General features: G+C 44.8%; 1 protein-coding gene across 1 annotated transcript; it reads left to right on the top strand.

Moving 5' to 3' along the window:
* The first annotated feature begins 60,432 nt into the window (after window positions 1-60,432).
* On the top strand, window positions 60,433-129,679 carry LOC309565282 (uncharacterized protein). Its single transcript, XM_082270179.1, has 3 exons — window positions 60,433-60,712; window positions 77,161-77,268; window positions 129,452-129,679. The coding sequence occupies exons 1-3, from the start codon at window positions 60,500-60,502 to the stop codon at window positions 129,533-129,535; spliced, it is 405 nt and encodes a 134-aa protein (XP_082126305.1). The 5' UTR covers window positions 60,433-60,499; the 3' UTR covers window positions 129,536-129,679.
* Window positions 129,680-144,179: the final 14,500 nt, after the last annotated feature.

The following is a 144,179-nucleotide window of genomic DNA, read 5'->3' as shown; positions in this document are numbered from 1 at the left end:
GTTGTTATCCCTGACCTTCCGGTTCCGGCGGAACCATGTGATGCGGTCGCGTCTTAATGACGCACTTCCTCTTCTGTCTCCATTGGACCACTGGGCGTACCTCGCTCTCACTCCCTCGGTGACGTCAGACGCCGAGGGAGTGGAGAGGGTGTATAAATGCCGGCGCAGCACGGTCAGTATTACACTAGACCACCGGGGAACGACATATGAAATCTTTCGAACCTTACTTCTTTCCATATTTTTGATATATTAGATGCTGACCATGCCCTTCTGTGCCTCTCTTTTCTCTTTCCTCCCGTGCAGTCTCCTTCATTTGAGCGCACTTTTGGAAAATCTGTTCAATTACAATGGCGGTGTACTTATGAATACTGCATGACAATTTATGTGCCCAGTTTGCTAACTTAGGGTAAGTATGTATACCCTTAAACTTGACAGACTTATATTGCGTTTGTCATTGCTATTTAATCAACAAACTTCATTTTTTCTTTAAGGGATACCTCCCATTTGGGGATATCAAGGGAACACTATTTTCCCTCCCTGCCCCTTGTTTTGATATTGGGGTACTCAGTGAATTAAGTGCACATTCATCATAATCAGGTGAATATATTAGCAATCCTTCAACCAGATATTTAGTCTCACATAATTGGATATATAGCAATCTTTGGTTGAATTGCATCTCCATGCTTTGGTCTCTTACTATTCCTACCCATTATTCCTAGCTTGGCTGTCACCCTCTCTATGGGTCAACTTTAAGAGGTTGGATGTCTCGGTTCCCCTCCCCCTCTGTGCTCGCTTTGGTGGCGTCACTTGTGTTGCCTCCACCTCCGGCATAAGAAAGGGTTCAGGTTATTTTAAGGTACTTTTTCCTTGTATTACTGTTTTTCAAATATGCAAATCATTTGGGCATCCAATTTTAGGACCATTGAGATATGCCCTATGTACATAAACATGCCATGTCTTTTGTTTTTCCTTCTGTTATCTAGAAATGTTCACTCTCGAGAAATATCTATGAAAACTCCTGAAGAAGCTATTATGAAGATGGCGAAACATGTAGAGTTGATATTTTCGAGTGCATTTTCTTGATTTTATCATTTTATATTGATGTATTGTCTTGTCCTCACCTTCTATGTGTAATAAAATGTAAAATTTTTGAGAATTCAGATTTTTCTCCATCATTTTGCACCGTTAAAGTCCCACTTCACCCCCCCTCATTGTAGTTACTTTAATTAAAGGGATGTGGTGCTTCCTACTTCATCTCTAGCAATATTTCTTTAAAACTTGTGTGGAGGTCCTGTAGAACTGAAGCAGAGACTGATCAGGATCCAGCAGAAGAAGTCCAGAGCAGGCTGAGGGTCAAACACAGGTAAGCAGACAATCCAGGTCACAGGCTGAGGGTCAAGGCACTGGAGATAGGAGACAAGACTAGGTCACAAGCAGAAGGTCAAGGCACAGGAGACTGAAGGTAAATCCGGGTCGCAGGCAGAGGGTCAAACACAGGTAAGCAAAAGAAAAGTCAGTAAAACAAGCCAAGGTCGGGTCCAGGAGAAGAGCAGAGTAGGTCAGGGTCAATCCGGGTCACAGCAGGTAAATGATCACACAGGAAACAGGAACTCAGGTACAGGAAGCTGAAAGACAAACCAGCAATTCCTCTGAGCACTTGCTCAGCTTTTATAGGCAGCCAGGAAGTCATGTGGAAGTCATGTGGTGCTTGTCATGTGATGACCAGTCTGCAGCTGAAGGTTTCTCTGACAGTGCCCCCCCCCCCCCCCCGAGGGGCGGCCTCTGGACGCCCAAACTGGACATCAACTCCGGGTGATTCACATGAAAAGCTCGGATCAAGCGAGGGGTGTGTATGTTTCTTGAGGGTTCCCAAGAGTTGTTTTCAGGTGGGTACCCCTTCCACTTGATTAGGTATTGGAGGAGTCTACCCCTCTTCCTGCAGTTCAGTATGGCTTCAACCTCAAATTAATTTTCTCCATCCACCTGGACCGGTGGAGGAGGCGGCTCCTCTCTTCCCGGGAAGGGGCTAGGAATCACTGGTTTTAGTAAGGATGCATGAAAAACAGAATGAATCCTGTAAGAGCTGGGTAAGGCCAATTCAAAGGCCACAGGGTTAACCATCCTCTTGATTTTGAACGGCCCTATGAACTTTGGGCCCAACTTCCATGAGGGAAAAGGTAATCTGAGGTTAGCTGAAGATAACCAAACTTCCTCACCGACCTTGAAAACCGGGTTCTCCTTCCTTCCCCTGTTGTAGTACTTCTTATAGTCATCCTGGGCCTTTTGCATGGTTTCCTGAATCCTTTGAAAGTTCTGTTGGATGGAGGCTAATCGATCTTGGACAGCAGGAACAGATAATTCAGGGGTAGCGTTTGGAAGGAAAGAAGGGTGAAACCCAAAGTTAGACCAGAAGGGCGTTTGGTTGGTGGCTGAATGAACTGAATTATTATACGCGAACTCCGCGTAGGGTAGCAGAGAGGACCAGTCATCCTGGGAGCCAGAACAGAAACAGCGGAGATACTGCCCCAGAGTTTGGTTCGTTCTCTCTGTCTGGCCATTGCTTTGAGGGTGATACGCAGAGGAGAGACAGACCTTTATTTGTAGTGCTTTACAAAGTTCTTTCCAAAATTTGGAGGTGAATTGAACCCCTCTGTCAGAAACAACACTGTCGGGTACTCCATGTAGCCTTATTATTTCTTTGATAAAAATTTTAGCTGTCTCCAAAGCAGAGGGGGTGCCCACCATGGGCAAGAAGTGTGCCATTTTGGAAAGGCGGTCGACAACAACCAGAATGGAGGTGAAACCTTCCGAGGGAGGAAGATCAACAATGAAGTCCATAGAAACTTCAGCCCATGGGCGTTCTGGAATGGGTAAAGGTCTAAGTAATCCCCAAGATTTGGTGTTAGCCACTTTACTGCGCTGGCAAGAAATACAAGAGAGGACATACTTTTTACAGTCCTGCCTCCAACCAGGCCACCAAAAAGAACGGGCAACCAATTCTAAAGTTCTTTGAGTCCCAAAGTGACCAGCCAGTTTATGGTCATGAAGCAACTTTAACGTCATGGGTCTAGCCTCCGTCGGGACAAAAATTCTTCCTTGGGACCAGAACAAGTCATCTCGTTTCTCCAAGGAGGATATTTCTGGGTCAGTACAATGGCTGGATGCCAACTTGATGGTGGTCATAAGATCAGTGTCTGTGAGCAGAAGGAAGTTTTGTGGAGATAAGATGGTGCTAGGTTCCGTTGACTGGGGAGATTCAGGGAACATCCAGGAGAGTGCGTCTGCTTTCCCATTCTTGAGGCCAGGTCTATAAGAGATATGAAAGTTGAACCTAGAAAAGAAGAGGGCCCACCGGGCTTGCCTGGGTCTTAAGCGTTTGGCTGTCCTGAGGTATTCTAGGTTTTTATGATCGGTGAAGATCATGATGGAATGGGAAGCACCCTCCAACAGATATCACCACTCCTCCAGAGCGAACTTGATGGCCAACAGCTCCCGGTCTCCCATATCATAATTCCTTTCCGGGGAACTTAGTTTCCGAGATGCGAAAGCTACAGGATGGAGGAGAGCCTTGGGGCCCTGTCTCTGGGAGAGGATGGCTCCAGTGGCAGTTTCCGAGGCATCTACCTCCAACACAAATGGCAGGGCTGGATCCGGATGCCGTAGGATTGGTGCAGAGGTGAACAGGGCTTTGAGCTTGGTAAAAGCTTCCTGGGCCTCTTGGGACTACTGAAAACGACTGTGTTGGCGGGTTAGTTGGGTGATGGGTGCAACAATGGATGAGAAGCCAACGATAAACCTCAGGTAAAAATTAGCGAATCCGATAAGTAGTAGATGGTTAGTAGTAATACACAGGACTTGCCACTATGGCTAACAGAGGGGGAAATCAGGGAAAGACTGGATAAACTTAACACAAACAAATCACCAGGCCCGGATGGCGTACATCCGAGAGTGCTCAAGGAACTCAGTATGGTTATATCTAGACCACTGTTCCTAATCTTTGCTGACAGTATTAGGACAGGAGATGTACCAGGGGATTGGAGGAAGGCTAACGTGATTCCGATATTCAAAAAGGGCCAGAGACATATCCCGGGAAATTATAGGCCTGTCAGTTTGACATCAATAGTATGTAAACTTCTGGAGGGGATGATAAGGGACTATATCGTAGAGTATGCTAAAGACAACAACATCATCAGTAGTAACCAACACGGGTTTACAAATGGGCGTTCTTGTCAAACCAATCTCTTAGCATTCTACGAGGAAGTGAGCTGTGAGCTAGATAGGGGCAGACCAGTGGATGTGGTGTACTTGGATTTCGCTAAGGCGTTTGATACAGTTTCCCACAAGCGCTTAATTTATAAAATAAGGTCTGCAGGTATCGACAGCAGGGTTTGCTCTTGGATACGGAACTGGCTAAAAGGCCGTGTCCAAAGGGTGGTAATAAACAGCGCATACTCAGACTGGGCTGAGGTAGTAAGCGGGGTGCCCCAGGGCTCAGTCCTGGGACCAACCTTGTTCAATTTATTCATAAACAGCATTGAGGACGGGATCAGTAGTTCGTTATCAATTTTTGCAGATGACACAAAATTGGCCAGGGCAATAACTGCACAGCATGAAGCAGATATCCTACAGAATGACCTGGACAAAATTACGGAGTGGGCAACGACATGGCAAATGAGGTTTAATGTGGAGAAGTGTAAGGTTTTGCACTTGGGGACCAAAAACATAAAAACACAATACATGTTAGGAGGGGAACCCTTGGGGGACTCAAAAATGGAGAAAGATCTGGGAGTCTTGGTTGATGATAGATTAGGCAACAGCATGCAATGCCAAGCGGCAGCTTCCAAAGCCAACAGAATATTAGCATGCATAAAGAAAGGGATGTATTCCAGAGATAAGACTATAATCCTTCCACTTTATAAAACTCTGGTCCGACCGCATCTGGAGTATTCTGTCCAGTTCTGGTCGCCAGTCCTCAGGAGGGATGTGTTGGAGCTGGAGAGAGTCCAGAGAAGGGCAACTAAACTAATTAGGGGATTGGAGGACCTTACCTATGAAGAGCGGCTGCAATCGCTCGATTTATTTTCCCTGGAGAAGAGACGTCTGAGAGGGGACATGATAGCAATTTATAAATATCTTAATGGGGATCTCAGCTTAGAAAAAAAGCTGTTCATTCAAAGGAATTGCATGAGGACTCGAGGACATACAATGCGATTAGAGGAGAAGCGTTTTAACCTCAGGCAACGTGGGGGGTTCTTTACTGTTAGGGCTACAAGATTGTGGAATTGTCTACCACAAGAGGTGGTTTCTGCGGGTAGTATGGTGACTTTCAAAAGACTCTTAGACTTACATCTCAAGGATCAGGAGATAAAGGGCTATGTTAGATGATTACAGTCACACACACCTACACAGGTTGAACTGGATGGACTATTGTCTTTATTCAACCTCACCTACTATGTAACTATGTAACTATAAACCGCTGTACCCCCTTTTTGTCTACTGGAGCCAGCCACTCCTGAATTGCCTTGACCTTCTGTGGATCCATTGCGACCCCGTTGGTAGAAATGATAAAGCCTAGGAATTGCACAACAGATTTTTCGAATTCGCATTTCTCTGCTTTAAGGTACAATTTGTGTCTCCTGTCTTTACATGAACCCGGTGTAGCTCAATGGTGGCAGAAAAAATAAGAATGTCGTCCAGGTAAACAACTAGGAAATTGTCCAGATATTCTCGAAAAATGTCGTTTACCAGGTGCTGAAATGTGGCCGGGGCGTTACACAACCCAAAGGGCATTACCAAATATTCATAATGTCCAAACCTGGACCTGAAGGCAGTCTTCCATTCGTCTCCAGGCCTGATTCGGATGAGGTTATAGGCACCTCGCAGATCCAACTTAGAGAAAATTCGGGCAGACCGGAAACGCTAAAACAACTCTGGGATAAGTGGAAGAGGATAGCGATTTTTTATCGTTATTTTGTTCAGTTCTCTATAGTCTATGCATGGTCTTAGGGAACCATCTTTCTTTTCCACAAAGAAGATGCCGGCTCCGGCCGGTGAAGATGATAGACGAATGAAACCCTTATCCAAGTTCTCATCAATATACGTCTTAAGAGCCGCTAGTTCAGTCTCTGATAGTGGAAAGATGCGGCCAAAGGGTATTTCGGAACCAGGTAGCAAATCAATGGGGCAGTCATAAGACCGATGAGGTGGTAGGCAATCAGCTTTTTGTTTATCGAAGACATCTCTAAATTCAAGATATACCAGAGGGACGTGCTGGAGATTGTCAGGTGTAGGTGCTACGGTTAAACAGGCGGCTGGAGCTGGAGGAAGGCAATGCTGGGAACAGTAGGGAGAGGAGAAGGAGACTTTCTTCTTGTTCCAATTGATGTCAGGTTCATGTGCCTGTAGCCAGGGGAGCCCCAAAATGATGGGGAACATGGGGGAGAAGATGATGTCAAAGCTTAGAAGCTCCTGGTGGCCGGAGTCCATGGTGACAAGGATGGGCCTTATCTGTTGTGTGACAAATCCAGAGCGAGGGAGGGACCCATCAGCCAGGTAGACTTGGAGGCCTTGTTCTTTGGTTTGCAGTGGAATGTGTAGTTTTTGGGCCAGTGAAGTGTCTAGAAAACAACTACAGGCTCCGGAATCAATAATTGCTGGTAGATGAACTTCCTTTTCCATTAGCTGTAAGGAGACAGAGAGGGTGACATAAGTCTGGGATAAACCAGGGTTTTGAAAGTTCATGAAAAACTGCGAGCGTGACTTACTGGGTCTCACGGGGCAGGTACGCAGAAAATGTCCAGTTCCCCCACAGTACAGACAGAGATTGGCCTGTCGCCGTCGTTGCTTCTCTTCAGGGGTAAGAGGAGCACGCACCAATCCAAGCTGCATGGGCTCAGCCTCTGGAGCAGAGGTGACAGGAGTCACTGGAAAGGATGGGTGAACGGGAGAAGGTTTAGGGAGCATCCAACTAGGTCGGGGACCCTGGGAGCGCTCAGAGCACCGCTCGCGCATGCGCCTGTCTAGCTTGGTAGTGGATTGGATTAAATCCTCCAAAGTGGCAGGGGTTTCAATCCTGGCCAACTCATCTTTCAAAGCTTCTGACAGCCCCTGGCGGTACTGGTATTTAAGAGCGGGTTCGTTCCACCCTGTGTCAGCTGACCATTTTCGAAATTCAGCAGTGTAGTCCTCCACTGGTCTCTTTCCTTGAGACAGGGAGTGTAGCACGGCTTCTGCAGAAGAGGTGCATTGAGGGTCGTCATATAGTTGAGACATACTTTCAAAGAAAAGGTCCAAAGAATTCAGAAGAGAGCTCCTCTGTTCCATCAGGCCGTGGGCCCAGGCCTGCGGCTCTTCGGTCAACAGGGAGATGACAAATCCCACCTTAACTACTTCGGACGAAAAAGTCCTGGGCTGAAGGGCTAAGTACAAGGAGCAGGCATTTTTGAAGAGGAGGAGGCTCCGCTGGTGGGGGCAGGGGCTGCGGCTGTTGATGCAGGTGACCCTGAAAGTTGCTGGAGACGACCGTCAATCTGGGCATAGCCTTCCTGCAGTTTCTGGACTGCATCAGTGAGGGTTGTGACCTGCTGGCACAGGATCTCAAGAGGAGAATGCGCTCTGTCGGCCTCTGACATGGCTGGTTTGTACTATCAGAATAGAGGTACTCACCGAGGCCGAGATGCCCGAGAGCGGTTCGCTGTTGCGACTAAGCGCACTCCGCCCCTCTGGAGGTGATACAGAGGGTGGAAGGCACAAAGAGGCACAAGCTACCAGCAGGCAGGTAGAGCTTGTGTGGAGGTCCTGTAGAACTGAAGCAGAGACTGATCAGGATCCAGCAGAAGAAGTCCAGAGCAGGCTGAGGGTCAAACACAGGTAAGCAGACAATCCAGGTCACAGGCTGAGGGTCAAGGCACTGGAGATAGGAGACAAGACTAGGTCACAAGCAGAAGGTCAAGGCACAGGAGACTGAAGGTAAATCCAGGTTGCAGGCAGAGGGTCAAACACAGGTAAGCAAAAGCAAAGTCCGTAAAACAAGCCAAGGTCGGGTCCAGGAGAAGAGCAGAGTAGGTCAGGGTCAATCCGGGTCACAGCAGGTAAATGATCACACAGGAAACAGGAACTCAGGTACAGGAAGCTGAAAGACAAACCAGCAATTCCTCTGAGCACTTGCTCAGCTTTTATAGGCAGCCAGGAAGTCATGTGGAAGTCATGTGGTGCTTGTCATGTGATGACCAGTCTGCAGCTGAAGGTTTCTCTGACACATTGCTTGCAGTGAGTTAGGCAGGGAGAGAGATTTGTGCTTTTTAACAAGTTAAAAGATCAGATAGTGAAGTATATTCAGTAGTACAGTATAAACCATAGTTCATATACCATATATTGATCTCTATCTATATATAGGACAATTGATTAGATATCAGGCCATTCAGTATATATCGGTCAGTGCAGTATACCCTATATTGATCTCTATCTATATATAGGACAATTGATTAGATATCAGGCCATTCAGTATATATCGGTCAGTTCAGTATACCCTATATCCACTTATCGACCGCCCAACGACTATATATGACGCTCGTTTGACGCTAAACACCGGGGTTATGGCAGCAGATAGCTGTCATAACTCCGGTAGTTTTTTATACGGCGGGCGGTTGGCTTTCAGAAAAATGTGGTCCCAGCAGCTGATTCGCCCTTGCGGTGCGGCGGAAGAGGTGCCCCCCCTCCTGCCGCGTCCCGGCCGTTTTCCCTGCTTACCGGACCCGCCGGCAGCGGGGAAAACGATCCGGTCCCGGATCCTCTGAGAGAGGAAGTCGAGCTAGGGTAAAATGGCCCTCACTCGCCACTATGTTCTTGGAGGACCGGAGCGACGTCAAACGTCGTAGCCTAGCTACCGGTTTAAAGGGCCGATTTTTTTTATTTACTTTTTTTATTTTTTTGTGTAGTTGTGAGGTCTGAGGTCTTTTTGACCCCAGATCTCACAATAAAGAGAACCTGTCATGCCTATTTCTATTACAAGGGATGTTTACATTCCTTGTAATAGGAATAAAAATGATCAAATTTTTATTTTTTTTAAAACGGTGTAAAAATAAAAAATAATAAATAAAATAAATAGAAAAAAAAATTAAAGCGCCCTGTCCGCTCGTGCGCAGAACGAACGCATACAGAAGTCCCGCCCACATATGTAAACCGTGTTCAAACCACATGAGATATTGCCGCGATCGTTAGAGCGAGAGCAATAATTTGAGCCCTAGACCTCCTCTGTAACTCTAAGCTGGTAACCTGTAGAAATGTTTAAAGTGTCAACTATGGGATTTTTAAGTACGACATGTTGGGTATCTATTTATTCGGTGTAACATTATCTTTCCCATTATGGAAAAAAATTGGGCTAACTTTACTGTTTTCTTATTTTTTAATTCAAAAGAGTTAATTTTTTCCAAAGTAGACTGCTGAGCAAAACAAATACGATGTGATCAAAAATATTTCAACAATCTCCATTTTATTCTCTAGGGTCTCTGCTAAAAAAATGTATATAATGTTTGGGGGTTCTAAGTAGTTTTCTAGCAAAAAGCTTGTAAACACCAAGTGTCAAAAATAGGCCCGGTCTTAAAGTGGATATTGATCCCTATCTATCTATATATATATATATATATATATATATATATATATATATAGGACAATTGATTAGATATCAGGCCATTCAGTATCTGTCAGTTCAGTATACCCTATATTGATCTCCATCTATATATAGGTCAACGGATTACATATCAGGCCATTCAGTATCTATTGGTCAGTTCAGTGTACCCTATATTGATCTCTATCTATATATAGGACAATTGATTAGATATCAGGCCATTCAGTATCTATCGGTCAGTTCAGTACATATCAGTAGTGTATTATATATATATATATTATATATTGATCAACCAGTAATAAAACCCCCCCCCCCCCCCCAAAATCCACATCATGTCAGAAAGGCAGATGCTCACAGGCCATGAAAAGAGGGCAAGCAGCCTCTGTGTCCACAGTGAAAAGTGGTGGTCACAGACCTGGTGCATCCTCTGCAGACGGGGCACGCCCGTCCTTTTTGTCTGGTGATGACAATGTTATTCAGCCACAACATGTAGAAGAGTTGATGGAGTGGATCAATAAGCCGTCCTCATCTTCCTCATCCTCTGACACCCACGCTTACACTAGTTTGCCTTCCACCGCAGCTGCCACAGGGGCCCGTTCCAAAGGCTCCTTCTCCACAGCTACTCCTTCTGTCGCCTCACCATCATGCACAGAGTAGTCATCTGAACTATTCGATCATAGTGTCACTGACATGCTGCTGGAGGAAGCGTAGCAATTTGAAATCTGTAATGTTGGTTTACAGGTTGATGAAGGGAGTAACGTGAGCCTAGAGAGAGGGGGTGAGAATGATGGACAAGAAACTAGCAGTCGTGTTCCCGCAGCTGCAGCATACTGCTAAGTTTTACTCCAGTGACGAGGAGGGAGGAGATGATGAGGTCACTGACTGTACTTGGGTGCTTAACAGGATAGAGGAGGAAAGTATGGGGGGGGGAAGAGGAGGAGGAGGAGAAGGCACAACTCCAACAAGGCAGGATGTGCTCCAGGGGCCGCCATAGGAGTAGCCAACCTATTGCATCACAGCACAGAGCTCCACAGGTGCAGGGTGCTGCAAACTGCCCGCGGACTTCCAAAAGTTCATTAGTGTGGGCTTTTTTCAGCACATGTGCAATAGAACGCAGCGTTGCTGTTTGCAATATCTGTCTGAAGTGGATCAAGCGTGGCAAAAACACCAGCCACTCAGGCACCACATGCTTGACAAGACATATGAAGACCTGCCTTGCAGTCAGTTGGCAACAGCTCCTGAAAGAGCTACAAGATCAAAAAAAGCATACTGCACCTTGCTCCTCATCTGGGATCTCTAACCCTATACCTCATGTCTTCTCAAATACCTGCATTGAGAGGAATGATGGCATAGCAATAAGCGCCACAGAGACTTGCACCCAATCTGCTAGCAGTACACTGCCACTTGATTTGAGCAGCAGGCAAATTTCATTACCCAAGTTGCTGAACCGTAGAAAGAAATACTGATACCCACGATTAGGGACCCTCAGGGAATGCAATGGCATGCCATGTCTGACATTGGGAGGGTGTTGTGTGGATTCTTCACAGACCTATATACCTCCAAGGTCTCGGCGGATCTCCAAGAGATCGAGAGCTTCTTGGATGATTGTGATTTACCCACCCTGTCGGCCTCGGACGTGGAAATGCTCAGTGCTCCTCTTACGGAGGATGGCCAAAAAGTTAGAGGGGCTTTTAAACTAGGGAATGGGGGGGAGGGTACAGATGTAGAATTAGCCAGTGGAAAGCAAGTTTCAGAGGGCAGAAATGGGGGCATTAGTGGTAGGGTGTTCGGAGCTCCTATACCCAGGGTGGGTACGGGGAAAAATCAAGAGAACAGCCTAAAAACATCAAATGAGGATAAATGTAACCGATCAAAATTACGAGGCTTGTATACCAATGCCAGAAGCCTGGCCAACAAGATGGGAGAGCTGGAGCTGCTGATGTTTGAGGAGGACTTAGATTTTGTGGGGATAACTGAGACTTGGTTTGACAGCTCTCATGACTGGATGGCGACCATTCAGGGGTATTCCCTTTATCGCAGAGATAGAGAGGGTAAAAAAGGGGGAGGGGTATGTTTGTATATTAAGAACAGTATACAGGTAAATATGAGGGATGATATTAATAATGGAGCTATGGACGAGGCAGAATCCCTGTGGGTAGAGCTTCAAAGGAAAGGCACGGTGGGGAAGGTAATATTGGGCGTATGCTATAGGCCCCCCAACCAGAGGGAGGAGGGTGAGGCGGATCTCATGTTACAGATAGGATTGGCAGCAAGGATGGGGAATGTCATTATAATGGGGGACTTTAATTATCCTGATATAGACTGGGCAGAAGGAACCGCGCATTCAGCCAAGGCTCGGCAGTTCCTAAATGTTTTGCAGGACAATTTCATGGCTCAGATGGTGAATGCACCGACAAGAAACAATGCGGTACTTGACCTACTGATTACCAACAATACAGACCTGCTCACGGATATAGAAATACGTGACAACTTAGGGAACAGTGACCATAGGTCAATTGGTTTCAGTATTAATTACAGTAATAGGAAACACAAGGGTAATATAAGGACACTGAATTTCAAAAGAGCCAATTTCCCTAAACTGCGCTCGCTGCTAGAAAATATCAAATGGGATAGAACCCTGGGAACAAAGAACACGGAGGAAAAATGGGAGTGCTTCAAGAGCATACTTAACAAGGGGGTGGGCCAGTGCATTCCACAGGGAAATACATTTAAAAGAGCAAAACTAAACCCTGGGTGGCTAAACTCCAACATAAAAATGTATATTAGAGCTAAAGAAAAGGCCTTCAAAAAATACAAGACTGAGGGGTCATTGGCAGCATTTAAGTACTACAAAGAGTGTAATAAGAAATGTAAAGACGAAATCAGGGCGGCTAAAATAGAACACGAGAGACATATAGCGGAGGAGAGTAAAAAGAACCCCAAGAAGTTCTTTAAGTATATAAACAGTAGGAAAGCGAGGCCAGAGCACATTGGCCCCATAAAAGATGATAAAGGAAAAATGGCCACAGAGGACAGAGAAAAGGAGGAAGTGTTAAATCATTTCTTTTCTTCAGTCTTCACAAAGGAATCGGGGGGCTACACGAACCCCGCTTGTAAGGCCGAACTAAATAATACACCTCAGGAAGTGCCGCCATGGCTAACAGAGGATAGACTTAGAGCTAAACTAGAGAAACTTAACATAAATAAATCCCCGGGACCGGATGGCTTGCACCCAAGGGTTCTTAATGAGCTCAGCCAGGTGATTGCCAGACCATTATTCTTGATCTTTAAGGATAGTTTACAGACGGGTATGGTGCCAGCTGATTGGAAAAAGGCCAACGTGGTACCAATATTTAAAAAGGGGCCGAGATATTTCCCGGGTAACTATAGGCCGGTCAGCCTAACATCAGTAGTCTGCAAAATTTTGGAGGGGATGATAAGGGACCACATACAAGACTTTAGTAATGAAAACGGTATTATAAGTAGTAATCAGCATGGATTCATGAAAAATCGTTCATGCCAAACCAATCTATTAACCTTCTACGATGAAGTGAGCTGCCACTTAGATAAAGGTAAGCCTGTGGATGTGGTGTATCTGGACTTTGCAAAGGCCTTTGACACCGTTCCCCACAAACGCTTACTGTACAAACTAAGGAAGGTAGGTATGGACCATAAGGTGAGTACCTGGATAGAGAACTGGCTCCAGGGGAGAGTACAGAGGGTGGTGATTAATGGGGAGTACTCGGATTGGGTGGGTGTGGAAAGTGGGGTCCCCCAGGGTTCTGTCCTGGGACCAATCCTGTTTAATTTATTCATAAATGATCTAGAGGAGGGGATATCTAGTACAATCTCAGTATTTGCAGATGATACTAAATTAGGCATGCCAATATCTTCTATGCAGGATGTGGAAATCTTGCAAGCAGACCTGAACAAAATAACGGGGTGGGCAACTACATGGCAGATGAGATTTAATGTAGAAAAATGTAAAGTAATGCACTAGGGGGCCAGAAACCAGAAAGCAAGCTACTCACTAGGGGGGGGGGACCTCTGGGTGAGTCTAGGATGGAAAGGGACCTGGGGGTACTGGTAGACAACAGGCTTGGCAGTGGCATGCAATGCCAAGCCGCCGCAAGCAAAGCCAACAGAATACTGGGTTGTATAAAAAAGGGGATTCACTCCAGAAATAAAGAGATTATTCTTCCACTCTACAAGACTCTGGTCCGGCCACATCTGGAGTATGCTGTCCAGTTCTGGGCACCGGTCCTCAGGAAGGATGTGCTGGAACTTGAGAAAGTCCAGAGAAGGGCAACAAAAATAATTAGGGGAATGGAGGACATCAGCTATGAGGAAAGACTACAAGCACTGAACCTATTCTCTCTGGAGAAGAGACGATTGAGGGGGGATATGATATCAATGTACAAATACTGTACTGGCGACCCTAGCATAAGGAACAAACTATTCAGAGAAAGGAGATACAATAAGACACGTGGCCACTCACTAAAACTTGAGGAAAGGCGGTTTAACCTTAAAGTGCATAAGGGGTTCTTCACTGTAAGAGCGGTAAGGATGTGGAATTCTCTTCCACAAGCAGTCGTATCAGCGGGGAGCATTGATAGTTTCAAAAAACGATTGGATGGACACCTTAAAGACCACAACATACAGGGGTATACAATGTACGGTTAAAAGCAAACACACACACACATCATAGGTTGAACTGGATGGACTTGTGTCTTTTTTCAGCCTCACTAACTGTGTAACTGTGTAACTGTGGAGGATGACATCCATGCTGCTTTGAAATCCACTCAACATGGTAAATCACCGGGGGCAGATGGCATCCCTTCTGAGGTTTATGGGCGATATGCCGAATAAGTGGTACTCATTTTGCTCCAGGTTTATAATACGGTGTATAAGACCGGGAGGTTACTTGCCTCTATGTCTGAGGCGATTGTCGTCCTTATATTAAAGCCTGACAAAGACCAGACAGTGGCTGATTCTTACAGACCCATTTCCCTACTCACGGCGGATGTTAAAATCTTGGCCAAAATACTAGCTTCCAGGCTATCTCAGGTCATACACAAAGTTGTAAATAGAGACCAATCAGTATTTATTCCTGCTCGCTCTACTGCACTGAATCTCAAGCGCCTGTTTCTGAACCTTCAAATTCCGGTAGATAACCCCGGCAATCGAGCTGTCTTTTCACTGGATGCTACCAAGGCATTTGACAGTGTTGAATGGACCTATCTATGGGCAGTGCTTCGTCGCTTCATCTTGTGGGTAAGGGTGCTTTATGCTGCCCCGACAGTTAGATTGAGATTCAATAGGGGCACCAGACAGGGCTGTCCGCTCTCTCCACTGCTATTCGCCATGGCACTGGAGCCCTTAGTGGCACAAGTCCGTGCCTCCCCTGAGATAGTGGGCTTCAGACGGGGCCCACACACGGACGTCATATCGCTATACGCGGATGACACCCTGCTTTATTTAGGTGATACCTGGGAATCTCTGCAGGCAGTGATGTCTCTCATAGATTACTTTGGCTCCCTTTCGGGATTTTCCATCAACTGGGATAAGTCGGTCCTGATGCCATTAGATCCTCTTACCACACCTCTGCCGGCTTGTGCTTCATTGGTGAGGGTGGTAGACACGTTTAAATATCTAGGGATTCAAGTGTCCCCTGACCCTACTAGATACCTTGAGATGAACTTGGTACCTCTGTTGCAAACATTTGGCTGCAAATGCACGAGCTGGTGCAAATTTCTGTTGTCAGTCGCTGGCAGAGTTAATTTAAATAAGATGGTGTGGGCGCCACAACTCCTTTATGTCCTTCATAATGCCCCTATGTGGATACCTAGGAGGTGGTTCCATCGGATAGAATCCCAGTTCCGTGAGCTGATATGGTGTAAAAAGGTGGCTAGAATTAAGCTCTCTACCCTTCAATTGGGAAAAGATAGTGGTGGGCTGGCGGTACCTAACCCCAGAGTGTATTTTCTGGCCTCACAGATTCAACACATGGGAGGCTGGGGGATCCCTGACCTGTCTGATCCCATCGGGACCCTTTTGGTCCCGTCGGGCTCCCCTCACCCAGTGCTGGTCCACCTGGAGGCAGGGTTTTCACATATGCTGGCAGGAATTCCAACGATCTCCCTGCTTAGGATGGTATGGCGCTGTGTCAAGGGGATGCTGCAAATAAGGGGCTTCCTATCGGGGACCCCAATTTGACACAACCAGAACTACAGGGAACTGCTTCGATTGGAGGGTGCAGAAGTTTGGGAAACCTTAGGCGTCTATTTAATGACACAATTGTTTAGGGCTCATGTGTTAGAAATACTGTCCCAGCCATCCACATGCTCAGCATCTTAATGCTAGCTTGGCCAATTTGCTAGCAAATTTGTGGAATGTGCTGTACCACAGTGGCAGGTACCAAAAAGGCATAGAAAATTTGGGCAGTTTTGGGACTTTAGATGAGACATCGGCGAACACTGCTTAGCGTCTCCATCCCTGTATATAACAAAACTGAAGAGAAAAAGGGGATTAAAGAAAGTGTGTGTGTGTGTGTGTGTGTGTAAACCAACTGGCCCTTAGTTTGCTATACTTACTCACCAGTCTGCTGACAAACCAAATAAACCTGTCTAACATAATAGGTTAAAAACAGGGGTTTAGTTAAAACACATTTGCAAACGCTTGTATAAGCTGCAGGTCACTCCACGGCACCCTGTGTATCCTGCAGTCCTAACACTTCCTAACACTACTCAACCTGAGTGTCTCAAACATGGAAGTACATGAATGCTAATGGATGGATGGGAAACAGGTGAGCTTGGAGATGGCCCAATCCTCCCCCAACCTGCTCCCCTCCATGACTGGTATTGAAAAACTAAGGACTATGTAAAAGCCATAGGGTGCAAACTAAAAAAATGACCAGCTGGGAAACACACACCCCCACCCCAATAGTATAGATGGTAAAGGCAAATTGGGACTTTAGATGAGACTCCAGCCTGTAAAGCAAGCGTCTCCATCCCTAATAACATAGAAAATGTGAAGTTTTGGGACATCTATACTATTGGGATGGGGGTGTGTGTTTCCCAGCTGGTCATTTTTTAGTTTGCACCTTGAAAAACATTTGTGTAACACCTTTCCACACACTGGGAGGTTAACATTCTCTGGACATAGCGCTTCCTAGGAGAGAAGATGTAATCTCCAATCAGGTGCACAGAAAGTCAGACCAAAAATAGATAAATTGATGGTAAATGGTAATTATACCTCAAGGAGGTAAATGAGTGAAGGTGATTAAGCACAAGGAAAGACAATAAATAAATGAATAAATCAACAAACAAATAAATAGCACCTAAATAAATATAATAACATGCACAAAAACACTAGTAAAGTGACTCTGTGAAAAATAAAGTGGCAAAAAATATTTGTAGAAAAAAGGTAAACCGATACCACATCTGGTAGTATATTTGTGAAAAAACACTTAATAAAGTAACAAGTGTTAAATAATAAATGTGCAATTATAAAGTGATAATGTGCACTGAGGTAGTAGAATATCAGAAGTAGAAAAATTAAATAAATAATAAGCAGTGGTATATCTATAAATAAATATTTAAATGGTGACAATGGATAAATTAAAAATCAATATGCAAATATTCAAGTAAAAAAGTCCAATACAAAAATAGTCTGTGTATAAAATTGGCTGTACTTGAAAATGGCCATGCAATCAGGTGAAGAATCCTCCCAGGTAATGGTCCCAAGCAATGTTTGGTGGGGTGATAAATTGAAAAAGTGCTCGTGCTCCTTGCTGCTATGCTATGCACTCACCAGAAGGAGTAACCCCTACAGGGGTATCTCGCCTTAGTAGCCTTAGTCTCACCTGCAGAGCCTGCGAACCAGGACCGCTCTAAGCCCACCACGGTCTGAGGACCCCTGACGTGTGTAGCCTGGCCCGCTCATAGGGCACCCTGGTTTAGATCTGAAGTGCCCCACACCTGGAAGGATCCTAGAAGGATTGTTACTAAGGAGAGATACCCCTGTAGGGGTTACTCCTTCTAGTGAGTTTGCGTTCATTTTTGTAGAGAATTTTTGGGATTTATTTTTATAATTGAAGGGAGATTGAAAACATAACCCCTAGTCCCTGCATAATAAAATGATGTTACTTGGAAATAAGCCCATCCAAAGTTAGGCCTTGTTGTTTCAGTCATGGACCTTCAAAATAATACTTAAAATTAATTTACGAGCAAAAACATTTAAATCCTTTACAAAGATCAAAAAGATGTATAACTACAAAGTAATCTTGAGGCTCAACACATTCTTTACAATATACTAAAAATACCCAATATATAATCAGCGCAAAATAAATATAACTTAGTGTAAAAAATCAGTGTGCAAAATATTACAAATTGCTACAAAAATAACAGTGTGATAGAATCAGTACACACACCTAATCAAAACTGCTCAAAAAATTGCAAAAACTCAGAGCAAAACAATATATAATTACGAAATTGTGTAGATAATCGTGATTGCTGCCAAAAATTATCAAAAAGTGTCCACCTATAACTTTAAATCAATAAAATTGCACATCAAGTGTAGCGCAATCAATGTGCATAGTCCCAATAGATATAAAAAATATATCCACCGCGGTGCAATAATCAATCGTGTTCAACAATCCTATAATCCAGTGACTACAGTGACCACCACCTATGGCTGGAATGCCTGCTTACCTGGTAATGGCCCCACTACAGAGCCTCAGTTGCCTGTAATCATGTCCCTTTTGATCTCACTGGAATGGTCTTCCTCTGGATGTACCTGGACCCAAATGGACTCCTGCGCAGAAATCCATCAATCATTTATAACCAGAAGATAAAGAGAAACCATAGTGCTTTCCATTTCAAACTATATATTGTACTAAAAACAGGGATATAAATACTAACATAGAAATCTGAAAATAAAACACATCAACAGCTCTCCCAGCTGTCATTATTACATGGGAATCCTGAGCAAAGTCTCCCTCCACCTGACATGTCATGACCACATTTAACAACCATTACCTGTTTATTTACTCCTATCGTGAGAATAGTCTCTCCAATACTTTCAATCGTTTTTTGTTTGTGAAGAAAAAGTGGAGGAAAAGGTAGAGTTATCAGAAGTGTTACTATCATGTCTATCCTCATGGGATGGCAGGAAGGATGCTAAGAACATAATATTTACTTAACTTAATAACATTATATCAATAAAATATTAACTCTATAAATCAGGCACACAGACCAAAGGCTTTTGGCAAAAATAAGGCCGCGGCCATTTATTACTGGTTTAAATGACAAGACAGTATAAAAACAAACGATTGATAACAAATAAACAGCCCAGTCACCACGACTCAGGCCGTAATACCAACCAACATACTTATATTTTATGTGTTTTAAACAAAATAATTCACCCATGTATTAAAATTAACATACTTTGTCCCCCTCAAACACAGAGGTGACCTTACCACGTAATAATCGTAGGCCGCGACATACAAGGGGAGGGAGGGGAAAAACAGGATACAGAAGGTCAAGGAAAGATTGAAGAAACCCCAGATGTACTGCCGAATATATAGCCCCCTGGAGCTGGTCAGCGTGGGCTAAGAGGGGCGGGAAGGCGGACCAGCAACGCTCCTATTTGCCAGAAACCTGAGGTAAGGAAAACAACTGCCCAGCAACTTGGCTAAAACTCCTAAAACTCCCTAATAAACTGAAAAAGCAGGAATAAAGAGCGGGAAGAGGGGCTGCTTGTGCTCAGAGGGGTCAAAAGTTCAGCACCTCAAGTCCAAAGGCACTAATTATTTTTTTTACCATTACTTAGTTTAATTAAACTAAGGGACTAGGGCCTATTAACCCCCCTTCCACCATCCCATAGGAAAAGTGGGGAGGCTAGAAGCCCCCCCTTTTCCCACATGGGATGGCAGGAAGGATGCTAAGAACATAATATTTACTTAACTTAATAACATTATATCAATAAAATATTAACTCTATAAATCAGGCACACAGACCAAAGGTTTTTGGGAAAAATAAGGCCGCGACCATTTATTACTGGTTTAAATGACAAGATAGCATAAAAACAAACGATTGATAACAAATAAACAGCCCAGTCACCACGACTCAGGCCGTAATACCAACCAACATACTTATATTTTATGTGTTTTAAACAAAATAATTCACCCAGAAGACAGGCGGCACAAAAAACGCCTGTCACCACCCCACAGCGCGGCCAGCTCAACACAAGCCCCTAGATTGGCATTAAAAATGTTGAGGCCAATATCAGAGGGATGAACACCATCTGCCCTGTAGAGCCCGACAATGCCACCCTCAAGATCTGTGTGCCTGAAAGAAAGAACATTAATGGAAGACGACAGTCTAACCAACATTTTGTTAATTAGTTTCCTGATCTTCTCGAATGGCTTTTTGTAAGGGGGGGACAACCAGAGCAGCCTCTGAATTATTTCAGAGAAAACAATGGTCATCTCTGGAAACCAGTTCTGAAAATTCTGCAGGTCGTCCCTAATGTCGAAAACTAAGTCCAAGGTTTTAGCACGACCTACATCGTTACCCCCCAAATGTACAATCAAAATATCAGGAGCCTCATGTTCCTCTAGCAAACCCAAAAAAGCCGGGCACAGTTCTGACCACACCATCCCCCTTTTGCTAAACCACATGACATGGAATCGTTTGTAGTCTAACCCGAGGTTCTCCGTGTAAATTCGCTGCTGTGCCCGCCGCTGTGCCCAGAAAACAAAAGAGTGACCGATGATCCAGACACGGAAACGTCTACCTGGAATGAGCAGAGAGAAGGTTAGGATGAATATATGTAACATAACTATTCGACCTCCACCTACCCAACTTTTTAATAGCCCCTGCATCCAACCCAAGCCTACTAGCCTCAGTGGCAGCCCCTATCCTAAAGGAGTGAGAGGTGAAGTGACAATCAGCTAGACCCAACAACCGTAAACACTTACAAAAAACAGAATCAAACTGAAACTTCGTGAGAGGCTTACCATCCTCGTGAATAAAAGATTCCCTGAACCCCGGAGGCCTTAAAGACAAATAGGCTCTGGTTACAGAGACCGGGCATATCTGGGAACCCTGAAGTGCATGCAAATGACACCAATGCCCAACCCCAGCCTGATCCGTTTTAGACTTTTTAATAAAAATACTGAGCTTGGCATCATAACAACACACATCAGAAAACAATAAACTAGACTTATAAACCTGGCGAACAGGAACCACTTCAGAGATCCGCAAAGCGGCAAAAAATAAAATGGAAAATACAGCCCTAAAAAACGGACTCAAAAGGTGAATAACAGACCGCCGCCAAGGCCCTGCTCAGCTCTTTTAAAAGGCCCGGCGTAACCGGCCTCCTTCGATCCTTCATAATCACCGGAGGGTGATTATGAAATTTAGCAAAAAAGGACAAACCTGACAAAATTTTGTTAATGTGTGACCAGGAATATCGTCTGGAAAACAAAAAATTAAGAAACAACAGCACCAGTTCTTCGGAATAAGCGTCCTCACTTTGCTGGACAGAGTTGAGGAAGGCAAGCCACATAGAAAAAGCGGATTGATATCCCTCCCAAGTCCTATGCGCCAAAGATTTTTTAATGTTGTACGTAACCAAATCTAAATTATGTCCCAAAGATGAGCCGGACAGCGCACACCCACCCGATCCGCTTCTGGCAGCAACTGAAAGAAACAATCCACCTAGAATCGAGACAAGGCATCCGCCAAATCATTTTCTTTCCCGGGAATAAAGGTAGCTTTAATCCAAATGTTGAGTGACAAACACTTAAAAACCAGGTACCTTAGGAACACGACAACTGGAGGGGACTTCGAGACCAAGCAGTTAATAGCGTAAACCACTCCTTTGTTGTCAGTTCTAACTAGCAACCGCTTGTTCCTAAAAAACTCACCCCAAATCTCCAGTGCCACGATGATGGGAAACAGCTCCAACAACACAATATTCTTAGTGTAACCCAACCCAACCCAGCGCTTACACCAGCCATGGGCGCACCAATGTGTCCGCCAGATAGCGGCGAAGCCCAGAGAACCAGCAGAATCAGTAAACAATAAAAAATCCTTATCCAGGACAAAATCATCCTGACAAAAGGCCCTACCATTGAAATGGATAAGGAACTGCAGCCAGACCAGTAAGTCTTCCCTCATATCATGTGTAATCCTGACATGGGCAGAGGGGGACTTAAGACCTGAGATAGCAAGGTAAAACCTCCTGGAAAAAACTTTACCAACAGGAATCACCCTGGACACAAAGGCTAGAAGACCTAGCATGGACTGCATCTCCTTGAGACACACCTTTTTCCTGCGAATAATGCACATCAGCGTAACACGCAGCTTAACCAATTTCTCCTCAGGCAACCGAAATTCCATGGCAACAGTGTCAACCGTTATGCCCAAAAAATCAATACAGGTAGTGGGCAAAACCGTTTTCTCCTGAGCCAACGGAACACCGAACTGCCTGCATATCAAACAGAATGTGTTCAGGAGAAATAGACAGTCTGTACTGTCAGCAGCACCCATGAACAGGAAATCGTCAAGGTAGTGAATCAAGGTAGCGGAACCGGAAACCTGGATGACCACCCATTCTAAAAAGGAAGAGAACCACTCGAAGTAGTAGCAAGAGAGGGAGCATCCCATAGGCAAACACCTATCAAAGTAAAAATGACCCGCAAAGAATAAGCCCAAAGAACTAAAACAGTCAGGGTGCAAAGGCAGCAACCGAAAAGCAGACTTGATATCGGCTTTGGCTAAGAGAGCTCCCCCACCTAAAGGCCTAAGCTTGACTAGGGCATCCTCAAAGGTAGCATAATGCGCAGAAGCAGATTCCTCACTGATCTCATCATTCAGGGAGTCACCCTTAGGATAAGACAAGTGATGAATAAGCCTGTAGGAATTAGGCTCCTTCTTTTGTACAACCCCTATAGGGGAAAACATGGAAATTTACAAAAGGGGGGAATGAAAAGGACCAGAATACCTACCCTCACTAACCTCCATGGTAATTTTGTCTAAAACAATCTCAAACATACCATGCACTGAACTTAAATTCCTTACCATGTGACAACCAGACCCTTTAAAAATGGGGAGACGGAAACCATGCTCAAACCCCTCCTCCAATAATTGGGCCTTCCAACGGTCTGGGAACACCCGGAGCGATGGCAGCATTTCTTGCCATATCACCGGGGTTACCGCTTTTTGGAACATTTCCAGCCTGCGACATTCTTTTAAAACATTTGGACACAGGGTGGGTGCCAGAGCAAAAGGCGCATTCATGTCGATATTTGCATGAACCCGGCCACCGACACTGCGAGTCGTTGAAACTGAAGCAAATACCTTTTCTGTAATTAGGCGTTCCCCCCGCCTGTTGTTGAGGAAAAACCTGTTGTCTCTGAAATGCAGGTCTTTGGGAAAAAAAGAGATTCAACCAAAGGCCCACGTCCTTGGATCCCCACTTCAAAGTGGGGTGCACGGCCAATTTTTGGCGAAACGCCACATCATAATTAAACCACGCCGTGCCACCAAAACTCTTGTATGCCTCCAAGATGATCTCTAAATGCTGAAAAAGACCCACACTCCTGGAAGAGAATTTTTCACATAAAACGGAAGAGTAGATACAGAAAGCATGCAACCAATTTTGAAAAGTTTTTGGAATAAAACGCTTTCTATCGTTTTCATCTTCCTTCCTATCACCCTTAGAAATAAATTATTTGGCAGAGGGTAAGAGCGACAATAAATCAACGTAAGCCCTCTGCCAAATTTTCTCTTTAACAGAATTGGGAAGGTGAAAACCTAAGGGAGAGATGTCACAAGGAATAGTCTCCTTCAAACAGTTCTCCGGTAAATTCTGACTCCTAGCAATTTCAAACGCGGACACACTGTCTTGCTCTAAATCGCCACAAGGTGGCGCCCAAACGTTAACAGGGGAGGTAACAACAGGACCAGCAGACTTAGAAACAGATTGAAACTCCCTACAAAACCTCAGAAACAAATTAAACACATCCTGATTAGAAGAAGACTCACCACCCAGAAGAGGCTGATGGAGTGAAGGTCCAGAGTCGCCTGCTGCAGATCCGACATCCGGCTGGTCCTGCAGGAGAGAAGAGGAGGAAGGGGGTCTGACCTGCTGCACTGGAATGCTTGGAGCACTTCCAGCCGATCCGGCGCCTTGAGTGCTGGGATGGGCACCGGTGGCTCCTCGAAGATCCTCCCGCCGTACGGCATCGTCCGTCCCTCTGGATGACCTGTGGTGTGATGCCGGGGAATACCGGCGCCGAGGGGTCCTTTTCCTTTTCGCCGTCGCGCCGGAAGTGACGCGGGGGACGGTGTCACGGGAATCCTCTTCCTCCCGATGAGCGGCGGCCACATTCGGCGGAAATGACGCGTCCCGGCTCCGATGAAGAAGTCCTTCCGATCCGCTGGCAACGAGCGTGGCAGCTTCCGCACTAGCCGCAGAGGATACAGCGGTGGCGGCCGAAGAGTCCGAGGTGCCAAGAGAGGTAGGTCCAAGCAGCGGCGCAGCCAGTCTTCTCCCCCAGCTTCTCCCGCTCTCTCAATGAGCTGCCTCAAAAGACTCATTCTCTTGCAGAAGGTGTCCGGCACAGGCGAAGAGACGGAAAACAGGATACAGAAGGTCAAGGAAAGATTGAAGAAACCCCCGATGTACTGCCGAATATATAGCCCCCTGGAGCTGGTCAGCGCGGGCTAAGAGGGGCGGGAAGGCGGACCAGCAACGCTCCTATTTGCCAGAAACCTGAGGTAAGGAAAACAACTGACCAGCAACTTGGCTAAAATTCCCTAATAAACTGAAAAAGCGGGAATAAAGAGCGGGAAGAGGGGCTGCTTGTGCTCAGAGGGGTCAAAAGTTCAGCACCTCAAGTCCAAAGGCACTAATTCTTTTTTTACCATTACTTAGTTTAATTAAACTAAGGGACTAGGGCCTATTAACCCCCCTTCCACCATCCCATAGGAAAAGTGTGGAGGCTAGAAGCCCCCCCTTTTCCCACATTTTCTCTAAATTTCATGTTCCTCCTAGACCTATGGTCCCACCAATAAGCTGTGCTTCATTGAAAAGCAAGCGTATCTCAGCAATGTTTTTATCTTTAACTTGTAAAATTAGGCTTTGTCAAACAGAAACCCAACATGAGTATAAATACAAGGGCCTGTTACCAAAAGTTAGGCAACAACTGCTGTGGCATCAGTGGATGCATCTGAGAAAATGTGAATCTCTTTTTTCTGATTAGCAGCAAGGGAAATTGAATTGTAGAAACATGGTATGTGGATTTTGTCTAAGCAGAAGTTGTTTGAAGGACTTGCATATTGTTTATTTATTATTTGATAGTGGAAAGTCCAAGTCTTTTATAGTCTCTGAAAGCTGTCCTGAAACAGGATGTTGCTCTAAACATGTTGGTAAATAAGAGAACCAGAACCTTTGCTAAGTGGAAGAGTGGGTTTGATAATAAAGTTGTCAGTGCCTCCACTCAGGACAGGGCCTCTGTAAACAGAGGAAGGATATTCCCTTCCTGGGAAATTATTCAGTAATCTAAACAAAGTAATTGGGAGCAGAAGAACTACTGCATCCAGCATATAACATTAAAGCTGAATTCCTGGAATTAAGCTCCTTTGTAAAAATCGAAGGCACAGTATGAGTTAAGCCCAATGAGCTGCATGATATCTGGGCTTATCTCTATTCTTTGTTTACTGGGATCCTGGGAAATGTGTTCATTATTGTAAAAATCTCCTTCCGCCATCGATCAATCTGATTATGTTTTCTTGATGCTCCCAAGTTCCATAGCAAAACATGGTCACCTGGTTTCAAATTGCTGTATCTCACACGGAAATCAAACTTAATTTTTACCCTTTGTGTATTTTAGCTGTTTTTTCCAAAGCTAAATGGTAAGCAAACTTGAGAGTATTCTCTGGGTATTGGATCATTTCAATTAACCTTTTTAATTTTTTGCAGGTGCACCTCTTATGCCTTGTGGCATGCAAGTAAATTAATGGGAAGCCAAAGGACATATAAAGGTTTTCTTCTCCTGAGCTTAAGGTGCCTCTGGAACTTGGTAGTATTCAGACTGTACTGTAGGTCTAGCATGATGAACCAACAGTTTCCATTTAAAGCTTCCAGAGCTTCTTCGGTTCTCGACAGTGCATACTGATAAGGTATTGTATTCCAATTCAGAGTTTTATCATCTACACATGGGATGGATCCGCATTTTTTTTCCCAACCACAATGGGGGACACATAGCAACTCCTACTATCTACAGTGATCTCCTGGTCTTTCTTCTGATATAGTGCAAATCTTTTGTAATCCACATCTTTTGGTGCAATCCTCCAGTGTCTCTAAAGGGAGTAGCATCAATTAGACTAAAATGTGTTGGGAACTCTTAGCACAGCTGATATCCGAATCAACTGTAATGAACACCTCCAGAAAATCTGACAATTACTGTGCCAGTTTCTTTTTCCAGAGCTCTGGCAAATTCAGGTCACTCAAATCAAATCTGAGAGTAGAAGCTGAATTTCTGACTTGGTCTCTGTACACCCTGGTTATCAACCAGCAAAGGGTAACAATTAGCTACAACTTAGTGAGGACCAATTATGACAGGATAGTGAGAACTATTTTTTACAGTCACAAAGTTATTTTCCCCTTTAGTGCTCTCCAGTCCTTTCTCTCAGGAATCACCATCCATCCTTCTTTGTTCATCATCTCTTCAGGAGTCTCTGTGAGGACATACTTTCCATCCCTGAGCAGCTCCGAGCAATTCTGAAGGCTACTCTAAAAAGTACCTCTCCCTGGTGGAATTTCCACTGGGTGCTCACCGATGTTATACACCACTCCATGTCGATAGCTAATGTAGCACCCTACAGGTAGGTGCTAGGTAAAACTATAGTGGGCCTTGTCTGCCTAACAGCAGGGCTGTTATGTATCTAGTTAGGGTGTCAGGGCTTCCAGATGTGCCTGCTGAAGGGAGAAGTATCCCCACTGGTTCCTGTGAGAGGCTTCTCATAGGGCAGTGTGGGAAGCCCAATCAGGGGACACATCCCAGCTTGTAACTACCCCAGAAGACAGATTATGCTGCAAGGGATTCTGGGAGTGGTTATAAGTTTGGGGGGAAGTGCGTGGCACGGTGTCTTTGGTGGGAGCAGAGTCCCAGGAAGGAAAGTACGGCTGTCTCTCCTCCTGTCTGAGGAAGGTGGATATCTCGGGGTGTCGCCTGAGAATCCAGAGAGTGCTGAGTTGAGCTGAGGGGATCCGGTGTGCCGAGAGCCTGCGGAGAGAGAGAGAGGGGTCCAGTCCCAGGAAAGCCTACACAGGTCGTGAGTACTGCGGATTGCCCCTGGAGGTCTGCCTAGAGTCAGAGGGGATCACTCCGCAAGAGGTTCTGGGATCCAGTGTCAGCTAGCTGTGAAGGGGGTACCTAGGTTGAGGACCCTGAAGTTGTAAAGGGGGTACATAGTCAGTGGACCCTGAAGAGTTCAAGGAGTAAAGGGGGCACCTGCAGTCTGGGCCCTGAATTGTATTGCGTGTGCCAGTTACAGTGATAGTTATTCAGAGTTCTACAAAATACTACCTCTAGCTGTGCCAGGCGGGGGAAAGTATTCAGAGACTTACACAGTGAAACAGTGTCAGGAGTTCTACAGTTCTCAGTCTTGGATCTTCTGGATTATAGGTCGGGGATGCAACACATCTTCTGTTATACAGAGTGTTCTCAGAGTCAGGGAGCGTTGGCTGGCGCCAGCTAGCATCAAGGAAGCGCCAATGGGCATTTTCAGGATCGAAGACCCAATTGTAATTAGTTCAAGCCGAAAGGAGTATCCCACTCATTCCCTTCTCCCATCCCCTTAATTTATAATAAAAACCACAAACAAAGATGCTGGAGTTGTCACTGCTTCAGTTGTCACACCTGGGGACTCAGCTCACATGGGCTGGAGAGGATTCCGGTACTAATGGCAGACCCACATCAGGCCATAGGCCTGGAAACCTTGCTACACTAACAAAGAGGACATCATGGAGCTCTTGAAGTTCAGATGGGATATCAACTTTATCAGAAGAAACAGTCCAACCTCCTTCAAGAAACTTCTGGAAAGCACTATGTACTGCTGTACAATTAGTGCCCAGTATCAATGGAGCTGTGCAGGAATTAACTGTGTCAGGACAGACAACAGATATAGGATCTGGAAAAGTCCCATTTACTTGCAAGCTTCCATCAACAGGATTTAACTTCAGGCCCCACAATTTCTTTATTCCAGTAGGCTGAAGAGGTATGCTGCTCAAGTAATTCTGGTAGAACGAATGGTAAAAAGGGTAACTGGAGAACCTGTGTCAAATACAGCTGGAGCAGGTTCTAAAGGGGAATGCTACACTTTGCACTGTTCTCCCAGAGTCCTTATGACACATTTTTCTGTATTGCCAGTGTGACCACACCTGAAACACCTTCAAGAATCTATGCCCGTCTGTGTATCAACTGTTTGAGCAACCAGAGATTGGGGTCATAAGACTATGAAAGTTCTCTTTGAGGAGAGTTAGAATAGTGATCCTCTTTTGGGACAGTTTTCACCTTCTTAGGAGTAAAAAAAATGAATGTCAGCCTCCTGTTTCTTCACTAAGGATTTTAACTGATGGAGAGAAGGAATTCTTTTGAATAACATCGTTGTGAGGAGCTGTGTAGAAAGCTGATGAGGTACTGAACCTCTTACTAACTGACTGGTCCTCATATAGTTCACTGCATAAGGAGGTAGAGCAGTGTGATACACTAAACATGACAAGAAAAGCTGTAATCAGGTATTAAATGTGGAAATATCTTCCCCTTCTTTCTGATGAGACATATGGTAGTCAGAGCCATCATTGCTTTAAAATGATCAGATGGTACCTGTATGTAGTATATTGCACTTACTCCCTCATGAATGTTATGATTCAAGCAGATGAATTCCGCAGCTGGGAACCGCAGACTTTCAGTGACACTCTGTTGCTTTGCTTTTTTAAAACAGGGCCACTTCCTTAGACATTGAAGAGTGTACTCTTTCCAGTCTTCAAAGCTTTCTTTTCCTTGTTGCACAGGGACATTATCAGAAAACAGTTTTTTTTTCTTTCTGTAATGTGCTGCCTGTAAACCCTGAGCTAACATTTCAGTCCGTTTGGCAAAAGTACCACTTACATTGTCAATAGGGTGTTCACTATCATTATCCATTCTGTGAGAATAACTAGGTGATACAGGTTATTTTTACATGAACCAGTAGGAAAGTACAGGGTAACTCTTTCAATGCATTTAGGAGTAGGTTAAGCCCTTTAGGAACATGTTTAGGACATTACTCTGGAATATACCGCTCCTCCTGTTATTCCAACTTCAATCTCAGCAGTGTCTTCAAATGTAGCCTTCTTTTTTTTTTTTTTTTTGGGGGGATGGGGACATGAGAATAGCACCCCAAACAGGATATTGCACTAAACCTGTAGGTAAATGGGAGAACCAGAACCTTTGCAAAGTGGAATGGTGGGCTTGATAATCATGTGGCCAGTGCCTCCACCGAGGACAGGGTCTATGTGAACAGAGGGGATTCCTTTCCTGTAAAATTAATCAGTTATATAGTTAGCCTGGTTGAAAAAAGACACAAGTCTGTTGTGGAAATTAATGGCGTTTGGAGCACAGAAATTTGCTCGGTGCGCTGAAAACTTTGCTGCGCTAAAAAGCGCACTTGTGGATATTAATATGTGCCAAATGCCATTTAATTCCTTTTACTGAAAAGTACAATGTATATCTCTTTTGTATAAGGTTATCCAAGTGCTCGGCGCCAAAGAAACAGACAGACACACGCTGTGTCAAATCAATGCCAACTGAAGATTCTCTGCGTATAGAGCAGAGCTTAGGTTTATTTATAGTCAGAGAATAAAAGGGGGTTACGGGGGAGGTGGCGTCAACACCACCAAACACAGACATGTATACTTTCAAAAGTACAATAGGAAAGGGGAGTACATGTTTATGGACAAACACGGCCGTGTGCACGAGACTCCAACTGCTAAGTGAAAGCAAAACAAAGCAACATGGCTGTCACATGGATTCTCATGGACTCAGCCACGCCAATCCACAAGCATGCACTCTCATCATAACCTGTTAAGAGTGAATCGTATATAATATAGTTCATAAAAATCATATTTGATAGTGATCATTCTACTGTTCCAGTGAATAAGACTTTACTATATCTGCAAAAGACAATAGCAGCAGTATTTCAATCACATGGATCAAATATGACAGAAAGATACCAGCCATTAATCCTGGAAAAGGGCAGATATTATCAAGGCAATAATAATTCCACATCACAAACATATCTCTGTCAGTGAATACCGGGGCCCCGGCTGACTGATATACATTTGTGCGGTGGAGTTCTCCATGCACTGCCATAGATCTGAACCGGCACCGATGATAGGGATGATCAGGCTACAAGTAACGTGCAGTCTCCATTTAATGGAAGGTTTCCACAATTACAGGTCTTTCCTCAAGGCCAGTTAAAGCGGTTGTAAACCCTAAAAAAAAAAAAAAAAAAAAAAAAAAACCTGCAAGACAAAGGCATAATGAGCTAGTATGCATCGCATACTAGCCCATTATGTGTAACTTACCTTAGAACGAAGCCCCGACACGGACCCCCGGACATCGCTGCGGGCGCTGCCATGATCCCTCGCCGTCTCTTCCGGGTTCGGCGGCTCCGGCGCGGTGATTGGCCGGAAGAGACAGCTCCGGCGCGATGATTGGCCGGAGACACGATGACGTCACTCCCGCGCATGCGTGCGGGAGTGATTTTCCGGCAAGCTCCCGGCAAATAAATTGAAGGTCCCCCCGGACCTTCAGAGCGCATGCGCCGCTCGCGCGTGCGGCTGCATGCACTGTAAATATCTCCTAAACCATGCCGGTTTAGGAGATATTATTTGTACCTACAGGTAAGCCTTATTATAGGCTTACCTGTTAGTAAAAGTGTCAAAAAGCAGGATACTACCGTTTTAAAGCAATATTCGCTGTACATAGCGATTACTGGTAAACTTACGCCGGGAAACATAATGGCAATTTAACTAAAAATACATGCTATAGAAATGTCCACATAAATACGTATTAATACAATTTCAACAACAGCCCCTCCTCTTTGTCATATGCTCCCATGTGTTCTTTTCACAATAAAAACAATCCATTTCAAAGAGTTAAAAAAGAAAAAAAGAGATAATTGGTCGAAAAGGAAACGACACTTGGGTTCCGCTCTTCAGGCGGTTGATTCAGCGGTCAGGCTGGGATCCTTGGCATCTGATGCAGGGGCAAGATCTCAGGGTGTCCTGTCTCAGCGATCAGGATGAGGTCGTCTGCTCGGGCTTGGGTGACTTGGTCAACCAGACAAGAGGATAATGTCACCAAGTCATATAGGAGGAATAGAAACAAGAACATCATAAATATATATACTCCTATTTCCTTCAACCATGATCCAATGGAGAACAAGAAATCCCCAAAACCTCCCAAAGCCCTAACAAATTCCAACCCTCACTGGCTATAGCTCTGGCTCTGCCTTGCAATGAAGTTACGTTATCCATATGGGCCTGGACCTTATCACTGGTGTCTGTTATCAAGGTAAAACAGTGTTCTCCTATGAATTCACAAAAAACATCCTTGGAAGCTAAAAGATAATCCAGGGCCATTTTATCCTGCAGTACTAAAGTCTTCATTTGTCTCTGCTCTTGACTAATTTCCCTACAGCTTCAACTGTTTCATTGAACATCTGATCCACAATGGACAAGAAATTATTCAAGTGTTTCATCAGCTCGATCCCCCACCCAGTCTAAGCCGGGAACCATGCTCATGCCTGATCGTGGGAGGAAAACAGTTCTCTGCGAGTCCTGTCTTGCACCCTTGCCTTCGTTAATAGCGGATCCTCGCAATCAGCAGCAATGTATGATGCGGGTACGAGCTTCACTAAAGCACATGAACCTTTCGCATTAAGGGGCATTACCTTATAAGCTGCAGAACCACATAAAAGTACTAGGGACCAATCTCCCTTCATTGGTGAGATTGACTGCTATACCTGTCCCAAAGGTTGTAGATCCTATAAATCTAGTTCCGGTGCCAAAGCTAAAGTTAAAGTACATAGGAGAAGAGAAAAATAGGGGCGTCCACAACTGCGTCAGACCCTGAGTAGGCCCCACAAGGGACTGTATACAGTGAGGGAACACCCAACCTGGGACTTTGAGGGCAGGAATTTTAATGGCATAGAAATAGATAAATTGAGATGCCAATATTAAAAAATATAAATTTTATTGACACAAATGTACAAACATTTTAAAAAGGTACAGATGCAAAAGCATCAAAAAGCATAGACACTGTGCAATACATACAGATACATAAAATCTATGAACCAAATATTAGAGTCATGGGGTCACCAAGGTCCGACATGTTTCACCGACCCTTTAGGCTTCTTCGGGGACCAAGGATAATGGTGACCTCTACGAAGGTTCTAAACATAAATGACATACCGTCAATGTCCAGTATAACAACTTGATAATACATCACAGTTCTGCAACATAAGTGTGGCAGTATGATTATTTGCTATCTAGAAACAGATATAAAGTCATACACTCCCCAATAGTTCCTAGTTTGGGGCATAATCATAGACAAACAACAGGTAGCATGGTCTGCAGCCGCAGCCAGGAAATAACCCAGCCCAGATCCTAGGGCCAGGGCAATAGTGTCCTCAGGGGATAGCAGATACCGGACCAGGTTTAGATAGAACAACGGGCCCAATGTACCAAGAAGGAGCAGATACAAATGTTTTCCGCCTCTTAAAGAGAGGACAAAAAGGAACAACATATGTGTAATAAATATAGAGCGAAAGAAAACAACCCCCATTTTACCTTGACAGTATTACGGTCATCATCTTAACTGTCTGGCGATGCATGGGACATAGTGAGTGAGAATAAAGAAAGTATGATGAAGGTGGAAGAAAAGATCAAAAGGGTGACTGAGGAGTGAATACGGAGTCATGCAGACTCAGAGAATGAGTGGTGATGAGATTACAGTATATCGAGTGCAAAGTAAGAAAGGAGGTACGAAAGAGCCAGGAAACCGGAACTCCCAAAAATTGCTCAGTTGCCCATTATACTCAGGTAAATGGTGACTAATTACATCAGGGTTGTAACAGTCCTAATCTAATATGCCAAAACATTAAAAGCCAAGTGAGAGTGACCAGGCAGAAGAAAGTCCAAGATCAGTAAGGTGAAGACAAAGAACCACCATGAGACTGAGGGAATGTAGAGACAAACTCAGATACCAATAGAAAGTGCAGAACATGATGAGAAATAAAGAAGATTACCATGGTGACAAGCATTCGCCAGGCAGGATAAGTGATAGATTGTATTACTCACCAAGAATAACACTCAAAGAGTGTACTAGCAGCTCCACAGACTGCAACGTCCGGTAGTCGTGTCCTGACTAAACCGTACCGCTGCCGGTCAATAAATACCTGGTCCCACCAGGAGGGGTGCGGCCATGACCCGCCTCTATAGATCACTTCCGGTGTGGGCGCCATCTTGCGGTCGACTCGGCGTGACCCGCCCAGGAGGGCGGGGTGCCATACTAAGGCCGCCACATCCGTCCATCAACAAGAAGAGGGACGGACTCAGGGAACGAAGGCAGAGGCCAAGATCTTGAAATGACCTCTAATCCCTCCCCCAGCTTGGCGCCCGAGCATCCACCATCAAAAAGAAGACACCGGGTGTCCCCGGCTGCTTTTTACAGGCCACATCCATCCCATCATAATAGTACAAAATGCAATAAATCAAAATGAACCACATATAACAGACTTGATTTTTATACAAAAAATAAATACAAAAAATGTGGTTATATCAATATTCAAACAAAACCCTGCAAGTGTGCTGATAAGCACACATAGGCACCAAATGGTGCATGCAAAGCCTAAAAGAAGAAGAGGAAGGCTGATTATGAAAATAGATGGAATTAAAAAATGAGAAAAAGGGAGGGGGAAGAGAAAAGAAGGGGAGGTCCATAGACATCATACAAAGTCACTTGTTTATTTAGATGGGTGTTACTCCTAGTAACTAGGATATATAATATGTTATTCTAAGAAGGGTTTGTAGGATATTGCGGTGTTTAAACCTGGGGGTTTGGTGGCCTGCAACTGATAGATCCATTTCACCTCACTTTTGAGAATGGCATTATCAAAATTGCCGCCTCGTGGGTTCCGTTTGATTGTTTCTAAAACTGCAAATTGTATGGGATGTGGATCAAAGTTATGGTGTATACCCACATGTTTGCATATGGGGGTATACAACATACCGGTGTCTATATAATAGAGATGGTCATGGACACGTCGGGCAAAGGGCCTTCTAGTCTTGCCCACATAAAATGCCCCACAGAGGCATGTGGCAAGGTATACCACACCCTCTGTGAGGCATGTGGCAAGAAATCGAGGCCTGAGTGTCCCTCCATGAGGCAGGGGGAGTAGATAACCCTCCCTCACCCATGGGCATTCAGGGCACTCACCAAATCGGTATGTGCCAAAACCACCCGTGGCTCCTGATGGCATATCGTCAGCGTATTGGTAGTGACTGTGAACAAGTTTATCCCTAAGGGACGGGGTTTTACGGTAGACCACTTCCGGGTATGATTTGACATATTTTGTAATAGTAGCATCCTCAGTGAAAAAATGCCAATTTTTGGCTAAGATGTTTCTAACAGTCAAATGATGTGTGTTGAATTTCGTAATTAGTTTAGTAGTATTCCCTTGCTGTTTTTTTACAGGAACCAGAGATCAATTGATCTCTAGGCTGTGAGTTAGCCCTGTTAAAAGCTTTTTTCAGTATCTTTTTGCTGTAGCCTCGAGTAAAGAGTCTTTTCTGTAACGCTTTGGCTTCCTGTTTGAAGTCTGCATCTAGTGTGCAGTTCCGCCGAACTCTCAAGTATTGAGAATATGGGATACTGCACACTAGTGACCGGGGGTGGCCACTAGAGTAGTGCAGGATTGTGTTGCCCGCCGTATCCTTGCGGTACAGCGAGGTATGTAATGTACCGTTGGGATTCAAATATATCATAGTATCCAAGAAGGATATTTTTGCAAAATCATATTGAACTGTAAACTTGAGATTGTAGTTGTTGTGGGAGATGAAATCCATAAACTGTAGCAGCTCCTCAACTGACCTTGTCCAAACGAGGATGACGTCATCGATGTATCTGCGCCACAAAACCAAGTGGCGCAGATATACAGAGGCCACATCATCGGCGAACAGTTCCCTTTCCCACCCCCCCAGGTACAGGTTGGCATATGATGGGGCACACGAGGTCCCCTTTGCCACCCCCTGTACCTGGAGGTAAGTGGTGTCCCCAAACGTGAACACGTTAGACCTAAGGATATGGTCAAGGAGCTGTAAGGTGAAATCTACCAGTGGCCATTTTCTATGGGTCTGTTCTCTAAGGAACGTGGAAACCACCTCAACACCTTTGAGGTGCGGGATGCTGGAATATAGTTCTTCTATATCCAGGGTAACAAGCAAAGTACCTGCTGGTACCGTTAGTCCCTCCAATACCCGTAGCAGTTCCAGTGTGTCCTTGAGATAGGACAGAAGACCCATAACATGCGGACGGAGCTGCTCATCCACAAATCGGCTAGATGGTTCCGTAATGGAATCCATCCCCGAAACATCGGGGGGGGGGGTGTGGCTGGGATGTGAGGCATCCCCATCGGACATCCTGGAGGCGATCGAGGCCTGTAAAGACACTCTCACAGTGAAAATAGACTACTTGGCCACAGATATCAGCCTCATCAGGCACGATCTAGATAAATTCAGATCATGGATGTCTGAGGCAGAGGGCCGCATCTCACATCTAGAGGACACCTCCAGAAGAGATTCCAGGGACATCCATGGTCTTCAGGTCAAAGCGCTCCAGGAGAAGTAACGACACAGAGAACCGTCTTCGGCGGAACAATATCCATATCCTGGGACTGCTGGAGCGGGCGGAGGGTGCCAGGCGTGTGGAGTTTGCGGAGACTTTCCTGACCACCCTGCTGGATCTTCCTGCTATGCCTCCCACCTTTGTGGTGGAAAGGGCCCACAGAATCCCCCATATCCCCCCATCATTAGAGCACCTCCCAGGCCATTCCTTCTCAAGTTACTCAACTACCGGGACCGAATCCTGGCAGCAGGACGGGCAAAGCATGACCTCCGGTATGAGAATGCCAAGATCCTCCTGTTTCCTGATTATTTGCCGGAGGTGCAGCAAAGACGCCACACCTTCACGGAGATCCGTAAGAGGCTTTGGGGATCAAGGCCTCAAATTTAGCCTCCTGTACCCTAGCAAGCTCCAAGTGATTGATGGATAATGTGCCAAATTTTTTGACACACCGGAGTCTGGGACCCTATGTTAACCAGCTTCTCCCCTTTCTTTTTACCGACCACCAGCTTGTACCAATGGAAGCCCACTGCACCGGAGCCGAGCTGTGAAGCTATGCCGACGACTGTATATTTCCCCTCTTACTTTTACCTTTTGACTCCCCTGTGTTGAACACTTTTCCAGTTTTCACTGCCCCCCCCCCTTCCTTCAGTTAAACCTGGTCACTGCCTTACTACTCTTCACTCAGCTGCACATCTGTGGGACCTGAGACCTCCTCCTGAGGCAAAGAGTGAACTGTGCCTAGAGGTTAAGGGGATTTTGTAGCTACAACCTGACCTGCTTTAGTTTCTATTGTGTTTTGGATTTAGACCGCTTCCTGGTCCCCTCATGTGTTTCTGGGGGGTGCTAGGAATTGGTAGGATAAGCACATTGTGCTTGGGTTGTTTTGTTCAATCGCTGTTTGACTATGTTTTTTGTTTTGTTTGGTCTACTGTTTTGTGCATCGGTCCTTGTCTGATTGTTGCCCACCGGATGCGTCCTGCCCACCAATTTGCTTCCCTTCTTGAGCTGTCACATTGTCTACACCATGGCATCACGTAAACTACACACCTTTTCGGTGATCTCATGGAATGTGCGGGGGCCTCAACTCTAAGTTTAAGAGGGCGCTCCTCTTTCAGTATCTCAAATCGCAAAACCCCTCCATCTTGATTCTGCAAGAGACACATTTAGTGGGCAGCAAGCTGCAATCCTTGAAGAAACCATGGGTGCAAAAGGCCTTTCATGCTTCTTACTCTAACTACGCTAGGGGCGTTTCGGTCTTAATACACAAATCGCTCCCGTGCATGGTGGAGGCGGTCCATACGGACCCCCAGGGCAGGTATGGGATACTAGTACTTACATTATGGCAGCGGAGATATGTTGTGGTTGGTGTTATGTTCCCCCACCTTTCAAACCCGAGGTCCTGTATACCATCCTGGAGAGGATGTCCCCTTATTGCCCTGCAAAAATACTCATGTTGGGAGATTTTAATGCCATCCTCTCTCCAGATCTGGACAGACCTACGCCTCCCAAATCCTTTTCAGGAGAGCTGCTATACTGGATGCTTGCGGTGGGTGTGACCGTGGTCTGGAGATGGAAGTCCCCTTCTCAAAAAACTTTCTCCTGCTTCTTTTCCTCCTACAAGGCGTCCTCCAGAATATATTACACATTTGCTAACCTGGCTCTGCTGGCTGATGTGGAGGACATCGGTTACCTGCCCAGTGGCTTGTTTTAATCATAGCCCCTTGACTGTCACGCTGCGCTCTGGCTGCTTTAGCAGCGGCTCCATGTGGCGCCTGGATGCCCAATGGATCACGCAGCCTGACATATCAGTTCAGACTCCGTCTGTGCTGAAGGCATACTGGGACTCTAATGATGGGACATCCTCTCCCGGAATGGTCTGGGATGCGTTAAAGGCCTACACGAGAGGTCACTATATGTCTGCGATTAGGGCGGTCAAGGTGCAGCAGTCCGCCACTACGGCCGCTTTAGAAAAGGTTATTGAGGATGCTTCTGCCCAATATGGGTTGGACCCCTCTGTTCCTAACTTTGAGGGGCTGCAAGCCTCCAAGCGTGATTTGCACATGCATTTGTCTGAGGTTACCTGATTGGCGTTGTATCAAGCGAAACAAAATTTCTTTGAGCAGGGTGACCGGAATGGAAGGTTGTTGGTGATCTTGTCTCAGCATGATGTCCCTCTTACTCTAATCCCGGAGCTTACCTATCCCACAGGGGGGGGGGGCAATCACTTTCCCAGAGGCGATACTTGAGACATTTCGAGAATACTATTGCAACTGTATGCCAGTACCCTTCCCCCTGACCACTGCCCCGAGAGTCTGCAGTCCCTCCTGGATCCAATAGCCCTGGGTTGGCTGTCTGACCAGGAAAGATCCCACCTGGTTCGCCCGATCACCACTGATGAGGTCCAGGCTGTGCTCAATTTCAAATCCGGGGGTAAGGCCCCTGGTCCGGATGGCCTGCCTATAGAATTCTACAAGGCCCATGCAAACCTCTTGGCCTCGTTGCTGGCCTCGCTGTATACCCGTTGTCTTGAGGATGGCGCTCTCCCTCCCTCCATGGCAGAGGCTCACATCATTGAAAATTGTGGAACCGCACACAGGTAGATGAAAGCAAAATGGTGTCTTTATTCTTCAAAAATCATCATGAACAGACAGACAGTGTAGGGAACAGACGAGTCCAAGGTTGACGCGTTTCACGGCACGAACGGCCGCTTACTCATAACCACGGTGAAGGATGGTGGAAATCGGTCAGTATTTAAGGATGGACAAACCAAAATTGATTGATGCGATTGCTCGCAAATGTGTGTCATTAACTTGATTAATCACATAGAAAGCACCGATTAGTCCGCGATCCAGCACCTGGGACATATCAATACACACATGCAAAGAGCTTCACAAAGAAGTACAAAAACAAATACACATATTAAAAACTAACACATTCATTCAAAAACAAGATTGCAAGTGAATGTGATAATAAAAACAGATTGGCGCAGAAAAATTGGAGTATACATGCCGGCACAATGTGGGAAAAATACAAAAGAACACAAAAATAAAGCAACATATGTTGTGTTATCATCTGTCAATGTATTGTGCTTCAATATGTGTAGTATATAAACTAAAGACCACCTAGATTCAAAAAATTTGCATACACACATATGAGTTCTCGTGTCATAGAGAATGTGTGTGTGCCATATGATCAACTGATATATAAATCATGTTTATAACAATATAGTGTGATAATATGTGTATATATAACTCAAAACATGATAATATATAGTTGAAATATAGAAATGTGAAATTGTGTGTACAAGTGAACGAAAAAGGGAGGGGAAAGGAGGGGAGGGGGGGGGAATGGAGAGGAAGGGGAGAGGAAGAGGAATACAATAGTGTACGTATGCATATAATATTAATGTGTACGTGTGAAAGAAAAGAGGTGAATATAAATGAAATTTAATAAAATTTAAAATTAAAAATTTATATTAATAAACATCAGACATGAATGTGTAAAAAACTTTTTTAGAATGAAAAAGTGTAAAATAATCATGAAGTAATATAAAGTTGTCGGTGTATGAAAAGTGAATAACAATGTTTATTAAACATCGTGTATATGTATCAGTGTCAAGATTAAATATCTGTGCATATGCCTGAAACACTGATCATAATACAAAAGAGGATGTTGGGGGGTCTATAAAAATCAGAAAAATCCAAAACACATGTCGGCATGTATATACTCCATAAGCGCAATGTGTGTAGACTCGTTGAGGAGAAGTCCCAGATTCGATCGGTCAAGATTTCTAGGATTATCCTTAAAGAAGGAAGGACCCATGGTTATCGGTGACCAAAGATATTATCGATGAATATAATCATGAATCTCAAAATAATCCCAAGGTAATTAAAAGAATAAACAAGTCCATAAAGAAAAAATGGACAACAAATCGTATGTGTGTGTCATATTAAAAACGGGTGTCCATGTATAAAACATGAACATTCCGGAACACACTCCCGTTAGTAAGCCTGTTAAAGGCTGAGGAATGGCCTTACCTAGATATGGGCAGTAGGATACGTGACAGTAATAGAGACTGTCACATCGATTGAGCGAATGTGGGACCAGATCCAAAACGAGAAAACAATAAATAGCCCTCTCCAATATAGTCGGAACAGTAATGAATATAAATAGTAGATATTACTACAACTAAAAATATGAATATAAACATATAATCGTTCATTTACAATGTAGATTTTCCAATAAGCAATAAATGCAAAAACAAGCAAGCACATAGATAAGCATAATACGTGTGAAGATGAATAAACATCCATAAACGAGAAAAAAGCATATATGGCATGGTTCATTCTAGTGCTCCATAAAGGATGATGGCCAACTGGGAGAGACGTCACTCATAAAAATGGGTGACGTCCCATTCCCAGTTCAAACCATGAGGCATCCGAGTATGGAGCCTAAAAATCCACAGAACTTCCCTTTTACAAAGTAATCTAAAGACATCTCCACCTCTAGTAGGCCTAGTAATGTGGTCAATGATTTGAACCTGTACCAGGGACATATCACCATCGTGAATATTATTGAAATGTTTCGCTATGTTAGTAGATTTAAGGGTACGTATGTCACTGAGGTGTTCCCTGAATCGGTCCTTTAATTTGCGAGTGGTTCTACCCACATACTGAATAGAGCATGCCTTTCATGTAATTAAATAGATCAAATATTTGGTGTTGCAATTAAAGAAATCTTTTATGTTATAAACCTTGTTGTCATAAGTCGAGACAAATTTGTCTCTAGAGATGATATGAGGACAAGTGATGCAATCTGTCATGCCACACTTGAAATTCCCCTTACAATATAGCCATGTTTTTGATGTGTTAGGTTTTGTAGATGTGTATAAACTGGGGGATAGGGAATTGCCTAGGGTGGCAGCCCTCTTAGCCACTATGTTAACCCCATCTTCAAGGATATTGGCACAGATGTCATCTGTGTACAGGGTGGGTAAATGTTTTTGAATAATATTTTTTATTTTATTGAATTCTAGGCTATAGGGCAAAGACAGTGTGACCGAAGAAGTCACTTTGTCAGAATTCTTGGGCGCAATTTTTTTGTTACGTTTGAAACTATTTTTGTTATAATTTTTGTTTTTATAGGTGTATCTAATATTTGTATCCCGAATATCATCGGAGGCCACATCCACCTCTGTATGAGGCATGTCACATGAAGCCACCGATGATAAGAGATCGGAGCGATTTTTATTTAGGGCTATGAAATAGGCTCTGTCTAACATCCATTTAGGATATCCTCTTTCAAGGAAGCGATGATATAGTGAGGATGCTTGTATTTTGAACTCCGGCAAGTTACTGCATATTCTCCGTACTCTGAGAAATTGCCCAACGGGGATCCCTTTTATTGTATGCACTGGATGGCTGGAGCGTGCATGCAATAAACTATTGCCGGATAATGGCTTTCTGTAGAGATTTGATGTAACCTTGTTGTCAATATGGCCCAAAGCAACATCCAAAAATTCTATTGTATCCATATTTCTAGTGCCTGTAAATTTCAGGTTAAATGGATTACAATTCAAATATGACAAAAAACTGTCCAAATCCACATCTCTGTGACAGATAAAGATCAGATCGTCAATATAGCGATAGTATAGAGCGATCTGATCTCTATATGGGTTACTACATCCAAAGATGTGGGGTCTCTCCCACCAACCCATATATAGGTTGGCGAGAGAGGGGGAAAACTTGGCCCCTATCGCTGCCCCACATCTTTGGAGGTAGAAACTGCCATCAAATGAGAAAAAAATTATGTGTTAGAAGAAACTGCAACACCTCAAGAATATAAGACTGCAGTTCAGTATGGAGGTAGGTGTGCTGTTTAAGAAAAGTGTCTACGGCGGTGATCGCCAAATTATAGGGTATTGAAGAATACAAACTGGATATGTCACATGTAATCCAGGTAAATTCCTGTGACCATGTGAACGTATCCATTATATTCAAAAGATGTTTGGTGTCCCTTAAATAACTGGGAAGCTCTGATACCAGGTCCTGTAGTTGACCATCAAGCCATTCCCCAAGTTTCTCACAGAGGGACCCTATCCCAGAGACGATAGGTCTCCCAAAGACAGGGTTCAAACCCTTGTGGACCTTGGGGAGATGGTGAAATATAGGTGTAATAGGGTGGTCCGGGATAAGTTCCTCTGCCTCTTTCGTGGAAAAAGCACCAAGGGTTAAACCTTTCCTGACTAAAGCATGAAGTTCTGCTCTATAGCTGTTGGTAGGATCGCTTCTCAGGGGTTGATAGGTATAAGTATCAGTAAGCTGTCTAAGTGCCTCATTTTTATAGGCTTCACTGTCAAGAACGACTATTGCACCTCCCTTGTCTGCATTCCTAATAATAATAGATGTGTCTTCCTTTAAAGATTTTAATGAGGCTCTTTCTTGAATGGTCAAATTGTCAAGGGACCTGGATATAGAGGATGGTGTATTTGTCGCCAAACTAAATATGTCTCTCTCCACCAATTTCTGGAAAAGATCCATATTTTGTGAGCGTGACTGGATGGGGTAAAAACTAGAGAAAGTGGAGAGTGGAATTCTTTTTACCCCTTCCTCACTGTGTTCAAATGAAGAACTCACATTTTCCAAGGCTAAATCCTCTAATTCTACCACAGCACATGACTCACGAAAGGTGAGTGTAGGTCTATCTGGACTAGGAGATGCAACCAAATTAATATCATCAGACATTGTATCAGTGTCATTAAAAAAATGCCTTTTTAAAGTTAAATTACGGACAAATTTGTTGATTTGTAAAACGGTTTGGAAAGGATCAAAATGGGCGTGTGGGCAAAAATTTAAACCTTTAGAGAGTAAACTAATGTCCTCAGTAGTCAAAGTTCTTTTAGATAAATTAATAACATTGTTACTTGCTTTTTCCATGTCGACATTGAGGTTTCCCATCTCTATTTGCGGTGGGGCCTGAGACGATATTTGCCATTTGTATGTCCGGTGGTGCCTTCTTCCTCCCCTACTTGTGCGTTTTTGCCTTTTTTCTTTGTATATCGCCTGCACCGTTTGGTCAATCCGTTTTTTGATGCCGATGATATATTGGATGTATTCCCAGATCTTGATTCCATTGATGTATCCGATGTGGGGGCCATCGATGTGTCTGTTGCTCCCGTATCGGGATCGGAGAAACTGACCCGTTTTTTGCTAGGGTGTTGACGATGCCATGGATTCGTTTTCTTCCATGTATAGACATTTTTAGTGTCGTAATCGATCTCATCCCTAAGCAATTTTTCCTGTTTTCCTTTGATGATATCCATTTCGAGTTTATCGATTTTTTCATTCAGGTTTTGATCTAAATCAGCAAACAAGGAAGAATCTTTAAAGGGTGAAAGCTCCATTTGTAGTGAAGAGATATCCTCCTGCAGTTTGTCTAATTCCAGGGTCTTAGAATCCACGATCAATCTCATAAGATCGAAGGAACATTTGGAAAGCGTATCTGTCCATTGCTGTTTAAGATCCTCGTTATAAAGTTCAAACGTAGGGAACTTTTTAATGCGGAGACCTCTTGGGATTCTTGCGACATCGATATACTCGTTTAATGTTGTCTTTTCCCAATAGGCTTTAACCTCCTTAGTCATAAGTTTTTCCAATTTATGGAAAGTGGTTTTAACCGATGACGAGGAATCATGCTTAGCTTTCTTCAAAGTCGCCTGTGCGTCCTGTCTGAGCGGGTTATTGCTTAATAGTCTAAGCGTCCGACTGGTCGAGGGTATTTCCATGTCTGTTCCGTGTATGGAATAATACACTGTCTGTTTGAGACCAATATAATGTCCGTATGTTTGAAGAAATGAATGAAAATGTTGAAAAGGACTCACCGGGCTGGCTGTGAATCGCGGAGATCAAAAGTAATCAAGGGGAGAAGAGCCGCTCAGGTGTAAGCCCAACCTGGTGCTGATTAGATCCGCCATCCGGAAACATGCATTGAAAATTGTGGAACCGCACACAGGTAGATGAAAGCAAAATGGTGTCTTTATTCTTCAAAAATCATCATGAACAGACAGACAGTGTAGGGAACAGACGAGTCCAAGGTTGACGCGTTTCACGGCACGAACGGCCGCTTACTCATAACCACGGTGAAGGATGGCGGAAATCGGTCAGTATTTAAGGATGGACAAACCAAAATTGATTGATGCGATTGCTCGCAAATGTGTGTCATTAACTTGATTAATCACATAGAAAGCACCGATTAGTCCGCGATCCAGCACCTGGGACATATCAATACACACATGCAAAGAGCTTCACAAAGAAGTACAAAAACAAATACACATGTTAAAAACTAACACATTCATTCAAAAACAAGATTGCAAGTGAATGTGATAATAAAAACAGATTGGCGCAGAAAAATTGGAGTATACATGCCGGCACAATGTGGGAAAAATACAAAAGAACACAAAAATGAAGCAACATATGTTGTGTTATCATCTGTCAATGTATTGTGCTTCAATATGTGTAGTATATAAACTAAAGACCACCTAGATTCAAAAAATTTGCATACACACATATGAGTTCTCGTGTCATAGAGAATGTGTGTGTGCCATATGATCAACTGATATATAAATCATGTTTATACAATATAGTGTGATAATATGTGTATATATAACTCAAAACATGATAATATATAGTTGAAATATAGAAATGTGAAATTGTGTGTACAAGTGAACGAAAAAGGGAGGGGAATGGAGAGGAAGGGGAGAGGAAGGGGAATACAATAGTGTACGTATGTATATAATGTTAATGTGTACGTGTGAAAGAAAAGAGGTGAATATAAATGAAATTTAATAAAATTTAAAATTAAAAATTTATATTAATAAACATCAGACATGAATGTGTAAAAAACTTTTTTAGAATGAAAAAGTGTAAAATAATCATGAAGTAACATAAAGTTGTCGGTGTATGAAAAGTGAATAACAATGTTTATTAAACATTGTGTATATGTATCAGTGTCAAGATTGAATATCTGTGCATATGCCTGAAACACTGATCATAATACAAAAGAGGATGTTGGGGTCTATAAAAATCAGAAAAATCCAAAACACATGTCGGCATGTATATACTCCATAAGCGCAATGTGTGTAGACTCGTTGAGGAGAAGTCCCAGATTCGATCGGTCAAGATTTCTAGGATTATCCTTAAAGAAGGAAGGACCCATGGTTATCGGTGACCAAAGATATTATCGATGAATATAATCATGAATCTCAAAATAATCCCAAGGTAATTAAAAGAATAAACAAGTCCATAAAGAAAAAATGGACAACAAATCGTATGTGTGTGTCATATTAAAAACGGGTGTCCATGTATAAAACATGAACTTTCCGGAACACACTCCCGTTAGTAAGCCTGTTAAAGGCTGAGGAATGGCCTTACCTAGATATGGGCAGTAGGATACGTGACAGTAATAGAGACTGTCACACCGATTGAGCGAATGTGGGACCAGATCCAAAACGCGAAAACAATAAATAGCCCTCTCCAATATAGTCGGAACAGTAATGAATATAAATAGTAGATATTACTACAACTATAAATATGAATATAAACATATAATCGTTCATTTACAATGTAGATTTTCCAATAAGCAATAAATGCAAAAACAAGCAAGCACATAGATAAGCATAATACGTGTGAAGATGAATAAACATCCATAAACGAGAAAAAAGCATATATGGCATGGTTCATTCTAGTGCTCCATAAAGGATGATGGCCAACTGGGAGAGACGTCACTCATAAAAATGGGTGACGTCCCATTCCCAGTTCAAACCATGAGGCATCCGAGTATGGAGCCTAAAAATCCACAGAACTTCCCTTTTACAAAGTAATCTAAAGACATCTCCACCTCTAGTAGGCCTAGTAATGTGGTCAATGATTTGAACCTGTACCAGGGACATATCACCATCGTGAATATTATTGAAATGTTTCGCTATGTTAGTAGATTTAAGGGTACGTATGTCACTGAGGTGTTCCCTGAATCGGTCCTTTAATTTGCGAGTGGTTCTACCCACATACTGAATAGAGCATGCTTTGCATGTAATTAAATAGATCAAATATTTGGTGTTGCAATTAAAGAAATCTTTTATGTTATAAACCTTGTTGTCATAAGTCGAGACAAATTTGTCTCTAGAGATGATATGAGGACAAGTGATGCAATCTGTCATGCCACACTTGAAATTCCCCTTACAATATAGCCATGTTTTTGATGCCCAATGGATCACGCAGCCTGACATATCAGTTCAGACTCCGTCTGTGCTGAAGGCATACTGGGACTCTAATGATGGGACAGCCTCTCCCGGAATGGTCTGGGATGCGTTAAAGGCCTACACGAGAGAGGTCACTATATGTCTGCGATTAGGGCGGTCAAGGTGCAGCAGTCCGCCACTACGGCCGCTTTAGAAAAGGTTATTGAGGATGCTTCTGCCTAATATGGGTTGGACCCCTCTGTTCCTAACTTTGAGGGGCTGCAAGCCTCCAAGCGTGATTTGCACATGCATTTGTCTGAGGTTACCTGATTGGCGTTGTATCAAGCGAAACAAAATTTCTTTGAGCAGGGTGACCGGAATGGAAGGTTGTTGGCGATCTTGTCTCAGCATGATGTCCCTCTTACTCTAATCCCGGAGCTTACCTCTCCCACAGGGGGGGGGGGGCAATCACTTTCCCAGAGGCGATACTTGAGACATTTCGAGAATACTATTGCAACTGTATGCCAGTACCCTTCCCCCTGACCACTGCCCCGAGAGTCTGCAGTCCCTCCTGGGTTGGGTCCAATAGCCCTGGGTTGGCTGTCTGACCAGGAAAGATCCCACCTGGTTCGCCCGATCACCACTGATGAGGTCCAGGCTGTGCTCAATTTCAAATCCGGGGGTAAGGCCCCTGGTCCGGATGGCCTGCCTATAGAATTCTACAAGGCCCATGCAGACCTCTTGGCCTCGTTGCTGGCCTCGCTGTATACCCGTTGTCTTGAGGATGGCGCTCTCCCTCCCTAAATGGCAGAGGCTCACATCATTCTTATTCATAAGTCCACCAAAGATCCCAAATTGTGTGCCTCCTACAGGCCCATAGCATTACTTAACAATGACCTTAAAATCCTTACCAAACTTCTTGCCTCCAGGCTGCAGCCTGTACTCCCTTCCATCTTAGATCAGGACCAGACTGGTTTCATGAGGCACAGGTCAACGGATAATAACCTCCGCAGGCTAAATACTAATCTTCAGGTACAACATGATAACCCTGACACTAGGGTATGTTGCCTCTCTCGATATTGAGAAGCCATTTGACTCAGTCGAATGACCCTTCCTGTGGGAGATCCTTAGGCGGATGGGTTTCCCTCTGCTATTCATTGGTTGGCTGTAGACAATTTATAGTTCGTCAATGGCCGCTATTCGCCTTCGGGGGGTTCCGTCTTCTGCTTTTGCCCTGTCACGAGGCACGCGGCAGGGCTGCCCTCTCTCTCCGGCTCTTTTTGCCATTGCCATGGAACCGGTGACTGAGGCGCTTTGTGTCTTGCCACACATTAAGGGATTATGGGTGGCGTAGCTGGAGGAGAGAGTAGCCCTGTATGCAGACGATCTCCTATTGTTCTTAAATGATGCTGACTCCTCCCTCAGGGGTGCTTTGCAGATCCTAGATACATTTTTTTCAAAGATAACGGGACTGAGGGTCATCTGGTCCAAGTCACAGTTGCTGGCGATTGATTGGTAGCTAGGCAGGTAGCTCCGCCAGATGTTCTCCTGCAATGGGTGGACAAATTTACCTATCTTGGGGTGTGTGTTTCACGAGAGATGTCCTAATTTATCCCACTCAATTTAGATCCGGTGGTCTCGGCTGTCAAGGCCAGACTGAAGGCATGGAAGAACCTACCACTACGCATTAATCTAATCAAAATGAAGATATTGCCAAAATGTACTTACCTATTCTGTAATTCGCCACAGTGGATACCGAAGTCATTCTTCTCCAACCTGAATAGAATGTACTCCTTTTTTGTGGGGCCCACGTCCTCCCAGGTATAAATTTTCCACTCTCATGCGCCCCCTTCACAGGGTGGCTTGGCATTCCCAGACTGTCACAAATACTTTATAGCATCTCAACTGGTCACCACCACTTGGTGGCTTGCTCCTGATACATCCAACTCTGCTGTGGTTGTGGAGGCCACGGTGCTGTGGTCTGTGGAAGCATTGTCTAACCTGCTTTTTCAGGGTCCCAAAGCTCCATATGCCTTGACTTCTTCCATGAGGACAACACTCCGAGCTTGGATATTGGGACTCCTGCTTGAAGCGTACCAAGGCACTGCGGTCTCCCCCAATGCCCCCTTATGGAATAATCCCACCTTGTATAAAAAAGAAAAGTGCGCTGGTCTGTGATTAAGCTGCTACCAGAAAAAATGAATAGAATGTGTAAACGTGAGTGGTGCGTTAAATCCAATAAATATGGACAAATCAATGTACATAAATCAATGTGACCAAAACAAATGTAATCATAAAGTCCCAAATTCAAAGTAATGAAACTCTTCCGATTGTAAATTCTGGTGATACAAAATAATGGTGACAAAACGGTGATAGATTCAAATAGTGATTTTGAAATCCCTCCACCTGGTGAAATTCCTCCTTACCGGACGGATATAAAGTAAGTGCAAAACATATGATGTTCCAAACAACCAATTTCTTGTGACCACACAAAAGAAATAGTGCTCTTCACCGTGCGTGCAAAAACCAAGATGGCCTCTTACCAGAACGGTATTTAAACAGCACTCTGCAAAATCATAGGGATGATCAAACTGCCTCTCTCCATACGAATAGATGCGGTCAATTCCCAGGGTTCAAATCCTCTCCTGTAAAAGCCTTCCTTATGCTTTACCAGCAAATTTTTTAAGGTGGTGACCAGGGGTGGATCCAGAGTCTAGTCTCCAGGGGGGCACTTTGTGGCAGATGTCGGTCACTACCGAAGTTACAGATGTCGGTCACTTCTCCGTTCTCTCTAGCTGGTTTTCTCTTCTTTCAAGAGAATCCCACCTTCCCACATTTATTTAAAATTCCTGACCCTGTTGTGTGGACCAAATACAATATAAAGAGGGTCTAAGATGTCACCCCAGATCTCTCTCTCCCCTCCTTCGAATATCTTATTACTCACAATAACATTCTGCAATTGCACGTGTTTCGTTATCTACAGTTGTCCCTTGCCTTCAGGGCCCAGTTTCCTCCTGGGGAGACGCAGATGGTGCAGCCGGATCTGGGGCGGGTTTTACATTATGAGTGCTTGGAGAGGCCTGTTTCCGTTCTGTATGCACACCTACTTCGGGTCTCCTCTCCTGAACTCTCTGCCTTGCACAGACGCTGGGTTGGGGATGTCCTGGACTTGGATTCGGAGGATTGGGTGAACATGTGGGAATTCCCTTTAAAAATTCTTGTCTCCCTCAGGGACCGCCTCATACAGTATAAAATTGCCCATAGGGCGCCTCTTACCCTCTACTGTCTCCGTAAAATGCATTCCTCTCTTCCCTCGGAATGCTGGAGATGTGGCCAGGACCCGGGTGATTTCCTCCACATTTTTTGGACCTTACCACATACTGGTCATAAGTAATTCCAGTGATTAATGATGTCTTAAAGGTCTTGGTTGACCCATCTCCCAGACTTTGTCTTCTGGGTCTGGTAGGGGACTTGATGCCTAGGGTGGCTGAACACACTCTCCTGGGTCTGTTACTGTTTAATGCCAGGAAAAATATTACGCTCCACTGGAAGCAATGGGCTCCTCCCACGCTTTCACAGTGGAAGAAACTGGTAAATTCTGTGATACCTCTTTACAGGGACACCTATCTTCACAGAGGCTGCCCAAAGAAACATGAAAGAGTTTGGGCCAAGTGGCTGGTGGACTCCTTAACTGCTATGGCTGACTAGAACCTGGCTCTTCTCCCCTGCCCTGGGTCCACTGAGCCAGGAGTATTCATTACATTAATCTTGACATCACTAAACCCACGGCTCCTCATGATAATGTTTTGTACTCCTTCTGCCTTGTTTTATTGGCAACATGTCGTATGGTGGTTTTCCTGACCCCTGTGTGGGTAACGTATTGTGATCTGTATGCTGTTATGATTGTTGTATTATGAACCAAAGCACTTGTTTTGTTGTATGTGTTGTAAGCAAATAATAAAAAGGTTAAAAAAAAAAAATAGTTAAAGCACATCTGTGGACTACCCAATTGTCCTGATACCCAAATTGGATTGACCAGCAAAGAACAGGAGCCAGAGCTAACATTAAAACTATAACTGATGCTACCCTCTAGGAATGTGTCATTAAATTCTGTGGACAAGTATCTTCTGGTTGTCTTTATGCCCAGTGGCGGCCGGTTCGTTAGGGGCGCAGGGGCACCACCCCCCCATCCATGCATCGGGCCCACTAATCTGCATGCAGGGGCGCCAAACGCATGGAGTTCAAAGGGGATTTTTTATTTTTTTTTGCATCACCTGATCAGAGGCTCTAATAGGGCGATGCAAAGGGTGGACCCGGGCCGCAGAGCAGTGCGTCCTGAGCCCACCCATTGTGTGACAATAGCGAATGAAAATTCGCTATTGTCACACCGATCCTCCTCCTGGCCAATCAGGAAGCGCGTCCGATACGCGCTTCCTGATTGGCCGCAAGGCAAACCCCATGCCATTGGCCGAGGAGGAGGCGGGAGCGGAAGGACTGGAGGCGATGCGCCGCCTGGACCGTCTCTGTTCGGGGGACTGAGGAGAAGCCGATCGCCACCGCTGCTGCTCCAGGTAAGTAAGGGGGCACGCACGCTGATCTCTGCATTGGGGGAATGTATGCTGGTCACTACATTGGGGGCAAGCACGCTGATCTGTTGGATAGCTGGACCTGCTATGGCTCGAAATACCTCCGCTCCAATCCCGTCCTTTGATGTTTCCTCACAAGGACCCAGTCACCTGGTTGAATAGAATGTACACCGGTTATCGTGTAAGGGCATGGGAGAGACTCCCGAACCCTATGATGGACCTTTTGGAGCTCCCTTTGCCAGGACTGTACCTACCCCGTCAGCTGAGAATGTAAAGATGACAGCTGCTCAGGAAAGTACAATCCAGTCTCTGGTTGACTCCCAAACAAAACCTTGCAGGGTGATAACTCTTGGGCATTACTGATGGGGTAAAGGGCAATGGAAAGACATTCGGGCCATGTTTTTTTTTCTATTCAGCCATTCAACCTTACCGCTACTTTGAGGATGAATCCCTGAAGCACCTTACATACCTCTGCAAAGATCTGACTGGTGAAGTGTGATCCGCAATCCGACTCGATCCTTCCAGGCAGCCCCCAGCGTCAAACTATCTCAGACCGGATCTTTTTTGCGGTGGTAGTGGCATTGACATTGTGAACGGGCCAAGCCTCTGGCCACCCAAAAAAAAAATCCAGACAGACCAAGACAAGCTCGTAGGTTTCTTTGGCAAAGTGATATAGTCCACCTGAATGCGCTGAAAGGGATATTCTGGTTTGGGTGAGTGCCTTCTCGGTAACGTTACCGTTTTCATCTGCGGTAGTAAAGCCAGGGCCAATCCAATGCTACACCTGTGCACACATAACCATCTTTGACTGATGCCCAGGATAATGAGCTGAGTGGGCCATCATTGGAAAAAGTGATCTGAGTAAACACCATTTACCATCAAGACTCCAGATGTCATCTGGAGTGTGTAGCCCCCAAGGCTGTCCATCTCCTCTTTTCCTGAATTTCCGTCCTGGACTGCAGTTTCTTAAATTCTTCTAGCGACACGTCAGAGGGGATGACTAGCATCAGGATCTCTGCCACAGGGCTCAGAGCACCTTCCTTAGCAGCTCTATCTGCCAAGGCATTTCCATTGGCTTCCATAGTCGTCTCAGTAGTATGGCCTTTACCTTCAGAATGGCTATCTCGTGTGGCAAGCAAAAGGCAATGAACAGCCTGTCTATTAACCCCACATTTTTCACCGGCTTCCCCAAACTAGTCAAGAACCATCTTTCCTTCCAGATAAGACCACAATCATGTGCCAACCCAAAAAGCGTATCTCGAATCTGTAAAGAAATTGATCCTCTGATCTTTTTGTATCTCACAGGCTTTTGCTAGTGCCCACAACTCAGCTTCCTGTGCAGACTTATGGGAACCTAAAGAACCTTTTTTACAATTTCACCAGTTGTAGTTACCACATAACCCGTGTGTGGCTTACCATCTAGGGTGTAGTACCTATAACCATCGACAAAAAGGTTAGCGTCTGGAATGGGGGTCTCCTTCACTGGACTGACAGCTGCTGATTCCCACTCCATCAAACAAAGGCAATCGTGTTGTTCCTCATGTCCTACTAAAGTTGGAAATTGATCAGAGAGGGATTAGTAAAGTTTTGAAAATTATAATTTTCCACACAACTTTCTCCCCCCTTCTCTTCCTCCTTAACAGGAAGAAGAGACGCAGGGTTCAAAAATAGTGCATTGTTTAAGGTTACAAGGTCTATGGAGGTCCTTCAATGTCTGTATTCTCTGGTTAGATGTTGGGTACCCTGAGAAATGCAATGACCTAAAAAAAACAACCTTCTCCTTGCAGAACTGGCCTAGCCTGCAATGGAAAGGTTCAGTCATTCGTAAAGACACTGTCTGGCCCGTGAGACGGTGGGAGTTGTCTCCCCTGGAAGGGGAACCTTGCCTCTAAGGTCTTGCGATCTTAGAACAGTTTTGGCTGCATCGGTGTCAATGAGGAAAGGGAGGGGATATTTTAATTCCTCTAGGATGTGGGCTGACACCGGTTTACCAATGCCCTATGATAAGTCAAAGTCATTTCTGACTATACCTACCTTTAAAGTTTCCGGATCCTCCAGAATAAATTGCCACTTACCCGCAGGTTAGTCAGACAATTATGCCTGATGTGCCCTGACTTTCCACATCTATAGCAGACCTGTTAAAAAAAACTCATAGTATGCCACAGAGTTAGAAGGAGAGGGTTCAAGTGTAATGACAGGCTGTTGAGAGATAGAGACAGTGTGAGGTGGAGTATCGAGGTCTGTAGAAAACTGAGATTTAAGTGCAGAGACAGTAGAGTCAATAACAGGCCGTGTATCAGGAGAGACAGTGACAGGTTCAGTGTCAACGAATCTGGCTCGTCTCAGTAAAGTTAGCCCAAAAAAAAGAGCTTCCTCTACTTCCCTCATTGGATCGCTGGACTCGGCTACCTCATCAGGCCAAGTGTACATAATGTGATTCTTCTGGACAGAAACCGCCCTATGTATGCCTTGTTGATTGACCATAATAGATCTCTGAAGCCACAATTGTGCTATGCCTAGCATCTTTGTTGCTTGGAGACTAGTCCTAATTTCAATTATGAACTCCTCCCATCTCCAGACATCAAAGGTACCTTCCAAAGGGATGCCCCAACTGGTTCCCTTGGTTATGCCACTTCCTGAGGGGTCTCATGGCCCGAGCCCCAAACGCAGACATGTACAGTGAAAGTTGTTTGGTCTCCTGGGGGGGGTCTACGTTTCCCCCCCTTGCATGGACGAACCATGGCCCATGTCGATTTGAATCCTTTTCACCTGGTTTAGGTGCAACACTGCCAGGTGCCTGCTTTGACACTGTAAGTAAACACTTCCCGGACTCCGATTATTTTACACGGCCCTCTGTCGGTCAGCTAGAAAACCTCAGCCCGGTGGCTTCATACGGCGCTACAGCTCAGCACTTACTCCCCAACTCCAATTATTTTACACGGCCAAATGTGGGGCGGGTTTCAGTATCTACTCCTCACACGTTGAAGGCTGAAACAAGCATGTCGCTATCACCGTTTCACGTAGACGGCTCAAAGTACACACGTTGGTTTCGACCTAACCCGTACAGCCAAACAACCCTGAAAGCACAATGAAAATCCTCCCTATACAAACCTTGGCTTCAGTCTATTCCTTGATGTTGCATTAAAAATTAAATTGAGATGCCGGTTACTGATTGCACACTGGAAGGTATAACCTCTCTACCTAAAACCCAACCTTCATTATCGAAAACACTACCTCTGTGAGAAATAACTGCTACTCGGCACAGAACAAACCAGAAAACTGAATCCAATATAAGAATGGATCAGTTACACTCCACAATGTAGTCTATCGTTGAAAAAACTTAGTTACAACAATATGGGACAAAATACACTACAAAAACAGCTTAAACACAAATGCTTACAAAAAGACTGAGAACAGTTATAAATAAAAATAGTTACCCCTAAAAACAGATGGGTTGGATATATATATATGTATACTGTATGCTAAATTTGAACAAAAAGACGAACAAAGATTAGCTAGAAAAACAACCGCAATGATCCTGTAAAAAAAATCTCCCTAGATGCTGAATTTCAATTAAAATGAAGAAACCCCTCTTAAAACTGAAATACAGTACAAAAATCACATAGTAGTTCTATAATAAAGTTGTCCTTTTAAACAAAAAAAAGAAAAAAATGTTTAGAAATACCAAAAACGTAAACAACAGAAGGTGGTTTGTTAAAACTCAAAATGGTGGCTCAACCAAGTGGATCTCAATACAAAAACAAAATGATGGCCAAACACATGGTTGACATATGTAAAATGGTTGCACTGAGAACCACCAGCCACAATAGAAGTATGTAAAAACAAAAAGTCAAGCAAACACGTGTTTCTTAGTAAAAAACAAAAAGATGATACTAAAAACAGGAAAAACAGGATTTACGATCAACCATAATCAAAATATAGTGTAGACAATAGCTATCCTCGTGGAATGCTGATTTTCAGCTGCGCAACACAATCTGCCACTTACAACAGAAACTCAGTACAAAACCGGGATGTCTATGCTCAACTCAAGCTTCAGCGTCTAAAACAACCATCAGTTTCACTAATAAACGAGTTGCCACCAAAAACCAATTCTAGCACATACACAAACCAGTTGTTATACTAAAACGCGATATCTGCCGCCAAAACCAACACCGACTGATAATCTATTGCTATCCTATCGAACAATACAACAAAGATGCTAAAAGTAAATATTTAACACTGATATATAGGTTTCTTCCCCAATTAATAGACCTTAACCTCAGCCACAAAAAATTAATACAAAACACCCCATCGTTATACAAAAGAGCGAAAGCTGCAAATGAAAAGGTCCTTTGCTAAGTTGTGTTTCTAACTTCCACAGCGGACAAATAAAGTAGTGCTGGAATGGTGTTTACAGTTAACAGTTTAATTACAAACTGTGTTGAGCTGCTCTCAATTTAGGGGGGAATTACTTAAATGAAAATCAGGTGGAATGTGAGGCGCTAACACCTAATAGTACATTATTCCAAAACACAACCTCAGTTAGTGAAGGAAACAATATGAATGGGGTGAGTATCACCAATGAAAAAGTGCTAAAGTGACTGTGCACAAATGAATTACCTATAAAGATAGGTGATAGTGCAAATATGAGAAAATTGTAAACATATAATTAATAAAGTGCTGGTGCTTAATCTTACACGGTTCACGTGTTGTGATTATGAGTGCTACAATAAAAACATAATAATATACTTCATGCAATAAATAAACACCAATCAGTGACACACCATATAATGATTATACAATAATGCGTTTGCCAAGACAGTTCATAAAAAAATATATAATTTGAATATTCCCAAAAATGCGTGATGCTTTGTTGTGCATTTTTTTCTCTCTTTAACGTGCTTCTTACTATTGGTGGGGTGCCAAAGTGACGCAATGGGTGTCTGATCCTTCACCCAGTGAGCCGGGGTCACTTACCAGATGCACCCAAGCCTCAAGGGACCTATGGTGCAGGTAGAGCTCTTTAAAGGATTTTTCAGCGACACCCTCTTCCTAAGTGGGGATTCAGGGGTGGTTTTCCCTCAGAATGGATGGCTCAAAACTCCTGTTTAAGTGGCTCAGATTCTAAATGGCTCAAGAAAATGACAGGGAGAAAGCCTCATGGTGCAGTATGTATTTATTAAATGAAAATAAGCAGAAGAAAACAACTCACGTTTTCTGGTGCCACACAGGCACTTGACATAGGTAGTATAAAAATGCAGGCAGGGGAGCCGCTATGCTGATCACCAGGAAGCCGCTCCTTACTTCCCACGTTCCAAGCTGTAATTACCGCAAACCGGATGTGACATCGGACATGCTGGACCTCAATGCATTTCGCTACATAAGCGTCATCAGGAAGTGTTCAGCACGGATCACTGGAATCTCAAATAGGCTTAAACGAGCTCTCATTGGTTGTGTGATCTGCGCGTTATTATGCTAATTTCCAATCAGGATTTGCCCACAGTAAATATGGAAAAAGATGAAAGATCCTTTAAAGAGCTTTACCTGTACCGTAGGTCCCTTGAGGCCTGGGTGCATCTGGTAAGTGACCCCGGCTCACTGGGTGAAGGATCAGACACCCATTGCGTCACTTTGGCACCCCACCAATAGTAAGAAGCACGTTAAAGAGAGAAAAAAACACCACGCATTTTTGGGAATATTCACATTATATATTTTTTTTATGAATTGTCTTGGCAGTTGTAATAAAGTGCACAGTGCTAAATAAATAAACCAAAATATATTAGTGTATAAATATACAAATGAGGTGATAGCAGATATAATAAAGTGCACAGTGCTAAATAAATAAACCAGAGTATGTTAGTGCATAGATATACAAGTGAGGGTGATCAAAATATTCACAGTAATAACCAAGTCCCAAAATATATTCCTTAGTGGTCTTGTGCAAAAAAATGTCCTAGTAAGGTTTCTCCAGTGTTCAAATTGCTGGTATAATCGGCATAACTCATGTCATAAGGGGTGCACACTCACCGGATTTAGCACTGTGCACTTTATTACATCTGCTATCACCTCATTTGTATATTTATACACTAATATATTTTGGTTTATTTATTTAGCACTGTGCACTTTATTACAACTGCTATCACCTTTAGGAAATAATAATATTTCCTCACTTATTGTTCATCATTCAGGTGTGTGAACAAGGAATTGTTCACCCCTGATTGCTTAAAAGCAAGCGCTATATTAACCCCTCAGGGGGCTATTACCTATAAATGCATTATTGTGTAATTATTATATGGTGTGTCCCGGTTTGGTGTTTATTTATTGCATGAAGTATATTATTATGTATTTATTGTAGCACTCAGAATCACAACATGTGAACAGTGTAAAATTAAGCACCAGCACTTTATTAATTATATGATTACAATTTGCTCATATTTGCATGATCACCTATCTTTATAGGTAATTTATTTGTGCACAGTCACTTTAGCACTTTTTCATTGGTGATACTCACCCCATTCATATTGTTTCCTTCACTAACTGAAGTTGTGCTTTGGAATAATGTACTATAGGTGTTAGTGCCTCACATTCCACCAAACAAAGAAAGTAAGCTTTGGTCTTAAACAACAAATTTTCAAAAACTGAAATGCAGTGTCTTACCACACACGGCCGGCCTTGGTTGCACCAGACCCGACTCATTCCCCTCTGTTTTTCCGCTGTGAAGTTTAGAAACCTTCTGTTAGAACTTCCTGGCTCGCCATTACTGTTGTGGAAATTAATGGGGTTTGGAGCATAGAAATTTGCTCGATGTGCTGAAAAGCAACCTTGTGGATATTAATACGTGCCAAATGCCATTAAATCTTTTGTACTGAAAAGTACAATGTACAGCTCTTTTGTATAAGGTTATCCAAGCGCTCGGCGACAAAGAAAGAAACAGATGCACGCTGTGTCAAATCGATGCCAACTGAAGATTCTCTTCCATTAGAGCAGAGCCCAGGTTTATTTATAGTCAGAGAACAAAAGGGGGTTACAGGGGAGGTGGCGTCAACACCACCAATCACAGACATGTATACTTTCAAAAGTACAATAGGAAAGCGGAGTACATGTTTATGGACAAACACGGCCGTGTGCACGAGACTCCAACTGCCAAATGAAAGCGAAACAAAGCAACATCGCTGCCACATGGATTCTCATGGACTCGGCCATGCCAATCCACAAGCATGCACTATCATCATAACCTGTTAAGAGTGAATCCTATATAATATAGTTCATAAAAAACATATTTGATAGTGATCATTCTACTGTTCCATTGAATGGGACTTTACTATATCTGCAAAAGACAATAGCAGCAGTATTGCAATCACATTGATCAAATATGACAGAGGGATGGCAGCCATTAATCCTGGTAAAGGGCAGATATTATCAAGACGATTAAGAATTCCACATCACAAACATATCTCTGTCAGTGAATACTGGGGCCCCGACTGGTTGATATACATTTGTGCGGTGGAGTTCTCCTTGCACTGCCATAGATCCGGACCAGCACCGCCGATAGGGATGATCAGGCTACAAGTAGCATGCAGTCTCCATTTAGTGGAAGGTTTCCACAATTACAGGTCTTTCCTCAAGGCCAGTTAAAGCAATATTCGCTGTACATAGTGATTACCGGTAAACTGACACTGGGGGACATAATGGCAATTTAACTAAAAATACATGCTATAGAAATGTCCACATAAATATTAATAACATTTTCATAACAAAGTCCATCTAGTTCAACTGATAATCAGTAATCTTAACAAAGTAATTGGGAGCCAAATAACTACTGCAACCAGCATATAACATTAAACAAAGGCATATAGATGCACACCAGTATAGAAATAATGCAAGCTTTATATAAGAAGTGATTAATAACAATACATACATCAAGTGTAAAAAAAAAGGTGCTATAATCAAAGGGCCTAATAGGAGTTCTGGGGGAATAGATATATCCAGGTGTATATAGAGTTATTATTAGAGATACCTCCAGACATAAATGTTGCAGCAAAGTCCAGTTGCAGGGGCCCCTGAGGATGATGTGGCATCGGTCTTTGTGCTGGAGACCTGAATACAAGATCAGCAGTCATGGTCCTCCAATTGGTGTCCGACCAGCATGGAGTGGGACCTCTCACTGGCAGGAACTGTGGTGTGGCACTGGAACTCAGAGTCAACTTATCTACTGTGTGCTCTATTCTCTCTATAGTAGTTTATATTAGACTCTTATGGCCTGGGTGAAAATACAACAGCAGCAACTCCGTGGACAGGACATGTGTCTCAGTTCTCTCTCAGTCTACTTCCTGGAAACTATCCTTTATAAATATATCAAAGGCCTCCATTCTGGGGTTTCTGACCTAGACAGCAGGGACAAGAAGTGATATGAATAAATAACTCTATGACAGTAAAAAGCAAAATGTTATTCTTTCATTGTGCATAGTGTTGCATGTGTCTCCAGGTTCTATTTCCAGGTTCCCAGGTTTTATTTTACTATGCCCCCATAAGTACACCTCACTGTGCAATCTGTCCACACAAACAATTTAGTGCTGCATGTATCAATTACTTCTAATTTTTTATTTCTTTTTTTAATGTGGGAGTTGTTATTAAATGTATATAGCGGGAGAGAAAGAGCGGCGCCGACCTACGTGCAGCGTGTAGATAACAGGAAATTTATTGAACTAAAAACACTCACATTTTTTTACATTTGGTAAAGGCATGGATAGTGTGTAGGGCACGCTGTTATAGCTGGGTCCTGGTGGCAAGCAGCGGTCCTGTGTCTTCCAGCGTTCTGGGAGGTTCTGGGAGGAGAGGAGGAGGGCTGTCGCCACCTGTCGACTCGAGTGGCAGCGGTGGGCGTGTCCCGACTGGCGTGCGTTTGGAGCATGCGTGCTCCTTCATCAGGCCCTACACACTATCCATGCCTGTACCAAATGTCACAAATGTAAGTGTTTTCATTTCAATAAATTGCCTGTTATCTACACATTGCACTTAGATCGGCGGAGCTCTCTCTCTCCCCCCGTTTACTTATTACAGAGCTGCTTCATACTCTGCGAGCTGGCAACAGACCTCCATTTGCACCAGCATCATGGACTCTGGTTTTTGATCTATACTTTGATCTACACATTGACTGTTATTTGTTGACACTTGTCAATTGATGTCACATTGCTCCCCATTCGTCTCATTGGCTGTCTTCCCCCTTAGCGTTCATCCTCCTCTGCTCCCTCCATATCTATAAAATGTATATGTAAATGTAAAATGTATATGTCCCTTTTTGCACACCCGCAGTGGAGCCCAACTTATGTATTTGCACACAGGCCCACTAGATTAAGTACTGTATCTATGAAGAAGCAGCATTGGCATTCTAAGACAGGAATACTGTATGCTAGGACTACAAAACCTCCACTTGAGTTGTTTTGTAGTCTACAGAGAGAATTGGGAACAATGCTGATAACAGTCAGCAGAAGCAGAGAGCACAGCAAGTTATCACCTTGCTAGATCTCTGGCAGGATCAACATGCTTTTTATTGTACTTTTTTGAGCAGATATAACAAAATGCTTTAGGTGGTATATTTAACAGACTAAAATGGAAGAAAAAGGAATATGTCAGCTAACCCAGATCTGTGCAGATTCCATTTGTACATTCTGTGATTAATCTATTGCTTCCCTAGCTATAGAGAGGGGGGCTAAACATCCCTCATAAATGCACCAGGAATCATTCAAATTGGAGAAAAATGTTTGGATATCAACAATTTTAATGAATAACAAATGGTTTTGAAAATCCCTACATTATCAAACAAAACTGTACACTCAATTCAGAAATATCAACCATGAGATGTAGATTTGGTGGACCTAAACATATAAGCTTGGAAAATAGCAAACACAAAGTAAAGCTTATTGACAACAGTTGTACAATATTTGCTAAGGGATACTTGTCCCGTCTCTTAGAAGTGTGTTTAGAGGGAGAGGCTTGGCTTCCATTATGTTATGTATGAGGTGTGGCAATACTTAGGGGCACAGTTGTTGTACATATCAGCTAATCTGTACCTAACATTGCAGGGCTACAGAATGATTCTCTTTCTATTATTGAATGCGTTACTGTTATGCTATAATTGTGAAGTTATTAAAAAGGAAAATGCTCCCAGTCTCGGTAGCTGGAGAACGTTGCCACTGGATGCAGAGAAAGTAATTCAACTGGAAAAGTTTATAGAGGACACCTGGAACGAGGAAAGTGACAGTTTATATTGGTATAAGGTTAAAACGCTACATGCCTCTATGCAGGTAAAAAGCTACATTTTATGTTTCTTGTTTCTAGTATTTTGTAATTATATTGCATATATTATGTTTCTATTGCTGCTAAACTGTTGTGCTCAACCGTGACTTAAATGGGACTAAAATAGGCTTATTCTTAATGGCCAAGAGTTACGCAAAATACAAAAATCTATAGGAATAAGTCAAAATGTATGGTTCATTGATTGCCATGCTGATTGTTGTGTTTTACTGTACTATTCTTTCTAGACACTACTTCACTAAGTAAGCAACTGCTGCAAGGCCACACAATGTCCTGGCTTATTATTGGGACTCCTGAATACATGACTGAGGAATATAAAGAAGTTTGGGGATTCAATGGGATTTCAAGTTTAGAGTGTTGACCTTTTTACCTAGAATAAATAGCCACTTACCTGCTCCTTACATAGTTACATAGTCACATAGTTACTGAGGTTGAAAAAAGACATCAGTCCATCCAGTTCAACCTATGATGTGTGTGTGTGTTTGCTGTTAACCGTACATTGCATACCCCTGTATGTTGTGGTCTCTAAGGTGCCCATCTAATAGTTTTTTGAAACTATCAATGCTTCCTGCTGATACGACTGCTTGTGGAAGAGAATTCCACATCCTTACCGCTCTTACAGTGAAGAACCCCTTACGCATTTTAAGGTTAAACCGCCTTTCCTCTAGTTTTAGTGAGTGGCCACGTGTCTTATTGTATTCCCTTACTTTGAATAGTTTGTTCCTTATGCTAGGGTCGCCTGTACAGTATTTGTACATTGATATCATATCCCCCCTCAATCGTCTCTTCTCCAGAGAGAATAGGTTCAGTGCTTGTAGTCTTTCCTCATAGCTGATGTCCTCCATTCCCCTAATTATTTTTGTTGCCCTTCTCTGGACTCTTTCCAATTCCAGCACATCCTTCCTGAGGACCGATGCCCAGAACTGGACAGCATACTCCAGATGTGGCCGGACCAGAGTCTTGTAGAGTGGGAGAATAATCTCTTTATTTCTGGAGTGAATCCCCTTTTTTATACATCCCAGTATTCTGTTGGCATTGCATGCCACTGCCAAGCCTGTTGTCTACCAGTACCCCCAATTCTTTTTCCATCCTAGACTCACCCAGAGGTTCCCCCCTAGTGAGTAGTTTGCTTTCTGGTTTCTGGCCCCCAGGTGCATTACTTTACATTTTTCAACATTAAACCTCATCTGCCATGTAGTTGCCCACCCCGTTATTTTGTTCAGGTCCGCTTGCAAGGTTTCCACATCCTGCATAGAAGATATTGGCAAGCCTAGTTTAGTATCATCTGCAAATACTGAGATTGTACTAGATATCCCCTCCTCTAGATCATTTATGAATAAATTAAACAGGATTGGTCCCAGGACAGAACCCTGGGGGACCCCACTTTCCACACCCGCCCAATCCGAGTACTCCCCGTTATTCACCACCCTCTGGACTCTCCCCTGGAGCCAGTTCTCTATCCAGGTACTCACCTTATGGTCCATACCTACCTTCTTTAGTTTGTACAGTAAGCGTTTGTGGGGAACGGTGTCAAAGGCCTTTGCAAAGTCCAGATACACCACATCCACCGGCTTTCCCTTATCTAGGTGGCAGCTCACTTCATTGTAGAAGGTTAATAGATTGGTTTGGCAAGAACGATTTTTCATTAATCCATGCTGATTACTACTTATAATACCGTTTTCATTACTAAAGTCTTGTATGTGGTCTCTTAATATCCCCTCCAAAATTTTTCAGACTACTGATGTTAGGCTGACCGGCCTATAGTTACCCGGGATACATCTCGGCCCCTTTTTAAATATTGGTACCACGTTGGCTTTTTTCCAATCAGCTGGCACCATACCCGTCTGTAAACTATCCTTAAAGATCAAGAATAATGGTCTGGCAATCACCTGGCTGAGCTCATTAAGAACCCTCGGGTGCAAGCCATCCGGTCCCGGGGATTTATTTATGTTAAGTTTCTCTAGTTTAGCTCTAAGTCTATCTTCTGTTAGCCATGGCGGCACTTCCTGAGGTGTATTATTTAGTTCGGCCTTACAAGCAAGGTTCGTGTAGCCCCCCGATTCTTTTGTGAAGACTGAAGAGAAGAAATTATTTAACACTTCCGCCTTTTCTCTGTCCTCAGTGGCCATATTTCCTTTATCATCTTTTATGGGGCCAATGTGTTCTGGCCTCACTTTCTTACTGTTTATATACTTAAAGAATTTCTTGGGGTTCTTTTTACTCTCCTCCACTATATGTCTCTCGTGTTCTATTTTAGCCGCCCTGATTTCATCTTTACATTTCTTATTACACTCTTTGTAATGCTTAAATGCTGCCAATGACCCCTTAGTATTGTATTTTTTGAAGGCCTTTTCTTTAGCACTAATATACATTTTTATGTTGGAGTTTAGCCACCCAGGGTTTAGTTTTGCTCTTTTAAATTTATTTCCCTTTGGAATGAACTGGCCAATCCCCTTGTTAAGTATGCTCTTGAAGCACTCCCATTTTTCCTCCATGTTCTTTGTTCCCAGGGTTCTATACCATTTGATATTTTCTAGCAGCGAGCGCAGTTTAGGGAAATTGGCTCTTTTGAAATTCAGTGTCCTTATATTACCCTTGTGTTTCCTATTACTGTAATTAATACTGAAACCAATTGACCTATGGTCACTGTTTCCTAAGTTGTCCCGTATTTCTATATCCGTGAGCAGGTCTGTATTGTTGGTAATCAGTAGGTCAAGTACCGCATTGTTTCTTGTCGGTGCATTCACCATCTGACCCATGAAATTGTCCTGCAAAACATTTAGGAACTGCCTAGCCTTGGCTGAGTGCGCAGTTCCTTCTGCCCAGTCTATATCTGGATAATTAAAGTCCCCCATTATAATGACATTTCCCATCCTTGCTGCCAATCCTATCTGTAACATGAGGTCCTCCTCACCCTCCTTCCTCTGGTTGGGGGGCCTATAGCATACACCCAATATTACCTTCCCCACCGTGCCTTCCCTTTGAAGCTCTACCCATAGGGATTCTGCCTCGTCCTTAGCTCCATTATTAATATCATCCCTCATATTTACCTGTATACTGTTCTTAATATACAGACATACCCCTCACCCTTTTTTACCTTCTCTATCCCTGCGATAAAGGGAATACCCCTTTATGGTCGCCATCCAGTCATGGGAGCTGTCAAACCAAGTCTCAGTTTTCCCCTCAAAATCTAAGTCCTCCTCAAACATCAGCAGCTCCAGCTCTCCCATCTTGTTGGCCAGGCTCCTGGCATTGGTATACAAACCTCTTAATTTTGATCGGTTACATATATCCTGCTCTCTTGATTTTTCCCAATACCCACCCTGGGTTTAGGAGCTCCGAACACCCTACCGCTAATGCCCCCATTTCTGCCCTCTGAATCTTGCTTTCCACTGGCTAATTCTACATCTGTACCCTCCCCCCCGTCACCTAGTTTAAAAGCCCCTCTAACTTTGTGGCCATCCTCTCACCCAGTACGGCTGCACCCTCCCCATTTAGGTGCAATCCGTCCCTACCAAAGAGCCGGTGGCCGACTGAGAAGTCGGCCCAGTTCTCCAGGAACCCGAAACCCTCCTTACTACACCAGCTCCTCAGCCACTTGTTAACTTCCCTAATCTCCCGCTGCCTCTCTTGTGTGGCTCGAGGTACAAGTAGTATTTCGGAAAATACTACCTTGGAGGTCACATAGTTACATAGTTACATAGTTAGTGAGGTTGAAAAAAGACAACAGTCCATCCAGTTCAACCTATGATGTGTGTGTGTGTGTTTGCTTTTAACCGTACATTGTATACCCCTGTATGTTGTGGTCTCTAAGGTGACCATCTAAAAGTTTTTTGAAACTATCAATGCTCCCTGCTGATACGACTGCTTGTGGAAGAGAATTCCACATCCTTACCGCTCTTACAGTGAAGAACCCCTTACGCATTTTAAGGTTAAACCGCCTTTCCTCTAGTTTTAGTGAGTGGCCACGCGTCTTATTGTATTCCCTTACTCTGAATAGTTTGTTCCTTATGCCAGGGTCGCCAGTACAGTATTTGTACTTTGATATCATATCCCCCCTCAATCTTCTCTTCTCCAGAGAGAATAGGTTCAGTGCTTGTAGCCTTTCCTCATAGCTGATGTCCTCCATTCCCCTAATTATTTTTGTTGCCCTTCTCTGGACTCTTTCCAATTCCAGCACATCCTTCTTGAGGACCGGTGCCCAGAACTGGACAGCATACTCCAGATGTGGCCGGACCAGAGTCTTGTAGAGTGGAAGAATAATCTCTTTATTTCTGGAGTGAATCCCCTTTTTTATACATCCCAGTATTCTGTTGGCTTTACTTGCAGCGGCTTGGCATTGCATGCCACTGCCAAGCCTGTTGTCTACCAGTACCCCCAAGTCTTTTTCCATCTTAGACTCACCCAGAGGTTCCCCCCCTAGTGAGTAGCTTGCTTTCTGTTTTTTGGCCCCCAAGTGCATTACTTTACATTTTTCAACATTAAACCTCATCTGCCATGTAGTTGCCCACCCCGTTATTTTGTTTAGGTCTGCTTGCAAGGTTTCCACATCCTGCATAGAAGATATTGGCATGCCTAGTTTAGTATCATCTGCAAATACCGAGATTGTACTAGATATCCCCTCCTCTAGATCATTTATGAATAAATTAAACAGGATTGGTCCCAGGACTGAACCCTGGGGGACCCCACTTTCCACACCCGCCCAATCCGAGTACTCCCCATTAATCATCACCCTCTGGACTCTCCCCTGGAGCCAGTTCTCTATCCAGGTACTCACCTTATGGTCCATACCTACCTTCCTTAGTTTGTACAGTAAGCGTTTGTGGGGAACGGTGTCAAAGGCCTTTGCAAAGTCCAGATACACCACATCCACCGGCTTACCTTTATCTAGGTGGCAGCTCACTTCATCGTAGAAGGTTAATAGATTGGTTTGGCAAGAACGATTTTTCATAAATCCACGCTGATTGCTACTAATAATACAGTTTTCATTACTAAAGTCTTGTATATGGTCCCTTAATATCCCCTCCAAAATCTTGCAGACTACAGATGTTAGGCTGACCGGCCTATAGTTCCCCGGGATACACCTCGGCCCCTTTTTAAATATTGGTACCACGTTGGCTTTTTTCCAATCAGCTGGCACCATACCCGTCTGTAAACTATCCTTAAAGATCAAGAATAAGGGTCTGGCAATCACCTGGCTGAGCTCTTTAAGAACCCTCGGGTGCAAGCCATCCGGTCCCGGTGATTTATTTGTGTTAAGTTTCTCTAGTTTAGTTCTAAGTCTATCTTCTGTTAGCCATGGCGGCACTTCCTGAGGTGTGTTGTTTAGTTCGGCCTTACAAGCTAGGTTCGTGTAGCCCCCCGATTCTTTTGTGAAGACTGAAGAGAAGAAATGATTTAACACTTCCGCCTTTTCTTTGTCCTCAGTGGCCATATTACCTTTGTCATCTTTTATGGGGCCAATGTGTACTGGCCTCGCTTTCTTACTGTTTATATGCTTAAAGAACTTCTTGGGGTTCTTTTTGCTCTCCTCCGCTATATGTCTCTCGTGTTCTATTTTAGCCGCCCTGATTTCGCCTTTACATTTCTTATTACACTCTTTGTAATGATTAAATGCTGCCAATGACCCCTCAGTCTTGTATTTTTGAAGGCCTTTTCTTTAGCACTAATATGCATTTTTATGTTGGTGTTTAGCCACCCAGGGTTTAATTTTGCTCTTTTAAATTTATTTCCCTTTGGAATGCACTGGTCAATCCCCTTGTTAAGTATGCTCTTGAAGCACTCCCATTTTTCCTCCGTGTTCTTTGTTCCCAGGGTTCTATCCCAATTGATATTTTCTAGCAGCGAGCGCAGTTTTGGGAAATTGGCTCTTTTGAAATTCAGCGTCCTTATATTACCCCTCTGCTTCCTATAACTGTAATTAATACTGAAACTTATTGACCTATGGTCACTGTTTCCTAAGTTGTCCCGTATTTCTATATCCGTGATCAGGTCTGTATTATTGGTAATCAGTAGGTCAAGTACCGCATCTTTCCTCGTCGGTGCATTCACCATCTGACCCATGAAATTGTCCTGCAAAACATTTAGGAACTGCCTAGCCTTGGCTGAGTGTGTGGTTCCTTCTGCCCAGTCTATATCTGGATAATTAAAGTCCCCCATTATAATGACGTTTCCCGTCCTTGCTGCCAATCCTATCTGTAAAATGAGGTCCGCCTCCCCCTCCTCCCTCAGGTTGGGGGGCCTATAGCATACGCCCAATATTACCTTCCCCACCGTGCCTTCCCTTTGAAGCTCTACCCATAGGGATTCTGCCTCGTCCATAGCTCCATTATTAATATCATCCCTCATATTTATAGGTCCTACTCCTCAACTTAGCTCCTAATTCCCTGAAATCGTTTAGGACTCTCCATCTTCCTCTGCCTATGTCATTGGTACCCACGTGTACCATGACAGCTGGGTCTTCCCCAGCCCCACCCAATAATCTGTTCACCCGATCCGCGATGTGCCGAACCCGAGCGCCCGGCAAACAACAGACTGTTCGGCGCACGCGGACTTTGTCACAGATTACACTGTCTGTCCTTCTAATAATTGAGTCTGCTACCACCAGCACCTCTCTTTCCTTTCCCTTTCTCCCGGCCTCACTGGAGGAGTTCTTCCCCTGGCAGCTAGGGGCGTCACTCTGCTCCCGCAATGCTGGTCTCTGACTGGTTTTCCCAACATCACACAACAGGGCGTATCTATTGGGGTGCTCCAGCCCAGGATCAGCCTCCTTGCCTTGTCCCCTTCTACCCCTCCTAACTGTCACCCCTCTACTCTGCTCTGATGCCTGCACCTCCAATACTCCACCCACCTCTGTGCAGACCCCTGCCTGCACCTGACTGGTACGATCCTGGCTCTCCTCCGGTATGGACATTCATCTCAGTGTTGCCAGCTGCTTCCCTAGATTCAGGACCTGAGCTTCCAGGGAAGCAACGTGCTTACATTTTGCGCATTTGTATTCGCCCTTGATCACATGTCTGAGGAACGCATACATATCACAAGGTGTACACCGAGTCGGATCTCCACACCCGCCGGGCATTGTACCTACTAATCTAATCTAATGGGGATTCAGCGATTTAAGTCTATCCTATGTGGCTATTTCCTGGCTTCCTAACTCTACCTTCTCACCCTCTGGTACTCCTCTACACTCGCTTGACACTCAGTTGCACAACACTCACAATCTCACAGCCCGGTCAGTTGCACAACACTCAGTCGCACAGCCCGGTCATTCGCACAACACTCACAATCGCACAGCCCGGTCAGACGCACAACACTCAGTCGCACAGCCCGGTCAGACACACAACACTCAGTCGCACAGCCCGGCCAGTCGCACAACACTCACAGTACACTCAGGTAGCAATAGGTACTCCCAGACACTCAGGTAGCAATAGGTACTCCCAGACACTCAGGTAGCAATAGGTACTCCCAGACACTCAGGTAGCAATAGGTACTCCCAGACACTCAGGTAGCAATAGGTACTCCCAGACACTCAGGTAGTAATAGGTACTCCCAGACACTCAGGTAGCAATAGGTACTCCCAGACACTCAGGCAGTAATAGGTACTCCCAGACACTCAGGCAGTAATAGGTACTCCCAGACACTCAGGCAGTAATAGGTACTCCCAGACACTCAGGTGGTTGGGGGGGGGGGCTCATAAATAGTCTGATGCTTGGAGCAGAGTGTGTGGATCCTGGGCCCAGTCCTGCCAGAGCAGTTCCTTTTCAGAGACTCTGCCCCTCAGGGCAGTCTGCTGGAAAAGCTGCATGAAGGTCAATGAGGTCCCAGCTATAGTCTAAGCTGGGGGCCTAATTTCCTTAGTCTGGGATTCTTATTATGGTCTTCTTTATCGCAGAATAGTGAGAAGAGAAGTGTCCTCAACAACTGCAGTTATTTCAGGGTATCCCGTGTTCTCCCTGCACCCATCCCAGGTAATCCAGCAATAAAAAAATACAAAAGACACCCCTGGTCTGTTTTTTTCAAGCCAGTAAGAAGGATGGAGATGCTGTGTGCTTGGCCGTGTGTGCACTAGGGTTGCCACCTGTCCAGGATTCACCCAGACAGTCCGGATTTTGAATCATGTGCCTGGGTTTCAGTCGGAAAACCAGATACACTATTCAGACCGGCCTGTGGCTCACTGTGCCTGTGCCTAACCTGTCCCGCCATGGCCGAGTCCCGGGATAAGGTCCACAGTGACAGATATAATGTCTCTGCTCCTCCTGCATTACGAATGCACCACCAGACCAAGGTTCTCCCTACCGTCTCATCAGTGCCTTGATTATTAGTGCAGCCCTATCAGTGCAGCATATCAGTACCCATCAGTGGAGCATATCAGTGCCCATCAGTGCCGCCTATCAGTGCAGCCTTATCAGTGCCCATCAGTGCAGCCTTATCAGTGCCCATCAGTGCTGCCTCATCAGTGGTCATCAGTGCCTCTTCAGCAGTGCAGCCTCAACAGTGCCTATCAGTGCAGTCTCTTCAGGGCCAATCCGTGTAGCCTTCTCAGCATCAGTGCAGCCTCATCAGTGCCCATCAGTTCAGCCTCATTAGTGCCTCGTCAGCCTCAAAAGCCACAGTGTGAGAAATTACCCTTTAACTGGCATTTTACCCTGTGTGTGTGTCACATTATGTGTCTGTACCAAGGGGCCATTTGGGTGATTTCTGTTATCATTATGTTTTAAAAGGGAGCCTAACAACTATGAGAAAATAAATGGCTTCATATGATCACTATCCTTAAATAAAATAATTTTTTTTGGCATGACCTGTCATATTTTCAATATCAATGCCAAATGTCACAATTTCTGCCACGGTATGCAAACTTTTGAGTACAACTGTATCAATAACCTGTGTAAGTACCCTTATCACAGCTATTATTTCAGGTTAAAAAAAGTCCACAGAGGGTAGCATAGTGAGTTTTAAAGTAAGATTTCTAAAAGAACAAATGTTATATATCCCGTGATTTACCCGTCAATGTGACAGTCAATATAAATAACTCATGGACCGCCTCCAAAATTTAGCAGGCATCTCACATTTAATAGTTGAGCCAAACAATAGATACCAGATAATTCTGCGCTCAATGCCCTTTACAGGACTTAGTAGTGTGATATAGAGGTGTGGAGTGATGGCACAGGAGTCTGGCTAAAACACAAAAGACCTGTGTTTACTGAATTAACACTAGCTTGCCTGATTCAAATACTGCAATCTGCAGATTTCAAACAGAAATGCAATTTAAAAGACAATAAACATCTGAACAGGGTGTTAACAAGTATTTTAGAAAATTCTTGCAATCCCACCCAATAATGAAACATTAAAGAGTGTAGATATTTTTTTATAGGCAGTGCAGCGGCTGTGTATAAAACTATTTGGCAAAAGTTCTGCTAAGCAAGTGCCATGATTTATACCATCTTTTAGAATAATCTTTCAGAACTATTCTTCCTAGAGGGTCGGAATTTAGCATATCTAAACTTAATATATATATATATATATATATATATATATATATATATATATATATATATATATATATATATTATGTATTGCAGATTATCAGATGTGGTGGACTATTTTTTCCCTTTTGCAGGCTCTTTTTCCTTTATTTTCACCTAGTGATCCTGCCAGTAACACAATTCCTGTCCTAGGGTGGAAATTGCACTGTATCTATGGAGAAACAACATTGCCACCCTAGGCTGTTTTCCTGATTCCTTTAACTCCCAGGGAGGGATCATTAAAAGGATAAGTTCACTTTTTAAAAAAAATAAATAAAAACAAATGCACATCATTCTTCAGATAAAAAAATGTGCATTTATTTTATTGTTTTTACATTGTAACCTCGCAATCATGTGTGCAATGCATGGATCCTGCAGACACACAGTAGGCTTTCTGCCTGTACCTCTGATACTGGCAGGCAGTTACTGAATGGCAGGAAGAACTTAATGGACTATGAGGACGCTCACCAGCACCCACCAAGTTCATTGAGAACTACAAGCCGTACCTGAAGTCTAATTCATTCAGAGGAAACTGTGAATGAATGACGAGGCTGTGTGGGTGGAGCACCACATGGCTGTGCTGTTTTCAAATTGTGACAGCTAGTGCAGGGAGAAGATCCCCCGTCTGCTTTTACAGAACAGGGATCGCTGGTGGCAGGAGGTGGGTTACTAGGAGCATGTTACATGTTACCCCCTAAATTTGGGTGTAACATGTACCGTGCTCCTAAAGGTGAATTTTGCCTTTAAATGTCAACAATATTTCATCCATGAACAAGAGTACACACTATATCCAAATGTAATTCTCTACAAAGGGAAAATTCAGGGCACCGAAGCATATTTCCTAGATGAGGGGACAGGTCATAAGGAATAATCTGTCAGGTAATTCAGTCACAGAGAGAGTGTGTCACGCTTACCCCTAACGTAGGTGGTCAGACACTATAGCTAGCATCTGTGTTCTTCACCTATAGCAGCCCTCTTTCCCATAAAGCATGCAGGCATACTAGTACCCTGTTGCCCCCAGGTCTTCTACACAATGCTATAGTGCAGTGATGGCGAACCTTGGCACCCCAAATGTTTTGGAACTACATTTCCCATGATGCTCAACTAGACTGCAGAGTGCATGAGCATCATGGAAAATGTAGTTCCAAAACATCTGGGGTGCCAAGGTTCGCCATCACTGCTATAGTGCCTGGACACAATGCTTGAACTAAGCAAAGCAAACGTGTACTTGTGTTTGGCAGACAGGCAAAGTAGTTCAATGAAAGTCCAGGTACAAGGCAGGCAAGGTTCAGAATAGTTGGGGTCAATCTATAGTCAAAAGGAAAGCACAGTTCAGAGAATAGTCAATATCTGATCCGAGGTCATAAATAGGGGAATCCAAACAGCAGAGCGCGACAGACAGACAGAGAGCTTGCACATATTACGCATGTTATCACAAACATGAGACTGCAAGCTTGGCTGGCCTAAATCAGGTTTGGTCTCCACCCAGAGACTGACCACATCATTCACCTTGCAGGTGGACAGGCAGAGAGACTGTATTAAAACCAAAACCAAGATGCTGGAATGAGACTAGCAGATGTGAAGGTTCAGGAGCGCTCCATGCTCCTGACAGAATGTTGGGGCACAGAATAGGCCTCCAACAAAGATAGACCCGACCTAAGGTAAGCAAGGAAATCCTGAAAATATTGCATGACCTTAGCCAGAGATGGTATGGTACCATGACTGAATCCAGCTACTTAGGCTTTACCTTGGTCATTCTTTTTTTAGAGGGTGCCCAGAGAATTCTGCCTCATCATTATGATCTTGATTGTCAAGATCTTACCTGCCCCAAAGAAAGTATAGGCTACTAACTAAAGGCAAACTTTTATTTTTTTTTTCATTTTGTATAGAGCAAGATAGGGTTATAACCCATGTCAGGTTTTTTGTTTGCCATTTGTGTCCCACTAAGGACACAAGTTTCACTTCCTGTCCCATAGCCAAAACCGGAAGTGAAAGTAAATCTCCCCAAAGTGACAAATCCCCGGTTGTCCCCAGGGTCACCAGAACTAGTGTCCCATTGGAAGATTTCCCCCCTATTACTTTTCTGAAGACAACCCAAAATGTAGCATTTTCCTTTACTTTTACTTTTGGAGATGCCAGTAATCTTTACATATAGAAAGGTCAAATCTCTTTACCGTGGGCACATGGGCACATGGGCACAGACAGCTATAGAAATCTGACAGGTGTTCTAAACCATATGTACTCTTTCCAAAACGGAACAAAAAAAAGTTTTGCCTGTAGTTATACAATAACGCTTTCTGTGCCAGAGACACATTTTTTGCACACATTTAAAAATCCTTTTAGGCCTGAAAGAGTAAGTAAATTTTCCTCTAACGTTTGTACTTATAGGTAAGTCTATAATAAGGCTTACCTATAGGTACTATAAATACCTCTTAAACTTGCACCGTATAGGAGACATTTACTGTATACTGCGCCGATGATGTCATCAGTGCATGCGCTCTGAAGGAACGGCATCCCGTGTCGTTTCTTCAAAGCCCTGTGCCAGGAACGGCGGCTCTGGCCCGTCACAGAGTCCGCAAGACCCGGAAGGAAGAAGGGTGAAAATGGACGCTGCCTCCAGTGGGGACGGCGAGGGCTTTTTTTGCAGGTATGTGTGATGCATACTATCACATTATGCCTTTACTTTGCAGGTAAGAAAAAAAAAAAAAAACAGAATTTACTTCCTCTTGAAGATTAGATAAAACCTCCAAATATGTAACATTTTCTGAAAGCAGACACACTAAGGAATAAAATAGGGGTGGATCCAATTTGCTGTGTCAAAGGAAAAAAAGGCCTTAAGTTATACTTTAAGGTTGCCTTTATTGTGTTGACTTATATTAGTGATATATTATCATGAAAAATGGATCATCTCTTATCAGTCAACACCGTGAGCAGTATATTTGGCTTGAAGGATACCTATATTGAGGAAGTGTGGATGCTGCAATTTTTGACCACCCCCTTAAAAATTGATAAATCCATGGCTGTTATTCTGTCTAACGATTTCAGTAATTTTTGTCTCATTTATCTGGGACAAGTATGCAGATCAGAGTCTCTGACTTTAATAAAATATTGAAGCCAGAGTGATAGCCAGGCAACCAGTACTTTTAGAAGACAGAGAGTAATGGCATTCTTACTATTCTTCCAAATATATTAATAATATATTTCCAACAGTCTCTATGTTATGTATTAGTGAGTGCTATTGTTAGCCCCCATTCACACTAGCGCGATTTGTCAGGCGACTTGGTCGCCTGACAAGTCGCGGTGGGTCGCTCGCCATTGATTAGCACAGGACCCGTTCTAATAGGAGCGACAGAAGTCGCTCCGACTTAGAAAAAGGGTCCTGTACTACTTTGGGGCGACCTGGAGGCGACTTGCATTGACTTCAATGATATGAAGTCCGTGCAAGTCGCGCCGAGGTCGCGGTGCACCCTGTGCACCGCGACTTCACAGGTTGCCCCACCAAGTCGTGTCGCCCCTGTCTGAACGGGGTCTAAAACTCTTTCAGTATTTGTTTACCAGGATTATACACAATTGTTTAAATGGACTAGATATTAGTGGTTTCTGGAATAGTCAGATTATGTGCTTTATTACACAAAAAAAAAAAGATTAATATAGGAACTATTTATGAAAAATTAGAGGAAATAGTTAATAAATAAGTAAAGTGCCTCCTTCACATTTTCCAACTGCAGTGTATATTTACCAAATGATTAAATGAGACTTTAGCTATGTAAACAGGTCTTATTTTATCCACCTTACAATAATGTTCTTCCCCATCACCTTTTGGAAAATGTTCTAGACTTTTTAAGGCATTGTTTCAGTAGACAAATATATTCTCCTTTGTCAGGTCTGATTTAAAGGCCAAGTCATTTTTTTTAAAGGTTCCACTTTTGTGTGTATAACCTTCCCCCATACAATTGCTTTCCACAGTGAGGCTCCATTCACACTTGGTGTTTTTGGAACGAGCAACAAAGTGCACAGAAAACACATTTTGCCATGCATTTCAAAAATGTTGTGCTTGCGGTGCCATTAATTGTTAGTGGAACCCCAAGCACGGTTAGCAGACAAACTTTTGCCGCATGGCAAACACGCTACAAATGCACCAAAACACATGGTGAAAAATGTGGTATGCTCCATGCCGGAAAACATTCTGGAGCTTCTATGGTACATTTGTCATGCATAGGGCAGCCGTATGTGCAATGCTCGAGAATGCTAGAAAAACACACAAAAGAAGTAAGTTGCACTATGAGAATAAGTGAATGCGGCCTAAGGGACCTATTTATAAAAAATGTTTATTTTCAAATGTCTCAGCAATCACGCAAGAAGAATGAATCATAAATAATGTTTGTAACAGTTTCATTGTTGCATTTTGCTGGGCAAATGTAAAATTCCCTAACATTCAGTCCTAATAGAAAAATAGCTTAAGAACATTTGACCATGAGAGATCACATTCACCAAGAGAGAAAATAGCCTAACACTATAGGCTAAGGACATTTGACCAGCAGGAGAAATAAAGTGAGGGAAATGTATGCAGTGTGTACTGTCTTTGGAGAACCCTGTGCAAACAGCAGAACAAACCTCCAGCTGCAGTGTCAAGTGAGACATGTAGCAGTGGCACCACTATTAATGTGACTTCTCCTTCCTAGTTGCCAGGAAGGCAGTCTGGCATGGGTTTTAAGGGGGAACCTCATGCAAAAATAAGCAAGAAAAAAGCGTGAGGTCCCCTTCAAGAGCTATACCAGACCTTTATCTGAGAATTTAGCCTGGGTAGCCAGTAAAGGGGGGTAAGAGCATGCAGCTCCCCCTCCCTGAACCTTACCAGGCCAGATACCCTTAACAAGATGGGGGCACCTTACCAAGGGGGACCCCCTGGCAGAGTACCTTGTCCCCTTGTTGATAAAGGCAAGGGGCTCTTTCCCACAACCCTGGCCAGGTGGTTGTGGGGGTCCATGGGCAGGGGTCTTATTGGAATCTGGAAGTCTCCCTTAAAAACATGAGGGCCCCCAGATGTCGATTTACCCCTAAGTGAAAGAATAAAAGGTACATATAAACCCCTATTTATTTACAAAAAAGTTAATGGTAAATAAACACACACACATTTGGACAAGTACTTTTATTATAAAAATGGACAATGATGTTAATCCATCATCAATTGTGTCAACGAAGTTAATCACAATGCCTGATGCCTGCCAACCTGTCCAATAAATAAAAAAAGGGAGCATGTCGACATGTCCGAACCTATCACTTGACTCCCACTGAATGTCATCTCAAGGCATAAGCAAAGGGGCGAGGTTTCCAGGTGACATCATTGACCATATATAGTCAATGGTTTCATGGGAATCCCACTGATATTTCTAGATGCTCTTTCTGGTTTGTGTATCTCTCCTTTTTTTTTAGCTTTTAATAAAGGAAGGATAGTAAATTACTTTTTTCTTTTACAAGAATTTTATTAATTTCAATGAAAGCCTAAGTTTACCTAAAACAAAAACGCACAGCCCTTTAGTTCTATTAACCCTCACTGCACTAGAAGATTATGATGGCAGGAGTGGGGAACATTTGAGGAGGAAGATTTTGCTTAAAGAAGGACATAGCAGCACCAGGGACACATCTCACTGAAGGTAAGTAATGTGCTCTGTGCTGATTTTTTTTTTTTTTTTTTTAAGGCCTTCCTGGCATCTGTAGGCTATCCAAAGTGACTAAACTCTGAGAAATAGGTCTTCTCCTAATATTTATTGTGTCTGTTATTATTTGCACTACTTCCTGATAATTAAGAGAAGGTCAAAGCGACACCCTGTAATATTGAAAAGCAGAAAATCAGCGCTCCACTCTTTAAGATGAACCACTCTGACTGTATCCACACGTGAAATAAAACTGGGTAATTCTAAAAAGCTAAAAAATGCATAAAAGTGGGATGATCCAAAATAAATATTCCATATATGGGTAAAACACAGTCGGGATAGTGTAAGTCTAAAAACTTCCAACCACAATTATTTAAAATCTCCAGAGATGTCTAAAAGCACAGAGGTGATATAGGTGATGATAAAGGAAATAGATCCAAATACTATTCTAAGTATAATCAATCAAAAACTTAATAATTGATAAAATTAAATTAATAAAGCGACACCCTGCCAACTTTTTTTTATTGCAGTCATCATCTCCTCTTAGGATCTTTATTTCCTCACTAGGAAGAGATGTAATGAAAAATACCTTCAGTGGGGCAATATATAATTTTTTTTTAGTAAGAGTGAGTAGAGTTGACCATACACAAATCAAATTTTGTCCAGTTCCTGGGGAACCAGCTGAAATTTGAGCTGTGGTGGCCCTGTTGGCATCTTCCTTCTCAGTATCCTTTGTTCTGAAAACTGAAGGAGTTGAGCAGAAAAATGTCAGAGAAACAGCAGATGCATTTAATCAGATGCAGTCACTGTTTGAGGCATTCTGACAGCCAAGGGTGCCAGCTGTCAGAATACAGTAGCTGGCAGGAGAGATTCAGTGCTCCATTCTGTTTAGCGTGGATGGGGAAAACAAGTGATTTCTCTTGTGCAGCTCGAGGGGCAGAACAAGAGAAATCTTACAGTATATGGACAGCTTTAGGGTTAGAACCTCTGTTAATAGTGTAAGTTTGTCAATAGATTTGACAATAGTGTTAAAAACAGTGATAAAACTAGACAGAAGCTGAGAAACCGACACTGCTTTTAAGGACCATACGTTCACTGATGTGGTATCTGCCTATTTAGAGTAAATATAATGCGTGCAGTTTACTTTTTACCCAGGGCCTAATTTTGACTAGACCTAGTCAACGGTACTGTATAAAACACTTCAGAATGTATACAGTTTTTTATGTCCATTTTAAACTTTCTGCTTATTCTATTTATTTCAAGGTTCAAAATAGGATTATTTATCAGATCGATTTAATTTTTGAGCCAACTGGATGCCTACTAGAAGAAGATTTTGAAGCCTGTAAAAAGCCAGCTTTGGAAGACATGGAGGTACTGCTGTTTTTTTTTTTTTTTTTTTTTTAACTTTCAGTAAGATAGGTTTGGTTATCTTGTTATAGGATTGCAATTTTGTGGTTGAAATAAACAAAAATTCAATGAGACCCTGTCACCAGCTTAAAAAATTGTGTAAAAGCACAAAAAAAAAAAAAAATCAAATTATTTATATGCTCACTTGCAGTGTTTTCCTTTCCATATTTTTATTTTTTTTTTTTATTCACTTGCAATATGTACAGGTAAATAGCATGCATTCAATACTTAAATGCACATATGCATTTTGTCATGCATGTGTCATGCAACGCTGTACAAACAAAATTTATGTCATTTTTTCACACAAATAGAGCTTTCTTTTGGTAGTATTTGATCACCACTGGGTTTTTTATTTTTTTACCATATAAATGAAAAAAGCCGAACATTTTGAAACAAAACTATATTTTCTACTTTTTGTTATAAAAAATATCCAATTAACTTTATTAATCATATTTATTATAAATGTATTCTCCTTCATGTCTTTGGTAGAAAAAAATCCCAATAAGCGTATTTTGGTTTGTTGCAAAAGTTATAGTGTCTATAATCTATGGTGTATATACTGGAACTTAAGCAGCTTTTATTTTCTGACTGTCTGTCACATTTCTTGAGGTGCTAAAATGCCAGGGCCGTACAAACAACACCCTAAATTACCCCTTTTTGGCATGTTGAGCCCATGGAAGATTTTATTTTTTTACAATAGAAATATTGTCTTGAGAGCAACTAAAGTAAATGGTAGAAAACAAATAGGGAAAATAATGTTATAGAAGCCGCTGGCACTAACACATGCCCATATTTATGTGTGCAAACAAAAATTAATAAAGTGTGCTGAGCTTAATGTGATTTTAAACAAGTTAATTAAATTCAACTCAACATAAGTGTTTCCAATTTACATGATCCTGCGTGTACCAAAATCATACATGTGTTATACTATATACAACCCGTCCACCCATGCCAAGGTCCTAGGTATAATCCTGGACTCTGAACTATCCTTTCGGCCACACATCCAGTCACTGTCCAAAGCTTGCCGCCTCAACCTCCGCAACATCTACGTCTCTTCCTAACCAATGATACTACAAAGCTTCTAATCCACTCCCTGGTTATCTCTCGTCTCGATAACTGCAACTCCCTTCTCATTGGCTTACCTTTAAAAAGGCTATCCCCCCTTCAATCCATCATGAACACTGCTGCCAGGCTCATCCACCTTGCAAACCACTCTGTGTCTGCTACCCCATTTTGCCAATCCCTCCATTGGCTGCCACTCAACCAACAAATTAAATTCAAGTTACTAACCTTAACTTACAAAGCCATCCATAACTTGGCGCCCAGCTACATCACTAACCTGGTCTGAAAATACCAACCAACTTGTTCTCTTCGTTCCTCCCAGGACCTCCTGCTCTCTAGCTCCCTTGAAACCTCCTCCCATGCTCGCCTCCAGGACTTCTCCCGAGCCTCTACCATCCTCTAGAATGCGCTACCCCAATCTGTCCGACTGTCTCCTACTTTGTCTACTTTCAGACAGTGGCGTACCTAGAGCATTTGGCACCCGGGGCGGATCCTATATCTGGCACCCCCCCCAAACTTTAAAATGCAAAAACACCCACAAAAACGTTGTAATGTTTTCAAAAATATTTATTGCACAAATTTCACAGCCCCCCATCATAGTGCCCCTTGCAGTCCCCTCCCCGTCTCTCTAATCACAGTGCCCCCTTTTACACTCTCTCCCCTGCACAGTCCTACCTTCAGCATAAACAGATAGCTAATACTATTAGCAATGTGTTTAAGTTTGAGTAGGAGATTGGAGACAAGCTACAGGAGATGGTCAGAGACTGCGGACATGATACAAGAGATGGTCAGAGACTGCAGACATGATACAAGAGATGGTCAGAGACTGCGGACATGATACAAGAGATGGTCAGAGACTGCAGGAATGATACAAGAGATGGTCAGAGACTGCGGACATGATACAAGAGATGGTCAGAGACTGCAGACATGATAGAAGAGCACTAGGGGGGCCAGAGAGCACAGGGGAAGCAGAGAGCACTGGAGAAGCTGAAGGGCAAGGGGGGCCTGGAGAGCATTAGGGGGGATTGGGGGGGTCTGGAAAGCATTGTAGGGGGTTGGAGAGTGCGGGGGTGGAGAGCACTGGGGGCGACATGGAAAACTAGGGGGAAGGAGAGCACGGAGTGGATGGGGGCAGAGAGCATGGGGGAGGGGGTGGAGAGCACCGGGGGAGAAAAGGATCACTGGGGAGCCAGAGAGAACTGGGGGGAGGACTGGAGATTACTGAGGGGGGAGCTAGGAAGCGCAGGGGGGGGGGGTGGAGAGCGCTGGGGGGGCCTGAGAGCATGTGGGGGGCTGGAAGGGGGGGGGCTGAAGAGCACTGGGGGGGGCTGGACAGCACTGGGGGCCAGCAAAAGAAAAAAGAAGTTGGATAGGAGGAGTGGTGGGGCAGCTGCATAAAGAGGAATTGATCTTTCCATATTCCTCTTGCAACCGCCGAATGCCTGCAGGAGGGAGAGGAGAATCAGGCATTCGGCAGCTGCAGGAGGAATATGGAAACATCAATTCCTTTATATGCAGCTGTCCACCCACTCCTCCTATCCAGCCAGACAGGGAGGCTGCTCGGGCCTCGGTCACTCGCCTTCTTCCCGCTCTCGCTCCCGCTCCCGTCCCTGCCTCCGTGAGCAGCGTAGGCACTAAGCAGCACAGACCGAGGGAGCAGCTGCATTCACGCGAGGAGATGAGCGGCGCCAGGACACAGGCCTGACACCCCTCCGTGCGCGGTACCCGGGGCGCCCCCCCCTGCACCCCCGCTTGGTACGCCACTGCTTTCAGACGATCCCTGAAAACTCATCTCTATAGAGAAACCTATCTGGCATCCACCTAACAACTGTACTTTTACTTTCTCCATCAGCCCATCCCCCACAGTTATTACCTCTTGTATCTCTTGACCCTCCCTCTTAGATTGTAAGCTCTAATGAGCAGGGCCCTCTGATTCCTACTGTATTGACCACTTTAGCCCCGGAGGATTTGGCATAACTTTAACGGATAATTGCGCGGTCGTGCGACGCTGTACCCAAATGAAATTTATGTCCTTCTTTTCCCACAAACAGAGCTTTGGTGGTATTTGATCACCTGTGCGATTTTTATTTTTTGCGCTATAAACAAAAAAAGAGCGACAAATTTGAAAAAAATAACAATATTTTTAAAATTTTTTTATATGAAATTCTCAAAAAAAAAATGTAAAAAATCGAAATTTTTTAACATTTTAGGCCAATTTGTTTTCTGCTACATATTTTTGGTAAAAAAAGTCGCAATAAGCATATTTTGATTGGTTTGCGCAAAAGTTATTGTGTTTACTAACTACGGCAAAGATTTATGTCATTTTTATTGTTTTTTTTTTTCACTAGTAATGGCGGCGATCTGCTTTTTTGTTTGCAGGACTGCGACATTGCGGAGGACAGTTTGGACCCCTGACTGACATTTTTCACACTTTTGGGGATACCAGTGACATTACTACAGTAATCAGTGCTATAAATATGCACTGTTACTGTCAAAATGATACTGGCAGGGAAGGGGGTTAACTTTATTGGTGATCAAGGGGTTAAGTGTGTCCCTAGAGGCGTAATTCTAACTGTCAGGGGGCGTGGCTAGTGAAGTAACCACAGAGACATGCGATCCTATATAGCAAGATCGCATAGCCTCTGTGCTTACTTCAGGGAGAATGACAGACGGCTGTGTTTACATCAGCCGTCTGTCTTTCTCCCTCTTCTGCGGGAGATCGCGAGTGGCCGGTGGCCATCGGAGCCGCCGGTCACACGCACTTGCTCCCCAGGGAACGAGCGGGGGCGGGAGCGTGGCGGCGGCGTGCGCTCGCCCCGTACAGGCTCGTGGGCGTGCAGCATAGGTCTACGTCGCTTTGTCTGTAAGCGGCAGAGTGCCGCAGCAAATCCTCGTGAGCCGGTCGTAAAGTGGTTAAAGTGTATTGTATTTGTATTGTCTACCCCCAAGTTGTAAAGCACTGCATAAACTGTCGGCCCGGTGCCAGCCAGCCAGCCACCCACACCCACAGGCCCTGTACCAGCCAGCCACAGGCACTGTACCTACGAGCCAGCCAGCCAGGCACAGGCACTATACCAGCCAGCCAGCTACCCACAGGCTCTGTACCAGCCAGCCACCCACAGCCCTGTGCCAGCCACCCACCCACCACAGGGTGCCAGCCAGCGAGCCACCCACCACAGGGTGCCAGCCAGCCACCCACCACAGGGTGCCAGACAGCCAGCCAGCCACCCACAGGCCCTGTACCAGCCAGCCACATATACTGTACAAGCCAGCCACCACAGGCCCTGTACCAGCCAGCCACCCACAGCCCCTGTGCCAGCCACCCACCTACCACAGGGTGCTAGCCAGCCAGCCACCACAGGGTGCCAGCCAGCCAGCCACCCGCCAACCACAGGGTGCCAGTCAGCCAGCCATCCCCCACAGGGTGCCAGCCAGCCATCCACCCACCACAGGATGCCAGCAAGCCAGCCATTAAGCATTAAACAAAATTAACATGTTCAGAACCAGATTTGTGTAAAAAAATTGTCTTTATTTTTCAAAACTTTAAATATACAAAATATTGGCCCATATTGGCCGATACCGATACGTTGTGACCAAAATATCGGTATCTGTATCGACCCTGAAAAAAACATATCGGTCTATCCCTAGTTCACAGGCCAGCGGTACGCAGTGCAGAGTTCACAGGTCAGCAGTACGCAGTTCAATAGTTCAGTATTCACAGGTCAGCGGTACGCAGTTCAGTATTCACAGGTCAGCGGTACGCAGTGCAGAGTTCACAGGTCAGCAGAACGCAGTGCAGAGTTCACAGGTCAGCGGTACGCAGTGCACAGTTCACAGGTCAGCGGTACGAAGTGCAGAGTTCACAGGTCAGCAGTACGCAGTTCAGTATTCACAGGTCAGTGGTACGCAGTATAGAGTTCACAGGTAAGCGGTTCGTAGTGCAGAGTTCACAGGTCCTGCGGTACGCAGTTCAGTATTCACAGGTCAGCGGTAAGCAGTGCAGAGTCCACAGGTCAGCAGAACGCAGTGCAGAGTTCACAGGTCACATACCTTCCAACTGTCCCATTTTTGTAGGGACAGTCCTGGCATATAGGACCCTGTCCCGGGTAATTTAATTTGTCCCGGCTGTTTGTAAATGCCTGTTATGGGCAGCCGGTGCCCGTAAAAAAAAAATCATTGCGGGCCAACATCGTAACTGCGCATGCGCCGTTCCGACCGATGCCGGGCTTGGCAAAGCTCATACAAGCTCGGTTTGGGGACCAATCTCTCACAAGTAGAAGCATTCAAAGGAGAAAATGTAAGAGATAGGCAGAGGCACTTCCTGGAATTAAACAACAAGGCTACAAGGACCATTGGAAACTTATTCTACACCTACTATCCTTCATCAAAAATAAACATAGGATTTATGAGTGCAAGGCTTGGCTTACAAAAATAATGGTATGCATTAAAACTTGGAAAAGCATATATATTGAAAGATAGGGAAATAGGTATGAATGATAAGTACTGGTATCTTTCCAATGAGTTGTGTGAATAGTAAACTGCTAGATGCAATATAATACAATAAAAATGGAAAAAATGCAATAGAAGAAAATGCACAATAAAATCATATGCAAACAAGTAAATGAACGAGTAAGTGATAAAAATATCCCCAAATTGATGTTCTAATAAAGTGCAATGGTGATGGTGCAATGGTAATACCTATTTCCCTATATTTATTTATTTACACCCTACCAGTGTGGCAGCGCCAAGTACCTTCCTCCTTTTTTATTTCTTAATTGGTACATTGCCCCTTTTAGAGGCATATACCTTTTTTTGAAGGTAGGCTGCAGCCGCCCATTCCCCTATTTTTCCATCAGCGCAGATTCCTTACACTTTCCAATATATATTGAAAGAACCATTTTAAATTACAATTTCAGCCTTAAGGGAGGGCAAATGTAACCAAAGTGTTTTCAATGAGCATGTGTCACTTATGATATAATTCATTACATGTGCACCTCCCTTTTCAATTTCCTGTAATTCTCTCTTTACTGAGTAGACCCTATGACAGTGGTTCTTAACCTTGTTGGAGGTACTGAACCCCACCAGTTTCATATGCACATTCACCGAACCCTTCTTAATTGGAAAAATAAAATATGATTTTTTCAAATTCAAAACATAGGTATATATTTAGGATGGTATATATTTATACATAGGTGCACAAAATGAACAAAACCATTAAAGAACAAAAGCATTGCATTAATACTGACCGCTGACCATTTGCATTAATACTGAGCACTGACCATTTGCATTAATACTGAGCACTGACCACTGACCATTTGCATTAATACTGAGCACTGACCATTTGCATTACCAACCAACTAACCAAAAAAAAAAAAAGGCTCTCCTAACTTAAAAAAAAAAAAATGCCATACCAATACTGCACACTCACTCACTGTGTATAACTGTTATACACAGTGGGTGGGTGCCTTTTTAGTAAAACACTTCTCTGCAGAGAACACCACACCACACCACCACATCTACCTACCTTAGTCCTCCTGATTCTGGGCTGGCTGCTGCGCTGGCCTAGTAGTGCGTGGCCTGTGGGCGGCCTGCTCTGGCCTGGGTCTGGTGCCAGACTGGTGTCAGACTCACTTAGTGAGTCACTTGAGTAAGCCACCACTCACTAAGCCTCCTCCTAGGCCTAGGAGTTGGACCTCTCTCCCCTCTAGTCTCCGAGTCCCCGCTCTCACTCCGCTCAGTCTGTCCTTGTCCTCGCCGTCAGTGCACTGACTCACAGTGTTTCAGTGTCACATGACATGTGAATCACTCCGCCAGGTCCGGGCTCTGTACTGTGGGGATGTTGTGTGTTTCCAATAAGGACGGCGTGGAGCGGGAGCGGAAGGACACGCCTGAAATTGGAGAATTAGTCCCTGACAGCGAAGTGGTACTAGCGGAGGGTGTGCATGTCATCACGAATCATATGAGTCGGGTGTGTGTCTTGACCTCCGCCGAACCCGCGAGACTGACTCACCGGACCCCTGGGGTTCGATCGAACCCAGGTTAAGAACCACTGCCCTATGATCTGATGACAAGCAGGTGTAGATTAATTATGTGGAGTGGGCGGAACTTCAGGGAAGTGGGTGTGGTAAGTAATTGATAGCTGTGCTGCAAAGTGTCCCTGAAAATATTTTTCAAATGTTGGCAACTATGCAGGTCAGCAGTACGCAGTGCAGAGTTCACAGGTCAGCAGTACGCAGTGCAGAGTTCACAGGTCAGCAGTATGCAGTGCAGAGTTCACTGGTCAGCGGTACACAGTGCAGAGTTCACAGGTCAGCAGTACGCAGTGCAGAGTTCACAGGTCAGCAGTACGCAGTGCAGAGTTCACAGGTCAGCAGTACGCAGTGCAGAGTTCACTGGTCAGCGGTACACAGTGCAGAGTTCACAGGTCAGCAGTACGCAGTGCAGAGTTCACAGGTCAGCAGTACGCAGTGCAGAGTTCACAGGTCAGAGGTACACAGTGCAGAGTTCACAGGTCAGCAGTACGCAGTGCAGAGTTCACAGGTCAGCAGTACGCAGTGCAGAGTTCACAGGTCAGCGGTACGCAGTGCAGAGTTCACAGGTCAGCAGTACGCAGTGCAGAGTTCACAGGTGAGCAGTACGCAGTGCAGAGTTTACAGGTGAGCAGTACGCAGTGCAGAGTTCACAGGTCAGCGGTACGCAGTGCAGAGTTCACAGGTCAGCGGTACGCAGTGCAGAGTTCACAGGTCAGCAGTACGCAGTGCAGAGTTCACAGGTCAGCGGTACGCAGTGTAGAGTTCACATGTCAGCGGTATGCAGTGCATAGTTCACAGGTCAGAGGTACACAGTGCAGAGTTCACAGGTGAGCAGTACGCAGTGCAGAGTTCACAGGTGAGCAGTACGCAGTGCAGAGTTCACAGGTCAGTGGTACGCAGTGCAGAGTTCACATGTCAGCGGTACGCAGTGCAGAGTTCACAGGTCAGCAGTACGCAGTGAAGAGTTCACAGGTCAGCGGTACGCAGTGCAGAGTTCACAGGTCAGCAGTACGCAGTGCAGAGTTCACAGGTCAGCGGTACGCAGTGCAGAGTTCACAGGTCAGCGGTCACTGCCTAGGCATGAGGTATGCAGTTCAGAGTTCACACAGTTGCTGTTAACATATATAACTCAGTGCAGATCCTGATATGTTCCCTGTGCCCAGCTGCCAGTGCCCCCCTTTCATCTGTTTCTGCAGTATAATGCATTGTTGTTTTGTTTTTTTATAATTTGCCCCCCCCCCCCCCTCCTTAGGTGGTAGCTTACCTGCCTGTTCTGGTGCTCTGCTTTCCTTGCTGTCCGTCCCTTAAATCTATCCTGAGTGCCTGTATGGGACCCAGAAAAAGGGTGGGATGGAAGTGAGGGGAGGATGGCAGGAGCCGGTGTACATGTGTGGCTGCACAGCTCAGGCAGCTGCTTCTATGTGCGGCTCTGCTCTGGGAGTTCTGACAGTGGGTGGGCACTGAGTTTACTTGATCTAATCGTCACCCGCTCGTGAGTGGATTGCCAACCCTGATTTAAAAGATAAGAAAAATATATTTTTTTATTTATTTAGGTATGCTGTGTAAATGGGAACACATAACATACTGTATAGATGGCTTTTTTAAAAAAAATTTTGACTGCAAAAGTAGAAATGCTGTCATGCATTAAAAAGCGCATATATTCCAGAGAAAGATTAATAATTCTATCTCTTTACAAAACAGAATCCCTCATCTTGAATACACAGTTCAGTTTTTGTCACCAGTCCTCAGGAAAGACAATGCTGAATTAGAAAGATTTCAGTGAAGGGCAACAAAATGAATAGGGGGGGGGGGGGGAGGATCTCCGCTATGAGGTTCATTTAAAGAGGACACATGGCCACAGTTTGAGGTTAGAATAAAGGAGGTTTATCTTTAGATTGAGCAAAGGGTTCTTTACTGTTAGAGCAATAAAAATAGGGAACTTCCTCCCCAAAGAAGTGGTATGTCTATGGGTATGTAAATACCGTTTAACCTGTTGGCGTCCTCCCTATAGCAGTTTTACTGCAAATGCTATCATGTATATATACGTGATCTGTGCTCCCTCCGTGTTCCTGAGCCGGGCAGGGGGGAGGTCACAGTGGTGCTTTGATTTGATCCAGCACCGATAAGTTAACAGGTCTAGGCCAATGATTTTTGGCCTGGACCTCCTGATTGGTTCTGGTGAATCAGAGATCAACAGGCACAGGAAATGATGTCATCTTTTCTCCTGGAGCCCTTTTTGATTCCAGCATGAGAAGAGACAGCATCAGATAGTGAGTAAAAGCAGCACACTGACACACAATCACATAGTTAGGCACACTTAAAGCGGAGTTCCGGCCACAAAAAAAATTTCAATGAACATACCCCCGGGACAGTCAGGGCTAGTACATTCCACAATGGCTAGTCTCTGATCTGTCCCGGTTCGCACTTACCTGCAAGAAGAAATACTCACTTTTAAAATTTCTTCTCCAGCGTTGCCATCTCTGTTGTGGGCAGCTGAAGCCAGCACGATCCTCTTCTGCGTCCTTTTCCGTGTCTTCTTCTGCCAGAATGCGCCTGCACCAGCCCCTCTCGTCACTTCCGGTGTGGCGCGCATTCCTCCTTAGCAGGGAATGCGGCGTCACACCGGAAGTGACGAGCGGGGCCGGTGCCGTCGCATTGAATCCTGGGAGCGATAACGTTCAGCTCCCAGGAATCATTGCAAACCGAAAGTGACGGCACGGGCCGCCGCCGCCGAGGGAGGAAGTGGAAGAAAGGTGAGTATTTCTTTATACAATAACAAGGTAAGTAAAAAAAAAAAATCCTAACTATCCATTTCCTTTTCAGGTGAAGAAAAGCAAGCGGATGGCCACAAAATCGATTATGTCGATTTTGTGGCCGGAACTCCGCTTTAACCTCCTGATCACCCCCCAGGTAACCTTTTCACTGCCCTGTCACAGTGTCATTAGTACAGTGTACAGATTTTTGTGCTGATCACTGTATTAATGTACGGGTGATGCCAGATAATGCTAGCGTCAATCCCAGGTAGCGTCAGTTTGCCTGCCACATATTCCCTTATAAATTTTGATCCCCTGATCGCCCCCCAGTTTACCTTTTCACTGCCCTGTCACAGTATTATTAGTACAGTGAACAGATTTTTTTTCTGATCACTGTATTAGTGTCACGGGTGATACCAGATAGCATCAGCATAAATCCCAGATAGTGTCAGTTTGCATGCCACATATTCACTAATACATTACAACCCTTTGATTTCCAGTAACAGACACACTATAAACCTCCCTTACTAGCAATGCCTGAATGGATCAATATCTTTGATCCGAACTATACTAGTGTCCCCAAGAGTATAAAAATGCAGCGTTGGCAGGATCATCCCCGAAACCTGTCAGCACCTGCATTTAGCCCCTCAAAACCTCCAACAAGTGCAGTGTCAGAAGATCACAGTCACTTCTGGTACATACAAACCGGCAGCATTAGCAAGATCAGGCTTGATCTCTGCTAGCACTAGCAGGTACATTTTTTGTAGCAGTTCAAGCAGTCCTTGACGGCCAGGTGCTCTTTTACCCAGGGCTGGCCCAAGACATTGTGCTGCCTGGGTCCGAGAATCAAATGCTGCCCCCCCCCCCAAAAAAAAAAATTCACGCCCTCCAAAAGGCCCCCACATTCTATAGGACTATGAAAGCAGTCAGAGGAGTGTGAGTGTGTACGGAGTGACAGCAGGAGCAGGACAGAGCAGTAGACACTGGGCAGATGAGCGCACCAGGCTTTCTACTGTCTATAGTGCCACAGTGTCCTGCAGGGCTGCGGGCATGGTACAGGAGAATGCAGTGCTGCGGGCATGGTACAGGAGAATGCAGGGCTGTGGGCATGGTACAGGAGAATGCAGAGCTGCGGGCATGGTACAGGAGAATGCAGGGCTGTGGGCATGGTACAGGAGAATGCAGTGCTGGGGGCACGGTACAGGAGAATGCAGTGCTGCGGGCATGGTACAGGAGAATGCAGTGCTGCGGGCATGGTACAGAAGAATGCGGGGCAGCGGGCATAGTACAGGAGAATGCAGGGCTGCGGGCATGGTACAGGAGAATGCGGGGCAGCGGGCATGGTGCATGAGAATGCAGGGCTGTGGGTATGGTAGAGGAGAATGTGGGTCTGTGGGCATGGTACAAGAGAATGCGGGGCTGCGGGCATGGTACAAGAGAATGCGGGGCTGCGGGCATGGTACAGGAGAATGCAGTGCTGCGGGCATGGTACAGGAGAATGCAGTGCTGCGGGCATGGTACAGGAGAATGCAGGGCTGCGGGCATGGTACAGGAGAATGCAGGGCTGTGGGCATGGTACAGGAGAATGCAGTGCTGCGAGCACGGTACAGGAGAATGCAGTGCTGCGGGCATGGTACAGGAGAATGCAGTGCTGCGGGCATGGTACAGAAGAATGCGGGGCAGCGGGCATAGTACAGGAGAATGCAGGGCTGCGGGAATGGTGCATGAGAATGCAGGGCTGTGGGTATGGTAGAGGAGAATGTGGGTCTGCGGGCATGGTACAAGAGAATGCGGGGCTGCAGGCATACTACAGGAGATGCAGTGCTGTGGGTATGTACCATGCCTGCAGCACTGCATCTTCTGTAGTATGCTTGCAGCCCCGCATAATGGCAGATTGGCAGGTAGTGCGGCTGCAGTGTGTGTGGAGCAGTCTCACTTACCTTTGTAAAGGCGCCTTAGGATTTAAAAATGGTGCCGCCCGGCGCCACACGTCAACACGTCCACGGCTGGCCTGACATGCACACTGCGCATGCGCTGCCGCTCGGGAAAGCTAATACATGTTCGGCTATTCCCGGAAATAGCCGAACATTTACGGGCTTTGCCGAGCGGCGGCGCATGCGCAGTGTGCCTGTCAGGCTGGCCGCGGCTCACCTTTTTTTTTTTTTTTACCGATAGCCAAAGAAGAGAAGAGGTGCCGCCTGGGTCCCATGGTCCCACCGGGACCCATGGTAGGGCTGGCCATGCTTTTACCCGTGAGTCGCACTAGGTACCTGTAAACTTAGTGGCCAAAATGTCCAACGAAGCGTAACACAATTGAAGAGGCCTACAGGATTCTGAGCATGTCGGATGAGAGTGATGGGGAAGTCTCATTGTCAGAATCAGGCTCAGAATACGAACCTGTAGAGAGAAGCGGCACCCCAACAGATATACATACTAGACCTGCAGTAACACTTAGTGACATGGCGAGTCCCATAAGTGCATTTCAAGCTGGTGCAGTGGCTAGCACTAGTAGCGACCCACAGCCACCAAGAATTAATGTGCAGCCCACAGATTCTGCAGCACCCTTATTTCCCCCATTCACTGCCCAAACCCAGAATTCAAGTGGAAACAGCAAATTTTGATCTCCTTGATTTTTTTGAGCTGTTTTTCATGGAAAATCTGTATCAATCAATTGTGGACGAAAGCAATTTTTATGCCGAGCAATTTATCACCGCCAACCCAGATTCGTTCCTTGCCAAATCATTTGAATGGAAGCGTATCACGGTTTTCGATTTTAAAACTTTTTTGGGCCTAACCCTCAACATGGGCATTACTAAAAAGAATGAAATGCGGTCATATTGGTCCACAGACCCTATTCATTATATGCCCATGTTCTCTGCTGCCATGGCCAGGCATAGATATGAGAATATAATTCAATTTATGCATTTTAACAACAATGAATCAACAATGAAAATTCGGACCCTTGTAAATCGCTTTAACCAAAAATTAGCAAACTTGTATACGCCCCAACTAAATGTTTGTGTAGATGAGTCCCTCAATAATTTTTCTGGCCGCCTTGCTTTCAGACAGTTTATCTCCAGCAAGTGTGCCAGATATGGGAGTCAATGTGTATAAGTTCTGTGAGAGGGCAAAAGGCTATACATGTAATTTCCAGATTTATGAGGGGAAAAGATGCCCAGACTACTTGGGGAGCAGTGGCATGATTGTTTGGTACTTGGTGTCTCCCTTGTTTCACAAAGGGGACCACTTGTATGTGGACAATTTTTATACAAACTGCCACTTTTTAGATACCTTTTTGAATTTGAAATTGGCTCATGTGGCATCGTGCGACTTAATCGCCAGAGCTTCCCCCAACGGCTTGTAAATACCCAACTTAGAAGGGGGGAGAAAGCCTGCTTGAGAAATGATGAATTGCTCCCAGTGAAGTGGAAGAACAAACCTTCTAGGACAGGACAACACAACAGTCCAAAAACCAACGTCTGGTGTTGTTGAGAAGCCCCTCTGTGTCCACCACTACATCCTTAACATGGCAGGGGTGGCCTTCAAGGATCAGATGATGAAGCCGTACTTAGTTTCCTGTAAAGCCAGACGCTGGTACAAGAAAGTGTCTGTATATTTATTTCAATTGGCTCTGTTCAACACCTTTTTACTATAAAAAGCGCCATAATGGCCCTTTTGTATCCAGATGCCATTCCTGGTACCTTGACACAAAAGTCACCCCAAAAAAGATGTTGTGTCTGTAGCAGACAGGGAATAAGAAGAGGCACCTGCTTTTATTGTCCCTCTTATCTTAGCCAACCTGGTTTCTGCCTCAAGGACTGCTTCTGTTGCTACCACACACTAGTGGAGTATTAGTATAGGGTACAGCACGGCACAGTCTAGGGCACACATTCACACAGGGTCTCGAAAGATGTTAGACATTTAGGAAACTGGTTATCGAATTTTGAGAGACCCTAGCCTGGAAACTTTACAGTTTATAAGTTACTAAAAAAAAGATAGAAAGGAAACCAATTTTTTAAAAAGTACAAACAGAGTTGTCGTTTTATTGAGGTAATGTTTTGTTCTTACTTTGTTTTATTGGTAACCATTGTTTGCTTTGCAGGAACACCATTCAGTTGCAGAAATAATTTGTTTATTCTGACAGCAGCAGGGTGTGCTTTCAGAATACATACGTCAGTGACAGTGTGTCATGAACTTGCAATAGCGTTTGGCAGCTTAACTGTTCCTTCATGTCTGCATTAGAGGCCAGATTCCCTTTCTGGTTCCTTTTTATCATCTCTCCTTCCTGTTTGGCCCCACCCAGGCCATCACAGGAAGTCTATATTAACCAGTGCACTGCAGGTCTGCTTTGCTGTTCAACAGTGTTTGTTAGTTGATTCCTGTCTGCCGTGTGCTTGATCTACCTTTCTGTGTACCGACTTTGGCATGTCTCTGACTACTCCTGTTTGCCTGTGACCCTGATATTTGGCCTGTCCCTTGGTTACCCTTGTCTGCCTGTTGCCCCGACCTCGGCTTACCCATCTCTATCCCTTGTGCCCTGAGTGGCTGCTTCCCCTCTCTCCCTTCAGAGCGTGACCCGGGGGACCCCAGGGGCCGCGACCTGGGCCCAGCTGAAGCCAAGTCCATCCTCACCACTAGAGGCACCACTAGAGGCTCTGGTGAACACCTGCTGGGTCTTAGACTCTGCGCCCTGGGGAATCATGGGCTCACGTTCCGGTCCATCCGCAGCAGTCAGCTATCGGGTTCACTACCTTGCGCTGCACCCCTGCCTCCAACAGGGTGCAGTTGTCACCTGGCCACAGGTGACCTGACACAGTGATTGCAGCACTGTAGAAGGAGATTTCTCCTCCGCAGTTAAAAAAAAGAACGTATATGCCCAAGCATGAGGGGCCTGGAGTGGTCAGAGGGCAGATCACCCCTATGCTTCGGCATATATATTTTTCATTTTTCTTGGCAGGGATTTCAGTAAGTTGTTCTATTGAGTTAATGTTTGGTTCTTACTGTGTTTTATTGTTAACCATTTGCTTTGCAGGAACGCCATTCAGCTGCAGAATACATATGTCAGTGACTGCAGCGCTGTAGGAGGAGATTTCTCCTCCGCAGTTAAAAAAAGAACGTATATGTTGAATATACAGCATACATTTTTTTCACTTTTTTTGGCAAAGATTTCTTCATCCACATCGATCGATGTAAATTTAGGAATCTAAATGTTTGGTATCTATTTACTTGGCAAAAGATCATCTTCTATATGTTACCAAACAATTGGGCAATATAATATGTTTTTTCACATTAAAGTGGAGTTCCACCCTGGTTATACATTTTTTAATAAAAATACCCCCGGGACAGTCAGGGCTAGCACATTCCACAATGGCTAGCCTCTGATCTGTCCCGGGTTGCACTTACCTTTTAGGAGAAATACTTACCTTGAAAAAGTCTTGTCCAGCGCTGCCATCTCAGGTGTGGGCAGCTTGAAGCCAGCGCGATCCTCTTCCGTGTCCTCTTCCTTCTTCTTCGGTCCCACGATGCACTGCACCGGCCCCGACGTCACTTCCGGTGCGCGCGCGTCATCCCTCCACAGCTGTTTAGAAGGGAATGACGCGCGCGCCCCGGAACTGACGTCGGGGCCGGTGCAGGCGCAATGATTCCTGGGAGCGATGACGTTCAGCTCCCAGGAATCATTGCAAAAGCCAGGAAGTGACGAATCGCCGTGGCCGCCGAGGGGAGGAAGAAGGAAGTAAGGTAAGTATATTTTCTCTACAAGGTACGTAAAAAAAAAAAAAAAAATTGCGATTATTCATTTGTTTTTCAGGTGACCCGGAGTGAGAAGATGGAGTATAAATTTAGGGTGGAACTCCGCTTTAAAGTAGAGTAAAAAAAATAGTGTTTTAAATACCACTGCGCAAATACTTTTATTCTCTAGGGTCTCTGCTTTAAAAAATATACATAATGTTTGGGGGTTCAAAGTTTTTTTTCATGTAAACTGTGTGAACTGCAAGAAAAGGCTTGGTCTTCAAGTGGTTAGAAGAGTGGGTGATGTGTGGAAAAAAATAAGGTAAATAACTTGTGCGCTACTCTGTGTTTGAAAGAAAAGTGAATAAAATAAAAACAGAACTAAAAATAAAGATAAATCAAGAAAATGTTTCTAAACAGTGAACGTAATCTAGTGTTCAGTGAATAAAGCTGCCATTCCTTCTAGTGTTCAATGTGTAACAAAAAATAGAGTGCACAAATGTACATATAGAAATTAATATACATATAAACAATGAAATAAGAGCAAATAGTAAATGTCACTCAAAAGTGGCCACAATATCCCAAAAAAACGTGAATATCAAAACAAATGATGAATGAATTCTGAATACTACTGAAAAGAGACCACAATGTGTAGAATAACAAAAGTCCAGTGCAAAAAACTTGAATTTCACAATAATAAGGCACAGCTCTTAGTAAGAGTGCTAAATAAATGATTAAGAATCCAGTGACAGAAAAATTGCTCATGCAGTCCGGTACTCAATCGGAAAGGAAAAACCAACTTCACCAATAAGCGCAATGGCTGCTCACCACGGTTTCCAAAGTAGCAGGTATTGGATCAAACATTGGTCTCCATAAGGTATCTGTCACTCAGATTTAGCGCCACTCCAAATATTTTGATTATCACTGATGTGTGGCATAGGCTTCTAATGTTGGGCATAAAATGCCAGGACAGTTCAAACACCCTCCAAATGACCTCACCTTTCAATTAGGCTTCCTGAGGAAGCCACATGTCCCTGTGGTGCAACGTGTCGGAGAGGGGCAACTAGATAGCACAGCGTTTGAATCTGGAATTCAGAAGCAGATGCAGTGTCACGAATATAGAGATTTTATATGCTTTTAAAGGAGGAGCACTGCAGCACTCAACAAATGTGAGTGGTTTAAATTTGGATTATTGGCTGGTACAGTCAGTGGCGGAGCTAGACTTTTAAAACAGGGGTGGCAAAGTGGTGGCAAGGTATTATTTTGGGGGGTCAATATATAAAGTGTCATTTAGTGTGAGATTTGTCCACCGCAATGTCGCAGTCCCTCTAATAATCGCTGATCGCTGCCATTACTAGTAAAAACAATTAAAAAATAAAAAGTTCCATAGTTTGTAGATGTAATAACTTTTTTGCAAACCAATCAAAATACACTTTTACAAAAAATATGTGGCAGAATACATATTAGCCTAAATTTTTGAAAATAGGGGGGAGCTGTAAAGCACTGTGGGGAGCTGAAGAGCCCTGGGGGAGGGGGGACTAAAGAGCACTGGTGGGGGGGGGGGGGCCTGAAGAGCTCTGGGGGGGTACTGGAAAGGGGGGGTGTAAAGTATGCATTTATTAGATACAGAGAAGAAAAATACATCAACATCAGCAGTTCTATGGCACATCATTCTTTGTCAGTTAAACACTCTGACCTATACATTTCTGTGAACACCTGCAGATTAATATGGGCACAATGTTCTAGGTATATTGGGGACAGTGGTGGCTGGTGCTCAAAAATTTTAGGGGGGCGCAAACAGAAAAATGTAATAGGCATTGCTTTGCAGCAAAAAACGCTGTAAAAAATTGCGTGACTTTGAGGTCGCAAAAATGAGAAACGGGTCTTCAGTAATTAAGGTATAGTGTGCCCCCTTTCAATGCAGAGAGACCAGCATGCCCCCTTTCAATGCAGAGAGACCAGCGTGCCCCCTTTCAATGCAATGACCAGCGTACATGCCCCCTTCAATGCAGAGATCAGCGTATATGCCCCCTTCAATGCAGAGATCAGCGTACATGCCCCCTTCAATGCAGTGACCAGCGTACATGCCCCCTTCAATGCAGAGATCAGCGTATATGCCCCCTTCAATGCAGAGATCAGCGTATATGCCCCCTTCAATGCAGAGATCAGCATACATGCCCCCAATGCAGTGACCAGCATACATGCCCCCAATGCAGAGACCAGCATACATGCCCCCAATGCAGAGATCAGCGTGCGTGCCCCCTTACCTACCTGGAGTGGCAGCGGGCGGCTTCTTCTCAGTCCCGGTGACCGGCGGCGCGTCTCCACGAGTCCTTCCAGCAGCAGTGGCTTCTTCTGAGTCCCGGTGACCGCCTCCTTCCGCCTCCTCCTTGGCTAATGGCAAGGGGTTTGTCCTCCCTCCCCCCCCTCGGGCACTCACATTCTTCTTCCACCCCCCCCCTCGGGCACTCACATTCTTCTTTCCCCCCCCCTCGGGCACTTACATTCTTCTCCCCCCCCCTCGGGCACTCACATTCTTCTTCCACCCCCCCCCCCTCGGGCACTCACATTCTTCTCCCCCCCCCCTCGGGCACTCACATTCTTCTTCCACCCCCCCCTCGGGCAGTGGCACTCACATTCTTCTTCCACCCCCCCTTGGGCAGTGGCACTCACATTCTTCTTCCCCCCCCCTCGGGCACTCACATTCTTCTCCCCCCCTCGGGCACTCACATTCTTCTTCCACCACCCCCCCTTGGGCACTCACATTCTTCTCCCCCCCCCTCGGGCACTCACATTCTTCTTCCACCCCCCCCCCCCTTGGGCAGTGGCACTCACATTCTTCTTCCCCCCCCCTCGGGCACTCACATTCTTCTTCCCCCCCTCGGGCACTCACATTCTTCTCCCCCCCCCTTGGGCACTCACATTCTTCCCCCCCCCCTCGGGCACTCACATTCTTCTTCTCTACCCCCCCCTCGGGCACTCGCATTCTTCTTTCCCCCCCACCCCTCGGGCAGTGGCACTCACATTCTTCTTCCACCCCCCCTTGGGCAGTGGCACTCACATTCTTCTTCCCCCCTCGGGCACTCACATTCTTCTCCCCCCCTCGGGCACTCACATTCTTCTTCCACCACCCCCCCTTGGGCACTCACATTCTTCTCCCCCCCCCTCGGGCACTCACATTCTTCTTCCACCCCCCCCCTTGGGCAGTGGCACTCACATTCTTCTTCCCCCCCCCTGGGGCACTCACATTCTTCTTCCCCCCCTCGGGCACTCACATTCTTCTCCCCCCCCCTCGGGCACTCACATTCTTCCCCCCCCCTCGGGCACTCACATTCTTCTTCCACCCCCCCCCTTGGGCAGTGGCACTCACATTCTTCTTCCCCCCCCCCCTCGGGCACTCACATTCTTCTTCCCCCCCTCGGGCACTCACATTCTTCTCCCCCCCCCTCGGGCACTCACATTCTCCCCCCCCCCTCGGGCACTCACATTCTTCTTCTCTACCCCCCCCCCTCGGGCACTCGCATTCTTCTTTCCCCCCCACCCCTCGGGCACTCACATTCTTCTTCCCCCCCCCCTCGGGCTCTCACATTCTTCTCCCCCCCCCCCCTCGGGCACTCACATTCTTCTTCCTTCGGCTCTCAGAGCAGCGCTGCAGCCAGAAGAAGACGGAGGGGTGGAGGCGGAGCCAATGCTAGGCGGCAAGGAGAGGAATTTGAAATCCTCCTCCGCTCCGAGAACCTCTTCTGCTGTCATGACGAGAGGAGGAGGATTTCAAATTCCTCTCCTTGCCGCCTAGCATTGGCTCCGCCTCCACCCCCTCCGTCTTCTTCTGGCTGCAGCGCTGCAGCTGAGAGCCGAAGGAAGGAAGGAGGAGCAATGGCATACTGTATATACACTCGGGGCAAATAACTTCAAACGATCCACACGAGACCCGGGGCTTTTTGGGGGCACACTCTGGGCTGAACCCCCTTTCAGCCCCCCCTGCCGACACCACTGGCTGTGTAAGTAGCAGGAGTCCGGTCTTCCCTGCTCTCCATCCGCCTCCCTCCGCAGCTCCCGCCCGTACGGCAATCCCCTGTGATTCTCCCGCTGCCCTGCCATGCACCCGGCCACCCGCCCAGGATTGGGGTGGCAACAGGGGTGGCAAGGGCTTCTTCTGGGGTGGCAATTGCCACCCCAGCTAACCCTCTGGCTCCGCCACTGGGTACAGTGCCTGTGCCTGGCTCTCTGGTACAGTGCCTGTGGCTGGCTGGTACAGGGCCTGTGGGTGTGGGTGGCTGGCTGGCACCGGGCTGCTGTGGGTGGGTTTATGGCTGTGATACACTTCCGCGAGGCTAGTCCCGAATCCAGACAAGGCTGTCCAAGGCGAGGGAGGCGGCCTAAGAAGGTAGAATGATGTCACAAAAATATCGGCAATATCGGCCAGGGCCGATACAAATATTTCGGGAAAAGTGCATATCAGCCACGATATATCGGCCTTGCCGATAAAAAAACGCAGTTTTTGGGTTGCCTTCTTTTAACCACTTAAGCCCCGGAAGATTTTACCCCCTTCCTGACCAGGGGGTATTTTGCGATTCGGCACTGCGTGACTTTAACGGACAATTGCGCGGTCGTGCGACGCTGTACCTAAACGAATTTGACGTCCTTTTTTTCCCACAAATAGAGCTTTCTTTTGGTGGTATTTGATCACCTGTGCGATTTTTTGATCACGCGCTATAAACAAAAAAAGAGCTTCAATTTTGCAAAAATAACAATATTTTTCACATTTTTTTATATGAAATTCCCAAAAAAAAAAAAGTAAAAATCAAAATTTTTTAACATTTTCAGCCAATTTGTTTTATGCTACATATGTTTGGTAAAAAAAATCGCAAAAAGCGTATTTTGATTGGTTTGCGAAAAAGTTATCGCGTTTACTAACAAATGGAAAGATTTTTGTCATTTTTGTTGTTTTTTTTTTTAACGCGTAATGGCAGCGATCTGCGATTTTTTTGCGGTACTGCGACATTGCGGCGGACAGATCGGACCCTTGACTGATATTTTTGACACTTTTGGGGTTACCAGTGACATTTCTACAGTAATCAGTGCTATATATTGGCACTGTTACTGTAAAAATACACTGGCAGTGAAGGGGTTAACTTTATTTGAGAGGGAGGGGGCTGTGTGTGTCCCTAGGGGAGTGATTCTAACTGTGATTGGCTGTGGCTTGAGGTGTAGTTACACTGATCAACGGTTCTACATAGTAGAACCGTATGATCAGCGTCTCTACACAGGGAGAACTGACAGGCAGCTTGTTTACACAAGCTGCCTGCCTTTCTCCCTCTCCCCCGACGATCGCAGAGTGACCGGCGGACATCGGGTCCGCTGGTCACACGCGCGGGGGGGTGCGTGACCACGCGGGGGCGGGAGCGCGCCGCCGGCGGTGCGCGCTCGCTCCCCAGACCCTCCCAGGCTAGTGACGTACCGATACGTCACTCTGCCTGTGAGGGGCTGACCGCCGCAGTATATAGTCGTGCGGCGGTCGGCAAGTGGTTAAATGGGCCTCCCTTCGCTGAAAAATGCATTTAAAGAAGCTCAAGTACCAAATTGTGGACATTAGCCAAGCGTGTTTTGTATTGCACATTTTTGTGCATTTATTGCATGTTTTGTCACGGCTGTTACCTGCATTTGGGGTGCCATTAGGAAATAATAGCACCGCAAGCATGTTGCACATTTACAGAACTGCTCTTTTATGCTAGCATTTGTTCTATGCCTAAATGTGAACGGTGCCTACAAATAGGGCACTGTGCCTGGTGATGTTTGATTTTTCCCATGTTGTTCAGGTAGATCCCCACCACTCTAAGGTTGCCTACCCCGTTTTAGATGTTTAGAAGGAGATGTCATGGCTGATTTTAGGAATTTCTGGATAGCCTTACAGTGTCTTTGTCCCCACAAGCTAAGCTAAACCTCAATGACATACAATGCAGAGAGAGGGTTTCTAAATTTTAAATTCTAAAAAAGACAGTGTTCAAATCTAAGCAATAATCACAAACCAGGCGCTACTGGGGTGCCTGTAGGGGGGAGGGATAGAAGTAAGCCTGTGAGACTTCCCAGCGGTTGTTCTGCTGTTAGCCAACTACAGGGAGTGCAGAATTATTAGGCAAATTAGTATTTTGACCACATCATCCTCTTTATGCATGTTGTCTTACTCCAAGCTGTATAGGCTCGAAAGCCTACTACCAATTAAGCATATTAGGTGATGTGCATCTCTGTAATGAGAAGGGGTGTGGTCTAATGACATCAACACCCTATATCAGGTGTGCATAATTATTAGGCAACTTCCTTTCCTTGGGCAAAATGGGTCAAAAGAAGGACTTGACAGGCTCAGAAAAGTCAAAAATAGTGAGATATCTTGCAGAGGGATGCAGCACTCTTAAAATTGCAAAGCTTCTGAAGCGTGATCATCGAACAATCAAGCATTTCATTCAAAATAGTCAACAGGGTCGCAAGAAGTGTGTGGAAAAACCAAGGCGCAAAATAACAGCCCATGAACTGAGAAAAGTCAAGCGTGCAGCTGCCAAGATGCCACTTGCCACCAGTTTGGCCATATTTCAGAGCTGCAACATCACTGGAGTGCCCAAAAGCACAAGGTGTGCAATACTCAGAGACATGGCCAAGGTAAGAAAGGCTGAAAGACGACCACCACTGAACAAGACACACAAGCTGAAACGTCAAGACTGGGCCAAGAAATATCTCAAGACTGATTTTTAAAGGTTTTATGGACTGATGAAATGAGAGTGAGTATTGATGGGCCAGATGGATGGGCCCGTGGCTGGATTGGTAAAGGGCAGAGAGCTCCAGTCCGACTCAGACGCCAGCAAGGTGGAGGTGGAGTACTGGTTTGGGCTGGTATCATCAAAGATGAGCTTGTGGGGCCTTTTCGGGTTGAGGATGGAGTCAAGCTCAACTCCCAGTCCTACTGCCAGTTTCTGGAAGACACCTTCTTCAAGCAGTGGTACAGGAAGAAGTCTGCATCCTTCAAGAAAAACATGATTTTCATGCAGGACAATGCTCCATCACACGCGTCCAAGTACTCCACAGCGTGGCTGGCAAGAAAGGTTATAAAAGAAGAAAAGCTAATGACATGGCCTTCTTGTTCACCTGATCTGAACCCCATTGAGAACCTGTGGTCCATCATCAAATGTGAGATTTACAAGGAGGGAAAACAGTACACCTCTCTGAACAGTGTCTGGGAGGCTGTGGTTGCTGCTGCACGCAATGTTGATGGTGAACAGATCAAAACACTGACAGAATCCATGGATGGCAGGCTTTTGAGTGTCCTTGCAAAGAAAGGTGGCTATATTGGTCACTGATTTGTTTTTGTTTTGTTTTTGAATGTCAGAAATGTATATTTGTGAATGTTGAGATGTTATATTGGTTTCACTGATAAAAAAAAATAATTGAAATGGGTATACTGTATATTTGATTTTTGTTAAGTTGCCTAATAATTATGCACAGTAATAGTCACCTGCACACACAGATATCCCCCTAAAATAGCTAAAACTAAAAACAAACTAAAAACTACTTCCAAAAATAGTCAGCTTTGATATTAATGAGTTTTTTGGGTTCATTGAGAACATGGTTGTTGTTCAATAATAAAAATAATCCTCAAAAATACTCATTTGCCTAATAATTCTGCACTCCCTGTAATGGCTCAGTAAAGAGATTCCCACCCAGGGCAGCCATAGTAAAAAATCCAGTCCAGAAGTCAAAGCAATAATCCCAAATCAGGTGCTCCTGGGGTGCCTTTAGGGTGGAGGAATAGAAAAAAGCCTGTGAGGCTCCCCAGCGGTTTTTCTGCTGCTAGCCAACGAGCATAGGAAGGGTGCTGATACGGACAAAAGTATATGAGGAAGGCAGCGCATGACTCACACCGGGATGCAATGGATAAAGAAGTCAGGTGAACATCCAGTATAGAAAGGGTTAACTGTTTATTGGTATTGATAACCGAAAAACAAAGTACATAAATGCTTACATCCCCCTGTGCTGTAGTGGACAAGGGCACCTGGCAGCAAGCAACACGAGTGCGAGGAGGTCATGACTACATGTTTTGCTTTATCAAGTCCTTGATCAAGGACTTGATATGTAGTCATGGCAACCATATAGCTTGTGTTCCACCCTGGTTCCTGGTGTTTCCCCGCAAGTGGTGCCTGTCCCGCTGATGTCACCGCTCCGGAACTACAGCAGAGTTCTTTCATCCTCGCGCCGGCTGGTTTCCGGCTTTGTGCACACACCGCTCAGCGGTCCTGGGGGACTGACCTCCTCGCACTCTTGTAGCTTGCTGCCAGGTGCCCTTGTCCACTCCAGCCCAGGGAGGTGTAAGCATTTTATGTACTTTGTTTTTCGGTTATCAATACCAATAAACTGTTAACCCTTTCTATACTGGATGTTCACCTGACTTCTTTATCCATTGCATCCCGGTGTGGTTCATGCGCTGCCTTCCTCATATACTAGTGTTCAAATCTAGTATACAGCTGATAATAAAGAACTGTGACCAGAGTACAGACAGACAGTCTGCCTGTCGGAAGCCACGGTTGTCTACTTTGCAAATTTTTCCTGTCTTTCGCATCTGTGAAGTATATTCTGGCCTAATCTCAGCAAGAGCCTCTGCTAATTTTTGGACTTCAGTTGTCCATTCTGGAGGACACCTGGTCAACTTTACTATCCGCTATATTATCTATACCTTCATGATAAGTGAGACACCATCAATCAGACTGCGGCTAACCTATTGATTTTAATGCCTTTGCAAGCATCATTTATTCCTTGTACAGTCAACCATAATACTATTCAGAGCCACCCCTGAGGAAGAAGATTTACAGTCTTCGAAACGCGACGGGTTCTGGTCTTTGTATTATGTGGTTGGTTACTGTGATGGCATAATGTTTGTTGCTTGCATTTGTTTTTAAACTTTATATTTTTGTACATTTATGTTTAATAAAATTATTAGTATTTCAATTATATTCATTCAATTTTTGTGCCTAAAAAATCCCACCCCAGGGGAACCTTCCCAATCTTTGTATTACCAAGGGATGTGGCACACTTCAAGAACTCTGGTCAAGAGCATACCCATGGGGTTAATTATGTTAAACATTACTCCACAGCCCGCTCCTAAACATTACAAACCAGAGAGAGCATGTAAAGATTTTTAAGCAAGTAAAATGCATTTAAAAAGGTAATCAGCAATTTTAAATATTTTAAGTTATGCCATGTTAATGGGAACATGTAACACATATAAGGGAGTTGTTATCCAAATCTGGCAGAAAAAAATGGAAATACACTATAATGTACTTTCTTTAGTAACCAATGATAGTGTCAATTGTGAAAATGAGCAACATTATCCAAGCTATCACTGTTTCTTTTCGAAAATTGTGTGTTTTGATGCCAACAATTGTTAACAGCACACAAACACACCAACACTGTTAGATAGAGCTATAATAGAGCTTGACAAAGGACACAGTTTCATTTTAAAAGGAAGAAGCAAGTGAAGTACATGTGCTGCACCTGCGTCTTCTAATTTTTTTTGATGCAGTGAATCTGACATTTACTAAACATTCACTGCATATGAATCATTCAGGTGCTTTTGCTTGTGCTTTAAATGGCAGTAATTAATTTATTCACTATCAATGTTACTATACTTTATATATAGATATATATCTATATATACAGTATCTCACAAAAGTGAATACACCCCTCACATTTTTGTAAATATTTTATTATATCTTTTAATGTGACAACACTGAAGAAATGACACTTTGCTACAATGTAAAGTAGTGAGTGTACAGATTGTATAACAGTGTACATTTACTGTCCCCTCAAAATAACTAAACACACAACCATTAATGTCTAAACTGCTGGCAACAAAAGTGAGTACACCCCTAAGTAATAATGTCCAATTTGTGCCCAAAGTGTCAATATTTTGTGTGGCCATCATTATTTTCCAGCACTGCCTTAACCCTCTTGGGCATTGGGTTCACCAGAGCTTCACAGGTTGCCACTGGCATCCTCTTCCACTCCTCCATGACGACATCAAGGAACTGGTAGATGTTAGAGACCTTGCGCTCCTCCACCTTCTGTTTTAGGATGCCCCACAGATGCTCAATAGGGTTTAGATCTGGAGACATGCTTTGTAGCGGCCCCTTTGGCATCGAGTGAATAACGAGAGGAGAGCTTCTGACGGGTGCAGTACTTTTATTCTTTCGCATCAAAGGTGTGCAGGAGGGTTGAACGTTATTCTCTTTAACACCATGAACACCATAAACACTGTAGCACCATAGCACCGTGAAAACTGTAAACGACATACAATACATTTGTTTACAGTGATCACCAAAAAGGGGGTTACAAGGTTAATTACAAATGTGAAGTTATAAGGTGGATTACAGTTGTCTGCACACATATCTAAATGACATTAAAACATCTAAGGAAACATGGCCAACATGCAGGATGCTTTGGATTATCTATAGCATATTTAAACTAACAGCATGGACACAATTTATGTTTAACAACATATATACTTTCTTATGTATAATGCACTTTTACTGCGTACCTCGCTCCGCTTGCCAAGGGGTGCTAAAACTTTAAATTTTAGAAATCCTCTCTTTAGCAATCGCCTTTCCATTAAATGCTGCTGACATGCTCTGTATGAAATCTGAGCCAGAAGAAAGTTTACCTCAGAGCTGAGAAGGAGGAGTAGGAGGAGTGTTCTAGTGGTTCTGCTGATTAAACATTCCTCAGGGAACCAAAAGGAAGGCAGAAAGGTTCCACCTAGCAGTAAGTGCTGAACACAGATTTACAGTGATAAGCGGACAGTTACACTCCCACCAAATTATGTTATGAGGAATATAACTTAAAGAGTCATACATAATTTACAGAACATAACCATGGCCGCTATAAAACATGGTACATCATACACAATTTAGCTTATAGGTACCTCTGTAACTGGCTACAGTCTTGTGTGGTGGTATGCTAGTGTATCACTAAAACTGAACTTATTTGCTTTCTATGAGGACTACTAGCTTTTGAATAGGACGTTCAATAATTGAAGGTTTTGATACATAGTGCTTCTTATCTTGCAATCACGTGTCACCTACTAACACCTTGACTCGACGAATTAGACCATCCTTTTCTATTGTAGTTTCAATTACACGTCCTAGTTGCCACTGGCATCTGGGAGACATATCTTCTTTGATTATGACAATGTCATTTACTTTGAGGTTACGTCGAGGTGTGTGCCATTTCTGTCTTGTGGAAACACTCATAAGGGTATTCTCTTTTCCACCGCCTCCAGAATTGTTCTGCTAAATACTGTACTCTACGCCACCGTTTAGCTGCATATACATCTTCCTTTACGAATTTCCCAGGTGGAGGTAATGCAACCTTGGATTTCATCAGGATGAGGTTGTTTGGAGTTAGAGGTTCTGGTGCCTTGGGGTCATTGATTACATCGACAGTTGAAGGACGGCTGTTAACAATGGCCATGGCTTCATAAAATAATGTTCTAAGAGAAGCATTGTCTAGTCTACTTGAACATTGGACTGTTGTAGCATTTAGCACATTACGAATGGTTCTAATTTGATGTTCCCAGACTCCACCTGCATGGCTTGCGGAAGGAACATTGAAGATAAACTCACACTGTTTATCAACTAGGAAAGTTTCTAGTGCCTTCAACATGACACTCAACCTTGCTGCGGGGACTGCAGCTGAGAGTTCAAGCCTTGGGATGCTCACAATCTTTGTTGGTGTGACTCTTGCTTTAGCCATTACTAAGCTGCAATGGACTTGATCTCGGTCATTCTTGTGCCTAAGGTACGAACAGGCACCATATCCTATGTTGCTGGCATCGGAAAAGTGGTGTAGTTCCACTTTCACTCTGTTACCGAAGTCTGGGGGATGGTAACATCTGGGTATCTTGATTTCCCTTAAAGCTTGCAGACTACTCTTCCAGGCCTCCCACTGTGGACATAAGCTCTCAGGAAGTGCTTCATCCCAACTGATGCCCCTGCTGCAAGGCTCTTGAAGAATGCACTTGCCACTCAGTATGAAGGGGGCTATGAAGTCTAGAGGATCATAAAGAGAGGCTACAACTGACAGGATGCCACGACGAGTTGAGGGTTGATCCTTTATGTCAACACTGAAACTGAAAGTGTCGTTTTCAATTGACCACTGAATGCCAAGTACTTGTCCTTCTGTTGTTGAGTCTGGGTTAAGTTTGACAGGTACACTAGTTGTTGCTCTTTCTGATGGAGCTATACAGGACAGGACATCCCTTTTATTAGAGTTGAACTTATGCAGTCGTAGGCCAGCATTTTTACATAATTCTTGCGTTTCGAGGATTAGATTTGAAGCTTCACTGACTGTTGAAACACTGGTTAGGCCGACATAAAAGTTCTTCTCGATGAAGGCTGATGCTGAGGGATATTCTGACTTGTATTGTCGTGCAAAATACTTAAGGCCGAAGTTGGCACATCCTAGAGAGGAACTGGCACCGAAAAGGTGAACTGCCATTCTGTATTCTTTCGGTTCTGTTTACAACTGACCGTTCTTCCACCAAAGGAACCTTAAGTAATTGCGCATTTCTGGGGGGATGCAGAACTGATGAAACATCTTTTCAATGTCGCATATCACAGCAACTGCTTCCTTCCTGAAGTGACAGAGGACTTCCACTAGAGAATTTATCAGGTCGGGGCCTGTCAGCAAGGTATCGTTTAGGGAGATGCCTTTGAACTTTGCTGAACAATCAAAGACAACTCTTAACTTGTCTGGCTTCTTGAGGTGATAAACCCCGTGATGTGGGATGTACCACACTGTCTCTTCCGCTGATAATGAAGGGGCTGGTTCTGCATCACCTTTTCTGATTGTTTCTTCCATGAATGCAGTGTAGTGTTCATGGTACTGTTTATTTGCCTTTAATCTTTTCTTTAGATGATGAAGTCGAATAATGGCCAGCCTCTTATTGTTTGGTAGTGCCAGTTGACTCTTGTCTTTGAAGGGTAACGCATCTCGTAGTGTCCATCTTTCCTTTTCATTATAGTTTCCGAGAGAAACTGCACAAAGCGAACATCATCTTGAGACACGTATTTATCGTCATAATTTCTTTCAATTAAGTCCATTTCTAAAGCCTTTAACACATCAGTGACCAGTGGCATTGGCATTTATTTCATAGAAACATAGAAACATAGAATGTGTCGGCAGATAAGAACCATTTGGCCCATCTAGTCTGCCTAATATATCTGAACCCTATGAATAGTCCCTGGCCCTATCTTATATGAAGGATAGCCTTATGCCTATCCCATGCATGCTTAAACTCCTTCACTGTATTTGCAGCTACCACTTCTGCAGGAAGGTTATTCCATGCATCCACTACTCTCTCAGTAAAGTAATACTTCCTCATATTACTTTTAAACCTTTGCCCCTCTAATTTAAAACTGTGTCCTCTTGTGGTAGTTTTTCTTCTTTTAAATATGCTCTCCTCCTTTACCGAGTTGATTCCCTTTATGTATTTAAAAGTTTCTATCATATCCCCTCTGTCTCTTCTTTCTTCCAAGCTATACATGTTAAGGTCCTTTAACCTTTCCTGGTAAGTTTTTTCCTGCAATCCATGTACTAGTTTAGTAGCTCTTCTCTGAACTCTCTCTAGAGTATCTATATCCTTCTGGAGATATGGCCTCCAGTACTGCGCACAATACTCCAAGTGAGGTCTCACCAGTGTTCTGTACAGCGGCATAAGCACTTCTCTCTTTCTACTGCTTATACCGTTCCCTATACATCCAAGCATTCTGCTGGCATTTCGTGCTGCTCTATTACATTGTCTTCCCACCTTTAAGTCTTCTGAAATAATTACTCCTAAATCCCTTTCCTCAGATACTGAGGTCAGGACTGTCTCAAATATTCTATATTCTGCCCTTGGGTTTTTACGCCCCAGGTGCATTATCTTGCACTTATCCACATTAAATTTCAGTTGCCAGAGTTCTGACCATTCTTCTAGTTTTCCTAAATCCTTTTCCATTTGGCGTTTCCCTACAGGAACATCAACCCTGTTACATATCTTTGTGTCATCAGCAAAAAGACAAACCTTACCATCGAGGCCTTTTGCAATATCACTTATGAAGATATTAAACAAAATTGGTCCCAGTACAGATCCCTGAGGTACCCCACTGGTAACATGACCTTGTTCTGAATGTTCTCCATTGACTACAACCCTCTGTTGTCTGTCACTCAGCCACTTCCTAATCTACTCAACAATATGGGAGTCCATGCTCAATGACTGCAGTTTATTGATAAGTCTTCTATGTGGGACAGTGTCAAAAGCCTTACTAAAATCTAGATATGCAATGTCTACTGCACCTCCACCGTCTATTATTTTAGTCACCCAGTCAAAAAAATCTATAAGATTTGTTTGACATGATCTCCCTGAAGTAAACCCATGTTGTTTTTCATCTTGCAATCCATGGGATTTAAGATGTTCCACAATCCTATCCTTTAATAGGGTTTCCATTAATTTGCCTACTATTGATGTCAGACTCACTGGTCTATAGTTGCTCGATTCCTCCCTACTACCTTTCTTGTGAATGGGCACGACATTTGCCAATTTCCAATCTTCCGGGACGACTCCTGTTACTAATGATTGGTTAAATAAATCTGTTAATGGTTTTGCCAGCTCACCACTAAGCTCTTTTAATAATTTTGGGTGTATCTCATCAGGACCCTGTGACTTATTTGTCTTCACTTTAGACAGCAATCTTAGAACGTCTTCCTCTGTAAAGACACATGCATCAAACGATTCATTAGTCATCCTTTCAAGTGGAGGTCCTTCTCCTTTTTCATCTGTAAAAACTGAACAGAAGTATTCATTAAGGTTGCAAGGTGTAATCATAAAGTCAAAAACATAAATCTTTAAGTGTCTATATATAATGAAATCAAAAAGTGCTCAACAGCTGAAAAATATCTTCAACTTCAGTGTGATTAACACCCCACCACCAGGTGAAATTCCTCCTTACCAGACGGAAAAGTAAAGTGTGCACAAATAACTTATATTGATCACTGCAAACGTAGTGCTGAAGATTTCCACGTGAACCAACCAAAATGGTCCCTTACCGGATAGTATATGTTCAAGGCACATGTAGATGGATTTTAATTCCTTTCCACTTCCTCCTTATGTGAACTACACAGGGATGCCTTATGGATCAGCAGGATGGAAAGCGCTATGGTCTCTCTGTTGTCTTGCTAATGGCTCCTTCCCTCTCAACCTGTAGCTGGGTAGGACCTCTGACCAAAGGGCCAATAGTCTCCGAGCATGGGGTATGAGAAATAAGGTCGCAATAGTGTGATAACTTCAAGCCAGTTTATTAAAAAGCAGTATTGCACTTACAGTTAAGCAGTTCAAATATATAAGCATATAAAATATTTGCTCCGGAATTCCTATTGTATGGCTCGTGTCCGGCTGCAGCACGGACCTCAAGCTGTCGTTCGTGACGGTAACGCCTCCTCTCTGACGAGTTTCTTCCTATTGGACATCAACTGAGATAGGAGTTGTCAACCATTTTGGATCTTTCATATTGTTTTAGCGCACCCCATTTTTTATCACTTTAATACTTTATTCAGGCATTGAATATGGGTAGCAGCTTTGACACATCACTATCAGCGCACCCTATACACATACTACTAGAAGTATTCATTAAGGCAGTCGGCTAGCCCTTTATTCTCTTCTACATACCTTCCGTCCTTTGTTTTTAATTTAGTTATTCCTTGTTTTAATTTCCTTTTTTCATTTATATATCTGAAGAATGTCTTATCCCCCTTTTTCATAGACTGAGCTAGTTTTTCTTCTGCCTGCGCTTTAGAAGTTCTTATAACTTGCTTGGCCTCTTTCTGCCTAATCTTGTAGATTTCCTTATCTTCATTGCTCTGGGTTTTTTTATAATTACAAAATGCTAGCTCTTTATTTTTAATGATTTGGGCCACTTCTGCTGAGTACCACAGTGGTCTCTTCCTTTTTTTGCTTTTACTGACAAGTCTAATGCAATTTTCTGTTGCCTTCAATAATGCACCTTTTAAGTAGTCCCATTTCTCCTGGACTCCATGTAATCCGTTCCAGTCTGATAAGGACTCATTTATGACTAATTTCATTTTTGAAAAGTCTGTTTTTCTAAAATCTTTTTGTGTGGTGTGACTTTTTCACAGTTCTTATATTAAACCACACTGACTGGTGATCACTAGATCCCAAGGTTTCGCCTACAATGACATCATATACCGAATCCCCATTTGTGAATACCAAATCCAAAATGGCCTCCCTCCGGGTTGGCTCCTCAACCACTTGTTGCAGAGACAACCCCAGTAGGGAATTTAGAATATCTGTACTCCTGGTAGAACTTGCTATTTTGGTTTTCCAGTTTATATCTGGAAGATTGAAATCTCCCATAATGATAACTTCTCCTTTCATTGTCATTTTAGCTATTTCTTCACTGCGACTCTGTGTACGAAACTCTGGCTGCCCTGTCTATCAAGATGTGGATTTGCTGATCCTATAATGCTCCAGCCGAGCATAGTTTTTTGAGCGAAGGGTTCGTTTTCGGAGCCGATAACAACCTTCAAGGGAGCCAGTGCTGATGGGCAGTCATAACCGATCAGCAGTCCTACTTCGCAGTCTTGAAGTGGCTGTAACTTGTTTGCCAAGTGTTTGAGGTGTGACCACTGGAGAGCAGTCTCCTTAGTGGGGATGTGAGACATATCTACTGGAATGAAATCTCTTGTATAGGCTTGACGGAGTTGGACTTGAGCTTTAGAGTTGAAACCACGCACTCGCAGACCATGAGCAATTTGGCTTGATATAACTGTGTCAACAGCTGTCATTGTGCTGAGCTTTAGCTGTAACGGCATGGTGCTCACACTCGATACCAGGTCTGCCAGAATAAAGGTTGAATCACTCTGCGTGTCAAGTAATGCATAAGTGAGGATTTCTCTCTGAGGCTCTGCCGCAGCCGACAACAAAACTGGAACAATGCAGGATGTGGCGGAAGTATGTCTTGTCAATGTATGGGACATAACTTTGGGAATGTTGTCGTTTACCTTATTTCCCATGGCTACTGGATCAACGTTTGATGTTTTGACAGACTCAGTGTTTCTCTGTATGTGCAAACAGGTTGGATGACGTCGACTGCATATGCTACACGTGTGTCTTCCTTTGCAGTCTTTTGTAGTGTGGCCCTTTCTTAAGCAACCAAAGCAGAGGTAGTTTTCATTAATGAAGGCCTTCTTTTCATCAATGGTCTTTGCTGCAAAAGTCGGACATTTAGCGACGCCGTGTGTTTCGTCTTTGCAGACTAGGCAAGGTGGTTTTGGTCTTGAAGCTGAGATCTTTGGAACGTTGAAGGTGGAGGGCTTCATTTGAGTGCTTGTGTTGAGCGCTTTGGCTCTCTTAGGAACTCTCTCATCTGTAGTCTTGGTACTGAGGAGGAAGGGAGAGGCAATGGGGTTGCATGCAATCTTAGCTTCCCTTTGCAGGAACTCTTTGAAACGAGCAAAGGTTGGGTATTCTTGAGACTTGTCAAGCTCGTCCACAACGATGCGACTCCATCTGCGCACGATCCATTCAGGCAGTTTCTTGAGAATCTTGTGGTTTTCTTCACAATCATTTAGAATAGCTAGGCCTTTAACATGAGGAATGGCCTCCACACAACCTTGAAGGAAATCCGCAAACTCTCTTAATGCCACAGGGTCATTTGTTGTTATCTTTGGCCATTTAGTTAACCTTTCTCTGAAAGCTCTTTGCACTATGAATGGACCTCCATACCTGTCCTGTAGGATTCCCCAAGCACCTAGATAGGCATCTTCTGAATTTCGGTAGAAGAACCCTTCCACTGCCTTCTGAGCTTCACCACTGAGATACCTCTTCAAGTACAACATTTTTTCGCACACAGGGAGTGGTTTCTGATCAATCAGCGCCATAAAGGATATCTTCCAATCTATGAACTTCAAAGGATCACCTGTAAATACAGTTGGTTCAGGTAAAGGGAGGCGGTTGGAGATGAGCAGACTTGCAAGTTCTGGGGTTAGGCTAATTTCTTCTTTTGGTCTTGACACCCCAAGTGGTGTATTTAGAGGTTGAAATGGCACAGCCTTTGGATTCGATGAGGTTTGAGGTTCATTATTTTGGTAGAGGTATTGCACCTTGTGGTCTGTCTCCTGTTCATAAATTTCAAGACTATCATAGGCGTTGTAGGCTTTCACTCTTGCTGCAGCTACCTTGACTTCATTTTCTGCTTGTAGCTGTTGTAGTCTTGTCTTTTCCTCATCCAACTTCAGTTTAGTTTCTGCCTCCAGTTTGTTCAGCTTAGCTTGCTCCTCGCGCATCTGTTGCATCGTCTTTGCCTGTTCTATCTTGGCTGCAAGATCTGCTTCTGCGTCTGCGCGTTTGCTAGATCTGGAAGTGGCTCTCGAGCTTGCGTTGGAGTCTGGTAATGACTCTGAGAGGACAGCAGAGGCGGCTCTAAGCTTTGTGAGGCCTAAGGCAAAACTTGGACATGAGGCCCCACTCACACCCATAATGGGAAAAATAATTCAAGCGATAAAAATTAACTATATAAATTGCATATATTAAGAGCCTTAACCATTGTACTATGAATTCACAGTTTCTAGAATTTTCTCTAACCAATTCTTCTTTAATCAAAGATCATTAAACATCGGGTATTTATCTATATATATATATATATATATATATACATATATATGTCTACTATTACATCACAGTCCCCAGCATTTCCCTATAGGTCATGATTCCCTGAGTCCCTCCCAGTGGCGTAGCGTGGGTTGTCAGCGCCCAGGGCAAGGCAAGTATTTTGCGCCCCCCACCCGTGGACTTTTTGCACTCCCCGAGTCTCTTCCACTAGTACAGTAATAAACTGTAGCTGTGGAAACAAAAATGGTTCCTCTACTCACAGCCTGAGCCTTGGATTGGCTATTATTATTGGATGACTCTGAGATATCTCTTTGATTATATTAGTCAAAAGATATCTTCTCAGATTCAACCAATAATAAAAAGCTGCGGGCAGCCAATCCAAAATTAAGACTGTAAATAATATCAGTATCCCCCACCCTCCTTACATCAGTGACAGAGGGGGGGGGGGGGGGGCGAGAGATGGATGGAGGAGGTTGTGTTCTTTTAGGTACTGCAGAGGTCTGTACTTGCTCTATACCTGGAATTATGAGGTGTCTGATTTTAGTACATAGGTCTAATCTGCACTACGTGAAGTTTACGGTAAGGACTCACACAAGCGGTTGGGGGATAGTGAGACCCTGCAGTGGGAGCCGCACCTTTACTAAACCCAACCACTACTCCCTTTAGCTAGAGACCGCCATTGGAGGTGTATATACACTGCAGCAGGAGTTATACCCCTGTCACTTATCTGCAGGGAAAGGGGTCACTCTGCAAGCGCTGCACAGCCACAATCAAGGGGTTAGGCAGGCAGTGAGGAGGTAATACAGCTCTTCCTCACCATCTGTAAAATGCTTTCTGAAGAGCAATCTGAATGAAGATCACTCTTCAAAGCGCAAAGCTTGTTGAAACTTAGGGCTGCCCAAAACAGAGTAACCATTCCCACAGAGAGACTCTCCCCACAGAAAAAAACTGCACCCCACAGACACCTTGCAGTCACTGCACCCCACAGAAACACTGCAACCCATAGACACAGCACTCTGTCACTGCACCCCACACAAACTCACCACTCCCACATCGCACAGTCACTGCACCCCACAGACACACCGCACAATCACTGCACCCCACACAAACTTATCACTCCCCACAGACACATTGCACAATCACTGCACCCCACAGACACACCGCATTATCACTGCACCCCACACAAACTTATCACTCCCCACAGACACATTGCACAATCACTGCACCCCACAGACACACCGCACCGTCACTGCACCCCCCAAAGACACACCGCACAGTCACTGCACCCCCACAGACACACCGCACAGTCACTGCACCCCCAAAGACACACCGCACCGTCACTGCACCCCCACAGACACACCGCACAGTCACTGCACCCCCAAAGACACACCACACCATCACTGCACCCCCACAGACACACCACACAGTCACTGCACCCCCACAGACACACCGCACAGTCACTGCACCCCCACAGACAAACTGCACCCCACAGACACACCGCACAGTCAATGCACCCCCACAGACACACCGCACAGTCACTGCACCCCCACAGACACACCGCACAGTCACTGCACCCCCACAGCATCACTGCACCCCACAGACACACCGCACAATCACTGCACCCCCACAGACACACCGCACCGTCACTGCACCCCCACAGACACACCGCACAGTCACTGCACCCCCACAGACTCACCACACTGTCACTGCACCCCCCCCCCCTGGACTGGTCCTTCTCCAGATAGTACAGGAGGACAACATAAGTCACAGCTGAGGGTACACACCAGCCATTTACACAGCACGCAGTGGAGAGTCTCCCTACCTGTGCCTGGCGGTGTTGTTCAGGAGGGAACTCAAAAAGCTGCTAGGATACATCATCACACACTGGCACTGATTTGCAGCAGCCAGCAGAGGACTGATTTGAAAACGGCGCGCAGGAGACCTGGTTTTTAGCTGAGGAAATGCACAGCCCGTGCAATACTCCTCCACTCCGCCCACCCCTTCCAGCAGATACATGGCACCCCCCCTCCCATTGCTAGCTCCAATTGCAACAGTGGCTGGACAGATGGGGCGGGGAACGCTCCTGCAACGCTCGCCATAGAAACGGCCCCTCAAGTCTGGGACCGGTGTACAGTAAACCGGAGCGGAGGTAGGATTTAACTGAGCCTGTCATTGGTCGGGCCGGCTGGTAGCTGTTCAATACCCCACAGACACACTGTGCTGCCGAGGAAGTGAACATGGGAGCGAGCAGACAGCGGAGGGCCGCGGTACCTGTCAGTACACACAGCACTGCACTAGTAACACACATGAAGGTGACAGTCTGCAGATACAAAACTGCGCCCCTCTGAATATTGCGCCCGGGGCGGCCCGCACCGGCAGCACCCCCCACGCTACGCCACTGGTCCCTCCTTACATCAGAGTTCAGTGTCCCCCCCTTACATAAGAGTTCTCCTTTAAATCAGATTCCCCCCAGCATCTCCTCCTTACATCAGAGTCCACAGAATTCCTATTTACATTAGAGTCCCCCTCTTAAATCAAATTTCACAGAGCCCCCTTTACATCTGAGTCTCCAGAGTTTCCCCCTTACACTGTACGATGGAACTCTGAAGACTCTGATGTAAGAGGAGTTCTGGGAACCCTGATTTAGGGGGAATATTGGGGACTCTTAAGTAAGGGGAGTTCTGGGAACCCCGATTTAAAGGGGAATGCTGGAGACTCTGATGTAAGGAGAGTTCTGGGAACCCTGATTTGAGGGGGAAAGCTGGGGACTCTGGTGTAAAAGGGAACTCTGTGGTCACCAAAGCTCCCCCTTGCATCAGAGTTTCCAGAGACCCCCTTACACTTACCTTCCTCAGTCCACCACAGTCTAGGGCACGACAAGTCCCACTGCAGAATGTTGCCATACCTGAGTCTCAACGAAGGGCACTGTAAATTCCAATATAGTGCACTGCCATTCATCCCTGAGGAATGGAAGCCTGCTATGCTTGGACTTGTACTGCTCTCTGTAGGGGACTGAGGAACTACTGCCTGCCATGCTAAGACTTTTAGTGCCCTCTGTGGGGACTAAGGCATGGCAGCCTGCTATTCTGGAACTTGTAGTGCCCTCTGTGAGGGACTGAGGATTCCTCAGTCCTCCACATTCCAGGGCACTATAAGTCCCAACATAGTGGGCTGTCCTTCCTCAGTCCCTCACAGCTGGGGGGGAAAAACAACAGAGTTAAACATCTAAAGGACAACTCCAACCAAAACTACCAATAATGTACAGAGTCCATATGCTATATAATGTCACAGCCCCGCTACCCCTCACCTTCCACCTCGGGTGCTCTCATTGTGTAGGGCAAAGGGCTCCAGCTCCACCATGTTTGGCTTTGATGTCAGATTTGCAGGACTTGCTCAGCTCCACTCTCTTCTCTGGCAACTGACTGTGGCGTCACGAGGGGCCTCTCCTCCTCCTCCAGCCACCCAGGGGCCCTCTCCTTCTCTCCCAGCTACCCAGGGGCCCTCTCCTTCTTCCCCAGCCACCCAGGGGCCCCTCTCCTTTTCCTCCAGCCACCCAGGGCCACTCTCCTTCTTCTCCTCCAGCCACCCAGGGGTCCTCTCCTTCTTCTCCTCCAGCCACCCAGGGGCCCTCTCCTTCTCCTCCTCCAGCCACCCAGAGGCCCTCTCCTTCTCCTCCAGCCACCCAGGGGCCCTCTCCTTCTCCCCCAGCCACCCAGGGGCCCTCTCCTTCTCCCCCAGCCATCCAAGTGCCCTCTCCTTCTCCCCCAGTCACCCAGGGGCCCTCTCCTTCTCCCCCAGCCACCCAGGGGCCTTCTCCTTCTCCCCCAGCCACCCAGGGGACCTCTCTTTCTCCCCCAGCCACCTAGCAGCCCTCTCTTTCTCCCCTAGCCACCCAGGGGCCCTCTCTTTCTCCCCCAGACACCCAGGGGCCCTCTACTTATCCCCCAGCCACCCAGGGGCCATCTCCTTCTCCCCCAGCCACCCAAGGGCCATCTCCTTCTCCCCCAGCCACCCAGGGGCCATCTCCTTCTCCCCCAGCAACCCAAGGGCCATCTCCTCCTCCCCCAGCTACCCAGGAGCCCTCTCCTCCTCCCTCAGCCACCCAGGGGCCCTCTCCTTCACCTTCAGCCACCCAGGGGCCCTCTCCTCCATTAGCCATGCAGGTGCCCTCTCCTTCTACTTCAGCCACCCAGGGGCCCTTTCCTCTTCCCCTAGCAACCCAGGGGCCCTCTCATTTTCCCCTCGCCACCCAGGGGCCTCTCCTTTCCCCCCAGCCACACAGGGGCCCTCTTCTTTCCCCCTAGCCACCCAGGGGCCCTCTCCTTTTCCCCTAGCCACCCAGGGGCCCTCTCCTTTTCCCCTAGCCACCCAGGGGCCCTCTCCTTTTCCCTAGCCACCCATGGGCCCTCTCCTTTTACCCTAGCCACCCAGGGGCCCTCTCCTTCTCTTCCAGCCACCCAGGGCCTTCATCTTCTCCTCCTCCTCCACCAACCATTCTAAGACTCTTCCAACTTCCCTGGGGCTACTCACCCCCTTTGCGTAATAGACACCACAAATCTATGACCAGCCTGCAGAGTGACAAGTCGGGACCTGGTTACTTGTATGTTCCCGGGCCAGGGCAGAGCTCTCCTCCCAGAGCAACAACCTATGATAGCAGAGTGAGCGGACCGGGCAGTCACTTCCTACTGATGCAGGTACACACCCACCGATTCCTCCACATTTTAGGATTACATTATCAGACGGCCAATCCCCAGGCAGAGAAGGCGGCGTAAGTGTCAGTAGACAACAGACACCTGGCAGCCGCAGTGAAGGGACTGCAGCACACTGCTGCAACTTTTGTATCCGAGGATTTAATACAATCTTTTACTTGGGAGATTTCCCTTCTAAATGTTGTCACTCCGCCACTGGCCGTGAGGCCCCTGTAGGTGCGAGGCCTTAAGCGACCGCCTAATTTGCCTAATTAGAGAGCCGCCTATGGAGGACAGTTTCTGTTTCTGAGTTTCCAAAGACTGACTCATGCTCTTCTTTATTAAGCACCATCCTCACCTTTTCCTTCTCAAGTTGATCGTTAAAGATTCCATCTACATTCTCTAGCCGCTTGCTGATGAGGTTGCAGATTTCAGCCGTTAACGCGATGCATGCATCCATTCTCTTAACAACGTACGGGGTAGTGCAATTATTTTGGCACATGGACTCATACTGTTGGTGTACTAATGCTTCTTTGGCTTTAATCTCTTTCAATCTTGTATTAAGGTCTTCAGTTGAGCAGAAATTCTTTAACTTTGTCCTAAATTCTTTAGCTAGCTCCTTCCAAGAGTTGTACACCTTGTTGAATGCCTTTTCATTTTTATTAACTGTTTCTTTGTGCATTTCTTGGCCTTTTTCTGTTAGGCTTCGCTGTCTGGAGCTGGACCGCACCTGTTGTGACTCTGTGGGTTTGTCTGTTTCTTCAGCAGGTGACAACATTTTGTTCTAGTGTGCCTTTGCCTTTCAAGTGTGTGTGTGAAACCTAACTTGAATGAGTGTTAGCTTAAACTTGCTACTAAAGGCCCGTACACACGTGCAGATTGTCGGCCGAAAAGATTCGGCCGACGACCGATCGGCCGATTTTCGGCTTGTTAGTATGATGCTACCGACAGCCGACAGCGCACTTTCGGCCGAACAGAATCTGTCGTGCAAGCATTAACATTTTTTTATGCCGACACCAGAACGGCCGATTGTTCGCCAGTCAGTACAGAATTCGGCCGACAGACAGCAGATTTGCAAGACTGGGCATGCTCAGAAAAGAAAAAACACAGGGAAAGTTAACCATCACATGACATCACTTCTGCAGTCGGCGGACAAAATTAGTGTGCAGTCTTTTGCACTTTTCAGCAGACACGACAGCCCGGGGACAAAAGACGGCCGATCGTTCGGCCGACAATCGGTACGTGTGTACGGGGCTTAAGGCCTATGACAGAAAACAGGCATTTACACTTGTAACTAAGGATTAGCAAACAATGCATACAATACAACAAAATGTTTTAAACGAATATACTGCTGATACTTTCTAACCAGACAATTTAACCCTTTACGTAACTAGCTGCAGTTTAGTGGATTAGGAACTTGGAAGATAGCGTTGCTTTAAATCTGACACTAGGCCTCTAAACACGAATATACTAACTTAGTCACTGGTTTAGAAAAATATTAATTATTTGGCTTGCATACTAGTTTAAGGGCGGCTTCCGTATCACATATAAAGAGCCTGCTATATTTAAAAGTCCACGTGACACGTTTACTTTTCAGCAGTGGCGGCCCGTGCATAAAATTTCCAAACGAACAAATATAGTTTTGAAAAAAAAAATTGTGTTCGCCGCTACCCCGGCCTATGTGGTGGCTATGGGGGGGGGGTGGGGTTTACGACCCAGAAGGGCACCGATTGGCTGCCTTCTGGGGGCGTAACCTGAGCGCAAGTCATTGCGCTTGGGCACCCCCACTTTCCTGATATCCTGGCTGTGATTGGTCCAGTCTACAGCCTGGACCAATCATCATCCAGGACATCCCATGGCCCCATGCTGACCCCGCTGACGTCGCGTGGACCGGCATTGCAGAGAGCGGAGCGGAGAGAAGACCGGAGAAGAGGAGAGGGAGAAGCCGAGCCTCCAGGTAAGTGCACTGCTCTGTCGGGCACGCACGCATAGCTCTGCATTAGGAGACATATACTGGTGGTCACTGCACTGGAGGCACGCACGCATAGCTCTGCATTAGGGGACATATACTGGTGGTCACTGCACTGGAGGCACGCACGCATAGCTCTGCATTAGGGGACATATACTGTTGGTCACTGCATTGGAGGCACGCACGCATAGCTCTGCATTAGGGGACATATACTGGTGGTCACTGCATTGGAGGCACGCATGCATATCTCTGCATTAGGGGACATATACTGGTGGTCACTGCACTGGAGGCACGCACGCATAGCTCTGCATTAGGGGACATATACTTCTGGTCACTGCTCTGTCGGGCACGCACGCATAGCTCTGCATTGTGGGATGTATACTTGTGGTCACTGCTCTGTCGGGCACGCACGCATAGCTCTGCATTGGGGGACATATACTGGTGGTCACTGCATTGGAGGCACGCACGCATAGCTCTGCATTGGGGGACATATACTTGTGGTCACTGCATTGGAGGCACGCATGCATAGCTCTGCATTAGGGGACATATACTGGTGGTCACTGCATTGGAGGCACGCACGCATAGCTCTGCATTAGGGGACATATACTGGTGGTCACTGCACTGGAGGCACACACGCATAGCTCTGCATTAGGGGACATATACTTGTGGTCACTGCATTGGAGGCACGCACGCATAGCTCTGCATTAGGGAACATATACTGGTGGTCACTGCATTGGAGGCACGCACGCATAGCTCTGCATTGGGGGACATATACTTGTGGTCACTGCACTGGAGGCACGCACGCATAGCTCTGCATTGGGGGACATATACTTGTGGTCACTGCACTGGAGGCACGCACGCATAGCTCTGCATTGGGGGACATATACTTGTGGTCACTGCATTGGAGGCACGCACGCATAGCTCTGCATTAGGGGACATATACTGGTGGTCACTGCATTGGAGGCACGCACGCATAGCTCTGCATTGGGGGATGTATACTTATGGTGACTGCATTGGAGGCACGCACACATAGCTCTGCATTGGGGGATGTATACTTGTGGTCACTGCATTGGAGGCACGCACGCATAGCTCTGCATTGGGGGACGTATACTTGTGGTCACTGCATTGGAGGCACGCACGCATAGCTCTGCATTGGGGGACGTATACTAGTGGTCACTGGAGGCACGCACGCATAGCTCTGCATTGGGGGACGCATACTGGTGGTCACTGGCTGCACTGGAGGCACACACGCATAGCTCTGCATTGGGGGACGTATACTGGTGGTCACTGGAGGCACGCACGCATAGCTCTGCATTGGGGGGCGTATACTGGTGGTCACTGGAGGCACGCACGCATTGCTCTGCATTGGGGGATGTATACTGGTGGTCACTGGCTGCACTGGAGGCACGCACGCATAGCTCTGCATTGGGGGACATGTATACTGGTGGTCACTGGCTGCATTGGAGGCACGCACGCATAGCTCTGCATTGGGGGATGTATACTGGTGGTCACTGGCTGCACTGGAGGCACGCATGCATAGCTCTGCATTGGGGGACGTATACTGGTGGTCACTGGCTGCACTGGAGGCACGCACGCATAGCTCTGCATTGGGGGACGTATACTGGTGGTCACTGGCTGCACTGGAGCTACGCACGCATAGCTCTGCATTGGGGACATGTATACTGGTCACTGCATTGGGGACATGTATAATGGTCACTACATTGAAAGGGGGCATTTATACTGGTCACTATATTGAAGGGGGCATGTACTGTGGGGTTTGTGCTAGGGGCCTGTACTGTGGGGTTTGTGCTTGAGTTGTTTGTGCGGGGTTTGTGCCTGAGGGGTTTGTGCTGGGGGGGTCTGTACTGTGAGGCTTGTGCTGGGGGGGTCTGTACTGTGAGGTTTGTGCTGGGGGGGTCTGTACTGTGAGGTTTGTGCTGGGGGGGTCTGTACTGTGGGGTTTGTGCCACTCTCAGTCCATGTATCCTATAATAGGATGTCTCTCACAGTATATCCCATAATAGGGCCCCTGTTCCCTATTATGGGATATACTAGTACTGATGGACCCCTTAATATGTGATATATTGGGAGAATTGGTTCACGCAAGCAAAATACAGGGGACAAAATGGGTGGAGTCTATAAGGGGTGGGGCTTCTGAGAAATGGGAGGGGTCAAAATGGAAGGGCGGGGTCTTGCGCCCCCCCATCTTAAAACTTCACCAGCCGCCACTGCTTTTCAGCCAAGTCTCTGTTGCCAAGATGGCGTCCGCACGTGTCCTGCGAGGTGCTGGGAAGCCTTTACTCACAGTTTGATGAAGACAGCGACACAGCCGGTGATGTCGAGTCTCCCCCGCAGCGACGAGTCTCTACCACAGCGACGAGTTTTCACTGGCAGTGACAACGTTGTTACTTCAGCGTCGAGTTTTCACTGTAGCGGCCCCTTTGGCATCGAATGAATAACGAGAGGAGAGCTTCTGACAGGTGCAGTACTTTTATTCTTTTGCATCAAAGGTGTGCAGGAGGGTTGAACGTTAATCTCTTTAGCACCTTGAGCACCGTAAACCATAAGCATAAGCACCATAGCACCATGAAAACTCGCTCCGCTTGCCAAGGGGTGCTAAAACTTTAAACCTTAGAAATCCTCTCTTTAGCAATCGCCTTTCCATTAAATGCTGCTGACATACTCTGTATGAAATCTGAGTCAGAAGAAAGTTTACCTCAGAGCTAAGAAGGAGGAGTAGGAGGAGTGGTCTAGTGGTTCTGCTGATTAAACATTCCTCAGGGAACCAAAAGGAAGGCAGAAAGGTTCCACCTAGCAGTAAGTGCTGAACACAGATTTACAGTGATAAGCGGACAGTTACATGCTTGGCCAGTCCATCACCTTTACCCTCAGCTTCTTTAGCAAGGCAGTGGTTGTCTTGGAGGTGTGTTTGGGGTCGTTATCATGTTGGAATACTGCTCTGCAGTCCAGTCTCCGAAGAGAGGGGATATTCCCTCTCACTCCTTGTTCTGGTAACACCTGTGGATTTTTGGATTTCCTTGTACTTTCTGTTCTGGCATATAATAGTGATCTCCAGGAAAAATATAGAAGGTGAAAACAAGCAGCAATAAGAACCTGGCAGGAGTTCTGACCCACCCAAACTCTATGCAAACTTAAAGTGGTCTTAAAAGTGTTTTTTTTTATTTTTTTTATTTTTTTTTTTACCTTAATTCATTCTATGCATTAAAGAATATGTAATCTCAACATTTCATATTCCTGATATGTGCTTGCTGTATCATGTACTTGTATGAAAAAGAATCCTGTTCTCTTTGTATTGCTTCCTATGTGTGAAATCCCTGGTGTTCCTGCCAGCCCCTCTGCTTTCTTATTAAAAACTGACCACATTAGGCTGGAGAGAAAACAGTGGCAAGTTCTCTAGCTATCCCTGCACTCCTCACATGATGGGTCTTGAGCTGACACACCTACCTGCACAGCCTTTCACTGGGAAGATTAGTGTGCTGCTGTTTCTCCTCCCCTAGCTCTTATGCAGCCGAGAACAGAGGGAATGTGATCACCTATAAAAAAAAAGAGGGGTGGGGGAAGGTATTTATAATGTTTTTTTATTCATACACACATTTTTTTGCCTTTCATTTCCATTTTAACAACTTGAACCCAAATCCTGTACCTGTACGTCATTGACTTCCAGTGGTTGTATCCAGTGGCCTGAATCGGAAAAACAACGGATTATCCATATACCAAATTAATTCATAAAAATAAAGCATCAAAAATTAAAAAGCCAATATGGCTAAATACAAATATACATATATACAAATATACATATATGAATCTGTTAAACATATTGATGCGTGACAAATCCTGAATAAAAATGCATCACCAATAAATTCATAAAATATATACTTCACGATAGCCCCTAAATCATGGGTGTCCAACCTTTTGGCTTCTTTGGGCCACACTGAGTGTAGAGAAATTTTCTTGGGCCGCATATAAAATATATAATATAATTAAGGAATATAAGTAATAAAACGCCACCACGCCCTTCCCGCGCCGCCGCGCCCCCCTCCCCCGCACTAATTTAACACAACTAGAGGATGATCAAATTAAATGGAATCAGTATACGGAGGTTTACTTCTTCTGAGAGATATTAAAGTAACACTCTAACCACCATGACCACTTCAGTGATTTGAAGTGGTGATGGTGGTAGGAGTCAGAAACACTGCACATGCTGGGATATTTACAGTTATGTGCTGGGGGATAGTTGCACCCCCAGCACATATGACTTAGGCAGCCAGAAAATGTGATGTCCTTATTCATACATGTATGAACAAGGACATGACATATTATGACAAAACACAACTAGTTATTAAAAAACATATTGCAACAATTTACACACGCTAATGCACATACCTTTTCTACTTATTTTGCAGACTGCTGGTGGTTACTGCTGGCGGGTACTGCTTGTGTGGTTACTGCTGGTGCGGCTACTTCTGGTGGGTACTGCTGGCGGGTAATGCTGGTCATGCGGTTACTGCTGGTCATGACGTTGGGTACTGCTGGAGGAAACAGCGGCTGCAGTAGAGAGCAGAGCCGCAGCTTCCTGTATGGCTCCTGTCACAGGCGGAGTGCATTTCATATCATTCCACCTGTGACAGAGCCGGAACTACTGTATACAGGAAGCAGCGGCTCTGTCACTGACTGCAGACATCCTAAGTCTCTCGTGGCAGCCTGGAGATAGCATGGCACTTGCAGCCTAGTGCGTGCCCATCCAATGCAGCCTAAACAGTGCGTGAACATCCAATGCAGCCTGATCAGTGCCCATCCAATGCAGCCTCACCAGTGCGTGAACATCCAATGCAACCTGATCAGTGCCCATCCAATGCAGCCTCACCAGTGCATGCCCATACAATGCAGCCTCACCAGTGCATGCCCATCCAATGTGCCCTGATCAGTTCCCATCCAATGCAGCCTCACCAGTGCATGCCCATCCAATGCAGCCTGATCAGTGCCCATCCAATGCAGCCTCACCAGTGCCCATCCAATTCAGCCTCACCAGTGCATGTCTATCCAATGCAGCTTCACCAGTGCGTGCTCATCCAATGCAGCCTGATCAGTGTCCATCCAATGCAGCCTCACAAGTGCATGCCCATCCAATGCAGCCTGATCAGTGCCCATCCAATGCAGCCTCACCAGTGCATGCCCATCCAATGCAGTCTGAAATGAAGAGAGAGAAGAGCCGCTGGATTACACAGAGCGGGGATCTCCCGCTTACACGGCAACTGCTGTCATAGGCAGTCCTGCCTTCTGGACCGGCTCCTATGATAGACATCAACTATGAGCTCTCTATCATAGAAGCCAGTCCAGGAGCGGGGCTTCATATGACAATTGCCACCGGGTAAGTAGAAGATCCCCGCTCTGTTAGTAATCCGGCCGGGCTCGCCCCCCCCACCCCTCCCCTTCGAGGCAGCCTCTGCCTACAGGCCTACAGCTAGTTGGAAGCCACTGTGGCCATGCCCCCAACTCGACTTCCTTCCTCCCCAGCAAAAAAAAAAATTGTCAGGGGGCAGTGGGCCGCATTGCCTGCGGCTCCAGTCCGCATGCGGCCCACGGGCCGGAGGTTGGACATGCCTGTCCTAAATGATAAATTAGGGATGTGACAAAGTCACAACAACTCACAGATATGGTATGTATATATACAACATAAATGGATATAAAATAATATAGCAAGACACTGGTACTCAGCAACAACCCAGGTATAAAAGGAAGAGAAAAACTTTATACAACCAAATGATTACAAGGAGAGGGAGAAGCCAAAGAAATGGAGAATGAGGGGTCAGCTGTTATTTAAAAAAAGTTGATGTCCCAGTCTACATTCAGTCCATGGGGGGGGGTATAACTCATGAGGTCATAGATCCAACAGGTTTCCAATTTGTAAATTTCCCATCTCATGTGACTACTCCTCCAATGGGCCATAAATCTATCTATGCCTATGATCGCTGTACCTCCCGCTTTCTTGTTATGACACTCAGCATAGTGCCTATAAACACTATGCTTAGGGAAACCCCGTCTAATGTTGCCCAGATGTTCATTAACTCTAATCTGCATAGTCCTGATAGTACGGCCTACGTATTGTAGGCCGCAAGGACATTCCAGAAGGTAAACAACATTCTTGGAAGAGCAGGTAATGAAAGACTCCATGTTGTAAACTATGGAGTTAGCCTTAGATTTGAAGGTACACACCTTTCTATCCTTAATAGAGTTGGTTTGACAGACCACACATTTCCTACAGGGGAAAAAACCTTTAAGGTCCTGAAAGAAAGTGGTCTTGCTGGGATTGTCAGTGATATTTGGGGCCACTCATAACCTTAACGGCGGAGCACCACGATAAACCACCCTGGGGCTATCGCCAAGTTCGGGTCCCAGAATCTTATCATTTTTCACCACCTTCCAGCGTTTTAAAGAAATCCTTTTGATGTCCCTAAACTGATGCATGTACGACGTCACAAAAGAAAGTCCAAAAGAATTATCCTTTCTCTTGGTCCGGGATGTGTCACCCAACATATCAGCCCTATTCCGATCAGCCACCTCCAAAATAACAGAATCCAGCTCACCTGGGGAATAACCCTTATCAATGAACCTATTTTTGAGGAGCTGAGCCTGCTGGAAATAGTCCTCAAGGTAGGCGCAGTTACGCCGCACTCTGATGAACTGGCTCTTGGGGACCGACTTGAGCCATGAGGGGTGATGACAGTTATGACTATCAATAAAGCCATTGCGGTCAGTGGCCTTTAAAGTGGGTGGTGGTAGCAAGGGAATTATCTTTGGCCTCAATATTCATATCCAAAAAATGGATTCTCTCCTCACTTGCTTTGTGTTGAAACTTAATACCAAATGCGTTATCATTAAAGATCCAAAACAATTCATCCAATTCAATGCTGCCCTCCCAAATAAGGATGACATCATCAATATATCTTTTCCACAAAACCAACTCAGGTCGTTGATCACGGAAAGCAAAATTCTCCTCCCACTTTGCCATGAACAGGTTGACCATGCTGGGTGCGAATTTTGCACCCATGGCCACCCCCGGGTTTGCAGATAGTAGGATCCCCCAAACCAGAAGTAATTATGTTCCATGGCAAAGAAGAGGAGTTTCAAAATGAATTCACGTTGGGCCATTATGAGACCAGGGTCACGTTCTAAAAACACCTCCACTGCATTTAAACCGTGCTCATGGGAGATGATGGTGTAGAGGTGTTGCCATAATGTACCCCTCTTCCTCACCACTCCCTCAAGAATCCTCAAAACCTGAGTTGAGTCACATAGAAAAGATGGTGTGGAAACCACCAATGGTGGAAGGAAACCATCAATGCATTTTCCCACCCTAGATGTAACTGAATTTATGCCGCTTATGATGGGGCAGCCAGGAGGGTTCACAGAATCCTTGTGAACCTTGGGGAGACAATACATTACCGGGATTCTGAGTGCTACTGGAACCAAATAGTTTTTTATTTTTTATTTACGATATTGTCTTGATAACCTTGACCAACCAACTTTGTTAGTCCTTTCTTGTATTTGGAGGTGGGATTATTAGTAAGTAACAATTAAGTGTCCAGATCTGACAAAAGGTTATTCATTTCCGCAAAATAGGCCGATTTGTCTAGGACCACAATTCCACCCCCCTTGTTGGCAGGCCTTACCACAATATCCTTCCTTTCGAATAAAGCTGTGAGACCTTGCCTGAATCTCCGGTCAGTATGGGATCTCTTGACATTAAGTGCCTCGAGATCCCTAGTGACCAGATTCTTGTTATCAGCAAACGATGCAGCTAAGCTAAGCAGCGCTCGGCTGTTATTACAAGCAGTGGGAGGGGACACCACTCCCACCTCCCGGGGCTTGCCCAGGCTCTCCTGTCACACCAGGAGACCCCAGCCACCAGCCAGCATGTCCCCTGTTGGCTGGGGACCCGGAAAAAACAGAATCGGCTTTGATTGGGTCTCAGATGTAGTTTACTCGGCAGCCAGCAGCGCCAGTTTTAAAAAAACTAAAGTATTCAAAAACACAGATCTTGCTGTTTGAAAACTGCTGTTTAGAAAACTATCAAGTGTAGAGGATGGGTTTAGATCCCTGATGCCTACATAAAGAGTACCTGTCGCTGCCTATTACTGTCACAAGGGATGTTTACTTGTGACAGCAATAAAAGTGATCAGAACATTTTTTTTTCTAAAGGGACAGTGCTAAACCAAATGTATTGCTGCAATAGTTAGAGCGAGAGCAATAATTTTAGTGCAAGACCTCCTTTGTAACTCTAAACAGGTGAAAGTTACAATTTTTTAAAGCTTCGCCTATGGAGATTTTTAAGTACTGTAGTTTGTCGCCATTCCATGTGTGTGCCTAATTTTAAAGCATGACATGTTCAGTATCTATTTACTTGAAATAACATCATCTTTCACATTATACAAAAAATTGGGCTAACTTTACTGTTTATTATTTTTTTTTAATTAATTGAAGTGTTTTTTCCCAAAAAACAAAAACAAACTTGATTTGAAAGACAGCTGCGCAAATACAGTGTGACATAAAATATTGCAACAACTGCCATTTTATTCTCTAGGTTCTCTGCTAAAAAAATATATATAATGTTTGGGGGTTCTAAGTAATTTTTCTAGCAAAAAATGCTGATTTTAACTTGTAAGCAACAATTGTCAGTAATAGGCCTAGTCTTCAAGTGGTTAAACTGATTGGATTGTTTTACAAGGTGAGGGTTTACAATCAGGGTAAAAAATCTTCTTAGTGTAGATCCCCCTTTTATTTACCTGACCATAAAGAGCATGGCTCAGAAGCAAGCTCATATGAGTGCCCCTATAGCAAGCAGCTTGGGCGGAGGACCTGAGAAATGGAAGATTGGAGTTGCCCAGTGCAAAACCATTGCACATAGTGGATAAGTAAAACATGTTTGTTATTTTAAAAACCAAACCTTTTTCCCTTTACAATCACTTTAAAACAAAGGGTTGGCTATAGATGCACTTTAAGTTTTAGAGATCTGAACATCCTAAGAAACTTATTTTAGTGACAGCGCTTTCTGCATCTGCTGTATACAATTTTTTTTGTTGGTGAGGTAGCCTATCAATGTCGGGGGGGGGGGCAAGAAGGAGCAGAACACTATCCAAATACGTCATTTCAGATCAGGGTGCAATCCAGGCGTAGAGGAAGTAAATAAAGCCAATGCAAGTATTTACAAGTACCTCTAGGTACCTGCACACTGTCACTATTCATTTTTATAACTGGGTACTAACATTTTTAGGTAAAGTTGATTCAGGGAATATCTTATTGCCTCTCGGGGGGATCAGGAAGGAATTTTTTCCCCTGCTGTAGAAAATTGGATCATTCTTTACTGAGTTTTTGACCTTACTCTGGATCAACTGTGGCTAAAGGATTGTGTATATGGGATTGTATGTTTGTTTTTTTGTTGTTGAGCTAGATGGACTTGTGTCTTTTTTTCAACTTGACTAACTACACTGAACAAAATTATAAACGCAACACTTTTGTTTTATCCCACATTTTTCATGAGCTGAACTCAAAGATTTAAGACTTTTTCTATGTACACAAAAGGCCTATTTCTCTCAAATATTGTTCAAAAATCTGTCTAAATCTGTGTTAGTGAGCACTTCTCTTTTGCCAAGATAATCTATCCACCTCACAGGTGTGGCGTATCAAGATGCTGATTAGACAGCATGATTATTGCACAGATGTGCCTTAGGCTGGCCACAATAAAAGGCCACTCTAAAATGTGCAGTTTTACTGTATTGGGGGGTACGAAAACCAGTTAGTATCTGGTGTGACTACCATTTGCCTCACGCAAAGCAACTCATCTCCTTCGCATAGAGTTGATCAGGTTGTTGACTGTGGCCTGTGGAATGTTGGTCCACTCCTCTTCAATGGCTGTGCGAAGTTGCTGGATATTGGCAGGACCTGGAAAACGCTGTCATATACACTATCCAGAGCATCCCAAACATGCTCAATGGGTGACATGTCCGGTGAGTATGCTGGCCATGCAAGAACTGGGATGTTTTCATTTCAGGAATTGTGTACAGATCCTTGCAACATGGGGCCGTGCATTATCATGCTGCAACATGAGGTGATGGTCATTGATGAATAGTGGAACAATGGGCCTCAGGATCTCGTTACGGTATCTCTGTGCATTCAAAATGCCATCAATAAAATGCACCTGTGTTAGTTGTCCATAACATATGCCTGCCTATACAATAACCCCACCGCCATCATGGGCCACTTGATTCACAACGTTGACATCAACAAACAGCTCACCCACACGACGCCACACACGCTGTCTGACATCTGCCCTGTACAGTAAAAACCGGGATTCATCCATGAAGAGAACACGTCTCCAAAGTGCCAGACCCCATCGAATGTGAGCATTTGCCCACTCAAGTCGGTTACGATGATGAACTGCAGTCAGGTCGAGACCCCTGTGAGGATGACGAGTATGCAGATGAGCTTCCCTGAGATGGCTTCTGACTGTTTGTGCAGAAATTCTTTGGTTATGCAAACCGATTGTTGCAGCAGCTGTCCGGGTGGCTGGTCTCAGACGATCTTGGAGGTGAAGATGCTGGATGTGGAGGTCCTGGGCTGATGTGGTTACACATGGTCTGTTGTTGTGAGGCCGGTTGGATGTACTGCCAAATTCTATAGAAACACCTTTGGAGATGTCTTATGGTAGAGAAATTAACATTTAATTCACAGGCAACAGCTCTGATGGACATTCCTGCAGTCAGCATGCCAATTGCACGCTCCCTCAAAACTTGCGACATCTGTGGCATTGTGCTGTGTGATAAAACTTTGTGGCCTTTATTGTGGCCAGCCTAAGGCACACCTGTGCAATATTCATGCTGTCTAATCAGCATCTTGATATGCCACACTTGTGAGGTGGATGGATTATCTCGGCAAAGGAGAAGTGCTCACTAACACAGATTTAGACAGATTTATGAACAATATTTGAGAGAAATAGGCCTTTTGTGTACATAGAAAAAGTCTTAGATCTTTGAGCTCAGCTCATGAAGGATGGGGAGCAAAAACAAAAGTGTTGCGTTTGTAATTTTGTTCAGTGTATGTATGTAACTATAGATTAAACCTGCCAGTAGATATAGATTCATTTTAAATGTAAGTTATTAAGTTTATAATTGTCTTTATTGTTTTTTTAGGTGGAAGCGTGTCACTTTTATGCACAAGACAGTTCTTCAGATTCCTCCCCAACTTTGCTCTCAAAGACATGTGTAAAAATTTGATTCAAGAAATTCATCCAGACTTCTTCAGTTATATTCTCCAAGACATGTGAAGACATTTGATGTAAGAAATTCATCCAGATTTTCCTAGTTATGCTCTTCAAAACTTATGAACCATTTGATGCATGAAATTCCCCCAGATTTTTCCAGTTAAAGAGGAAGTAAACCCTCCTCAGGAAGTTGTACCTATAGGTAAGCCTATATTAAGGCTTACCTATAGGTACTGTAAATATCTCCTAAACATGCACCGTTTAGGAGATATTTACCTTTAATGCAGCCAGTGACGTCACTGGCGCATGCGCTCTGAAGGAACGGCAGATCGTGCCGTTCCTTCAGAGCCCCGTGCCGTGACCGTCGGCTCCCGCGCGCGTGCGCGGGAGTGACGTCATCGCGGCTCCGGCCAATCAGATGGCCGGATGCCGCGATCCCGGAAGACGGGCGACTATACATGTCGCCCGTCATACAGGTAAGCGGACGGCACGGCGGGGGCTCGTTCTAAGGTAAGTATTTCATAATGAGCTAGTATGCGATGCATACTAGCTCATTATGGGTTTCTCTTTCAGGATTTAAAGAAGAGGAAAAAAAAAAATCTCGTTGTACAACCTCTTTAAGCTCTTCAAGACATGTGAAGCATTTGATGTATGAAATGCCATCAGATTTCCCTGGCAATGCTTTCCAAGACATGTAAAGACATTTGATTTAAGAAATGATTTTAGATTCCTCTGCAGGAATGATCTCCAAGATATGCAAAGACACATAATGTAGCTTCTCCCTGTTTTGTATTCCACTTCATCTTTGTGCATTTTCTTGCAGGTTTAGTATGATTTGGCCAGTACAAGTGATACTCCAGTCAAAAACAGATTTTGCAGATTTTGTTTCCTGAATATTGTTATAAGTAAATCTGCTGATGAAAAATCTGCAGATAATCACCTGGCTCAGAAGTCCAAACAAATCTGATTTGTCATCATGAATTGTCAGATTATTTGCTGACTTAACAAATTTGCTCAAAGGTATTCAGGCGATATAAATTAAAGGTGCAGTTCTTCTATTTGCTTGATCTTCAAATCAGTTTTCCATCACAGTCCAATACTTTTAACCACTTGCCGCGTATTTATGTTGCTCCTTTGACGTTAAATACTGGTGTTATGGCAGCAGCTAGCTGCCATAACCCCAGTATTTTTCTACACGGCCAGCGGTCATTTTTCACATAAAATTGGTCCCAGTGGCAGATTGGGCACGGGATCATTTCCCCTCCCCGGTTGTTTTCCCCGCTTACCGGGGGGGGCATCAGCAGCGGGGAAAACAATCCGGTACTTCTGTGTCCCAGGCAGGGAGTCGAGAGAGGGCAAGATGGCCCCCACTCAACTCTATGCCCTTGGAGGCCCGGAGTGACGTCATACCTCGCTTCCGCCCAACGGTCTTAACCACTTGCCGACCGGTGATTGCCGCTGCCCCCCCCCTTGCACGCGATCGTCTGAAAAACCGAGAGAAGACCCTCCTGCTTATGTAAATAAAGCAGGCGGATCTTCTGTCGGACAGGCAGGGACAGATCAGCAATTTCAGCTGAGCTAAAACTGCGATCTGTCATGTCCTGTCACAGAACCCCCCCCCCCCCACACACACACACGAGTCAGTTAGCATACAGGAATACATTTAACCCCTTTGATCACCCCCAGTATTATCCCCTTCCCTGCCAGTGTCATTTATACAGTAACAGTGCATATAATTTAGCACTGATTACTATATTAGTGTCACTGGTCCCCAAAAAGTGTCAAAAATGTCAGTTAGGGGTCCGATCTGTCCGCCCCAATGTCGCAGTCCCTCTAAAAATCGCAGATCGCCGCCATTACTAATTACTAAAAAAATAAATAAAAAGTCCAAAAATCTATCCCGTAGTTTGTAAACGCTATAACTTTTGCGCAAACCAATTAAAATACGCACACGCACAGAAGCGAATGTATACGCAAGTCACACCCCTGTATGTAAAGGGGTGTTCAAACCACACGTGAGGTATCACTGCGATCGTTAGAGCGAGAGCAATAATTCTAAGCACTAGTCCTCCTCTAACTCTAAACTGGTAACCTGTAGAAATTTTTAAAGCGCCGCCTATGGAGATTTTTAAGTACCAATGTTTGTCGCCATTCCACAAGCATGCGCAATTTAGAAGTATGACATGTTAGGTATCAATTTACTCGACATAACATTCTCTTTCAAAGTATATAAAAAATTGGGCTAACTTTCCTGTTTTATTTTTTTAATTCAAAAAAGTGTATTTTTCTAAAAAAAATTGCGTTTGTAAGATTGCTGCGCAAATACGGTGTGACATAATGTATTGCAACAATCTCCATTTTATTCTCTAGAGTCTCAGCTAAAAAAAAATACATGTAATGTTTGGGAGTTCCAAGTAATTTTCTAGCAAAAAAGTGTCAGAAAATAGGCCTGGTCCTTAAGTAGTTAACTGCTGCCTTTTAGTTAATAAATGCTTCTCTGTTGTACTATTGTTCCGCTATATCATTACTTATCCTAACAAATCCCTACACTTAGGGCTGAATTCACTGTACCTCCAACGCTGATCTAGTTCTATTTTACCTCAATTTTGACTATTTTAAGGTGCCAATGCAATTCACTATAACTGCATCAGAAACGTTATGAGCAGTGTCAAATTCACTAAGATCAAATAACGTCAGGGCTGGACTTAAAAACAGTCCAGCTAAAAGCTAGACTGTTTTGTTCAAAATCACAAAATATGGCAGGAAAAAATAAAAAAATGTGTGGGAAAGATGTGTTATATGATCTTGAGCTAAACTGCGTTTAAACTGTGTGAAAAAGTTAATTAGAAAAAAAGATTTTAATAAAAGTGTAAAACGCAAAAATAGCTCCAGAGTCTATTTCTGGCAGAAAGCCCATGTGCGCATGCTCCATACCAAAAAGTAGGCTAGAAATAACGTTTTAGAAAACGTTAGTGGGTGTTATATTGAACTGCGGCAAATACCGCCCGCAAATTTGCGGTAAAACAGCGATATTCCGGCGCTAATGAGAGAAATGCACATATCTATGTATGTCTATATATATATATATATATATATATGAATCACAAAAAATATATATATATCTATACATATATAGATATATATATATTGTGAGGTTGATTAGCTCGGTGGCGGGTGTGGATGACCCCTTGGGGGGGTTAGTTACACAGGGAGATAGCCGAGAAGTGGTTGCAAACAACAGTTTGGTTTATTCATGCAATTTTCTTCACCAGACTGCAACCGTCAAAAACAGCCAAAATAAAATAAAACACAAAATAAATCCTTGCCACTGTGGGCGGCTACCTTCTCACACACAGGAACCTATCTAAGGAAGTCTGTCCTCAACCTACTGTTGGGCAGACTTGGCTGATCATACAGCAGACTATCAATAGTCCATTTATTATCTCTTCGCATAGAGAATGTCCCTTTTCTCTTCACACAGCACATGTTCATTGGACTTTCCTTTCACATAGAAAACATCCATTGGTTTTTCTCTTCACACTCTTCACATAGAAATAGTTCATTTTCTCACCTTGAGAAGTCTTCACCCTTTTTACCCTCCTCAGCGCACATCGCTTCAGGAGGTCTTCCCCATGCTCACACAGCTTCAGGGGGCATTCCTTCTCCCATGCTCACACAGCGTCGGGAGGCACACATCTGACTGTCCTCCTCTCCCCAGCTCACACAGCGTCAGGAGGCAGCAATCCTTAGACTTCCTCTGGACAAATTATAGAGGCCTTAATTTCCTCATTCTGAACAGCTGAAGGTTCTTCAACTTCCTTAACCACTTTACCACCGGAGGATTTTCCTGCTAAAAGACCAGGGGTTATTTTGCGATTTTTTACTGCGTGACTTTAACGGACAATCGCGCGGTCGTGCGACGCTGTACCTAAACGAATTTCACGTCCTTTTTTTCCCACAAACAGAGCTTTCTTTTGGTGGTATTTGATCACCTGTGCGATTTTTTGATCACGCGCTATAAACAAAAAAAGAGCGTAATTTTTGCAAAAACAACAATATTTTTCACTTTTTTTTATATGAAATTCCCCCCAAAAAAAATGTAAAAATCAAAATTTTTTAAAATTTTCGGCCAATTTGTTTTACGCTACCTATGTTTGGTAAAAAAAATCGCAAAAAGCGTATTTTGATTGGTTTGCGCAAAAGTTATCGCGTTTACTAACAAAGGGAAAGATTTTTGTCATTTTTGGTGTTTTTTTTTTTAACGAGTAATGGCGGCGATCTGCGATTTTTTTTGCGGTACTGCGACATTGCGGCGGACAGATCGGACCCTTGACTGACATTTTTGACACTTTTGGGGGTACCAGTGACATTACTGCAGTAATCAGTGCTATATATATGCACTGTTACTGCAAAAATGACACTGGCAGGGAAGGGGTTAACAGTATTGGACAGGGAGGGGTTAAGTGTGTCCTAGGGGCGTGATTCTAACTGTGTAGGGACATGGCTACTAGTGTAAAAACAAAGATCAACAGTTCTACATAGTAGAACTGTTTGATCTTCACTTTTACACAGGGAGAACTGACAGGTGGCTTGTTTACACAAGCCGCTCTGTCTTTCTCCCGCTGTAGCGGCGATCGTAGTGTGACCGGCGGACATCGGGTCCGCCAGTCACACTCCCGCACTCCTCCGTGAACGAGCCGAGGCGGGCGCGCGCCTCGGCGGGCGCGCGCCCGCCCGCTATTGGCTCTGGAAGGAGTGACAGGCGAGCGACGTAGACCTACGTCACTCTGCCTGGCCGGGGCCGACTGCCGCAGTAAATATACTGTGCGCAGTCGGCAAGCGGTTAAGCCGTCCTGGCTACCTCTGCAGCCGACACCCTATAGTAATTGGTGAATTTTCTAAACCAGGTGGAAATGTATCTCCTGTCTGTGACTACATCCACAGATTTACCTGACTTCCTGTCACAATATATATATATATATAGATGCCAAAAAAATTATATGTATATATAGCACCAGGTGGCTAAGTGGTTAGCCTATCTGCCGTGCAACAGTGTATTTGGGTGTTCAAATCCCTGAACTACCTACAACTATCTCTGTTGTTCTATATGACAAGCAACACCAATATGGCTTCTCCCCAAAAATAAAACATTGTATATGTGTGAAATTCATATGTTGAGTGGGGAGCCATATTAGTGTTGCTTCCTATATAGAGCCACATTAAATGTGTTTTTTTATTTTCATGCCTCTGTGTAGCTGTATGTTCTAGTGATTTGATGGTATTTAAATGGAAAGGTAGGCTCATGCAAACAATAAACATAAAAGTATGTTGGGTATGTTTTATGCTTAATACTAAGGTGTCTACAACTTATTTTGCTTGACTGTTGGATATTGTAAGCTCTATCTATTCATCATATGTTGTATCTTTGCACTGTAATTTGAATAAAGATTACTTGATTTGGGGGTTTTGGGGGGGGGGACATTTCACATGCCTGCTTGAGTGATTACTGATGATTTACACATGTTCAATAAAGCTTATTCATTTGTACACAGCTCCTGGTTTTTTGTTTTCTTTTCTTCATATTTGTCTGGATGTAATTCAGATATCTTTTGTGTCTATTGAATGTAATCCATTTCTTGTATTTTGTGTGTGTGTGCAATGCCAGTACAGTATGAACATGGGTAGGGTTTCTCCCTTTACTCCAGCGAAGTGTGTATGGGTGTGTGGGTGTGTATGGCAGGGGGAATTTGGTGTGAGGGTGTGTGGAGTGTGTGGGGGGTGTGGGTGTGTGGGGTGTGTGTGGGTGGGGTGTGTGTGTGGGTGGGATGTGTGTGTGTGTGTGGGGTGTGTGTGTGTAGGGTGTGTGGGGGGGGGTGTGTGTGTGTGTGTGGGATGTGTGTGTGTGTGTGTGGGGGGGGTGTGTGTGGGGTGTGTGTGTGGGGGGGGGTGTGGGGGGGGAGGAGGAGTGTGTGTGTGAGGGGAGGAGTGTGTGTGTGTGGGGGGGAGGAGGAGGAGGAGTGTTTGGGGGGGGGCAAAATTGTAAGAATTAATTAAAGTGTGTATGTATATATTTAGCTAAAAATATATATAAATTAAGGAATAATACCAAATTTCCATTCAGCCTCTGGATGAATGTAACCAAAACATTTAATAAAACATCTCTAAAAATGATTACTAAATAAAAGATTGCTACAAAGCTCACTCACCTTTTTAGTTGGCCTAGGTCAGTGATGATGAACCTTGGCAACACAGGTGTTTTGTAACATTTCCCATGATGCTCACCTACACTGCAGAGTACATGAGCATTATGGGAAATGTAGGGCAAAAACATCTGGGGGGGGGGGGGTTAAGGATTACCATCACTGGCCTAGGTAAAACATTTCCAATACATTTTAGTTGTCTGTGTGCACCATTTTTAAAATAAAGCAAAATCTCTTTAAAATAAATTTCAAATGGCCCACTGGCGTTCGCCCTGGACCAGAAATGACACCAAATTGGGTAGCACACATTCCAGCAAGTGGTCAATCAACTGGCTAATCATGGTGAGGGCCACTTTCAGCTGTGAAGAAATGGCATTCATATGCAAAGTAAGTGTGTGTGTGGGGGAGGGGGGGTTTGTGCTTGTAATCAGAGCATTGATTAACAGTGCAAACCCTTGGGGGATGCCACTAGAGCCACCAGGGATTGCTGACCCATGGCCACCAGGGATGCCCACCCATGCCACCATTGATGCCAATCAGTGCTCAGGGAGCCTGTTAGTGCCCTCCTCATCAGTGCTGCCCATCATTACCATCTATCAGTGCTGCCCACCAGTGCCAATCATTGCCCCTCAGTGCCACCTATCAATGCCCATCAATGCTGCATATCAGTGCCGCCTATCAGTGTCCATCAGTGCTGCATATTAGTGTCTCATCAGTGCCTGCCAGTGCAGCCTCATCAATGCTCGTCAAATTATTTTAAATAAATTTTGCTTTATTTTAAAAATGGTGCACACAGACAACTAAAATGTATTGGAAATGTTTTACCTAGGCCAGTGATGGTAATCCTTAACCCCCCCCCCCCCCCAGATGTTTTTGCCCTACATTTCCCATAATGCTCATGTACTCTGCAGTGCAACAAAAAACATATTGATTTACCAAATTTTATTACATAAACAAAAACACATTTTTTTAGGGATCAAACATTTAGGTCATTCAAAATGCAACAGCAGAAAAAGCTGAAAATTGGTCTGGGCAGGAAGGGGGTGTAACTGCCCTGTAAGGAAGTGGTTAACTATTGAAACATGGGACTAAATATTCCATGGGTAATCATGCTCAGCTTGATGGTTTAGTGGTTAGTGTTCCTATGTATAAACACTGAGAGCATGAGTTCAAATCCCAAGTGTGCCATTACCTCCTCAAATTTTAGACAGCTGTAAATAAATACTGAAACTTGGAAAAAGAATAATTGCACCCTGCACATATGCATGTCTGTTTCTTGAATATACATGGCCATTGACATGCAATTTTAGGTGATGTAGCCAATGTATTACTATGTGGCAAAAAAAAAAAATAAAGACACACAACTGTGAGCACACAGGGTGTTATCATGGTTGGGCCTTGAACTCATGACCTAGCAATCTTTGTCTATGAGCATAGACCACTACACCAAAGTGCTGAATACAATCAGACATGCCTGAAAGTTCCAGATGAATAAAGAATGAAGATTGCTAATTAGACAGCTGTGTAGTCTGCTATTAGTAAATCTAAAGGTTAAAACACATAAGATACATAACTATACCTTAAAATTAAAATAAACCATAATAGATGACATTGCTGTGTAATAGTGATTCAGAATAGACAAATTTCCTTTTATAAAAAACACAAAGGGAATTTGGTTAATTCCAAACCCAAATTCACTAAAGCACCTAGTTGAAGGTTTAACTCACGCAACTTCACCTAATTAGGATGCTAATTAGTTTAGGCTGGAGTTATTTATGGAGAAGTGAGCAGCTCTACTCCCAACTTATAGTGAATTAGGCCCTTAATGTCTGTCATTACATTAAAGCAACTTTGCAACTATCCCAGTGTTTTTTTTTTTTTTTTTTCTTCTTTCATTCTTTTTTGAATGTCAAAACAAAATCTAGTGAAGCTAAACATAAAAAAGGATATCAATAGCATATTACAACAAACAGGGTAACACTTGTCTGATGTTATTAAAACTAAATCAGAACATTGTATTGTATCATCTTAGATAATTGAATAAACTAGTAGAGAGGTTGAAGAAATTCTGCATAACACGATGTTTAAAATGTTCCCTCCCTCCTCCTTCTACATGTGCTGCTTAACCTGTGTAAAATAATGTGCATATTTACATATTTTTAGTTCACTTAGGTTACATGATCTGCTGTGTCAGTGAGTGGTGGGTGCAGGGGAAAGGAGGCAATGTTCGACAGTGGCTGGGAATTCCGGGAGCGGTGATGTCACACATAGGCTCCCATGTATCCACTGTTGTCAGTGCTCCCTCTTTTCCCCTGCAGCCACCCTTCTCTGACACAAGGGAGCTGGAGCTGTGGGATCACATGACCAGACCAAAATGGGCTGAAGAATTGGTAAGCATACCCATCTTTTTTTTTTTTTTTTTACACAGATTAGATAGTATAGGTAACAGGTGGAGGTAGGTGACGTTTTTGTAAACATAGTGTTAGGCAGGAATTCTACTTTTGGGTTTCACCATATTCCATTATCTTTAAAACTGCAAAACAGAGTAAAGTAAATAGAGAATAAAACAATAAAATACATGAATAGGAAGAAGAGATTCTAGAAAAATAGGGAGAAAATAATGAAGGTAAAAGAGGTTAGGTGAATATGGGGATGCAGGAGGGGAAGGGAGAAAATCTGTAGGAGGGGGAGAAGGGGCGGGTTAGAACAAGGAATAGGATGTAGGTACAGATAAAATAACATAAAAAAGACAATTTTGGACATTATTCGAGGAGTTTAAAGAGAGGACTTACTGAATTTGGAATAAGGGCATTATATTCTAGTGTAGATTAAAAATGTATCAATAGCAGGTTTTGCACAATCACTCTTCTGTGTGCTTTGTAGCTGCAATCAAGCCTTCTATAATTTTGGTTTGGTCTATAATTAGTAGCCAAAGTCTAATTGAATGAGTGGTTTGTTTCCAGCAAAGCAGTATACAGACTTTAAAAGGCATTTAGTAAATGTATGGGAAGTAAGGATAAACTTGGGTTTGGTTCGAACCCATGTTCATTCAAAGGCAAAAGGAAGCTGTCAGTGCAAGACTTGTCGGTTGGGGCAAGGAATTCCCTGCCCCATGGTTCCAAATACACAGCATCGGTTGCTATTACAATACACAAAGGAAACTCCTGTTCACAGCCGATTGGTTCAACACTGACAACTTCCTCCTGAGTTGGGACCAAACGCAAGCTCATCCCTCTTATGATGTTTTATTGGCACTGGTGTAGGCTGTAGGAGAAAGTGAAACAGGGACATTTCCCAGATAGACATGGGTCAGTTTAAATGTGGTTTCATTAATCTCATCCCAAAAGAGTTTTAGAACTGGATCAACCGGCAACCCGACTGGGTACCTCAGTTGACGGCTGCTCCTAGTGCTTCCCTAGGGCTCCAAGCACTCCACCAGACATAACCACCGCATACCCCCACAAACCGCCGCAGCTTGGTTGGGGTCTCGCCGTCTCCTACCCACCCTCGACCTACAACAAGGCTCCAGGTTTCCGTGGGTGAACCTCTCTTTCCCCAGAGAGTGAAGCAGGAACAAGCTCTTACACAAGCTCTTACAAGAGCTTAGTGATTATCCAAGGGAGTATGAAGAGCATATCAATCCCTTGTAGCAGGTTCCCCCCAATGAGAGACATGACTCTAGATTGAGGATGAAATAGAACTCAAACTTTAATGGTACAGCTGCTCTTTTATACAGTTTTCCCCCACAAGGTTACTGCCCAGGTGGGCCTTGTTGGGGACAGGACATGACATTCACAATCCAATAGAAATAGGGTTTTACACTCAGTCATTCCCATACAGTGTACATAATCCCTCCCCTCTAGCATATTACAGTATCATATGCAGATGAAAGTGTATACAGGAACTAATTATCTAGCCATCTGGACAGAACAATGTGAGGTCATTAACATGTAACAATGGGACAGACACAATCCACATTCCCTCCCAATACACAAACAATAGGGAAGTCTGCCAATGACAGTCTGTGTGTCGCTCTCACAGACAAGCACCTGGAATACACATTATCTAGAAGTCAGACTTCATGGCAATGGTCTATAACAGTCTAAGTCTCCCAGTATAAAGTGGGAATAAATCTTCATATTTCTATATGAGGGTATTGCTGACAAATATTAATGTCCCATCTGAAGCAATTCAAACCATTAAGTATCTGTTTTTCACTTCCAGTGACGGTGAATACCATCACAGACATGGGTCAGTTTAAATGTGGTTTCATTAATCTCATCCCAAAAGAGTTTTAGAATGGGGCAACTCCAAAAAATGTATGACATGGTCCCTCCTACGCTTTTATACCCTATACTAACTAGACACGATCTTAAAATCTGTTTCCTGGAGTTTACTTAACATAGATGCTTCAAGGGTAAGCCAAATGTTTTTTTTTTTTTTTTTTCATTTTGCTCATCTGTAAAGTTGATTTCCATACATTGTTCCCATTAGTATAGAAGGGATGGGCAGACAAAATCTGGAAGAGTAGATAAAAATTGATAGGGTACGGAGAGACCATACTGCAAGGAAAAATTAAAAGAAAAATCTTAATGCAGGCAGTGGAATCTGCCTGTATTAAGAGAAAAAAAACATATTTTCCCTGAATACCAAGGGGAATTTAGGGCTACTCATATATGTGGACAGTAGAGATGAATCTAGTTCATCAAAATTGTGGAGTGTGGATGTGGATGGGGGATCAAAAAGTCCCCTAATCATAATACCTCCTCAGGGCCTTTTCGTGCTCAGTTGCAGACATGGAGGAATCATCTTCACTATCAGAGGATTCCGGCCGCGAGGTTGCAGACCCAGCAGGGTAACCCACGTCCATGGTGGCCCAATCAGATTCAGGATCTGATGAGACAACTAAGGCAGGGGAAGGCAAGGGTGCTTTTTTGCCAGCCCAAAAGCCACCTCCACCCGGGACACAAAGGACTCCAGGTCCTCCATCAGTGCATTGATGGATGGTCAGGACCCGTAGGGCACCGCAAGCCTCAGAGAGGGGATCAGGTGGGGAGATGTGCTCCAAAGACTCCATGAGTAACCAAGGGGACCCCACAAAAAAGTGTAAAAACACTGCAAATGGACAACCCCCACCGCGCTGGCAGCACCACCAGGTCGCCAGGCACAAGCACCAAGAGATCCTCACCAGAGAGGATGAGGACCCCACCAGTCTCACCACCCAGCAGAAACAGGCACTTGCAGCCACCAGGACAATCTGCACTACACTTGCAAAGATCAGGAAGTGAAAGGATCCAGGAGTCAGTACCAGAGGATGAGGAGGGGCTCCCATCACCGAAATTGCCACCCACAGGGATCCACAGTCATGGCCGCTGCTATCTTCAATGGCAAACCACAGCAAAATGGCTGCTGGACTAAACAAACATGGCTGCGTGTATAGAAACACACAGGCTACAACAAAATGGCAGCCTTGCGCGGCACCACCAGGCTTACAGAGACCCAGGAGTGAACCCAGGGCTCAAGGACAGATCCAGGCAGGACGGGGGGCCCTGGCAGGAGCCACCACCAGGTACAACCCCCCCACAAAGTCGATCATCCAGTCGCCGGCAGTGCATCCCCCCCACCCCCATTGCCAGCTAGCGCCCTGACTCCACCCAGGAGGTGGACCAGACCACCCAAACAGCCCCAGCATATGTGGAGGGGGGTAGGATGGGGGACACTGGAAAGGGGAGTGCCTGACTGAAAGGAGGGTGAACCCGGGGGTCAGACTGTCCCAAGGAGGGGCCCACGTCCACCGCAAAACCCTCCAGGGGGAGAGGGGGGATAGCTACTCACCATACCATAAACCAGACGGGCACTGCTCCAGAAAGAACCCCTCTCCATCAAAATGGGGGGGCTGTCGGCAGGAGGAACGCTGCGACTCAGGCCGAGACCCGGTCGTATGCGACCTCGCAAGGCGTTAAACTCGCAGGCAGCCCCAATCCAGTGGGGCTATGTTGCGGCCGACCTAGCGCGGACTGAGGTCTGCGCGCACTCGCTGGCTAGATTGGGGTGACCACTGGATCTAGAATATCCATTCTGTTGCCCAGTATGACAGTTGATTGTAGATCTCACAGGAAAAATCCAGGAGAAAAATGTTCTATCTAAAAAGAAAAAAAAAATGCTAGGACCAAAGATCCCAGCAGGGACTAGGTCCTTACTCCTGACTAGACAGAAAAAAAACCGAGTGCCTATAGCAGAGAGAGGGAGTATACCCCCTGGGACTGCCCATAGGCATAGCCAGACTTTTTTTTCTGCCTAGTGTTCTACTCCTGTAGGGGGCAGTATAACTCAATGGCTAAGAATATCAGGAGCTGTGTCCGTCAATGAACATAAGAGAAAAACGACTGTTAGACTTACCGGGAACAGTGTTTCTAAGAATCTTCCAGGGCGGTAACACATGAGAGATGAGAGGCTCCACCCTAGAGGAAACACAATCAGCTCACAGCTGTTAAAAGGCCCCACCCTTCCCCTCAGTTGTACAAAAAGTAGTTCTCCAACTGATTCACAAGGGATATACGTTCACTTAGATACTTACCACCTCTTGCATACATTCTTTTCTCACCCTTTTAACTGGGCAGGAAGTAGGCCTGCTGTCCTGGAAGGTTTGTAGAAACACAGTTACTGGTAAGTCTAACGGTCAGTTTTCTCCTCTCACCTTCCAGGACGGCAACACATGAGAGGATAATAAAGTAACCACAGGCCTACCTTAGGGTGGGACCACTGTCTGCAAGATCTTCCTGCCAAATGGAATGGTTCACAAATAAACATATCTAGGTGTTTGAATGGCCGAGTCAAAGTCCAGACCTGAATCCAATCGGGAATCTGTGGAAAGAACTGAAAACTGCTGTTCACAAACGCTCTCCATCCAACCTCACTGAGCTCGAGCTGTTTTGCAAGGAGGAATGGACAAAAATTTCAGTCTCTCGATGTGCAAAACTGATAGAGACATACCCCAAGCGACTTACAGCTGTAATCGCAGCAAAAGGTGGCGCTACAAAGTATTAACTTAAGGGGGCTGAATAATTTTGCACACCCAATTTTTCAGTTTTTTATTTGTTAAAAAAGTTTGAAATATCCAATAAATTTCGTTCCACTTCATGATTGTGTCCCACTTGTTGATTCTTCACTAAAAATTACAGTTTTATATCTTTATGTTTGAAGCCTGAAATGTGGCAAAAGGTCGAAAAGTTCAAGGGGGCCGAATACTTTCGCAAGGCACTGTATTTTGTTAATGGGTAAAGGGAAGCCCACTTAAGGGAAATAGATTAAGGGAAGGTTATTACCTGGGCTCAGAAGATGGACAGGTATGTACCCAAAGTACACCAAACTGATGACTTCCCTCACATCTGAATGTTGGCATGTCAGTTGTGAAAAATGCTCTATATACCAGAAACTCCCTATACACCTGCCCACAAATGCAATAAAATTAAGCAGAAAGGAGCTTGGTAAAATAATGTTTTTAACTATACCGTAGAGATCAGGTGTCCTACCTGATGCCTGGCACCATAATTCACTCCCAATAGACCTGCCCGCAAATGCAATAAAATTGAGCAGAAAGGAGCTTGGTAAAATAATGTTTTTAACCATACCTTAGAGATCAGGTGTCCTACCTGATGTCTGAAACCATAATCCACTTCAACACCATTGGGGGCCCTTTGCTACTGAGGGATACATTAAGGCGATCCCTACTTCAGAGTATCCATAGCAGTAGCAGAACACTCACATTGGCTTACTGCAACCACTTATGCTTAGAGAGTGACATGAGGGATACACAGGGCCGGACTGGCCTACCGGGATACCGGGAAATTTCCCTGGGGCCGCTTTAGGATGGGGCCGCTTTGATACGGGCCGCTGAAGGCCTGCTGCAGACCCGCTGTGGCTGCGCTCCAGCTACGGATATCTTCTTTTCTACCAGCCGCTGTGAGCGGCATGATGTCATAGGCGGCAGGCGGCTGCGCAGAGGTGGATCATCTCCTGACTGCATGACGTCGCCGGCATCTGATCCCTCCCACACAGACGCCAGGCGCCAGCGCAGCATCATCGCAGCAGGAATTCATCACACTGACTGACTGAGTGAGCGGAACGGAGCCTGAGCTGCCACGTGTAGACAGCCAGGTAAGAGTAAATGGGCTGGGGGGGGGAACTCGTCCTCTTGTATTGCATTTGGGGTGGAGAATCAGCATATTAGGACCCCTAATACAATGCTGATCCCCTCCTCTCCCTAATACAATGCTGATCCCCCCCCCTGTTACTAATACAATGCTGAAACCCCCCCCCAAAATAGAGGGAGGGGGGGAAACAGCATTGTAATAGGGGGAGGGGGAAACAGCATTGTATTAGGGGGAGGGGGGAAATAAGCATTGTATTAGGGGGGGAGGAATCAGCATTGTATTAGAGGGGGGGGGATCGGCATTG

The sequence above is a fragment of the Pelophylax lessonae genome, assembly GCF_965119305.1.
Source record: "Pelophylax lessonae genome assembly, chromosome: 10".
Lineage (NCBI taxonomy): Eukaryota > Metazoa > Chordata > Amphibia > Anura > Ranidae > Pelophylax > Pelophylax lessonae.
Note: the sequence above shows the minus strand (reverse complement) of the source record. Positions and strands in the feature narration are given on the sequence as shown.

Bases quoted from the DNA above. Each gene is read 5' to 3' on its own strand.
- LOC309565282 (XM_082270179.1), top strand. From the start codon at position 60,500: ATGATTCTCTTTCTATTATTGAATGCGTTACTGTTATGCTATAATTGT. The intron at 60,713-77,160 runs GTAAAAAGCTAC...ATTTATTTCAAG, and splicing joins CGCTACATGCCTCTATGCAG to GTTCAAAATAGGATTATTTA. The intron at 77,269-129,451 runs GTACTGCTGTTT...TTGTTTTTTTAG, and splicing joins CAGCTTTGGAAGACATGGAG to GTGGAAGCGTGTCACTTTTA.